Raw genomic sequence first — 144,179 nt, 5'->3', positions numbered from 1 at the left:
ACCGAATGGAAGTGATGTCCTATCAATTGTAGATCTTTCATAGATCTACGGTTAGTGCAATCTTGCATTATGAAGCTGCACGTTAGATAAGAAAAGAGGGAATGCACCTTTGCAACACGTGTCACAATGGGGCCAAATTATGGAAAAATGCTAAGTTAGGCCATGTGGTCTACCACTTGTGCTTAGCTGGAAATACTTATGATGTGGGTGTGAAAAGTGTTAGAAATTAATGCAATAGTCAAATGAGTCAGAAGATGTGGATTGAGAGCAGTCATTTCATTAGCCCAAGTGGATGATGCAAGCATAGAATGCAGAGTTGTTTTTGATCATTAATGTTTTCCTAATCAATGAAGGGCACTTTCTTGTAATTTGAACTTAAGTGAAAATTAAACAAAGTAGGAATGCACCATGTAGACAAGTGTCCATGGTGATGTCTAAAATTTTAACTCAGAAGCTTTGCAGGGTCTAATTAGTGTCACCGTTGATCTTTTAAAGATCGATGACTGGTGCAAGCCCGCAATTTGAAAATGCTCGTTATAAAAGAAAAGCAAGAATGCACTAGCATGAAACGTGGACTGAATGATGTCAAGTACTTACTCAGAAGAAGATATGGGATCTCTAGCATGGAATGTTTTCAAAAGGCACAAACTCATATGGAGGTTTCCCATTGGTCAATATAGCTGACGGGATTCTATTCAAAAGTGAATTAATCTGATTGTCAATCTTATCTTGATCAACAAATGGCACTTCCTCACAATTCTAAGGTGCAAGGAATTTAAATAATGTGGACAAGCACTATTGTGACACGTAGCCTCATTTCTAAAAGTCATAAAGCTTGTTGCCTTTTAAAATAGAGCCGTCCGATCTGGTGAAAATCTATGGACAGGATTCAAATTTGGTTGCAATTTGGAGGTAACAGTTATTGAAAGTAAATATGATTCAAATTTCATGCGTGCGATTTCAATATATGAAAAGAACCCATGATCTCACCATTGATGAATCACTAAAGCACATAAAGAACATCATGGCATACAAAATTTTTAGAGCCAGGGCACAAAAATTCTTAGATAGTGATCTAGTGAAATTGAAGAAGAAGTCACACAGTGCAGAAGTGCAAATTCTAGCAGGTAAATATTATCCAACTCTTTTAAAAATTCAAGTATCTGCTATTGTAAATTTTCTAGGGTTTTATTCAAAATGCCTCCCCAAAAAGAGTTCACTAGGCAAACAAACTATTTGAAATTTTTTGTGCATGATGATTTTTTTGAACAATTCTCCTTATTAGTACATGAAATAACTAAGGGGAGGGAACTCATTCCAAAATACTTGAGAGTGGCTATAGCAGAGGGTCTTTATGACAAAGCTAATTGGGTAAGAGATGCCTAGGTTTCCATGGGGGGTCTGGAGTTGTTTAAGAAATGGTTTTCAAAACAAAAACTAGACACTCCTATGAATAATGTATGGGAGTTTGATATTGGTAAATTAACAGTCCCCACAGTCTTCTTTGATAGTGATTTATTGATGGATCTGGCAAAGATATATGATCCAATTATAGGGTGGGTAAAAAACCATACAGGAGTGAATCTGTTTAGGGTTTGTCCTAAATTATTTAGTGAGGTTTTCAACCTCAATCCTAACCATGCCATACATGAAACTATTGACATAGATGACTTTCAAGCAAGGTATGATGCACAAAGAATTTACCTGAGAATAGGGCCATTGCAAGAGCATGCTGCTAAAATTGGCACTTTGCCTATAATTATAGCCAGAACCCCAGAGCCATTGTTGAGAAGACATTTCAACCTAAGAGCTCAAGCACTGTATTTTTCTCTTTGCAAGATTTTTGGGTTAGATGAAGTTGATCAAATTCTAGGCTCCATTTTCCTTATCATGGCTCAAACTCTTCAATTTCGAATGAGTACTATTCTGGATTTTGCTACTTTTCTTGCAAAAGAAACTCACAATGGCCTAGTGGGGATAGCAAGGGGAAAAGTGGACAAACCATTTTGTTGATATTCATTGCTTATGCATGTATGCTCATACAAGGGATTCACCTTTTTCTCCAAGGGTATGGAGCTAGAAACAACCAGGGATGGAGAAAGGAATCCAGTGTAGCTATGGAGTGTAGATATGACTTCAGAAGCTACAGATGCCAGCTATGTGAGATTTGATAGAAACTTTGCTTCAAAGCTTAGGTTGCTCTTGAAAGGTGACAGCCCTAGAATTCCACAAGCACTGTTGGAATTGGTTATACCTAAGGACCATGCATAAAGACTATTGGTTAGTCATAATTGGGGGGATATAATCCCTTATAATGTTTCAACTGTAATAAGAGTATATGGTTTTGTGGGAAAGCTACATGTGTTGCCCTTTCATGTTCCCTTGAAGATAGGGATCACTGAGCTCTTATGGCAGATAGGCACTTTAGATGAGAGGGAATTGTCTAAGAAGGGAACCTTCTTTCTAATTGTTACTGTAGTGCATGATTTTGTCTTTGTCAGGAAAGGGTGGAAGCACCTTAATTTGTTTTTGGATAGATATAACATGGTAGAGTCTCATGCCAGATTCATTGATCCTAAAGGATTTTATGACCTCTTAAAAGAGAGGTGAAAGCTTCTCGTATGGTACATCAAGTTTATTATCCAGAGGATATAATCAGAAATGTTTTCACATTGCAGGAACAAGAATTGAGGAAAGAAAAATGGATAGTATTTGTAGACACCTAAATTTGATTACACTGCTTTGGTAATCTAATTTAGCCATCTCTAAAGGCATCATTAATTAAATTCTTATTTAATTAATCCTTTGCCATCCCTAGTTGATTAATTTAAATTAATCATCTATAGTCCTAATTGATAAATCAAATAATCTATTATTTATCAATTAAATCCTTTTCTCCTATCTAATTCCAAAAATCCCCATTTATTAAATAAATCTATTTGATAAATGAAATCCTCAAATTCAAAAACCCCTAACCTATCTCTAATCCTCCATTTAGCCTAATCCACCCCATCCACCCATACTAACCAAGCTTAGCCACTAACTCACCCACCCTCATTAATGCCATCCACTTGCACATCTCTAACATCTCTAAGCTAATCCTAAACCCAAGCCTAATCCACCCCCTAATGTTGTCACATTCCTTAAACAAGTTTAAGACTTTCCTAATCCAAACCAAAGTCTCCCCTCAAAAAACCCAACCACTAAGTCATGAGTGCTCTTACAAAACATAAAAGACTCTTACAAGCCCACTCATGACTCTTACACCCATCTTCCACACTCTTCCCTCTTCCACACTCATTCCTCTTACATCCCTCTTACATACTCAACCCCACTCATCATGCCTTTAACCAACTCTTTACCCTACCCTCTCACACTCATCCTCCTTGTGACAAGTGTCACCTTCCCATTGGTGCTAAACAAACACAATCCATGTGCTCTTCTTTGAGTGCATCCTAGCCCTCCTTAAGCCTTCATCCATCCTTGCATCTAAGCCCTCCATCCCTCTACCCCTTAGCCTATAAATTGAATCCCATCCCAAGCTATTTCATCAACAATCTTTGAGCTAAAGTTACCATGCCCTTTTGAGAGCCAAAAGCCATACCCATACCCTTATAATGCCAAATTGAGAGCTCACAAAGCTACCAATTTGCCATTACCCATCTTCATTGAAGCAGCTTTTGAGCATCTTGAGCATACATCCATAGAAAAAGGACACATCTACAGAATCAAGAAAGCATGGAGTATTTTCTCTTGTGAGGTTTGCACTTTTTTTTTTTCTTTCTTTGTCTAAGCATATATGTGAATTTAGTTTTTGGTTTGTGAATGTTTACTTTATTTGTTAATGTTCTTTGCATACTAAATCTTGTTCTACATTTTGGCACGCCCGGTGGGACCCCACTATGGGTCATTTAATCATCTATTTTCATCTATATGTCATTTTTTCTAACCATCTAATGTTTTTTGTTGTTTGAGTGTGTTGTGAGGGTGTTTTGCTTGTTTTTGCAGGTTAAAGAACGCACTTAGGAAGAAGAAATACCATCTAAAAAAAAAAAATTAGTGTTTTTCAACTTTTTTGGCGCAGTTTTGGCGTCTGCAACCTGTTCTGTCTGCAAAAATCCGCGTCAACGAAAATCAACGTCTACGAAAATTGTCGTCTGCAAAAATCCGCATCTGCGCAAATCGACGTCTTTGCTTGTCACCTGTGTTCTATGCTGCAAATCTGTTCTGTCGTCTTCGAATACTAGCGTCTCTATATTTCAGCGTCTCCGTATTGTGGCGTCTCCACTTGATAGACTGTCGTCTCTGCCTGCTTTCTGCACTTTGCAGCTAAAAAAAAAAAAAAAAAAAAAAAAGAGTATAAATCAAAATTTGACTTTTAGTGGTTCCGTAGGATTTAGACCATTTTAAGCATTTTTACGCGTAGAAAAAACAACAAAAAAAGTTAAAAAAATTTTTCCCATAGTTAAGCTCTCATTTTTGAAGATTTTGGCTAACTAACTAAATTGCTTTTTTTTTGTCTCATTGCAGGTTGGAGCACATATGGAACCACTAACCATGTTTCTTGCAGGTTTTCATGTTGCTAAAAAATGAACTTGAATGCTTAACCATTTGTCTTTGAATGCATGTTGCTAAAAAATGAACTTGAATGGTTAAACACATTTTTCATTGAATGAATGTTGCTCAAAACACACTCTTGAATGCCATGGATTAAAATCAACTTTCTTTGAAATGCATGCTTAAAACAACAAATCCAATCTTGAATGCCAAGGATCAATTAACCATTGCAATATCAAACACTTCATTTGGAGCTTCTAAAATTGAACAAAACAAATCTCTTTTCCATATGCAATCTAGGTAAAGTTTGATTTTTGGACATTTAAAAAACTTTGTTAAGTTAAAATACAAATTTACAAAAATCAATTTGAGTAGTTCCTTGGACTCGCCTCTTTTCTAATCACCCATCAAATATTAACCATTGGTTGCAATCTCAGCGCCATTTATGGGGATGGGTCTACTTGAAAAAGGTGTTAAATATTCCACAATCTAACTCACTCACTTGGTCTTTGAACGTTTGTTTTAACTTTATAAAAATTCTTAAATGGCCAAAACTCTAGATTAAATCGATCACACTTCAAGTTTGGGCACTAAAATTGAACAACAACTAACATGGAGAGCCTCCGGGCGCGCGCTTGAAATCGAATCTCACACACTTTTATTTTGGGCTTAAAACAAACTCATACTCAATCTTGAATGCCTTAAAGAAAATTAATCAATACTTGACGTGGAGGGCCTCTAGGCGCGCGAGTTTTCTTTTGTTGACCCTAACTCTTCTTATTGTTTGCATTTTTTGATCAATTTACTTTTGTTGGCGCTTCAAGTTGGAATTGAACATTGTCTCTTAAACATGAGTGCTTGCAAAGTCTTGATTAGCACACATAAGAGTCAGTTGGTAAAAGAACAAGCGCATTTTTTAGCCCAAGGTCATCCAAGTCTTCTCTCCCCTTGTCGTCTTTCGAGGCCATCTTGGGTGCATAAGATTAGGATCCAAAACCTTGTTTCTTTTTAGGAGGCCTACTTGGGGATTTCATCACCCCTTGGACGACCTCAACTCTAGCATTCCGGTGGAGTATAAGAATCGGGAGGTGAATTGAAAGACACCTCTCTTGGGATCAAGATTTTGTCATTCGGGCTAAGCCTCAAGGAACTTTATACCCTTGAGAAGTGAAAGAGGAGAAGTGGGTTACCACTCCTCTCGGCTGTGTGACATCCTTTTGGTCTCATCTACAGATTTGGGCCTCACGTACCTTGCATATATCGAGGACTCCCTAGCTAAACCAATTGTCTGCCTTGCAGAAACCATCTAGGATGTTAATGTGTTTGGAGTGACTGATCAAAACATTTGTAGAACATACACACTCCTTGGCGCAAGTATCACATTCTGAGAACCGCAAACTTCTATCTGGGTGTTCCTATCTATTGCTTATTTTTATTTTACTTGTTGAATGAATGTTTGCCAAACTTGGTAAATCTTAGCTTAGGGCACACTTAGCGTAGCCACTGCCTATTTTAGAAGTTGAACAAGTTGAAGCAAAACAACTGAAATTTTTTCCAAAGTCAAGAAAATTCAAGAATTTATGTCGGAACAACCCAAACCCAAACAAAAATTTTACAAGGTCAAACTCAAGCCATCTCTAGCATACCAAGAACTTTTAGCCAAGAGAAAAGAAATAACACCAAGCCCACGAATTGCCAAACTCCACAAAGCAGAGGACAAAGCTACTGACGAAGCACTTCAAGAGGCCTAGTTAGAGCGCACCATCAAATTTAGCCAACATCCAGGAGTTAATCCTGCTTATGCCTTACCAACTAGGCATGATTTCTATGATTAGACACCCTTGTTTCTCCACATCTTCTTGGATAAGCTTCACTTTAGAGTCATCTTTGTAGAAAAGCCAGCCATCTTAGGTTATCCCCTTAAGCATTATTAGCTCATCCATCTCATTTAGAATCATACCATCTAGCCAATAATAAAAAATCTGCACATCTAAGCTTTCAAAATTGTTGTCACCTTGCTAATAGTTTGCCATTCCTAAAATCTTCCAAATCCACCAATCTCACCAAGGTTATCCCTTTGAAAGAGCTTTGTCTAGGGTAATCTAGCTTTGTCACTTGTTATCCCTCATCACCTTGAGCTAAAAGTTGGGATTCGCAAGTGGTCAATCTCGTGTTCTTCCTAAAGGATCATCAGTCTATCCTTAAGTTGACACAATCACCACCAAGCTTGCACATAAGAAAGCAGACCTTTTGTGCTTTGACAAAATATCTTTGAAGTTAGAATCCCCAACCCAATCCTCCTTAGGTTTTGTCATATAGCTTTGCCTCAACCTAGGAAATCATTTGCATAGAAAAGCCTTCCCCCTTTTGCATCCATCAACATTATTGCATCTCATCCCTAGGAGCATTTTTCATGCCACCTGTCACTCGCTTAGCCAAGAAGAAAGAAACAATAGAGCCCTATCATTTGGATCGAACAGCCTCACCCCCCTTGAGCACTCAGCCATCCTTCAGCCCAGAGCAAGCTATGCCATCACCTACTGACATTGAAGCTTTCATAAACCAACCAGGAAATGCAGTATTGGTAAACGCCATTATAGACAAAAACAAAGAGACAATCATGGCTAATTTTTGAAGGGACAATGTAGGAACCTTTGACTTTGGAAGACCCCCTCCATTATCAGATTCATCTCACCCATTGTTTGGGCAGCTGCCACCACCCATAGGCTCTTATGATCCAAATTATCCTCAATATATTCCAAAAGAAGAGCCTCCAGCCAATCCATATGACCCAACAGACCCAAACATACCATCATCCACCCAAGTTGAAATCTCCATGCCGCAAGCCAACCCAGCCACCACCACTCCATCCTTAGTTCATACCTCTCCGCTCCAAACCCCCTTTACCCAAAATAGCTCACTATTCACCCCCTTCACTATAGCTGCTGCTGCTCCCTAACCCAGCCTTCCAAATCCACCCATCTCCCAAATCAGTGCTAGTATCTTTGGCCAACCTCAACAATATACAATAGGGATGTCACCCATGGGGCCAAGTAATCAATCACCCCCAGCTTGTTCACTGCAACCCAAAACACAATCCCATCATTTCTATTAGGTATTGGTAGCTCAATACCATTAGCCACAATCTACAAGCTACTACCCTCACTCCACAAAGCTATCAAATCCCACAAGCTACTACCAATTTTCTACCAAGCTCCCAAATGACCCCAGCTCCCGCCACCACTCTACCAAGCTTCCAAATCTAGCCAACAAGCTATCAAACCTCATCAGTTCCATTCCCAAGCTTTCAATTCCCACCACCTCCACCACCAACTAATCCATTACCTCCAATTACCAACTACTTTTCAATGCCACTTCTAGGAGGTAATCCACCACCCTAGCCAACCACCAATTATTTGCAGATACCATCCCAAAAGGGGGCACAACCCACATATATTGGTCAAACCCCACAAGCCCTCCGATCCTTTCCCCAAGCCTCACAACCATCGTATACCTTACCTCCACAAAGCAATCCATTTATCTCACAGCCAGCTTATGTTCCTCAACCCCAACCTCAAATCCCATATCAACAGCAAGCCTTGCAGCACATGCAGCAATATGCGCCACCTCCCCCTCAACAACCTGTCATCCACCATGCAGCTGCCCAAACAATGTACAATCCCTATCAGAAAATCCCTCACAGCCATCCATATTCAGTGGCCCCATCTAGCACATACCTACCTCAAGGCACTCCTACATTGGGGGCACCCCAACCATCACCTATCAATTAAGAGTGGGAAAAAATGAAGACAACTCTGAAAGCCATCCAAGAAGGGAATGATCCAAAGACATTCAATTTTGAGAATGTGTGTCCTTATCCATTTGACAGAGCCATTACCACGACACCATTTCCCAAACACTTTGAGGTACCTAAATTTGACAAATTCAGAGGAAAAGGAGACCCTGTCACACATATCAAAGAATTTTACATGCATTGCTAGGACATGGCATACAATGATGTCTTCCTCTTGCGCCTTTTTCCCAAAAGCTTGGCTGGACTAGCTCTTGAATGGTTTTATAGAATCCCCTATGGCACAATTAAAAACTTTGCTGAATTATCTGAGGCATTTGTAGCCCAATATGCCCATCTTGTTGAAACAGAGCTATCAATAGTTGATCTTGTCCACACCAAGCAAAAAGGTGGAGAAAGCCTTGCCGAATACCTGCAAAGATGGCAAACCCTTACCACCCGCATATCCTGCACCTTGCCAGAATGCCATGTGGTGAAAATGTTTATTGATAATGCACATCCCAGCTTGGCCCACCACATGACCATGAACTGTTTGCAGACCTATACGGATATCAAAGAGAAAGGAATGATCCTTGAGCAAGGACTCATCAAAGATGGTGTGGTAAAGATTTACAAAGAGGCCAACCAAAATCAATCACATTCCAATGACAAGTCTAGGTATTGGAACAAAAACAAGCATGTTGCAACAGATGGGGTTACTGGCACCAGACATGTGAATATCGTTGGTCCTTCTCAAAACCAGTCTAACCCACCATATCAAACAAACAACCAACAAGCTATCAATTACCAACAACGAAATAACCAAAGCTATCAAAACCACAATACAAGACCCAACTTTCAAGGGTCTAACAATCAAGCTAATGCCATCAATGTAGCTGCAGGGCAAAAGCCCAGATTCCAACCTGCACCTAGAAACTATACACCCCTTGGTGAGCCATTGGATGTTATTTTTGAGAAATTGGCTAAGGAAAACCTCATCAAATTTCCTCCTACCTAGCAAATTGATCCAAGCCAATCCAAAGCTGCATGGTACAAGGACAATGAGTATTGCAAGTTCCATAGGGTAAACGGTCACACCACCCTCAGATGCATGAAACTGAAAGACTATGTGCAAGACCTCATTGATCGGAAGGAAATCACTGTTGGTGCCCAAACCTCTCCCAATGCAGGCTTACAGATTTATCAAAATGCTTTTCCTCCACACAACAACCAAAATCCTAGAAAAGCACCTATCCAAAACAACACCAACAACCACCAGCCAAACCAACAGCATGGGAAGAACAATGACCACACTTCATCCTATATAGACTATGGTAGCCTTATAGGTTGTATATCTGAGAAAGAGCCTTCTGTCAATGTTATCAATATCCGAGGACCAGACAATGAGTGTGTGGTCACCACTCGAAGAGCATGATTTAACATCGCAGGCCCACCAGTTTCATCAACACCATCAGCTCCATCAAAAAGCTGGTATAATATCTTGGAACACCTTGGGAACATGCCAGCCCAAATATCCATTTTAGACCTTCTCCGCACTAGTCCTGTGTACAAAGACATCCTTGACAGTGCTCTCATAGAATCCCGTGTCCCTTCTGATATCAATGCTACTGATTTTCATAATCTTGTTGGACACCTTTCATCCTCATGTGCCCTATCTTTCAAACCCACCGACATACCCGCGGTTGAGCCAGATCACACCCTTCCGCTTTGTATAGACATCATGGTATCCAATTTTGCCGTGAAAAGAGTAATGATAGATAATGGATCAGCCTTGAACATTTGCACCCTAAAATTCATAAAACAAGCTAGGTATACTGAGGCAGATATGATCAGTGAGGTTATCACCATCAAAGCTTATGACAACTTGGAAAGGACCACAGAAGGGACTATTTTGCTACCAATCAAGGTTGGGCCAGTCATTCAAGAGACAGTTTTCCATGTTGTTGATCTAAACCTACCATTTAACATCCTCCTTGGTCGCCCATGGATTCATGCTATGAAGGCCGTTCCATCCACCTACCATTAGTGCATCAAATTTCTGCATCAGGGCACTGAGGTAACCATCCATGCCAATCTAGAACCCTTTGCTTACTGCAATGCGGTTGAAGCTTCATATACAAACCATTTTCCTGGAATAGACATCGGCACAGCCATCACCAGCTCATCCCACACTTGTAATGACACAGAAACCATCCTTGCCTCCACCCTATCTACTGTAAAGATCAACAACAAAGGTTGTGGAGAATATAGTCTATCAGATGCATTTGCTATCGGAGCAATCCCACTTGATCCACGGCCAACATATCACAAAGCTAAGGAGATTCCACCTCCTCGATACAAACAGTTTGGCCCAACCACCTTTGTGTCCTCAAAAACCCCTCTTCATGAGGAGCTCACTCCAGATATCAACAATTGGCTACATAAGGATGCCCCTCCAAGAAATCAAGCACACCTTGATCACTTCAGCCAGAAGTATCCCCAACAACATAAGCTCATCACTAAAAAATGGAACTATCAAGGAGGTGGACTAGGACCAGAAGAAAGGGGCATGCAATGTCCCATCGAAGCACATAATTGGGAAATAAAGTCAGGTCTTGGCTTTGGCATACCCACAACTGGGGGCACCAACGAGAACGGTCATGCTTTTTCGAACATCCATCGCGACCTTGTCGAAATCAAAGACATTCCTGAGGAAGTTGAAAAGAGAGCCTACAACGATATCCCAGACCAAATCTTCCTACGAGACTTTGTTCTCCGAGAACTATCCATCCATCTCATTGACCTACCACTTGCTCATCCACAACTCATAGATTGGGACCAACCAAGTGTCATACATATTGATGAGTTTACATCAGAGGAAGCACTTCTAAGATTCATGGGAGCTAAAACTCCTCATAAGAAGACAAAGCCAGATTCTACCTACATCTACAAGCTAGATCCCAAGGGGTATTTTGGAGAAAATCCCCAACCTAGTTTCGATACACCCAAAATTAGAACTAAAGTAAATCTGGGACTAGCTAAGGTAGCGAAGAGAACCCCTCAGCAAGAAAATCTAGAGCCACAAGCAGAACATGAGGATTTAGTATTGCCTCCTCAAGATAATCGACCAGAGGTGTCTTCTATTCTAATAGAGGATACTAGAGAAGTCAACATTGGTTCTTCAGAGATCCCTAGAATTGTTCACATTGCTGCATCCCTATCACAAGACCAAGCTGACCTCCTCTTTGAGGTTTTACAAGAGAACATTGGTCATATCAGGACATGCCAAGACTTGATCCAAAGCTTGTAGTTCATCATCTTGCAGTAAATCTAAAGATCAAGCCCGTCAGAAAAAAGCTTAGAAAAATGCACCCCAAGGTGGCATTACTAGTCAAAGCTGAACTAGAAAGAATGTTAACTGCTAAGGTTATCTGACCTATCGACTACTCAGAATGGGTCTCCAACATGGTCCCTGTCACTAAGCCTTCTAGCGACATTAGAATCTGCACTAATTTTAGAGATCTTAACAAAGCTTTTCCAAAGGATGATTTTCCCTTGCCCAACATAGATATGATTGTAGATCTTACAGCTGGACATGAAATTCTGTCCCTTATGGATGGATTTTTTGGGTATAATCAGATCAAGATTGTAGAAGAGGACCAGCATAAGATGGCATTCACTACCCCTTGGGGAACCTTTTGCTACACAATGATGCCTTTTGGCCTAAAGAATGCTGGGGCTACCTATCAAAGAGCTATGACAGCCATTTTCCATGATCTTATCCATAGCATTTTGGAAGATTATGTGGACGATATCCTAGTCAAATCTCACACCTTCATGGATCATCTTGCTGACCTAGAAAAGGTCTTTGATAGGTTGGCCCAATATCATCTCATGCTAAATCCCAAGAAGTGTGTCTTTGGGGTCACATCTGGCAAGCTTCTAGGCTTCATAGTTTCTAAACGAGGTATAGAGATCGACCCCAAAAAGGTCAAGGCTATCTTAGACATGCCTCCTCCCCAGACACTGCGACAGCTTTGCTCTCTTTAGGGAAAACTTCAATCTATTTGGCGCTTCATCTCCCAACTTGCAGATAAGTGTACACCATTTTCACACTTGCTAAAGAAGAATGAGAACTTCAAGTGGGAACCTTTATGTCAGCGCAGCTTCGATCAGCTCAAGCAGTATCTCACCAATCCCCCTATCTTGGTTGCACTAGTTCTTGGTCATCCCTTGATCTTGTATATATCAGCAACACCTACTGCTCTAGGGGCACTTCTAGCACAACATGATGATTATAGCAGAGAGAGAGCCATCTACTATATCAGTAGAACCCTAGTTGGTTATGAACTCAATTACACTCCTATGGAAAAAGCTTGTTTCACATTTTTTTTCTCAACTCAAAAGCTTCGCCACTACATGCTAAGTCATACCATCCAACTAGTCTCTAAGATTGATCCTCTCAAGTATATGCTCTCTAGAACAGCACTCACAGGTCGGCTAGCAAAATGGATTATGCTACTAAGTGAGTTTGACATCTAATATGTGGACAGAAAGGCAATCAAAGGGCAAGCTATAGCAGATCACCTAGCTGATGCACCTCTAGTAGATGCATATCCTTTGCTCACAGAATTCCCAGACGAGCATATCTGCCTAATTGAAGAACAGCCCCCATGGAAGCTTTATTTTGATGGGTCATACACCTCTCATGGATTAGGGGTAGGAATATTATTAGTTACACCTCAAGGAGATTACATTCCAAAAGCCTTCAAGCTACAATTCCCTAGCACCAACAATATAGCAGAATATGAAGCTCTTGTAGCAGGATTAAAGATAGCTGCAAAATGGAATATCACTGAGTTACAAGTCTTTGGTGATTCCCAGCTCATCATCAAACAAGTCTTAAATGAATATCAAACCAAAGATGAAAAGCTATTACCCTACAAAGAGCTAGTTGATCAGCTGACCCAACATTTTACAAAGCTTCAGTTTACACAAGTGCCTCGAATGCAGAACAAGGCAGCAGATGCCATGGCCACTATCAGCTCGCTCTTGGAAATTCCCCAAGAAGCTACGCAGTATGAGTTTTTAGTTGAGCAGCTCCTCACACCTGCCTATGCGAATGAGGATTCAAACCGTGTTTATATCTTGGTTGGTCCCCAATCCCCTTGGTACCATGAAATTCATGCTTACCTTAACGATGGTGTCATATCCCCTCACCTCACACGTACCTAACGCCAGAACCTCATCCGAAAATCATCCCGCTATGTTATCATAGCCAATACCCTATATCGTCGGGGTTATCACGATACTCTCTCTCGATGTTTAGATGAAAATGAAGCCGCGATGGCATTAAAAGAAGTACATTCTGGACTTTGCGGTGCCCACATGAGTGGTATTGTCCTAGCACGACAAATCCATAGAGCAGGCTACTATTGGCCTACCATTGAAGAAGACTCTTGTGACTTTGTCAGAAAGTGTCTCCCATGTCAGCAACATGCAAATCTTGTGCACGCTCCAGCACAGGATCTACAACCTATTGCACCACATGGCCTTTTTCTTGTTGGGGCCTTGATCTAGTTGGAACTATCACACCTCTCTCATCTAATAGACATAAATGGATAATAATAGCTACAGACTATTTCACTAAGTGGGTGGAAGCAGTCCCCCTAGTCTCAGCTACAAGAGTTCAAGTCTCCAAGTTCATCTTGTACCACATTGTTTGCTGCTTCGGCATCCCATCCACCATCTTCACTGACCACGGAGGTAACTTTGAAAATCTCAACATGGAAGAATTATGCACTTCCCTCCGCATCCATCATCGCTTTTCTAGCCCATATTTCCCACAAGGTAACGGCCAGGCAGAGGCAACTAATAAAACCCTCCTCAAAATCCTAAATAAAGTTGTCAATGATTCCGGCCGTGATTGGCACCTTCAAATAAATCCGGCTCTATGGGCCTATCGAACTTCCTTCCATACATCCATAGGCACAACTACATACTCCTTAGTCTATGGTGCTGAAGCGGTATTACCTATAGAAGTTGAACTTCCCTCACTACGCATATCTTTGCGAGGGAAAATCTCAGATGAAGAATACAGAGTAGCTCGACTCACCCAGCTAGATCTCTTAGACGAGAAGAGACAACAAGCCTATGACCATCTCACAGTCTATCAAACTCGTCTGAAAAGGAATTTCAACAAGAAGGTGCTCCCACAAAACTTTCAGCCAGGTGACATGGTCCTAAAAGAAAATATGAAAGTCCAAGCAGATCGAGAAAAGAAAGGCAAGTTTGAACCTACATGGCTTGGTCCCTATGTGGTTACTGCCTCCTTTGGCTCTGGAGCCTATCAATTATCTACACCAGAAGGAGAACTCTTGAATGATCCCACTAACATCATTCATCTCAAGAAGTTCTATGCTTGAAGATCCTTGGTATACCCAGCTTTTGAAAAATACAAAAAAAAATAGTAAAGAGAAATAAGCGTCCAATGGTGAAAACTTGGCAATTCAAGTGCCTTGGATAGGTACCTTGGTGAAAACCTGGTAATTCAGGTGCCTTGTGTGCTAAAGGCTAATCCATTATCTATCACTATCCTATCCCTCATCCATCCACCCACCATCCCATAAAACACCTGCTTGTTCCCTTGGTGTTCCAATCAAATATCCAAAATCTGATGGAGCTTGTCAATACCTCCTGGTTCTCTTTTGGATTTTTGCTTTCTTTTGGTTTGGGATCTTCCCTTTTGGGTCTTGACATATCTTTTCCAAGCAATCTCCTTGTTCCCTCCTCAAGGTTTCTACGGTCTTCCATATCATGGTATACTACGAATGGGGCAATTAGAGCGTAAGGTCTTGATCAGGTCTTTTGCTTGTTTTCTTTTTCTGCTTGTGGGTTACCTAGTGTCATTTCCACGCTGCTTCCTCTCAGATTCATGTGTGATACTGGGGCAATCCTTGCATTTTTGTTTCGAGTCAGTTCGTCAGTCCTTTGGATGGTTGGTAAAAAGGCCTTGATGTTCTTGGTAACCCTGGCAATTAACCAACAGTCCTATAGAAAATCTAGTGCTCAACTACATGGTGGTACTTCTCTTTGAAGTATCCCCCCGCTCAAAAAGCTTCAATGGATTCCCTTCATCTCCATTATCCCCCATCCATATCCTACATCTGTCACTCCTACCCCAGCTTATGCATTAGTATCTCTTTGAATCATTCCTCACGCTTAGTCTTAGGGATCCACCAATCAAATCAATCCACCAAGCCTCATCTTTCGAGATCCACAATCCTAGTCCTAGGGATCTCCAAAACCCATCTTCTGCCAATCTGACTCTTTGAAATCCTGTTGCATTTGCTTTATCATTCTATCATCCATCTCCCTACCATGATTCCTTTTATAGCGCTCTGCTCCCCCATCCCCCCCCCCCCCCCAATCCTGGAAAGTCTTAAGCTTGCTTTACTATTGTGCCTCTGATAGCCCTTTATCATTCTCCCGTAGTGAGAGTTTGAGCTAATTCAGCCTCTTCTCTTCGCCACCCTGCGTCTTAGCTCATTTCAATTTCTTGTACTTTTCAAGAAGTCGTCGAGCCTCATTTCTCTCCCCGTCGCCTTCTTGAGGGGGCATCATCTAAGTCTAGTCTCTCCTCTTCTTATCCGAGACTGGGGCAACCTTGCTGCTAAAACATCTTCCTCGTGTCGTCTTCATTCGAACTTCTTTGAAATAGTGTTGTCTCAACACTATGTCAAAGAGGGGCAAAATGTAGACACCTAAATTTGATTACACTGCTTTGGTAATCTAATTTAGCCATCTCTAAAGGCATCATTAATTAAATTCTTATTTAATTAATCCTTTGCCATCCCTAGTTGATTAATTTAAATTAATCATCTATAGTCCTAATTGATAAATCAAATAATCTATTATTTATCAATTAAATCCTTTTCTCCTATCTAATTCCAAAAATCTCCATTTATTAAATAAATCTATTTGATAAATGAAATCCTCAAATTCAAAAACCCCTAACCTATCTCTAATCCTCCATTTAGCCTAATCCACCCCATCCACCCATACTAACCAAGCTTAGCCACTAACTCACCCACCCTCATTAATGCCATCCACTTGAACATCTCTAACATCCCTAAGCTAATCCTAAACCCAAGCCTAATCCATCCCCTAATGTTGTCACATTCCTTAAACAAGTTTAAGACTTTCCTAATCCAAACCAAAGTCTCCCCTCAAAAAACCCAACCACTAAGTCATGAGTGCTCTTACAAAACATAAAAGACTCTTACAAGCCCACTCATGACTCTTACACCCATCTTCCACACTCTTCCCTCTTCCACACTCATTCCTCTTACATCCCTCTTACATACTCAACCCCACTCATCATGCCTTTAACCAACCCTTTACCCTACCCTCTCACACTCATCCTCCTTGTGACAAGTGTCACCTTCCCATTGGTGCTACTCAAGCACAATCCATGTGCTCTCCTTTGAGTGCATCCTAGCCCTCCTTAAGACTTCATCCATCCTTGCATCTAAGCCCTCCATCCCTCTACCCCTTAGCCTATAAATTGAATCCCATCCCAAGCTATTTCATCAACAATCTTTGAGCTAAAGTTACCATGCCCTTTTGAGAGCCAAAAGCCATACCCATACCCTTATAATGCCAAATTGAGAGCTCACAAAGCTACCAATTTGCCATTACCCATCTCCATTGAAGTAGCTTTTGAGCATCTTGAGCATACATCCACAGCAAAAGGACACATCTACAGAATCAAGAAAGCATGGAGTATTTTCTCTTGTGAGGTTTGCACTTATTGTTTGCTTTCTTTGTCTAAGCATATGTGTGAATTTAGTTTTTGGTTTGTGAATGTTTACTTTATTTGTTAATGTTCTTTGCATACTAAATCTTGTTCTATAATATTTAGCAAGACCCTAGAATTTATTAATGCTTTTGACTACTAATATGACCCATTGAAAGATAAAAAATATTGGGGAGCCAAAATACAAGCATTAATGAATAATTTTGCTGTGATCATCCAGACCATGAATGAAAAGAAAGCCATATATGTTGAGACACATCCAGACAAGGCTGCAGAGGTACAAAGAACAATAAACAACAAAAATGTGGTGGCTCCTAGCTAGTATACATTGTAGTGAAGGGAAGGTTATGTCATGATTCAAAATGTGCAATAGGCACCCCTTCATCAGAAGCCAAGGTCAAGAAGTCTATCTGCACACAACTCTCCAAAAAGGCAAAAATTAGAGTAGTGGTCTTCTTCTTCTCAAAAAGAATAATACTCCCCAAGCTAGTCCCCAATCCAGATAGATGATTAAGCATCTCTAAGGGAGCAACTTAGAAAAATGGGTGGAGAAGGGGATGTGATTATTACTTCTACAGATTTGGATGTTGGAGAGCCACAAGAACCTCCTACACCTTCCTTGGACCTAACCATTGCTGATTACCAAGGTAAGGAAATTGATCCAATAGTTGCCCAAGCCTCTGAAAGGTTTATTAATGATGAAAATTTTGTAAAGTCTAGGGCTTTTGCTCAGTTTTTTTGGAGATTAAACATGAGCAATTTTGAGAAAACCTATGAGAAGATAAAAGAAGAACAGCTAGACAAACCTAATTGAGATATTAAGGAAGAGGTAAAATTTAAAATTTTGAATGATTTTGCCCAGTTCATTCTTGATGCTGGGAGGAAAATAGTTAGACAGTCAGGAGTCCTCCTTCTGCTGGAATGGGATATAGTAAATGCCATTATTTTTTATTCAGTGAGAAAGTAGAAGGATGTTCAATTGAGGACTGCTGAAGAAATACTATAGGCTCATAGAGGAGTCAAATTTAGTGATGAACACCAAGCCCTTGTTATATGGTCCATGGAAAAAAGGGAGAATACTAAGATGCATGAGATTCCCACTGTAGAGCATACTAGTGCATTGATAGTGTTCAGGACTAGTGAGGTAGGTAGTAAACAAATAATTGGAATGGCATCAGAGATGCTAAAATTTGGTAGCATAGTGTCTGGCCAAGAGGAAGATAAATTTTCCTGACTCAATGCTAGGTTTGAAGAAGTTTTAAAAGAATATGAGGAAAGGGGTATGTAGATACAATCACTAGAAAACAAAGTACCTCAAATGGAGAAGGTCCTTGGAAAAAGAAAAGTAGGAGAATCTAGCAGACCCAAGATTCTATACCCTCCTAGGCCACCTATTGAACCCTCCAAGTCCACTCTAATTATTGAGATACCTAATACTAGAGAAAGGCCTCAGTTCTATACTATAGAGGATTTTGAAGAAGAGAAGAATAAGTTGTATGCAATGCATGTAGAGATTAACAATCAGCATGAAGAAAAATTGAGGCAAGGTATCATGTATTTAATAGACAGGATAGAATGGCCCACATTTTTTGACCAATTATCAAGGATTCCAGCAATTAGGGATGAATTGAAGCAAAGTGAAGCTATATTCAGATCAATTGTACAAAAGTGGACAGAGAGAAGTTCAGATATCACTGCTATGTGTATATCTATTATTCATCTAACATATCATCAGATAGAAGGAATTTTTTATTTACTAAATAAGTTGCAAGGTTTTGATGAAAAGAAAGATTCTTTCTATAGAAGATTAACTAATTGTTTTTCCAAGTATTTTGCAGAAAAATTTGATTTATTCCCTTGTGCTCTAAAATCAGTTGATAAAATAAAGAAAAAGGAAGAATGGAAGGGGGAGCTAGATGATGCCTTCTGTGAGAGAATAAATAAGGTTATAAATGAGTCGGGCCATCTATTGTGGGTAATGACAAATGAGGAGTTGGTAAAAGTACAATTATTTTATCATGTCATCAGAAAAGATTTTGTTGATTTAAAGGTAAATGCAAATTCTTTAGTAACTATACAAAGAGAAATTCTAAGTTTTGATTGGCTAGAGGACACTATTTACAATAAATGGAAGGAAGAATTTATGTCTATAAAATAGACAGAAGGAGATGATGAGGTGGAAGATGATGACAAAGAAGAGGATACAAAAGTGGAAGCCACCTTTATTACTGATGATAAAGACAAAGAGAACCCTCAGGTAGTGGGAGATGACTCATCACTGCCACATTTGATGGCCACCTATCCAAAGGAATCGGAACAATAAAGGAATATTATCAAAGTATTCTTTCCTTTCCAAAGGAAATAACAGAAGTGGACCCACAAAGGAGAGTTTGATGTATCAATTTTTCTGTTATTCATAGTTTTGTCCTTTTTTTATAGATGTATGTATAAATCTTTTAGAAGGACACCTATCAGGCACATTTGTCCTTTTCTTGTTGCAACTCATGCCTATATAAGTGAGTTTTCAAGGTAATGTGAGGGTCTAAATTTTGTACAATTTTAAGTCTTTGAGAGAATACAGTCAGTCCAATAGTGTGTAGTTGTTTTGAGTTTATTTTCTAGTTGTGCTTTCTAAAGATATATTGAAATGACAGAACCAACAAGTTGTTCTGGGCTGTCCTTTGAATTCTATTGGTCATTGTATTAGTCATCTAAAAGGATAATACAAAGGGGCATTTACACTATATTTGTGTCATCAATTTCTATCTCCTTCTTATGGGTTTGTTTACTTTGAAGTCATTTTAAGTAAGGTTTAATTTGGCTGAATGCAATCTGGATGGGTTGTATGCTGATATCACTATTGCTTTTAATTCAAGGAATTATGGAAATGCTTTAATGAATCAGTAGGGTTTATGAGTTTATAGAAAGGATACTTCATAAGAATGAAAATGGGTGATTATAATTGATTAATTCATTTACAAGTTAATTGAATTAGATCTCCCACCAATAGTCAATTTTTTACCCAATGGATAAGACACTGGTCATATAAATTAGAAGTGAACAAGGATAAATTCTGCTGCTACATATCAAACCAATTATAAAATCAAAATCAATTTTCATTCAATTGTGTTTAAAGTTATAAATGCTGGTCAATGCTTGTTTATATCTATTCTTTGAGTCTTAGGTAGCTGCTATTTCTAGGGATATTTGTAAATTCAAGGAGAAAGATGACCAGATTTGCTAATAAGGGATGCATATAAGTTTGAGAACATTAAAAGAAGTGAAGTAAATTGCTCATGTGTTAGTGGGTAATAGATGAGAATAAAAATGAAACTAGAAGAATCTTTACACAATAGTTTGCATCAGAATCATCCCTAGGTATACCCACCTTGGTTCTGCAAAGCCTAAAGAGTAGGAAACCACCCATGGTTTTGTTGAAGTTGGGTCCAAATGGTTTACTCATTGTAGCTGATAGTAGGAATTAACTGATCCTTAGGTTATATGAATGTCATCATTCTGGTATTGAACATTTTGTTATTCAGTAGTTTTCAAACCCCAAGAAAGTGGCAACTCTACTAGGGAATTACACTTAGTATTGTCATAAAAGGTGAATTATTAGAGATATGTGTCCCCTTGGGTAGAGTTATAGATTTTTATGCTGAAGTTTCCTATGAATTTGGAATTTGTATACATTTTGCTCGAGAATGTCACTAAAGGATTTGTTATTTGTTCAATTCTTTTCCCATTCTAATAGAGTGGGTGGCGACTCAAAAGGTTTTAACCAGTGTCAAGATTAAGAAAATTGTTGTCCCAAATTATGGAGAATAAAAGAAATACATGGGCAAATGTGAGGAAAAACCTAGCCATCAAATTACAAACTAATCTCCCTCCTAGAGGAAGATAGAATTGGGTTGTAAAGGGAAACCAGATGAGAAAGGAAGCTATTCATAGGAGCAAGTAGTAGATAAAGATAATGCTCACCATTCTGTTGTTGAAATAGTGTCTTTCTCCAAAGGTCCAAGATCTCATCCAGTTTTGTCTAATGACAATTTCTATAATACCCCTGAAATGATATGCCAGGAGAAGATTGTGCAACCAAATGTATTTAGTCTAGAGGGTAGGACTAATAAGAATATTTTCCAGCATAGTAAAAATCCTTTCATGTCAGATTATTCCCTTGAAAAGGTTAGACCTAGACACTTAGAACCTGAAAGTTTTAATGATGAGAAAACATCTGGGTCTGAGTTCACTATCCCTGGTTGTGATGAGAATAAAATTTTGAAAGCACATCTTGCTGAATAAGAAGCTATAAATAGGATATTTCAAAAGGAAAAGGAAGAAGTGATTACCAAGAACTATGAAGAAAAATAGGAATTACTAAGGCAAATTTTTTCTCTAAAGAAGAAAAATGAGATAGCAGCTAGTGCATGGCAACCTGAGATTGTGGGACAAGTTGAACAACTTAGGAGACAAGAGCAAAATTTGCTGGAAACTCAGAAAATGAATCTAGAAGGACCTGTGATATAGAAAGTCAAGAACTATACTACTCTAGAAGTTGATAACAGTAGAGTAAAGAATGTGGAACCTGTTATAGGGGCTAAGGAAAAAGGAAAAAAAAAGGAGATTGGTGTTAAGATTAATGAGCCAGTAAAGACAATTCAGATCCATGATTCTATTTCACTCTCTGATATTGAATTGGAAAAGGGAAGGAAAGAAAGAGATGCTTTAGCCAAGAGATTGGAGATTGCAGAAAATGAGGCTAATATAGCTGAAATGAACAATAAGGTCAAATTCTTGGAAAATACTAAGAATCAGTCTGCAGCTCTGCCTAAAGATAATGATGGATCTAATGATGCAAATCAGAATACTACTAAGGTACCCTTTTCTTTCGTGTCTTCAGCTTCGCAAAAAATTGATCTCAACAAATCTTTTGGTGATGCTAGCACTATTAACACTATGAATAAGAATAAAAAAGATAGTGCTAATCAGCTTAAGATTGATGTACAAAGGAGACTTGTCCACTTAGAAGGTTATAGGAAAATATGTTTTGATGGGATCCCTAGTTCTCCTATTCCTATACTAAAAGAAATGAGGAAAAGATTGCCTAAATTTGATAGAAATAATGCTATTTATTGTGAGGACCATTTGAGGAGTTTTCTTGATATGATGAGTGATTATGAGGTTGAGACTGAAGATGTCATTATGAAGTTGTTTGTTTAGACACTAACTGAAGATGCTAGAGAATGATTCAAGAGGCTCCCTAAATTATCTATTGTTGATTGGAAAGATATTGAATATTTTTTCAAAGAGAAATATGGTGACAAGAAAAAATAGACTTATATTTTGAGTGAATTCAATAATATTAAGAGGTTACCTAATGAATTCGTCCTTGAATTTAACACCAGATTCCAGAAAAGGATGTACAAGCTAATGCAAGCCATGAAAATTGATGACAAAGTATGCCTAATTACTAATCTAAATGCTTTTGATGGTAAAATGGCATACCAGCTTAGGGATAAGGAGCCTAGGACTTTAAGAGATGCTTTCAAAATTGCTATTAATATAGAAAATAACTTAAGGATTTCAGGGAGGTTAGAAAAAAAAAGAGATGATCCTAGGTTATTTGGGAATAAGGGAAATAAAAGGGAAGAACAAAAAGTTACTAGAGGGAAAAAGAAAGAGTCTAGTGAAATGAGTCAAATTCTAAATGCTATAAAAGGTTTGAATCTTCCTCAGGTAAAGAATGATAGGAACCCCACTGAAAATAGGGTCCCTTAGCAATCAAATTTTAGTAGAAAAAATAGATTTCAAAATTTCCCTTATAGTACTACTTGGAAGGATGGTCAGCCTAATGTTCCTCCCCCCCAAGAACACCAATAACAAAGTGACCCTTGATCCTTTATCCAAAAACTCTATAAATTTGGTAGATGATCCTGAATTCACTGCTGAACCTACATCGTGCTCTGCTTGTCAACTACCTCATGCCCCTAAATATTGTGTAGTAGCTTTGTCATTTTCTGGAAATCAGAATATAGTGGAAAAATGTCAGGAACAGGAGGAAACTACATCATGTGAGCATAAATAAAAACATGTTTTGAATATGCAAGGGTGATATCTGATTGACTCATAAGTAGAATAAGAGCTTGGTCAAAACCTTTCTTTTGAGTTGCCCTAGTCAAAGTGCACCATGATATAAAAGATCATGGCAACCATGAGGAGGAAACAACTAAATCACTTGGAAAAGACCATCTTGAATAAAAAATACAAAAAACCCAATATTAGAAGAAAGAACAAATTCGTGAGAAAGTAACCTTTTGCCAAAAAGATCAGCGTAACTAGATACTGATAGGCCAATGTTATGTATGAGGAAGGATGTATCTTGTAGGAACCTAGTGGCAATATTTCTAGAATAATGACATAATTGGCATCTATAACTTCTTTTGGACAACTAGCTAGTGACGCAGGGTTTTGTTATAGGTCTTTGAAAATGTACAAGAAGAACTATACAATGTGGGAATTTCTTAGGAACTATGGTAAAATACATTAGCAGGTTGTGTATATGATAGGTAAAAAGTTCAAGATGAGGAGGTAGCATTGATGCAATATGGTTATGATTACACAGGTATGATACACATCATATTGGTAGTGTTACAATTGTATGATACATAGGATACTATTATTTTTACAAGGTTATGATACATATAATAATGCTATTGTTACAGGGATATGCTACGTATAATACTGCTATGGTTACAAGGATATGATACATATAATACTACTATGGTTACGAGGATATGATACATGGACATGGTACAAAGGGTAAGATACACTTGATATGATACATGTGTAGAATACAAGAGTTGGATAGATGTTCTAACCATGGTAAAATACATGATCTAGGTAGGTTTTCCAAGACAAGGGATGCTAAAAAGAAATGTCGTAAGTTGTTGGAGTGCAGGGATGAAACTCTTGGAACACATTGGAAAATGAGAAGATGGGGGATGAATTGTGAAGGGGTGATGGGGGAGTTGTAGGTCAATGATAGAAAATAAATAGGCTAAGTACACTTGGTGCCTATTTGCTAGGTTTTCACTAGGGTACCTATCCAAGATGTTTGAATTGCCAAGTTTTCACAATTGGACGTTTATTTTTCTTTACTATTTTTCTATTTTTTGTTCTTTTCTCTTTCATGTTCCATTTAAGGTAGTAGGATACATTGAGGTTTTTAGGCATAGAACTTCTTGAGGTGAATGATGTTGGTGGGATCAATCAAGACTTCACCTTCAAGTGTGGATAGCTAATAGGCCCCTAAGCCAAAAGATGCTATGACCACATAAGGACCAAGCCATGTGGGTTCAAACTTACCTTTCTTTTCTTGGTAAGCTTGGACCTTCATGTTTTCCTTGAAGACCATGTCTCCCTCTTGAAATTGGTGTAGATGGACCTTCCTGTTGAAGTTTCACTTGAGGTGATTTTGGTAAACCATTAGATGGTCATAGGCCTATTCCCTTTTTTCATCAAGTAAATCTAGCTGGGTAAGTCTAGCCACTCTGTAATCCTCATCTGATATTTGGCCTCACAAAGAAATGCATATGGATGGGAGTTCAACCTTAATAGGTAATACTACTTTAGCACCATAAACTAGGGAATATGGCATTGTTCCTATGGATGTATGAAATGTGGTGCAGTAGGCCCATAGGGTAGGGTTGATTTGCAAATGCCAATCATGGCCGAAGTCATTGACAACCTTATTTAGGATTTTGAGTAGGGTTTTATTGGTTGCCTCCTTCTGACCATTACCTTGTGGGAAGTATGGGCTAGAAAAATGGTGATGGATATGAAGGTAAGTGCACAATTCTTCCATATTGAGGTTTTCAAAATTACCACCATGGTAAATAAAAATGGTAGCTAGGATGCCGAAGCAAAAAATGATATGATAGAGGATAAAATTGGACACCTAAACTCCCATGTTAGTGACAAGGGACTACTTCTACCCACTTAGTGAAATAATCAATGGTGGTGATTATCCACTTGTGTCCTTTGAAGGAGAGAGGCATTATAACACCAAGAAGGTCAAACCCCCAACATGCAAATGACTATAGCAGTGCAATAGGTTGAAGATCTTGAGCTGGGGCCTGAATTAGATTAGCATGTTGTTGAAGGATAGACACCTTTTTATAAAGTTGCATGCATCATGCTCTAGAGTAGGCCAATAATATCTAGCCCACAAGATTTTCTTAGCTAGAACTATTTCGCTCATGTGAGCACCACAAAGTCTAGTGCATACCTCTTTGAGAGGCATTGCAATCTCATTTTGGTCCAAACATTGAGAGAGAGTATCATGATAGCTACACTGATATAGGGTCTGAGCTCTGATATTGTAATGGGATGCTCTACAAATAAGGTTTTAGTGTTGGGTTCATGTGAGATGGGGAGATATGATACCATTTAGTAGGTATGTTTAAATTTCATGGTACCATGGGGATTGGGGACCAACCAAGATGCATACCTGTGTTGATTCATCATTCTCATATGTAGGCTTGTGTAGTTGCTTAACTAAGAATTTATAGTGTGTAGCCTTTTGAGGGATCTCTAGAAGTGAACCAATAGTGGCCATGGCATTTGTAGCCTTTTTTTGCAATCTAGGTATTTGTGTGAAATGAATATGAATAAAATGTTCTTTCAACTGATCTATCAACTCCTTGTAAGGCTGACGCTTGTCATCTTTGGTTTGATATTCATCTAGAACCTAATTAATAATAAGTTGTGAATCCCCAAAGACTTGTAGCTCTATGATGTTTCATTCAACTACTATTTTGAGCCTTGCAATAAGGGCCTCATATTTTGCAATGTTGTTGGTTATTTAGAACTATAGTTTAAAAGATTTAGGAATGTAATCACCTTGAGGGATGACCAAGAGTATGCTAGCTCCAGAGCCATGGGATGTGTAAGATCCATCAAACTATAACTTCTAGGATGATTGTTCTTCTATTAAGTAGATGTGTTCATCCAAGAATTCCATAATGAGAGGGTCCTCTGTAACCAAAAGCACATCATCCAAGTGATCCATTATAGCTTGACTTTTGATAGTCTTTCTGTTGATATATTGGATGTCAAATTTATTGAGAATCATGATGCATTTAGCCAGAAGCCCTATGAGTATTGTGCATGATAACATATATTTTAATGGATCAATTTTGGATATTAGTTGCACAATGTGGCTCAACATATAATGACACAACTTCTAAGTGTCAAATACCATAGTTAAGCAAGCCCTTTCCATTGGCGTGTAATTGAGCTCATACCCCACTAGAGTATGAGTAATGTAGTAAATAGCCTTCTCCTTTCCTTCATCATCAAGTTATGCTAGAAGAGCACCTAGTGCTATCATGGTAGCTATGATGTATAATATGAGTGGGTGTTTTGTAACCAGAGGAACCAAGATAGGTGGATTGGCCAAGTATTTCTTTGTCAGTTCAAAATTGCATTGGAAAATAGGGTCCCACCTAAAATTTTGATCCTTTTTGAGTAAATGCATAAATGGTTGACACTTATCAACAAGCTGGGAGATGAACCTCCTAACTAGTTGTAGTTTCCCTTGAAGAGAGTGAAGCTATCTAAGTGTCTTAAGAGAAGCCATATCCATAACAGCTTTAACCTTTTTAGGGTCAATCTCAATACCATGTCGTGACACAATGAATCTTGGGAGCTTTCCCAAGGTAATGCCAAAGACACATTTCTTGGGGTTGACCATGAGATGATATTTAGCCAATTGATCAAACACTTCCTTGAGATGAGATAAGTGATCAAGGGCATTAAGATATTTGACTAGAATATCATCCACATAATCCTCAAGAGTCTTATGGATTAGGTCATGGAAGATGATAGTCATGGCACATTGATATTTTTCCTCGATGTACTTTAATTCAAACGACATCATGTTATAAAAAAAATCCCCCCAGGGGTGGTAAATACTATCTTGTGTTGATCTACATCTACTATCTAAATTTGATTATATCTAGAGAAACCATCTATGAGTGATAAGAGCTCATGGCCTGTAGTGAGATCAAAAATCATGTCTATGTTTGGCAATGGGAAGTTATCCTTCAGGCAGGCTTTGTTGAGATCCTTGAAGTCTATGCAAATCCTAGTATCACTAGAAGTCTTTGTGACAGGTACCATGTTAAAGATCCACTTTGAATAGTCATTCAGGAAAATGATCTTTGCCTCTACCAATTTTTCTAACTGTACTTTAATCAATAAAGAAACTTTGGGGTGTCCATGACCAAATGGTGTGCTACTAACCTGGGGTCCAACCCTGGTATGTCTTGATAAGACCATGCAAAGTGACCAACATTTTCATGAAGGACTTCAATGAGAAGCTCCATCTATTTGGGTGGTAGAGATGTCATGATGTATGTGATCTTTGGTAACTTGGTTAGACTGATATTGACTAGTCTAGTTTCTTTTGTCAAGACTGATGAAATGGTGGGCTTGTGATCTTGTAGGGGAAGCATGAAATCTCCATACTTAGGTGCCTCCAAAAGGTTTTCATTTTTGGATGCATCCTTTATTTTCTTTTCATTTTTTGAACCATTCAATAGCACTCCAGAGGATAACTTTACTTTTCTTTTGTGCTTTTTTGTTTCACTTTTCAATCCAACATTATGACCATAGATTTCCTCCTCCCCAAAGTAACCTATTGGATCCAAATTTTAGACATATGATGATGGTGGTGATGGCCATTTATGTGGTGTTTCTATTCCCATGAATCTAAGTAGGGTGTGCTCTATAGAGAATTCGTCAACATGGGCAACACTTGGTTGGTCCCAATCAATGAGTTTAGGGTGAGCGAGTTGTAAGTCTATGAGATTTAGGGATAATTGGTAGAGTACAAAGGCTCCCAGGATAATTTAATTAAGGAAGATATTGTCATATGCTTTCTTTTCTACTTCCTTAGGAATTTCTTTGACATCAATGGGATTGTTTTGGACATTTATGAAGGCATGGCCTACTTTTGTGGTGCCCCTAGTTATGGGAAGTTCGTAGCCTAAACATTTCTTTTTATTTCCTTTGTATGATTCAATAGACTATTTAAAGCCTGACTTGAGATGACCTAGACCATCTCCTTAATAATCCCATTTCTTAGTAGCAAGGTGATGTGAACATGGATATTTTTGTTTGAGGTGATCTAAAAGTTCTTCACTTTTCAGAGGTGCCTCTCTATATAGCCATGTACTAATGTCTGAAGAGGTTTCCTCTTCATCAAGGATACCTTTGGTAGTAAATATGTTAGGGCCTAATTTTTTAAGTTGAGGGGTTGTATCTATCCTTGGCCCCTGATGTGGTAGGTGCCCTTGAGTATGTGGATCAAATGATAAAGTGCCAACAAAAAAACATCTATGAGATTGTTTCTCGGCAACCTTGGTAGTTGATCTTAACCATGGAAAGGGTGGAGGCTAAGATGGTATCCAAATCATGGAAAGTGCCAAAGGAACTAGCCATGGTGTGGCCAATTTTGATTCCAAGACAATGGTTGGTGTATGAAGCTTCAACCATATTGCAGTAACCAAATGGTTTGGGATTTGCATGGATGGTTACCTTAGTGCCATTATGCACAAAATTGATGCATTGATGATATATGGATGGAATAACCTTCATGGCATGAATCCATGGGAAACTAAGGAGGATGTTGTATGGAAGGTTAAGATCAACTATGTGATAGACTGCTTCTTGAGTGGTTGGGTCAACTCTGAGAGGTAACAAGATGGTTCCTTTAGTGGTGTGCTCTAAGTTGTCATATGATTTGATGATAATGACTTCATTGAGGATATCTATCTCAATGTATGTCACTTGTTTGATGAACTTTAAAGTACATATATTTAGAGTTGATCTATTATCTATCATTACCCAGTTGACTGCAAAGTTAGAAACCATGATAGCTATGCAAAGTGGAAGTATATGATCAGGTTTGACTACTGGGATGTCAGAGGTTTTGAAGGATAGAGTACATGATGTGAAAAGATGGCCAACCAAGTTATGGAACTCGATGGCATTGATGTCAATGGGGATGTGTGACTTATGGAGAGTATTGTCAAGGATCTCTTGATAAAGTGGGCTTGTTCATAAGAGATCTAGAATGGAAATATGAGCTAGTGTGTTTTCAAGGTTTTCCAAGATGTTATATTGTGGGCCTAATGGGGGTCGTCTAGATGAGGGTGGTCTTGATGGTGTAGATATAGATGACCTAGTTATGTTGATTCGAGCTTGTCGAGTAGTGACTACACATTGGGCATCTAGGCCTTTGATGTTTATAACATTGATAAAAGGCTCAACTTGTGATATGCATCCGATGAGGTTTCCATACTCCAAGTATGCTAAGGTATAGTTCTAAGATTTATCTTTGTTATCTCCTTGTTTGTGTTGAACATTGTTGGGTTTCTTATTGATAGGAGTGTTTGGAGATGCTTTGCCTATGTTTGCGTTATGAGGAGGGAAAGCATTTTGGTATATCAGTAATCCTGCATTTGGTGAGACTTTTGCCCCCACTATGATCTCTTTTTGATCAATAAGGTCTTGGGCATAGTCCTTGAGTTACACACACTTGAGGGGGGTATGCCCTTTAACCCGATGGAATTTGCAAAACTCATTATCCTTATACTAGGATGCCCTAGATTGATTAGGTTCCAAGGGTTGTGTTTGTGGGTGTTGAATAAGATTATCCTTGGCTAGTTTATTAAAAAATTGTATCAAGGGGTTCCCCTAATGGGGTGTACACATGAGGTTCTCTCTGAACACATGGTTTGGGTCCAACCAAAAGTGTGATAGCATTAGTCTAATTTTGGTGGTTGGGTATTTGTATTGTTTTGGATAGGTGGTTGTTGATAGATTGGGGGTTTTTGCTGATAAGGTTGTTGTTGAAAAAAATGGTGGGAATGTTGGCTATTGCCTTGACAACATGAACATGTTGAGTGTTAATGACATCATCAGTAACTATACTCTTATTTTTATTCTAATACCATGGTTTGTCATTTCTTGGACCATGGTACGGGGTGTTTTCCTTGTAAATTTTGTTAACACTATCTTTGATGAGCCCTTGTTTGAGTCCCATCCCTTTTTCCTTAATGTATTTATATGTTTGTAAATAGTCCATAACCATATGATGGACAAGACTAGGATGTGCATTGTTAATGAACATCTAGACAAGGTGACATTCAGGGATGGTGCATGAGATCTGAGTTGTGAGAGTTTGCCAACATTGTAAATATTCTGCAAGGCTTTCTCCTCCCTTTTGCTTGGTATGAACTAGGTCTACTATAGATAACTTAGTTTTGACTAGATGAGCATATTGAGCCACAAAGGCTTTAGAAAGATCAACAAAAGTCTTAATGGTACCTTGGGGTATACAACAAAACCATTCCAGAGTAGGGCCTCCTAAGCTTTTCGAAAAAAGTCGCATGAGGAACACATCATTATATGCCACTTCTTGGCAATGTTGTAATGAACCAAACTTATACCTTTTCTCTTTTTCATTAAAATATTTGGATGTTGATTCTCCAATTCAAATATTGCTTTTTCCTTTCTTCATAATGATCTTCCATGCCTATCAAACATTTGGAGACCATGTATAAATAGGTCATCAAGACCTCTGAAAAGTCACACCCTTTAGGGAAATTTGATTATATTATTATTCATTAGGGCATGTTTAGTTTGTTAGAAAAATATTTAATATTGATTGGGGGTTATTTAGAAATATACTGTAATATTAGTAAAAATGCTTGTCAATTATATATATTGATATATAGATTGATAAAAATGATACATAATCAACATTTTGTATTGATAACATGTATTATTTTAATCTAATATTAGAATAGGTATATTTATTAAAAAATAATAATAGATATATTAATTAGTATTACACTTAATTATTTCATTTGTATATACATTCATTATCTTTTTATCAATTATTTTGGGCTCATGATAAGTCCATATAATATTAATTATATTAATAAGATAATATATTTATCACATATATTTAATATTATTTATCTTATTCATTATAAATAATATTTGTATTTTAAAAATAATAATAATAATAATAATAATAATAATAATATTTGAATAATCTAATATTAGTAATTAATCTTTATTTCCTATTAAAACCCATTCTAAAACTGGGGACATCACAGTACTCCCCTCTTGAATTTGCTTGTCCTCAAGCAATTAATTTGATCCTCATTAATTCATAGTCTGGATTCATTCTCTTTCCAACATATGTGTTAGGCAATTGCAAAGTACAAATCTTAGTATATAATAGCACACATATGAATGAAGACATAAAATAGACACATTAATGCATGAAGATGCGATGCAAACATGTGGTAGACAAACGAAAGCATGAAGACACAAAGTAGACATATTAATGCATGAAGACACGATGTAGACACATAGTATACATGTTATAATCTTGCTTACCATTTGAAATAAGAAAAAGTAAGAAAATATTTTACTACTTTGATCGTGAATGTCGTGCTCCTTTGCCCTGTCTTGAAATAAGAAGTTAGATTGAAGATGCATATTTTCTATAGCTAGTACTATAATATGGTGTATAATTCCATAGTGGATGGTAGATTTACTGTAGCTTTGAGTTTGGACATGCTCAGCTTGGGGCTCCCTCAGACCATAGTCCATAATGAAAAATCAGTTAAGTCTTTGTTTCTTGCAGACTAGGGTTTTATTTTGTGAAATCCTAAAAATTGTTAGATTACCCCAGTTATGCCTTGTTCTGTAAGTTGTATTTTCCCTTTAAAATTCTTAGGGTTTGGCTTTCAAATTATCCATAAAAAGGCCCTAAGTTCATAAAAAACCCTTATACCTTGGTTTTATGTTGCCCTATTTTTCAAAAAAAGTGGGGGGGGGGGGGGGGGGTGGGGGGGTTTCTTCAAGTATCTTGGTGGGATGTTTTATCCTAATGTTTTGTTCGCATCAGAATATTTTTTAATCCTTGTGATAAACCTTTCATGTGCCTTTAATTGCGATATTCTTTTTGAAAGGATGCCAAGTTGAAGATCTTTTTCAAACACCGTTGATCTATCAGAGATCAAGGGCCATTTCATCCCCGCATTATGAAGATGTAGGAATTTAAGCAATGCGGGGAAGCGCATTTGCGACGCGTGGTAAAGTGGGGTCAGGTATTTCTGATTAAGTGTGCTATAGTGTAAAAGATGGATGATGTGTACTACCAGATGTGCACTGAAGGATTTCAGCTGCTAAATGGAAGTGAGATCTTATCAACCATAGATCTTTCAAAGATCTACGGTTAGCGCATCCCCTCATTATGAAGATGTAGGAATTTAAGTAAAGCGGGGAAGCGCATTTGTGATGCGTGTCATAGTGGGGCCAGACTATGAAGAATGCATAAGTCACGCCATAGGATCTAACAATTGTGCTTAGCTGGAACAACTCATCCATGTGGGTTAGAAAGGTGTCAAAAATAAATGCAACAGTCAAAACATGCAGGTTAACAATAGTCATATCATTGGCCCAAGTGGATAATGTGAGCATGAAATAAAGGGTTGTTTCTGATTGTCAATCTTGTCTTGGTCAATGAAAAATGCATCCCCACATTTTGCATTTGAGTGAAGTTTAAACAAAGTGGGGATGCACCCTGTAGACACATGTTTGTGGTGACATCAAAGTTTTGATTAGATACCCAACAGGGTGGAGTCAGCATCATCGTTGATCTTTCAAAGATCTACAGTTAGCGCATCCCCACATTATAAAGTTGTAGGTTTTTAAGTAATGCAGGGAAGCACATTTGCAACACGTGGACTAGATGATGTCAATTACTTGCTTGCTTAGAAGAAGATACGAGATCTGCTGGTGTGGAATGTTGTCAGACAGTATGAGCTCATATGGAAATTTCTTATTGGTCAGCTCAGCTAGCTGGTTGTTAATAAAAAGTGGATTAGTTTGATCTTTGATCTTGTTTTGATCAATGGACGGTGCATCCCTGCATTATGAAGTTGTAGGTTTTTAAGTAATGCGGGGAAACGCATTAGTGACACGTAGCATTTTTCTAAAAATCGTAAAGCTTGTTATTTTTAAATCAGAACCATCCGATCTGATAAAATCTACGGATGGGATTCAAACTTGAATGCAAATTGTAGGCAACGGTTACTGAGAGTAAATGTGATTTAGACCTTGTGCGTGCGGTTTTAATTTATGAAAAGAGCCCACAATTTCACCATTAATAAAGCATTGAAGTGCAGAAAGAATATTAGGGCATTCAAAATTTCAGAGCTAGGGCACGAAAATTCTTGGCTTTTACTCCAGTAAAATTGCAGAAGACATCATATAGTGCAGAAGTGCAAATTTTGGAAAGTCAGTGCTCTGTGACTTTCTAAGTAAATTCAAAGCATCTTCTGTTGTGAATTTTCTAGGGTTCATTCAAAATGCCTCCCCGAAAAGAGTTTACTAGTCAAAAGGATTATTTAAAATGTTCTCTGCATGATGATTTTCTTGAACAATTCCCCTTATCAGTGCATGAATTAACTAAGGGAAGGGAACTCATTCCAAAAACTCCTAGAATAGTTGTAGCAGAAGGCTTTTATGACAAAGCTAATTGGATAAGGGATGCCCAGGTTTCCATGGGAGGTCTAGAGTTGTTTAAGAAATGGTTTTCAGAGCGAAAATTGGACACTCCTATGAGCAATGTTTGTAAATTTGATATTGGAAAATTAATAGTCCCAACTGTTTTATTTGATAGTGATTTATTGATGGATCTGGAAAAGAAGTATGATCCTATCACAGGATGGGTAAAAAATCATTCTAGAGTCAATCTTTTTAGGGTTTCCCCTAAGCTGTTCAGTGAGGTTTTCAACCTTAACCCTAACCACTGTGCGCATGAAATCATTGATATGGATGATTTGCAAGCTAGATATGATGCACAACGAATGTACTTGAGAATAGGGCCACTACAAGAGCATGCTGCCAAGGTCGGTAATTTGCCTGTGATTACAACCAGTACCCCAGAGCCATTGTTGAGAAGACATTTCAACTTGAGAGCCCAAGCACTGTATTTTTCTCTTTGCAAGATCTTTGGGATAGATGAAGGTGATCAAATTCTAGGTTCTATTGTCCTTGTAATTGCTCAAACCCTTCAATTTGGAATGAGTACCATTCTGGATTTTGCCACTTTTCTAAGAAAAGAGATTCACAATGGTTTGTTTGGAATAACAAAGGGAAAAGTAAACAAACCATTCTGTTGGTATTCATTGATGATGCATGTATGCTTATACAAAGGATATACTTTCTTCTCCAAGGGTATGGAGTTGGAAACAAAAAAGGATGGAGAGAGGAATCCAGTATAGTTGTGGAGTGTGGATATGACTTTAGAAGCCACATATGCTAGCTATGTAAGATTTGACAGGTATTTTGCATCAAAGCTTAGACTGCTTTTAAGAGGAGATAGCCCTAGAATCCCACAAGCATTATTAGAATTGGTCAGACCCAAGGACTGTTAGGAAAAAACCATGGACAGAAATAAAAACTACATGCAAATATAACCAATAACAGAAAATAATAGAACACACAGAAATAAACACAAGGCACCAAGATTTAACGTGGTTCACCCAATCCCTGGGCTACGTCCACCAAATAGCAAGTCTGATCTTATTACAATCCAGTGATTACAACCTGATTACAATCCGTAATCCCTTACAGCTCAATACCGCTGCAAGAACCAATTTCGTATCACCACACATATGAGAAATACCCAACCCTAAGCCCTTTTTATACAAGTATTAAACCGCTTTAGGGTTATAACATGTCGGCCATATGTCGGCCATAATATGTCGGCTACCATGTCGGCTACTTCCAAAAAAAAAAAATTTCGGGCCGATGCCCCGAACCCCACTATTTATGAAGTATGTATAGTACTTTCCTGATCAGTCACCACAATCTAACAATCTCCCACTTGGGGATTGATCAGGCTCCACACTAAACAACAATCTCCCACTTGGAGACTGATCTTGTAGCAATACAACTACCGCATGGGGCTCCCACTGGATCAAACCACCCTGGACTCTGCTATTCTTTTATTCACATTTAGTCTAAAAGACCAACTGAAGCTGAAGAGGAGTTCAAATTCTCCCTTGTGACAACCTTTGTTAACATATCTGCTAGATTTTCATTGGTATGTATCTTCTCCAACTTTAACTGTCCATCCTCCAAAACTGACCGAATGAAATGGTACCGCAACTGTATGTGTTTGGTCTTAGAATGCAGAGCTGAATTCTTAGCAAGATGAATGACACTCTGACTATCTGTGAACAAATAATTATCCTTCTGAGGATGTCCCAATTCTTCCAAGAAGAACTGAAGCCATATCATCTCTTTGGCTGCCTCTATAGCAGCAACATACTCTGCCTCTGTAGTGGAGAGAGCATTAATCTTCTGTAGTCTAGAAACCCAGCTCACGGCTGCCCCACCAATAGTAAAGACATAACCTGTAGTACTCCGCCTGGTATCAATATCCCTAGCCAAATCTGAGTCAAAATAGCCCTGTAAATCAGTAGTAGAGCCCCCAAAGTGTAAACACTTATTGGATGTTCCTCTCAAATATCTGAGAATCCACTTGACAGCATTCCAATGCTCAAAACCTGGATGACTCATATACCTGCTAACGACTCCCACTGCATGTGCAATATCTGGCCTAGTGCATACCATAGCATACATCAAACTTCCTACAGCTGAAGCATAGGGTACCTTGGACATCTTATCCTCCTCTTCCTGTGTCCTTGGACACATCTCCTTAGTCAATTTCAAATGACCAGGTAAAGGTGTGCTGACAGCTTTAGCATTCTCCATAGAGAAACGTTGCAGCACCTTCTCAACATAATCAGCTTGAGATAGCGTCAATGTTCTATTCTTCCTATCTCTGCAAATATTCATACCAAGGATTTGTTTTGCTGCCCCCAAATCCTTCATAGCAAATGCATGTGCTAATTGGCATTTCAGCCCCTTAATATGATCCATGTTAGACCCAGCTACAAGCATATCATCAACATATAAACATAAAATAATGTAGCTATCATCATCCAACCTCTTAAAATAAACACAGTAATCTGAATGACACCTATTATATCCATGCTCATGCATAAAATTCTCAAATTTCAGATACCATTGCCGAGGTGCTTGCTTCAAGCCATATAAACTTTTCTTCAATTTGCACACTAAGTTCTCCTTACCTTTGACCTCAAAACCCTGTGGCTGAGCCATATATATTTCTTCATCCAAATCACCATGAAGAAAGGCTGTTTTAACATCCATCTGCTCTAAATGATAATCTTCAATAGCCACAAGACTTAAAACAGTACGAATAGAAGTCATTTTAACAACAGGAGAAAATATCTCATCAAAATCAATTCCCTTTTTCTGTGCAAATCCTTTTACAACTAACCTGGCCTTAAATATTTTCTTACCTCCTTCCTCTTCTTTCAACCTGTAAACCCATTTATTCTGTAAAGCCTTTTTACCTGCAGGCAACTTGCACAAATCCCATGTCTTATTTTTCAGCAAAGAGTCCATTTCATCTTTCATTGCAGACTCCCATTGAATCTTAGTATCCACCTGCACAGCTTCATCATAACTTTCAGGTTCACCAACATCAGTAAGTAAAATAGAATACGAAGAGGGAGAAAACCTTTGTGGAGGTCTAATTGGCCTTGTTGACCGTCTAACATTCACTGGTGTGTGTGGTATTTGTTGTTGCAGTTGTTGCACATCATGAGGAATGGCTGGAACATTAGCTTTTGGAGTATCATCCAACACTACATAATCATCTTCTTTCTTCTTATGCTGCTGCAACAGATCTTTGTACAACACTTTTTCATTGAATATGACATCTCGGCTTCTTATAATTTTATGATTTTCGAAATCCCAAAGCCTATAGCCAAATTCATTAATGCCATATCCAACAAAGACACATTTCTTTGATTTAGCTTCTAGCTTGGTTCTATTTTCAGAGTCTATATGAGCAAAAGCTTCACAACCGAAGGTCTTGAGAAAAGAATAACTCACCTTCTTACCAGTCCATGCTTCCTCTGGAATACCACAACCTAAAGGAGTAGAGGGACCTCTATTAATCAAATATACTGCAGTATTGACAGCCTCCACCCATATGTGTAAGGGCAACCCAGCATGCAACCTCATGCTCCTTGCACACTCCATTATAGTCCTGTTCATGCGTTCAGCCACTCCATTTTCCTGTGGAGTCCTTGGAACAGTTTTTTGTCTACGAATACCATTAGTGGAGCAATAATCTTCAAATTCATGACTGCAATACTCACCACCATTATCAGATCTAAGACATTTTAATTTCTTACCAGTCTCATTTTCAACCAAGCATTTCCATTTCTTAAAAGTTCGAAATACATCAGATTTCTGTCTAAGGAAATAAACCCATACTTTTCTAGTTGCATCATCAATAAATGTAACATAATAATGAGAGCCACTAAGGGAAGATACCTGAACCGGTCCCCATACATCTGTATGCACAAGCTCTAATTTCTCCTTTTTGTTTTCCTTCCCTGTCTTTACAAAACTCACTCTCTTTTGTTTTCCATACACACAACTTTCACAGAAATCCATATTCACACATTTTAGACCTGGTAAAGCTTTCCTTGAATGAAGTACTTTCATACCTTTCTCACTCATGTGCCCAAGTCTATTGTGCCACAACGTTGTATCAGAATCTACAATAGCTATTTGTTCTCCCTGCTCAACTGTAGTAATTGTTCCTGAATATTCATTTTTCTCTGAAACAATCAAAGTAGAAGGAACAATATGACCTATACAAAGATATAAGGTGCCTACTTTCACACCTCTTGCTACTACAAGGGAACCTTTTGAAACCTTCCAATTTTTATCATTAAAAGTAACTACACAACCCTCATCACCAAGTTGCCCTGCTGAAATTAAATTTCTACTTAGTTTTGGAACATGTCTTACCTCATGTAGTAGCCAATGATTCCCATTTTGCAACTTAATCTTAATTTTTCCCTTTCCAACAATCTGACAGGGTTCATTATCGCCCAAATAAACAAGCCCAAAATCCCCTTGGACATAATCAATGAAATAACCTCTATGAGGTGTAGCATGAAAAGAAGCACCAGAATCTAAAACCCATGAATCATCAACATTCTCTAAAGACAGAATTGGGTCCAAATACTTTGCATATATAATTATTAATAAGAATTGGCTAGTCTTTAGATTGTGTATGTACTATCATTCTGGTATCAAGCATTTTTTCGCTTAATATTTTTAGTGCATTTTAAAACACCAACAAAATGGCGACTCTACTAGGGACTTGTCCAACACATATGTGAGAAAGTACTGCAGTTTCTTTGGTCCTGCTGTGTACATGTGTGTCATGTTATCTAAGTTTTTCTCATGGTTATAAGGGAATCTTTTACTGAAAAACCTTGAGAATTTAAAGAAGATAAAGCCCAAGTACCATTGCTATACACTGACGTATACAGCCTATCCAAGTGTCTTATCTCACAAGCAAGAGTTGCAGTCTTATGACATCAGTGATTGGTCTGTCTGTGCCATATATTTTTGTTTCTACTTGTGTATTGTTTTCCTTGAGTCAGAAAAAGTTTCATTACATATTTTCCCAAAATAGGGTGGCAACTCAGTCAAGGTTTTGAAGCTAGTGCTTGTTGTAACAAAAGGTGAATATGGCTGACAAGAGAAAAAACACAAGAGCTTACATAAGAGCCAATCTTGATGTATCAATGTATATTGATCTACCCCAAGGTGGTAGGAAGAACCAAAATAAGAAGAAGATAGATCCAAATCCCACTTGGAAACCCAGAGATAATGCATCCATCAATTCCCATTATCAACTAGTAGTAGGAAGAAAGTCTTCTTTGCTTAGTTCTGAATCTGAAACTACAAGACTCTTAGGAGGCATTTTCAATACCCCATTACCAGATGAGAGAGTCTTTTAGGATAAAGATGTATCCACTATAGGAATTTCTTCATCAAGGCCAGATCTTGTAGCAGATATGGACTATTAGCTAGGATTTAGGAGTTCATTTGATAATCCTTTTAATCCCAGAGCAGCCCCATACGTGGAACCGAACCTTATAGATCTAGATGACCCTGCTGATTCAGAGGTAACTTCTACAGATCCTAAAGAAGTGCACTCTAAAATAGGATTTTTGAAGAAATTGATTACTTAGGAAGAAGCTAAGTGCATTCGTCTTGAAAAGGAAAAGGAGCAAGCTACCTTGGATGCCATAATAGAAAGGGATGCTTTGCTAAGAAGGATGGTTTCTTTGAATGAGCAGAATAAAAAGTTAGAAGAAAATACCACAACTCTCCATAAGGATGTTTTTGGAGATGTTGATAATCTAAGAGCTACAGTTCAGGAACAAGAGAAAAACCTAAATCAAAGGCAAGAACCAGTTATTGCTCAAGTTCAAGCCTACAAACCTGTTCAAGTGGATCCTATAGAGCCCACTGCAAAAGCTCCAGATAAAGGGAAAGGCAAGGCTATAGGAATCCAAATAAATGAGCCTCAATGAGAAGAACCTCCTTATAGCAATATCGTGAGAATGCTCGAAATAACAGAATACAAAGTGATAGCAGAACTCAGAATAAATCTACTGATCGCAGGCCACTTCGAGGGGGTAACCTCCTTTGAGCAAGCTCAATACAATAAATTCGTCCGTGCCCATCAAGGGCCTCAACCTATTCTTATATACTGGGTACGATCTAGAAAAGTAATACTACCTATGCATGTGGGATAATAAAATAAACTCACGGGACGACTTACAAAGCATATGCGTCCAACAACTCTACTCTAACAAAATAAACAGAAGGAACACACAGGTTCCTAACATCCCCTCTCCCTTAGAAAAAAGCTTTGTCCTCAAAGCTTAAGGTGTGGAAATTGTTGTTGAATCTGAAGAAGGGGTTCCCAGGTAGCATCCTCTGGTTGCATGCCATGCCACTGAATCAAGACCTCAGAGATGGAGCGAGAGCGAAGCTGGCGAGTGCGCTGGTCAATGATTGCCACCGGCTCCAGGATAATGGATCCTTCCGTATCCAGTTCAGGGAGAGTAGTTTGTGCTCTGACAGCGGTACCCAGAACTTTCTTTAGACAAGAAACATGAAAGACTGGATGAATGCGGGAAGAAGGAGGAAGTTCCAGTTTATAAGCAACTGAACCAATCTTCTGCAGAACCTGATAAGGCCCATAAAATTTTGGGGCCAGCTTATGACGCCCTTTCAGCTTTAGGGAGGATTGTTTGTATGGCTGTAGACGAAGAAAAACCATATCCCCAACTTGAAATGAGCGCTCAGAATGGTGTTGATCTGCTTGTTGTTTCATCCGATTACGGGCCATGTGAAGATTATCCTGTAAGGTACGAAGAATCTGATCCCTGCTGCGGAGAACTATGTCAACTGCCTGGACTGGTGAGCTGTTGGGAGTGTAGGGAAGGAGCACTGGAGGTGCCTGACCATAGACTGCTTCATATGGAGTCATTTTAGAGGCAGTGTGGTAAGAGGTATTGTACCACCATTCAGCTAAAGGGAGCCACTTGGCCCACTGATGTTGCTGTTCGGAAGTGAAGCAACGAAGATAAGTTTCCAAGCATTTATTGACAATTTCCGTTTGACCATCAGTTTGCTTGCCACCGGATTTAGGAAGCCCTTCAATGAAATCCATAGAAATATCAGTCCAAATCCATGTAGGGATGGGCAATGGTTCGAGCAAGCCAGGAAGGAGGGTCGTTTCACCCTTGTGGCGGTGGCAAGTATCACATTCAGCCACCATCTGTTGAATCGTCTGTTTCATTCCTTTCCAAAAGAAGTTTCTCCTTGCTCGCTCATAAGTTTTGAGGAAGCCTGAGTGCCCTGCTGAAGGAGAAGCATGGAGTTCATAAAAAATAGCCTGATGTAGAGCTGGGTTCTGAGGAAGCACTAGCCGACCCTTGTATCGAAGAGAAGCACCATCCCAAGAGTAATGTGGTATAGCAGAAGGATTATTGGCTAGCTGGTGAATGATTTGAGATAAAGAAGAGTCACTGTCATAGCCCTGCGGAACAGACGCTAACCAATTGGGAATGGGCATAGAAATAGCGGAAAGGGAAGCTTGATTATCAAATGTGCGAGAAAGAGCATCTGCCACAATATTCTCCTTACCCTTCTTGTAGGTGATCTCATAATCATACCCCATGAGTTTGCTGACCCATTTCTGTTGTGTAGGAGAGGATACCCGTTGTTCCAGGAAGTATTTCAGACTTTGGTGATCGGTTCTGATGCAAAAATGACTCCCTAGGAGGTATGGCCGCCACTTCTGTACAGCATGCAAAATAGCCATCATTTCTTTTTCATAAGTAGAGAGGGCTAGATTCTTACCAGAGAGGGCTTTGCTAGTGAACGCAATAGGATGGTCATCTTGTAGGAGAACAGCACCCAATCCATTACCGCAAGCATCACTCTCAATAGTGAAGGGTTTGGAAAAATCTGGCATCGCGAGAACAGGTGTACTGCACATAGCCTGTTTCAGTTGTTCAAATGCAGTCTCAGCAACAGGGGTCTAGGAGAAGGCATCCTTTTTTAACAGAGCTGTCAATGGTGCTGCAATTTTCCCATAATCTTTGACAAACTTGCGGTAGTAGCCAGTCAACCCCAAAAAACCCCGAAGGCTCGTGAGAGTTTTAGGATGCGGCCAAGTTTTCATGGCATCTATTTTTGTAGGATCCACCCGCACTCCATGGTGTGCAACAATATGCCCGAGATACTCCACTTCCTCCTGGCCAAACACACATTTAGATAGTTTTGCACAGAGTTGATGATCAGAGAGAAGTTGCAAGACAAGCTCCAGATGATGGAGATGCTCAGCCCAAGTTTTGCTATATATGAGGATATCATCAAAGAAGACTAGAATGAATTTCCGGAGGTATGGTCGAAATATGTTATTCATCACTGCCTGAAATGTTGAAGGAGCATTCGTGAGGCCAAAGGGCATGACTAAAAATTCATAGTGACCATCATGTGTGCGGAAGGCAGTTTTAGGTATATCCTCCTCATTAACCCGAATTTGATGATACCCAGAACGAAGATCTAACTTGGAGAAAAAATGAGCCCCATGAAGTTCATCAAGAAGTTCATCAACAACTGGAATGGGAAACTTGTCCTTTATAGTGAGATGATTAAGTGCTCGGAAATCAATGCAGAGTCGCCATGACCCATCTTTTTTGCGAACAAGCAAAACTGGAGAAGAAAAGGAACTGGTACTAGGGCGAATAATACCTTGCTTCAGTAAGTCACGGACAAGTATCTCGATTTCGGTCTTCTGATGAAATGGGTAGCGGTAGGGCCTGATGTTGGGCAGAACACTGCTAGGAAGGAGCTGAATACGGTGGTCCTCTGGACGAGAAGGAGGTAATCCCACAGGTTCAGCAAATATACCAGAATACTTGTCCAAAATGTGTTGGAGATCGGCAGGAGTGCTAGAGACTGCTGATGGCTGCATCTGAATGGAATGGAGCTGAGCGATGACACCATGTGAATTCTTCTTAAGAAGTTTTTCCATACGGTGTGAACTGATGATGCTGAGAGACCCTGGTTGTAAGCCTTTCAAAGTGTGTTGGTGCCCCTCGGCTGAAAACTGCATCCAAAGTTCAGCAAAATCCCAGAGAATGGGGCCAAGAGTGCGTAACCATTGGGCACCCAAAACCACATCACAGCCACCTAAGGGTAAGGCAAACATGTCAGAGCGCATGTTATAATCTCCAATAGAGAGACGCACATTGCGACATTTCCCTTTACAAGGTAAAGTGCCCCCATTGGCAATCATGACTTCAAAGCTAGAGCAGGGATGGATAAAGCAATCAGCCTGTTTGGCTATTCGTGGATCAATGAAGTTATGAGTGCTACCAGAATCAATGAGTATAGTAAGAGGGATCTTCTTGAAGAAACCCTGGACCCACATGGTTTGTGGAGTAGTGACTCCTGCCAAAGCATGGACAGATATCTCTGGTGGAGCTTCTGGGGAAGGAGGTTCAGGCTGGTGAGGCTCAACCTCAGCATCCACTGTTTCCTGAGCATCTACATATTCTTCCAGTTCCGGTGGAGAATCCACATCCAAGAGATAGAGCTTTTGCTGAACACATCTATGGCCCCGAGACCATTTCTCATCACAATTATAACAAAGCCCTTTGTCTCGCCTAACTCGCATCTCTGTTTCAGACAAGTGCTTGATCGGAGTAGTTCTGGGAGCTGGTATGACTGGAGGGTTGTGAGAACCTGTATTTCTGAATGGAACAAAATTAGATCTGGAGCGTTGTAGAGCACTAATCTTGTCTTCTGCTAACTTAGCCAACCCAAGGGCTTCCATCATTGTAGTAGGTCGAAACATTTTGACTTCTGAGCGAAGTGCATCCTTCAGACCACTGACAAAACAACTACGGAAGAATTCATCAGACAAGCCCTCTGTGTGATTAGCTAATTTTTCAAACTCTGTCTGGTATTCTCTTACAGTGCCTGTTTGACGCAGTTTAGTGAGTGCTCCGGTGAAATCATCAAAGGAACTAGGGCCAAAGCGCTCCAAAATGAGGGTGCACAATTCGCTCCACGTTGGGCCTACATTAGCCTTGATGTACCAACGGAACCATTGAAGAGCTTCATGTTCCAAATGAAAAGATGCAAGGGAGACTTTGTGGTTATCCAAAGTATTATGCAAGCTGAAATACTGCTCTGCCCTATAGATCCATCCAGTCGGATCAGAACCATCGAAGCGTGGAAAATCAAGCTTTGGTCCACGGAAATTGCCAGAAGAGGACCCAGTATCTCCTGAATGGTTTCGGCTCATGGCTGACTGCTGAAAGTTAAGACCCAGAATTTTGTCATCCAGATCTTGAAGTCTGGTTTTGAGGGATGCAATTTCCTCTTCCATGATTTTTGCTCCTGTACGCGTAACAACCATAAAACAAGGTTTTTTTTTTTTTTTTTTTTTTTTTTTTTTTTTTTTTTTTTGAAATGGGTAGAAGATGAGAAACAAAAACTTTTTTAGTTACGGAAAACTTGGATTTGGGTAAAACTCATATAGGAAATGGGTGTTCGACGGGTGGTGGGAGACTATCTAGGGACAAGGGAAAAAGAAAAATGAGGGTTTCAAGGGTAGGGAGGTGAAATGAGGCGAACAGTCCAAGAGGGATAAGGGAGCAAAATGAGGAATTGAATCTTGTGGCTCAGTTTGGTGGCGATTGGATGAGAGGTGAAAAAGATAGGGCAAACCCTAAAATTAGATAAATGAGGGATTTAGGGCTTTGATATGTAAAATTTGGGGTTGGGTCGCCAAGGAAGGAAGTATGCGAAATGATATTGCAGACGTTCTGCGGAAGTATGAGCAGAAACAGAAATTCACTCACAGACAGAACAACTGAAATGAATTATTGCAATAACAAGAGATATTAGAAGTGAGAGGAACCTGAAGGCCACGACAGAAAAAAAAAAATGATGTAATTTCCACCCAGCGAGCCCAAGAGAGTGCTCTGATACCAGATGAGAAGAACCTCCTTATAGCAATATCGTGAGAATGCTCGAAATAACAGAATACAAAGTGATAGCAGAACTCAGAATAAATCTACTGATCGCAGGCCACTTCGAGGGGGTAACCTCCTTTGAGCAAGCTCAATACAATAAATTTGTCCGTGCCCATCAAGGGCCTCAACCTATTCTTATATACTGGGTACGATCTAGAAAAGTAATACTACCTATGCATGTGGGATAATAAAATAAACTCACGGGACGACTTACAAAGCATATGCGTCCAACAACTCTACTCTAACAAAATAAACAGAAGGAACACACAGGTTCCTAACACTCAAACTATACCAAGAAAACCCATACAACCCTCCATTTCAAAATTAGATTTAGATCTGGAGAGGGCTCGAAAAGAGAGGGAAGATCTTGCAAAAGAACTTGAGAAGGTTGATAATGAAGCTCAAGTTGCAGAAACTAGGAGAAAAATCCAATTCATAAAATCTAATTCTGCATTGGCTTCATGGCCCAATTTGTCTATCCCACCTGCAATTCCTACACCAGCTAGTGGTCCAATAATCTCAACTCAGGGAGTACCCCAATCTGCTCCTACCTCATCTTCCACTATTGGCACCCAAGTCCCATTTGTCCCACCTCAACAATCCCAAGCTACTCCTCTGAGTCAAGCTAATATAGCTAGCACCTCAAATGTTCCTGGTTTCTAGAAGAAACCTATATATCTAGAAAAGTATAGACAAATATCATTTGCTAGTATTCCGGGTGCTCCACATCCCATATCATTTGATTTAAGAGATAAAGTGGTTAAGTTCTCTGGGAATAATGTTGTTACTAGTGAAGAACATTTGAGAATTTTCATTGATATGTTGAATGATTATGAAGTTTAACATGAAGATATGGTAATGAAATTTTTTGTGCATTCACTAATAGAGGATGCAAGGGATTGGTTTAGGAGGTTGCCTGATGACAGTATTACCTCATGGAGTGATTTGGAGAAATTGTTTAAGGAGCAATATGGAGACAACACTAATACATGATTCATGTTGAATGAGTTCAACAACATCAAGAAGAATCTAAATGAGTCTACATTTGATTTCCATGTAAGATTCCAGAAAGGTATGTATAGATTATTTCAAGTTATGAGGTTAAATGAAGATGTCTGTCTCACAACATATTTCAGTGCTTTTGATAGCAAAATGGCTTATCAATTGAGAGATAAGGATCCTAAGACTTTAAGGGATGCCTATAAAATTGCAATAAATATAAAGAATAATAGGAAGGCATCTGGTAAACTAGGTAGGAGGGATGATCCAAATATTTTTAATCCTAAGAACAATAATAAAAGGGAGGGTGACAAAACTCCTATAGGAAAGAAGCCCGAAGAACCTACTATAGGCCAGGTTTCGGAATTGCTCAAGAAGAAGAATCCCACTAATTTCAATAAGCCAAATGTTGCTGAAAGACCCCCTGTGAATAATAAAAATTTCAATAGGCAGCTTAGAATGCAAAATTACCCTTACAACACTTAGTGGAAAGATGGTAAGCCAGTTCCCAACCAGACCCACAATGTGAAGGATAAGGGTACTCTAGATCCCCTGGAAAGGAACACTGTAAATATGAATGATGATGTACCATGGTGCATTATATGTCAATCACCTCATTCTGCTGATTATTATGTTGTTGCTCAGTCATTTGCCCAAGGTCAAGGAGTGCAACCTAAATAAGAAACTGAAGAGAAAAGCCATGATGATATAAGTTGCAATATGGTAAGCATGTGTGATGATTTGATAGATTCTGATTCAGAAGAGCCTGAAAATGATATTACTAGCCAGAGAATTGCTTATCATTTACATCATCAGCAAGTGCTTTCAGATGATGAAGGGTATGATACAAGTAATGTATGCAGTACATTTTCTAAGGTAGGTCTCACAAGCTTAAGAATGCCCTCGAAAGAGGAGATTGACAAAATTACAACAAAAATGATTTCACAAGTCCATAGTAATTAAAATTTGAGAAATAAAATAGTAAATAATGATGCAGGAAAGCCATCCAGTGTATTCATCAAAGATATCACTCATAAGATGAATGATCAAAATAAGAAAGTAAATGTAGATGTGCCTAAGATCAAGGAAAATAAGGGTAAGAAATGGGAACCAAAGAAGAAGGTTTTTATTTCAGATAAGTGAAGCAACAAAATCAGTTGTGCAACCAAAGAAATTAGAACCTAATACTATCAAGAAAATAGTGGTGCCTACTACTCAAAAGATTCCAACTCCAGGTATTCTTGTAAGACCCACTATTGTTGAACCTATTGATATGATATCCATGTTATCTCAAATTACTGTAAAAGTTCCCTTGTCTAAACTTTTTATAATTGAAGAGCATAAGAATAAGCCTTTGTCATGGTTGGGTGGAATAGGAAACAATAATATTATTGTAGAGAAAACTATGTCCCAACAAACCCCATTAATAATAGAGGATAGTGGTATCATATCCCAGATTCCTCAAATGTTTTTAGATGATTCCTCAATGGCATTTATAGAAGATATTGATCCTTTTTTCCTCAGTCTAATCATAAAAGGGAAGACCTTAAAAAATTGCATGATAGACTCAGGAGCTTCCAACACTATAATGCCTTTCAAAGTAAGGGAAGCCTTAGGTTTGAAGGTGGATACTAAGCAGGGCAGATGCAGAGGAATGGATGCTAGGGAAGTCCCAGTCATAGGTACCATAAATGCCTTACCATTCAAATTGGCTACATATCCTAAAGTAGAATTAACCATGTTTGTCCTTGTGGTAGATATTCCTCCACACTACGAAATGTTACTCTCCAAAAAATGGAGTCCTGCCATGGGGGGAAGCCTGCAATGTGATCTCACTTATGCCACTTTTCATATAGGGGAAAAAGCTATCAGGGTAAATAGGGAGCCAAGGGTTAACCATATTTTAGGAGAAGAAATTGACAAAGATACCACTTGTTTCCTAGATACTGGGATTAATGCTTTCAGGGCTGAATTAATTATTCAGGAAGTTGAAAATTTACCTACTATCATTGAACATGAAGTTGAATGTTGCATGAACTCACCAAAATTATGGACAATGTTCTTTGATGGGGCTAGTTCTAAAGAGGGTGCAGGGGTAGGTGTATTTTTTTGTTCCCTGAAAATAACACTTTTAAGTATTCATTCACTTTGAAGTTTTCCTACACTAATAATATTGCAGAATATGAAGCATTGCTGCTAGGACTCAAAGTTGCCATACATCATAGAATTAAGAAATTATGTGTCATAGGGGATTCTGAACTAATTATCTCTCAGATCAAAGGAACTTACTCATCCAAGAATAGGAGATTAAAATAATATAGAAATGCAGTTTGGGATCAAATAGAATTCTTTTATGCATTTGGGATCTCATGGAGAGATAGGACTCAAAATAAGATGGCTGATCTGTTAGCAAATGTAGCAATCAAGCCAAAAGAGATATCATTTGTAAGAATCTCTCAGATTGAGGTGCAAAATAGACTTTCCATACCTGATAACATTGGAGATTGGCAGGTCTTTGAAGATGACAAAGATATTAAAAATTTTTTGTTAAATGAAGACAAGTACTGCGGTCAGGAAATGGATTGCAGTGGACTGATTGAAACCTTAAATGGGAAGTAAACCATTTTTGGTCAAGAGATTATGCAATTGAAAACAAATAAGATGCCGAAGGGGTTAGTGGTCTTGGAAAATATTTTTGATAACCAAGATAGAGTAAAATCAAGAGTTAACGAAACCAAACCATAGGAGTTAGAAGAAATAAACTTGAGTACTGATGAAGTTCCTAAAAAGATTTATATTGGCCAAAATCTGCCTGTTAAAATTAGGAAAACATTGATTGACCTACTTAGAAAATACAGACATATTTTTGCTTGGTCATATGATGACCTTAAGGCTTATAGGGAGGATCTGTTCCAACATGTTATACCATTGAAGGAAAATGTAAAACCTTTTAGGCAAAAACAGAGACCAATCAATCCTACCCCTGCCCCAAAAATGCAAGAAGAACTGACAAAACTAAGAGATTCTGGCATAATCAAACCAATCAAGCATTCCACCTGGGTTTCAAACTTGGTTCCTATCAAGAAGAAGAATGGAGATATTAGGCTATGTGTGGATTTTAGAAAATTAAACATTGCATCTCTGAAAGACAATTATGGCTTACCTAATATGGAAGTCATGTTGTAGCAAGTGACTGGCTTTGAATTAATGTCAATGATGGATGGTTTCTCTGGATATAATCAAGTTCTAGTAAAGGAAAGTGAAGAGTTCAAGACAACCTTCACAACCCCATGGGGAACATATGTATATGTGAGGATGCCTTTTGGCCTGATTAATGCAGGAGCTACCTTCCAAAGAGCCATGGATGTAGCATTTCATGATTATATTGATAAATTTATGGTTGTGTACCAGGATGATCTTACAGCATATTCTAATAAGGCTAAAGATCACTGCAAACATTTAGAAAAAATCTTTATCAAAGCTTTGGAATATGGAGTTTCTTTAAACCCAAAGAAATGTGCATTTGAGGTCACAAAAGGCAAACTACTAGGACATATAGTGTCTAAGGATGGGGTGAAAATAGACCTTGAGAGAGTAGCAGCTATTCACAAAGTCCCCAAGCCAAAAAATGTAAAAAGAATTCAATCTTTCTTTGGCCAAGTTAATTTCCTTAGGAGATTTGTTACAAATTTTGTTGAGATCAGTAGACCTATCTCAAAGATGCTCAAGAAGGGAGCCACTATAGATTGGAATGGTGAGCCTTCACAAGCATTTCAGGATATTAAAATTGCAATAAAAAATGCTCCAATACTGAGAACTCCAGATTATGCAAAACCCATGCATATTTTTTCTTTTGCATCCTTCCATACTATAGCTGCAGTCTTACTGCAAAAGAATCAAGAAGGATATGAGCAGCCTATTGACTTTTTCAGTAAGTCACTGCAGCTTGCTGAACTAAAGTATGAAATAAATGAAAAGCAAGCATATGCTTTAGTAAAGGCTGTAAAAGCTTTCAGATGTTACTTGGTAGGTGCTACTGTTATCGCTTTTGTACCTAGTGCTGCAATCGAGGATATATTTTCTCAATAGGAAGTATCAGGCAGGAGATGTAGATGGATCAATAGAATCCAGGAATTTAACTTTTACATACAAATAAAAAAGTTATTAAGGGGTCAAGGTTTGGCCAAACTCATGGCTGAAACTAATCTAGAGGCTAATCAGATAAATCTGGTAAACAATGATCTCAGAGCTGGCTTATGTGACATGGACTAGTGTGATTGGTACAACAATATCATATATTACTTGCAACATATGGAAGCTCCTCCCCATCTGCCTAAAAATGAAAAGAGGAATACTAAATTACAAGCCATCAGGTACATAATTGTCCAAAACAACCTATGGTGGAGAAATTTTGAGGGAGTTTTGTTGAAATGTGTTGATAAAGAAATGCATGCTGGAGTGTGTGGGGGACACTATATGGCCAAAACTACTGCACATAAGATAATGAGGGCTAGATTTTGGTGGCCTTCCCTTTTCAAGGATGCCCAAGTTATGGTTAGAAAATGTGATCCTTGTCAGAGGTTTGCTGGAAAGCTAAAGTTCTCAGGAAATACCCCATTGAAGCCAGTGGAGATTTAAGCACCTTTTCAACAATGGGGTCTGGATTTCAGAGGAGAGATTTTCCCCAAGTCTAGCACTGGCTATTCTTGGATTCTGGTTGCTATTGACTACTTTACAAAATGGGTAGAGGCTATCCCCACAAGAAATACAACAAGCAAAGTTGTCAATAATTTCCTACTAAATAATATTATTTCTAGATTTGGTTGTCCATAGAAAATTGTAACAGATAATGCTATGTGCTTCAGGTCTGAGGAATTCATTAAATTTGGTGATAAATATGGAATAAAAAGGTCATCATCTACTCCATATCATCCACAAGGGAATGGAAAAGCTAAGTCCACAAATAAGAGCCTATTGAAGGCCATTAAGAGAACCTTGGATGATAATAAAAAGGCATGGGATTCTAAGTTACAGTTGGCAATATGGGCTAACAGAGTAACTGTAAAGAAAGCAATTGGTGTAGCTCTATTTGATTTAGTATATGGAATTCAAGCCAGAATGCCTTAGAAAAACTTGATGGGACTTTACAATTACATACAGTTGTATGATGAAGATACTACAGATGAAATGCAAGAAAGAATGGATGAATTGGTAGGACTGATAGAAACTAGAAGAGAAGCATCTCTAAAGAACCAAAAGTTGCAATTGCAAGTCAAGACACTCTATGATAAAAGAACTGTAAGCAGAAAGTTTGAAGATGGAGATTTAGTCTTAATGTGGAATGCTAGAATTGAGGATAAAGGAAAACATGACAAATTTGATCCTATTTGGTTAGGCCCATATCTAATTAAAAATACTTGGGGGGAAGATTCTTATATACTCAAAGATGTACTCAACAATATTCTTGAATTGCCAGTTCATGGACAGTTCTTGAAGAGGTATTTTTCTTGAAAAAATACTTATTTTCTCCATGAATAGTAGTTTTAGGGCTTCCTAGTGTTTTGTACATTTTGTATATTCTGTAAGTCCTTGTAAATATCCCTATGCAGTCTTGTTCCTTGTTTCTATGTGTTGCTTAGTGCTCTCTAAAGAAGTTGTCATTTTACCAAATATGTGGTATGCTCTCCCGGAGATTCTGAATTCTTGCATAGACTTAGGTAGTCTATTATCCCCAGACAGAGCCACTGTTGGTGTGATTTTTCACAATATAGAAAAAATTTGTTATTTGGATGAAAAATTAGTTAAGTCTTTATTTCTTGCAGACTAGGGTTTTATTTTGTGAAATCCTGAAAATTGTTAGATTACCCTAGTTATGCCCTATTCTGTAAGTTGTATTTTCCCTTTAAAATTCTTAGGATTTGGCTTTCAAATTATCCATAAAAAGGCCCTAAGTGCGTAAAAAACCCTTATACCTTGGTTTTATGTTGCCCTATTTTCCAAAAAAAGGGGGGGGGAGGGGTTTCTTCAATTATCTTGATGAGATGTTTTACCCTACTGTTTTGTTCACATCAGAATATTTTTTAATCCTTGTGATAAACCTTTCATGTGCCTTTAATTGCGATATTCTTTTTGAAAGGACGCCAAGTTGAAGAGATTTTTCAAACACCTTGATCTATCATAGATCAAGGGCCATTGCATCCTCACATTATGAAGATGTAGGAATTTAAGAAATGTGAGGAAGTGCATTTGTGATGCATGGCAAAGTGGGGTCAGCTATTTCTGATTAAGTATGCTACACTGTAAAAGATGGATGATGTGTACTGCCAGATGTGCACTGAATGATTTCAGCTACTGAATGGAAGTGAGATCTTATCAACCATAGATCTTTCAAAGATCTACGGTTAGTGCATCCCTGCATTATGAAGATGTAGGAATTTAAGTAAAGCAGGGAAGCACATTTGTGATGCGTGTCACAGTGGGGCTAGACTATGAAGAATGCAGAAGTCATGCCATAGGATCTGACAATTGTGCTTAGCTGGAACAACTCATCCATGTGGGTCAGAAAGGTGTCAGAAATAAATGCAATAGTCAAAACACGCGGGTTAACAATAGTCATATCATTGGCCCAAGTGGATAATGCGAGCATGACATAAAGGGCTATTTCTGATCGTCAATCTTGTCTTGATCAACAAACAACATGTCCCCACATTTTGCATTTGAGTGAAGTTTAAACAAAGCGGGGATGCACCCTGCAGACACGTATCCGTGGTGACATCAAAGTTTTTCTTAGATACCCGACAGGGTGGAGTCAGCATCACCATTGATCTTTCAAAGATCTATGATTAGCGCATCCCCGCATTATAAAGTTGTAGGTTTTTAAGTAATGCGGGGAAGCGCATTTGCGACACATGGACTAGATGATGTCAATTACTTGCTTGCTCAGAAGAAGATACAGGAGCATGCTACCACTACAGGAGCATGCTACCAAGGTCAGTAATTTTCCTGTGATTACAGCCAGTACCCTAGAGCCATTGTTGAGAAGACATTTCAACTTGAGAGCCCAAGCACTATATTTTTCTCTTTGCAAGATCTTTGGGATAGATGAAGGTGATCAAATTCCAAGTTTTGTTGTCCTTGTAATTGCTCAAACCCTTCAATTTGGAATGAGTACCATTTTGGATTTTGCCACTTTTCTAACAAAAGAGATTCACAATGGTTTGGTTGGAATAGCAAAGGGAAAAGTAAACAAACCATTATGTTGGTATTCATTGATGATGCATGTATGCTTAGACAAAGGATATACTTTCTTCTCCAAGGGTATGGAGTTGGAAACAACAAAGGTTGCATCTCTTGCATTGTACGTAGGTACCTAACATGACCTAGTTTTTAGGACCCATTCTATATTTTCATCTTAGTTTTGTGAGTTTATGGCATTCCCCTAAGTTGCACTTAAGGTGGGGGGGTGTTAGAGTAAATAATTAATTATTAATTAATTATTCTATTTACTTAAGTTTACTTAGGTTAATGCATTTATTTAATATTTAGTATTTAGTTGTTGTAGAGATGAGTTGTTGACAACATGAGATTTTTTTCCCTTCTAGCATGTTCCACCTTTTTGTTGATGCTTAGTTGTCAACCTTATCTTCTACCTCTTTCCATCTTGTTCTACAAGCTTCCATGAGGCCTTTATATTTAGGCTCTCTCATTGTATCTCACAACTCATTTTTATTGTAAATACATTTTCTTGTTTTGCAATATGTTCTCTCACATGTCTCTCATGTTCATTTAGGGATTTTCCAAGCTCCACCTCTTCCTTCTTGGTTTCCCTTTGACAAGTTATTTGCATGCAAGTGATCTTGGCAAGCTATGGAGTTGGATTTCATCAACTCCTACAACTATACCTCTAAGTTTGGACATGCTCAGCTTGGGGCTCCCTCAGACCTTAGTTCATATTGAGATTCATTTTTCCCCAATGTGACTGATTTACTCCCCCCCTGTACATGCTCCTGATCCATCATGTGACTAATAATGTGTATGAGAAATATGTTAGAAAGTAATGCTAATCTATTAAGAGAACAAAACATTAACTAACAAAATTACTATAACATATAAGATAGTCCAAAAGAGAAACCCTCAAATGAGAATGTGAGCCATGGAATGGCTCTCTCAATGAGATTATTCTCTTGATGTATGGATGAGTCTATTATGTGGATGTGGGATGTATGCTCAAGATGCTCAAACTATGCTTCAATGGAGATGGATGCGTAATGGCAAATTGGTAGCTTTGTGAGCTCTCAGTTTGGCATTATAAGGGTATGGTTTAAAAGCTTTGTTTCTCAAACTAGCATTATAACTTTAGCTCAAAGGTTGTGATTGAAATGGCTTCAGAGGGGATTCAATTTATAGGCTAAGGGCTTGAGGGATGGAGGTCTAAGATTCAAGGAGAGATGAAAGCTTAAGGAGGGCTAGGATGCACTAAAAGGGGAGCACATGTATTGTGCTTGTTTAGCACCAACCAGCGAGTGACACATGTCACAGGGTGAGTGGATGGAGCAAAGGGCAAGGATGAGTCAACAAAGGAGGCTCAAGGGAGAATATCTTCATAAAGACCCTTCATAAATGACCTATAAGAGCAATGAATGGGCTTGTAAGAGTCTTTATGGACTTGGGAGAGCATTGAAGGCTTAGTGGTTGGGATATTTTGGAGGGAGTTGAGATTGTTGACTTTGCTTGGCTTAGGAAAGTCTTAAGCTTACTTAGGGAATGTGACAAGGTTAGGGGGGGGGGGGGGGGGGGGGGGGGGGGGGGGGGGGCGGATTAGGCTTGGGTTTAGGATTAGGTTAAGCTTGTTAGAGATTTGCAAGTGGATGGCATTCATGACGGTGGGTGAGTTAGTGATTAAGCTTAATTAGTATGGGTGGATGGGGTGGATTAGGCTAAAAAGGGGGGTTTAGGAATAGGTTAGGGGTTATTATATTTGAGGGTTTTATTTATCAAATAGATTTATTTAATAAATGGAGATTTTGGAATTAGATAGAAGAATATGATTTAATTGATAAATGATAGGTTATTTGATTTATCAATTAGGACTATAGATGATTAATTAAATTAATCAGCTAGGGGATGGCAAAGGATTAAGATTGCATGCCTTATAAATTACCACCTCACGGTCACTATATGCCTATCATTCCTTAAGCCCCTTTTTTTCCACATTCTTTTATAATATTTCTCCCTATCTATTTGTTTAACTATAGTTGCATTTCTTATGTCTCCATGCATTTTAATGGATAACATCTTGTGCCCATCTTTAAACATAAAGTGGGTGCTATTACATTAGTATACATATATTTATTTATGTGTTAGTCCACTAACTTGGGCATACATCACATATTGAGACTGTTGTGTATGTTGAGACTATCGTGTTCAATCTCTAGTGTCACATTTTGATTGATCTCATAGTTGTACCCACCTTGGTGAACCAAAAAAATAATTTTTTCTCCTAATACAATTTAGTGGGACAAGCCATTCTTTTAAAGATATACATGTATTTATCCCGTTATTCTGTATGCAAAACAAATTTTGGAGAAGGCTTATAAAATATTAAAAACTAAAGCTCCTCTACAAAGATATGAGGTGAATTTATTTGATACAAAGGAGATGAGCCCACATAAAAGGTTCTTGGAGTGCCTTCTCCATTTGCCTTAAAGTTTGGTATATCATATAACAAATCTAATTAAAGAGTTATGAGCCCTTGTCAGGTTAAAAAATCAATTGTGTCTACTAGAGGATGCATATAGTGATGGATGGATTCTGGGGTGAGAGGCATTGGCAATGAAAACACCATGAGGCATAGAAATCCACTAGAATATAATCAAAGGTGAAAATGGTAGACTCAAAATTGGAATCATCCAGCTCAATTACTCTTCCTTTCTCTCCAAACTACTCTTCAGTACCCACAATGTAGTGGAAGCTTGTCATCAACATCCATGCCACCAGAAGCATTACTCCTCAGTGTGTAAACAAGGTGAGAATACCCCTCTTCATCATAGTTGATTGGAACTTCCAAAATGATGTGTGGTAAGTTTTAAGAAAATTGACAAACAATCGCCCAATCAAAACTTCTAACTAGTTTAGAAACTGGTACTCTTAGAGAGCATACTATGCTATATATATATATATATATATATATATATATATATATTGAAGGGATTTTACTCTTAATCATTTACTCTTCATTGGAGAAGCAAGTGCATCACTTGGTATGTCCTTTCCTCCTTCCCATTTGTGGAAACGAGGGTTGTAGCCTGCTATTTTACAATAATAAGACATTTTAGAGCTCGTTGCTACTTTTGTTGTCTAGTCTCAAGGATTCTCGTATATTTGTTTATATCTTTATAAATTGGATGACTTTGAAAGTTTTCTGAGATGACCTCAATGAAATCATCACTATCCTATATGCCCTTAAAATTGTGCAAAGGCAGGCATGCCAACCTACACCGTCGTTAATCTGTGTGTCAAATTTTTCTTTTCTTCTAAAATTTGAAGGAAATCTATTACATTTTAAGCATCAAAACTTAATGCCAAATTTCAGCCAATTTCTAAGGCAGACAAATGAAAAGTGCTGGTAAGCTACATGTCAAATATTTTGTTCAAAATTTTGGAAGGAAATCTTTATTTGATAGTGGCTACTATATGTCAAATTCCAGTAGATCTCAGTGGAATAATTATATGCTTTGAATCCAAAGCTTTACAGAACAATTACCATAATCGTTGAATCTAATTCTTAAGTTAGTTAGATTAGGATTCTTTTGAGAATAATTCAAATGATTTTTGAACAATTTTATTCTGTATTTTTCTAACTCTACAGGATGGCAAGATCATGCTCTGATACCATTTGTAATGAAAAAAACTTCTACCTTTGCACTTTTTCATTAAAATCTTTGGATGTTGATTCTCCAATTCAAATATCGCTTTTTCCTTTCTTCATAATGATCTTCCATGCCTATGAGACATTTGGAGACCATGTATAAATAGGTCATCAAGACCTTTGAAAAGCCACACCCTTTAGACAAATTTGATTATATTATTATTGATTAGGGCATGTTTAATTGGTTAGAAAAATATTTAGTATTGATTAGGGGTTATTTAGAAATATATTGTAATATTAGTAAAAATGTTTGTCAATTATATATATATTGATATATATATTGATAAAATGATATATAATCAACATTTTGTATTGATAACATGTATTATTTTGATCTAATATTATAATAGATATATTTATTAAACAATAATAATAAATATATTAATTAGTATTACACTTAATTATTTCATTTGTATATACATTCATTATCTTTTTATCGATTATTTTGGGCTCATGATAAGTCCATTCATATAATATTAATTATATTAATAAGATAATTATGTATTTTATTATTTTATTAATTATATATTATTTTTAATGATTATATATCATATTATTATATTAACTATATAAATTATTTTTAATATTAATAAGATTATTATAATATTATATTATTAATTTTAAATAATATTATGTAATCTTATATTACGATGAATTATAACTATATCATTAATAAACATACTATAAGATTATTATATTAAATAATGATATATTATTATACATATTTTAGATATATCTAATATATATATATCACATATATTTAATATTATTTATGTTATTTAATATAAATAATATTTGTATTTTAAAATAGATAATAATAATAATTATATTATTTGAATAATCTAATATTGGTAATTAATCCTTATTTCCTATTAAAACCATTTTGAAACTGCGGACATCACAAGTGCATATAGAATTCCTTGATGTGTGTGACTGGGTCACTTTTCCCTCTAAATTTATCAAACTTTGGGATCTCAAAATGTTTAGGAAAAGGTGTCATCATAATGGTTTTGTCAAATGGGTATGGACAATCATTTTTGAATTTGAAAGTTTTTGAGTTTGTCCCATCCTCGAGGGCCTTAAGATCATTTTTCATCTCTTCTCACATAGAGTTTACAGATAGGGTAATGGGTGCCCCCAATCTTGGGGTCCCCGATGTGATGTATGTAGTGGATGTTGAAGGTTGGTATGGAAAACCTTGACTGCTATATGGTGATGGCTGAAAAATGGGTTGTGCTACTGTTAGGATGGATGCTATTGGTTGTTGGAATGTGGTTTGGGCATACTGTTGCATCTATTGGGTAGGCTGTTGACAAGGAACATAGGTGTGAGGTTATTTCCCTACTAGATATTTCTATAAGGGTGTTGGGCATACTATTGGTGTGATGACTATAGCTGAAAAGATGGTAGCATAGGTAACACCTTGGCCATGCTTTGGGAATGTATACCTTTCCCAATATATGTTGGTTGTGTTCCTACTTGAGAAAACAACTGAGTATTAATAGGTGCAAGGTAATTGATGTGAGGAAGAGTGCTCCCAACCAGGTATTGTGAAGGAGGGGTGAGTTTTCTATTGCCTCAAGGTGGCATAAAAAAGTAGTTGGTAATGGGTGGTAATGAATAGACTTGAAGAGGAAGAGATGAATGTGACCAAAGTACTTTGGCTAGTGATAAATGGATTGATAGTGATGTTGGGTGAGATGGAAGATGAAGTATTTGACCCTAGTGGAGGCATTCCTATAGTGTACTGGGATGTAGGTTGGATGTTTATGGTACTAGTGAATGGATTGGATGTGTTTTTTGATGGAAGGGAAAATGCAATGTTGCTAAGTAAAAAAGGAGTATATTGTGAAATAGGGATGGTGGTGGAAGTAGATGTAGATGGCATACTTGTGGTTGGTTGGGATGTGGTATGAACTAAGGGTTGAGTGAGGATGGGTAGAGTGTTTTGTGGAATAGAAGCACTGACCTAGGCTGAAGGGATATTCAGGTCTGCTAGTTTTGTTCATTTTGGTTGGTACCCACTATTTGAAAATAAAGAAAGGATCATGAGGGATAGGTGGCCCTGTAAATGGTGGTTACCATCCAAATAGAGGATGTGCAAGATCTATAATGTTGGTAAGTGGTGGTATTCCAAAATCAAAAGCACCAATGTTATCCCTTAAGAAGTTTTCCATGATGGTTTCCCTATTTTGGTCTATGATGGCATTAACAATGGTTGCATGTCCAGGTTCATTCATGAAAACCTCAATATCTAGTAAAGAACCTGATTCTTCAAAAAAATTTAGTCGTGGGTCTAGTGGTGTCATGGAAACTATGGGGTATGGCTATGCCTGAGCCATGCTACTACTAAGACTAGGATCCATGTCCTTCTCCTTCCATTTATTCTTATTGAAACATGTGGTGGTCTAGTGGTGTCATGGAAACTATGGGGTATGGCTATGCCTAAGCCATGCTACTACTAAGACTAGGATCCATGTCCTTCTCCTTCCATTTATTCTTATTGAAACATGTGGTGGGTGACATGAAATGATGACTCCCCTAGGATGGAATGTAAAAAGGAGGATGATAAGTGTATGCGAGAAGATGTTTTGTCTAGGTATGACTAGGGTGGGAAGATTTACTAAGATGTAAAGGAGAGTGTGTAGAAATGTTCCTAATGATATTTGGGGGACCTAAATGATACGGTGCTAAGTAAAAAGAGAGTATGTTTCCCTTATGTGTGAACTCAAAAAATGTGATGGTGATATCAAACCCTTAAGGTAGCCTTGTGACCTTATGGGAGGTAAATGGGGATCAAGTGTGTAGCCCAACCTTTTTCTCAAGGTGATGTAGGACACAAGTGACAATTTATCCTAAATAGAGCTTAGCCTAAGGATAATTGTGATAGTAAGTTGGAAGGAGAGTTATTTTAAGGAAATAAATCTTAATGAGGTGATGCTAGATGCTTCTAAGTGATGAGTAAATAATGGAGGATACTTGGGTTTATGATGCTTATTTTGGATGATTCCTAAAAACCTAAGGTTGGTGACAGAAATGGAGGAGATGATTCTACCAAATGCTTAAATAGGATGAGGAGCTAGGTGAAAGAGTAAGCTTATGAGAGGGAATAAGTTCATAAGTGTGTGTGGAAAAAGGAGGACCTAATCAGAGTAAGTAACACTAGAGTTATCGATAAGGCTATGGTTGACACCACGTCAGAGAGGGGTAAAAGCACAAACTTGTGTCACCCTTTTATAAAGGATAGGGATATCATAACTTAAACTATTCAACTTTAATGATAGAAAAGGGACATTTTTGTTTAGAATTTGAAGATGATGTTAGAATTCTTTAGAATAACTAAGAGGGGGGGGGGGGGGGGGGGTGAATCAATTATTCAAGATCCAATAATGTCGGATACAAATTTTTCTACTAATCCTTTATGGCACATAACTGAAAACATTAAACTATCATAAAATAAAACATGCATCACACCATAACACTAAGGATTTTGATGACCCAAAAACCCTCCAGGAATAAGAAGGTAAAACTAGGGTGGGGATGATACCCACATAATAACTGCGCAATTGATTTCAACCACTTCTGATATTCTGCCCTGTTAAAGGCATGCCCTATTAAAGACTACAACACACTGTTAAGTGTGACCCTGTTAAAAGAATTTCTACACCCTATTAGGAGTGTGCCTTGTTAGAGGACTTAAGAACATTCAACTTGGAATATCACCCTGTTAAAGGATTTACATAAAGCTGTTAGGCTCATCCAAGTCCATGAGATTTACAGTCACCTTCTCAAAAGGATCTTTCCTCCCTCTCTAAGGATCTCTTTATCCTTCTCTTGAGGATCTCTTTATCCTTCTCCTAGGGATCTCTTTATCCTTTTCCTGAGGCTTATTGACCTAGGTGTTAAGCTAACCTAGCAATGTAGGATTTCAATATCTAATACAATGGTAAAAAAGTATTAGAAGGTTTTTGACCTGATACAGATTGCAACTTCAACCTTATAGATTTCAGATCGCTCTTCAGTCCTTTTCTTTGCTTAGCTTTTCTCCCTTGTAGTGTTGATAGCTTGTTCACCCTTCAAGATCTATCTCCTTGAGTTCTTCCACTAATTATGCCAATGCTCTCTATGGTCACTTGATCAACTCAAAGTCTTGATGCTTTGTTCTTACTCCTCTTAGCTTCTTCACATGATCACACTTATGACCAATTCCCTCTCATGCATGTGCACTTGATCTCTGACTTGTAGCTCCTTATATAGAAGTTTTGTTCTTCAATTCCCACTCAAATCTAAATTTGATCTTGAGAAAATGGTATTGTTTTCCCTCCAAATTTCTTCATCTAGAAACTTCATGATAAATCCGTTAGCATTCACCTTGAATTAGTTTGCATGGTTTGTATAGAATTTTGTGACATCTACTCATCATTCTTATCATCCAACTAATTCACAAGATTCAATGTAACAAACTTATTGTTGCTGATCTAGCGAATCTTTGACTTAAAAAATAATGCAGCAACTTGGCATCATTAGTTTACTGATGCTCGACTTCTTCTCTGTTACTTGGCTTCTACTATTATTTTACTAGTGCTCGGCACCTATAGCATTTCTATGTTGCTCAGCATTTAAAGACTTGACACTTAAATATCACTTGGCTCCTATATCATGCTTGGCACCTAAAGTCACTCGGCACTTGATCTTCACTCGGCACCTGAAGATCACTCGACACCTAAAGGATTGCTCGACACACACTAAAGTTTAACTTGCTTGGCTTCAACTAAGAATCTGCTCAGCTCTAACTAGCTTGCTTGACTCTCTCCAATGAACTTAGTTAGGCTTTACAAATGACTTAGTTAAACCTTACATCTTTGATGTGTCTCAGTGTATCCATCCTCTATGTCTTAGAGTATGTCATCAATACACTATTTCATCAATGGCTTAGCTGATCCTTATACTTCATTACAACATCATAACTTCAACATTTCTCTAGGTACTCTAGTTACATCTTATTGATTTCCACCTCCTTGTCAATCAACCAAATGATAGTATTTGGATCACTTAAGCAATTGTCATTCTTGCAAGTAGCAAGTTTGACATCAATGACAAAACAATGATTGAAAACATTCTTTACTAGTTCCATTATTCTTCATTCATGATCTTTTCAATCATTTCCAACAATCTCCCTCTTTGGAATTGATGACAAACCAAACTGATCAATTGATCAACTTAGTTACCACCAAAACTACACACATTTTCTGCTTGGTATATAACTCCTTCTTTTGCTGATACAAACTGAATCCTTCATAGCTACTTCTCCCTCTAGAATGTTGCATCCTTACTTTGCATTCTTGATCCTTCATAACTGCTTGCTGATCTTCATAGCTACTTGCTAATTCTTATCTCTTTTGAGTCTCCTTTTGTCATCTCTCCTTTCATATACAACTCCTTCTTGGTCTTTCTTTGATCAGTTTCTCATATCTCCCTCTTTGACATAAATGCCAAAGATGTAGCATCTTCAACATGCTAAATATAAGCTTTGCATCTTCATGTTTTCTCCCTCTATCACCATGCTTGTGACTAATGTGGAGTTTTTGTTCATGTTGTCATCCTTTGCATCATTCTTCTGTTATTTCAATGATCTACTCCTATTGATGTAGGGCAGCTTCTTTTTTGCTTTAGATTTCTTGAGTTAGGGGCATTACCCCCAACTTGGCTCTAAGATATTCATAAGGATCCTTAGGCAATGGTTTGGTGAAGATATCTACAATTTGTTCCTTTGTGTGAATGTACTCCATCTTCACTTGTTTGTCTTCCACCAATTCTCTGACATAGTGATACTTGATTGCAATATTCTTGGTTTTTGCATGCATTACTAGATTCTTGGATATGTTTATAGCACTTGTATTATCACAATACAGTATCAGAGGTTTGGTTACCTCTTCTTTTATTCCTTTCAATAGATGTTTAAGCCACACAATGTTTGTGCAATTGACTGCTACTACCACATATTCTACTTTTGCAATGGATTGAGATGTGCATGTTTGTTTCTTGCTAGTCCAAGTAACTAGCCTTTTACCTAAGAATAATGCTCCTCCACTTGTGCTTTTCTTGTCATCAATTTTGCCTCCCAATTTGCGTCTATGTATGCATTGATCTCAAACTTCTCATTCTTTTTGTAATACAGGCCAAAATCATCAGTTCCTTTGAGACACCTCATTATCCTTTTTACTGCCATGAGATGATTTTCTCTAGGATTAGTAGAGAATCTAGCGACTATTCCAAATGCTAATGCTATGTCTGGTCTACTATGGACAATATATTGTAATTTTTCAATCATAGATTTGAACATTGTTTGATTGACTACAGCCGATTCATCATTTTCAGATAGCTTATGTCATGTTGCCATTGGTGTGCTGACAAGTTTGGAGTCTTCCAATCCAAACATTTTAAGTATCTCTTTGATGTACTTTGATTGTGTCACAAATATGCCATGGTTTAGTTGATATACTTGTAATCCTACAAAGAACTTGATTTATCCAAACATAGACATCTCAAACTCATGTTTTATTTTGTCAACAAAACTTTTGCAAAGTACTTCCTTTCCTCCAAAAACTATGTCATCCACAAATATTTCAGATACAAGAATATCCTTACCTTCTTTTGATTTGATGTACATGTTGCTGTTGTCATCAGTTCTTTCAAATCTTATTTGCACTAGATACTTGTGAAGTCTCTCATACCATGCTCTAGGAATCCATATAGAGCCTTGTGTAATTTGCAAAGCTTATTTTTGTTCTTTTCATCAACAAAACCTTCTGGTTTCCCTATGTAGACTTCCTCTTCAAGTATACCATTCAGAAATGCAGACTTTACATCCATCTGATGTACTTTAAATCCTTTGAAGGCTGCATATGCCAGTAAGGTCCTTACTGCTTCCATTCTTGCAACTGGAGCAAAAGTTTCTCCATAGTCTAGTCCTTCTTCTTGTGCATACCCTTTACAAACTAGTCTTGCCTTGTTCCTTGTGATTTCACCATTCTAGTCTAACTTGTTTCTGAACTCCCACTTGGTTCCAATCACATTCTTATCAGCTGCTCTTGAGACTAAGCTCCATGTCTTTTTCTTTTGTATTTGTTCTATTTCTTCTTTCATAGCATTGTATCAGTCACCATCTATTATGGCTTCACTTACTATTTTTGGTTCCATTTTGTTGAGTAGACATGTCTCACTTCTGATTCTATTCCTTGTCATTGGTCCTACCTCTTTATTTCCAATAATTTGATCTATAGGGTGATGTCTTTTCACATACTTTGCGAATACTGGTTCTTTCCTTGTTTGCATGTTGTCTCTTTCAGAATCTGAATCTTCATGTATATTTTCATCAGGTATTTGTTCATTTCTTTCATATTGGCTATTCTTAGAGTCTGAATGAACATTATCTACATTCAATAGCTCAATTTTTGAATGTGTCTTCTGTAAGGAAACTCAGGTGTGGAAAAAACTTCCTACACTAATCTCATAAGGAAAGTATGATGCAAATCCTATTAAAATCTTCTACACTTATAGATTCAATATCATGTAAACAACAATATTGAAGCCAACCATGCATACAAAAAATAAATAGAGAAAGAAACACATAACACAATGATTTGCCGATGGGGAAAAACCTTTCGGTAAAACAACCCCACCCCTTCAGAACTTGCACAATGTATTATCTTCAAAACAAGATTATAATTGTAGACACTAAAAATTGTCCCGAATGACTTTATTAATTTAATTAATAATAGTCACATTCTTCTACTTATTTAATTAAAATTATTTTAATTAAATAGGTTCTTTTTTTCCTAAGTATTTAAATTTAATTTAAATACTGCCTAGCCTTAATGTGTTAAATTTAATTTAACACATGATTCTCCATTTATTCATTTTTTAAATAAATTTTATTTATTTAAATCCTCCATATCCTAATTAATTTCTTCTAGACCTAAATTAAATTAAATTTCATTTAATTTAATTTTTATCTTAATCTATAAGCCTAAGAGTATGTGTACTCTTATGAGTTGTCATCATAAGGGTTTGCATTTCTTTTTAAGCACATGGTGTCTACAACTTGAGAACTTTCTACACACATGTGCCACCTCATCATTTTATCCTTCCAACTAAGGATATGAGATAAGGTGCTTAATTGATAATCCTTATCCTTATCTTTTAGACACCCTCTAGATGTTTCCTGAGAGTCTTTAAATAGAAGCCTTGTCTCAAGCATTGCATATAGAGGATTATTGGATTGCATTGACACGCTGTCACTTTGAGTCTAGAATCACCACATTGAGAGCTTGCATTATAGCTACATTTCCACATGGAGTTCATAGGTTGCATATTAGTGACTTGATAGTGGGTAAGATTTACATTTTGTATTGCATCTTAGTTTTTGTTGTGCATCCATATTTAGTTTACATTCTAGTTTAGGTTTTCATTCTAGTTGTTAGCTTGCATTCATAGATAGTTTTTGTCATTTCATGTTCATTGCATCATAGAATACCTTTGAGTGTGACTTCCTCCATAGTCATATCTTGAAAGTATTCTTCTTTTCATATAGTCTAGGATCATATTGCACATTCATTTTACACTCACATTCACATTTTCACTTCCACACAAGGGATTTACTTATTGTTGTGTTTGTGAGAGCATACCAAACACACCCTCCATCAAAGATACATCAACAATGGCTACACATAGCTACCCTTGTTGAGTCGTAGAGGTGGTTGGAATTTTGGTTTGTTGGTTGCTTTTGTGAATTTCTTTTAAATTAGCTTGATTCCTTAAGCTTTCAGCAATTTGTACATTTTTCTAGCACACATTTTGGCACGCCCGGTGGGACCCATGTCCCTGGTCTCGCTTTAGAAGTCCGCTAATACACTTTTTTGTAGTTCAAATTAGCGTTTTGTTGTCTCTGATAGTCACAGTGTTGTCTGCGTTGCACGTCTACGCATATCAGCGTCTTCGTAGATCAGCATCTCCGAGAAGAAGCGTCTATGTCACCACCAAAAAAATTAGGTTCTTTTTTTTTAGCGTCTCCGTCTAATTTATTCTGTCATCTAAGTTAGGGTTTTGTCTTCTATGCTGATTTCTTTGTCGTTTGCGCACTGTGATCTGTCATCTGCGATCTGAAATTGCCATCTCTGCTTTGTATTCTAGTGTCTGCGCTCTGCATTTTCACGTCTGCGATCTGCATTTTGGCATCTACGATCTGCATTTTGGCATCTGCGCTCTATATTTTCACATCTGCGATCTACATCTTGGCATCTAAGATCTGCATTTTGGCGTCTACGCTTTGCGCTTTGTCGTCTTCATGTTTTAGCATCTCCGATTATTAGCGTTTGTGATTATTGAGGTTTAAACTAATAGTTAACGGTTTTCTTGAGCATTTTGTGAGTTTGCAGGTCGAGGATTTATGTTAGAGGATGAATTAGAGTGTAAAAGGCCTGGTCACATTTGAAATTGGAGCATTTTAAACGGGTACATTTAGTATAGAGCACATTTGGATTTGGGCCATAAAATGAAATCACATCTAAAGCCTTAAGGAAAATTAACTTCAACATTTTCATTTTCAGCATTTTCTTTTAGTATTTTATTTTCTGCTATTTAAAGTTGGAAAGAACCTTGTATGCTCTAAACATGCGTGTCTTCAATTAGAAGTAGCAAACTTAAATTTTTGTGGATAACGAACAAGTGTCTTTTAAACCCCAAGTCCACTTATGTATTCTCTCCCCTCGCGCCTTTGGGTGACCTTGGGTGCACAAGAAATAAGTGGATTTGTTTTTCATTTTATTAGGAGGCCTGCTTGGGGATTTCATCACCCCTTGGGATGACCTCAACTCTAGCGTTCTGGCAGAGTATAAAGATCGGGAGGTGAATCGAAAGACACCTCTCTTGGAAGTGTAAATATTGTCACTCTTGGCTAAGCCCCAAAGAACTTTATACCTTTGGGAAGTGAAGGAGGAGATTGGGTTACCGTCTCCCCCCAGCTGTATAGCAATGTTTCCTTTCATCCACAAAATTGGGCCTCACGTACCTAGTGTATATCAAGGGTGCCCTTTAGCTAAGCCTTGTACAGCCTAGTATCAGCCTTATTAGGATTGTTGTTGTGTTTGGTGTGTTTGTTCAAAAAATCAAAAAATCAAAAAATAAAAATAAAAAAACAAAACAAAAACTTCAAACAAGCCAAAAAATGAGTGAAATTGTGAGGGAACCTTTGCAGTACGATAGGTTAGATGAGGTCTCTTTGATTCACAATCATCTTTTGGAAGTTTTTTTTTTGTATTAGAGTCACATTTTGAATTTTGGTTGAGTTTATTTTTGATGTCAAAAGGTTTGAGTCTTGTTTTGTTCTTGCCATGACCCAAAAAGTCAACCAAACCAAGCATAAGAAAGTGAAACTGTCCAAACCCCCTGTCTACAAAGAAAGGAAGAGACTAACCCATGGTGACAAACAATTCAGCTACACGATCAAGGACATTCAAAAAGAAGAAGCTAGGCAAGACCGCGACGATAGGATCACCTATAACATAAAATTTTAGAACTGGTATGATTTCCCAGGTGTAAACCCAAGGTTCTTATTTCTCGTAAATGAAAATTGAATCAACCGTATAAGTGGCCATCATACATTCATCTTTCTTATTCATTTCCATTTCTTCCATCTTCAAACTTTCTTCTAAGAGAGCTAAAAACCTAAAAACATCTTTCTATCATGACATTAGACCTTACATCCATAAGCAAACACCTTATCCTAATCACATTCTCTTATTTGGGACCACAAGTCAGTCTCCAAATAGAAAGCAATCCATTTGGTGTCTTATCTTGCCTACAAGATCATATTTGACTATCTTTGGTAAGAAAAGGATACTATTATCTTTCAATATCATTTTGTTTGCTAAACTAAGGTCTCTTGTTCAAATTTGGGTAGTTGACCCACTGATCATCTAAGGTTAAGAGCTCTCATTTTCATTTTCTATTTCTCTCATAAGCCTTCATTCATCATTTGGCCATTCTTGTATGGTAAACACATGATCAGGAAGGTTTACATTCAACCCCAAAACACATTTGTGGGAATCAACAAAGCAATCAGAAATGGAGAATCTTCCTCCCTCAGCTGCAACTTCATTAGGGGATGTGCTTCCCTCTAATTTGAATCTTGGTATGCCTAATATCCAAGAGCCACAAAAACCTTTTCATAATAGCAATCTGAGTGATAATGATGAGGAAGTATACCAAGATGAAGACCCTATTGATTTCGGTGACATTTCTAGTGAGGTTAAGACTTTCCTTGCAGACCCTTACAATGTAGAAATGATGGAGAAATCCATTAAGGCAAATAAGACCGACATATTCTTAAATCTGATCAAGGATGGTGTTAACGTTCCTACAAGTTTTGATGAGAACATCCTATTTACTCAAGTCAAGAAAGGTGGTGCTCCCTTAGCACCTAGTTCAAGTGCAATACCAACATCAAGCAAAGGAAAAGGACCTACGGTGACAACTAGCGCAATGCCCACATCTAGCACTTTACCACAACCAACGCTTCAAGCCAACCCTGAAATCTTTCAACAATTCATCAATGCTCTATCAAATCTTGCCACATATGCTAACGCTCCACAAAACATCTCAACAACTTCAAATGTAGGAGGCCTTAGTATTAGTCAAGCACCAACTCAATCAATGGTCATTTCTACATAGCCTACACCTTCACCTTAGTTGCATGTGCCTACGACCATGGTAACAACATCAGTGCCAAATGTAATGAGTGCATATCGACAGGGTGGTTCAAATGGAGCAACTCCACCACCCCAGCAGTCGCAAGCTCAAACGAACTCTGAAGTAACACATCTCACTCAAATGATTCATGAACTACGAAATGAGGTGCATAGCACAAACAATAAAGGGGTAAAACACTTGTCTCTTGATGAGATTTGTCCCTTTGATAAATCAATTCCTGTTACTCCATTCTCGGTTGGTTTTGAGATTTTGAAGTTTGACAAATATATGGGAAAAACATGCCCTGTCGCACATGTAAGGGAGTTCTATATTTTGTGTCAAGAGGTGGCATACAGTGATGATTACCTTAAGAGACTCTTCCCACGAAGTCTCGGAGGCCATGCATTCGAGTGGTTCATAAATCTACCTAAGGATTCTTATACTACCTTCGATGAATTGGCAAATAAGTTCATAGCACAATACTCTTACAACACGGACAATCAGGTTTCATTAAGTGACTTGTGTAATACTAAGCAATCAAATGGAGAAACTTTTGCCAATTTCTTGCAAAGATGGAGACATCTTGCTAGTCGTATGCCATACAAAATTGAGGACTCTCATCTTGTAGATATGTTCATCAAAAATTTGATACCTGAAATGTCCTTTCACTTGAAAATGGCGAGTCCTGAGGACTTTCCTACTCTAATAAAAAAGGGTAAAAACATTGAAAGTGGACTTTTAGAAAAAGGCACTATCAAACATTATAGTTCTTCATCTTCCCATAATGAATTGAACAACGATAACAAGCCTAGATCATGGTCTAAGAATAGGGGTGTTACACACGATGGTGTTACGGATGTCAAAAGCCTTCGAGGAGGTAGCAACAATAATTACTGCAACCGTAACAACAATAACTCAAATCAAGACAACCAGGGTAATCAGCAAACTCGATTCTTTTCGTGTAACAATTACAATCGCAATTATGATCGAAATAGGACATTCACCAACTTTTGTGAACCATTGGAAGCCATCTTTCAAAAGGTGGTAGATCATAACTTGATGGTGTTTCCTAATACACGTCCTTTTGATGAAAATCAATCAAAACCTAGGTGGTATTAAGAAAATGAATATTGCAAATACCATCGTGTCAAAAGACATGATACCAATAAGTGTTTCAAACTCAAGGTGTTTATCCAAAACCTTGTTGATAATGGAGAAATTGAAGTGGAAGGAGGTCCTTCCTCTAAGAATGCTAAGTTGAAAATATTTCAAAAGCCATTTCCCGATCACAACGATGGTAACAATAATACGAATCAAGCACCCACATCAAACGTTGTACCTTATGATTACTCTACTAACCACATATCAAGGTTTGACTCCTTGTGTGGTAAAATAGATACCAACGATATATGTGGTTTTGACTCTTTGTGTGGTCACATCGAAAGGGTAGACACTCATGTGAATACCCTTGTCTTACAAGCAGTTGATTGTGATGCAACCACTCGATGTGGAAGACTCACTTTGCAAGCAGCTACTCCTAATAATAGTAATTCACCAGCTCCACACGTGCCTGTTGCGTCGTCCACTCCACAAAGGCCCGCTTCATGCTATGATGTATTATCCCAACTAGGTAAGACTCCTGCACAAATATCCATCCTTGAGCTTCTTACCACCTCGCCTGTACATAAGGAAATCTTGGAAAATGCCCTTTTAGAGTCCCATGTCCCTGATAATATCAATGCTGCCCAATTCACTGCCATAATTGGAAACCTTGCCACTCAACAACATTTGGTCTTTATAGATAAAGATTTCCAAGCTCCCAATCCTAACCATAATATGTCGCTCCATATTGAAGTCCTTATACAATGACATAAAATAAAAAGAGTCCTCATAGACAATGGATCCGGTCTAAATCTTTGTACATTAAAGATAATTCGATTCCTGGGACTTCCAGAGAATCTCCTTGATTCTAGCAAAAGAATTACTATAAAAGCATATGATGAAAGAGAAAGGGAATCAAAAGGAGTTATTATGTTGCCTCTCAAAGTTGGACCAGCCATTATCAATACTGAATTTCATGTCCTCGATTTAGATTTTCCATATAACATCTTGCTTGGTAGACCATGGATACACACTCTCAAAGCACTACCTTCCACATACCACCAATGTTTGAAATTCTCGCACCAAGGATGAGAAGTTACAGTTCCAGGGGATCCCATACCTTTTGAATTTTGTAGAAGATTGGAAGGTACTCCAGCAAATCTTTGTCCCATAAGTGAGTTTTCTACAGTCATACCTAAGCCTCTTGTCAGTAAAGAAACTGCTTCCCATATAGTACCAGAAGTAGCCCATGAGAGTTCAAATTCCCGTAAAGGAAAAGAGAAAGTTGAAGATGTTAAAGTTAGCACTACAGGAAAAAAGACTACCTTTACTGACTTGGGAATGGGAGAGTATAAGTTTGAAAATGCCTTGTGTATTGGACAGTTACCACTCTCCCCTCGTTCCCTTGGAAAGCCTTCACAATTGCCATACTCTACTAATAAGGAAACCATGCAAGTTAAAAAAATGAAATTTGAACATTGGGGTTCCCTTAGTGATGAACACATGGAAGATAATATTTTGGATTGGTTATATTATGATGGCAAAGACGAACCTATGGAGTTTCCTAAGGATAAATATGTCAAAGCACTTCCCATTGTTGAAAGCATGGAATATCATGGTACTGGTCTTGGCCCAAATGAAAATGGAATTAGACAACCCCTAGAAGCTAATAGCTATCCTAAAAGACATGGCTTGGGTTCCCTCAAACCTAAGGTTACCTTTGCTGACAACTATTTGGCCGAACCTGAATCTGAGACTAAAGAGGAGGAATTCTTCAAAGTGCCTTTCCAATACGTCGAAGATGACCTAAATAATTGTGTCCATACCATTACCATAAATGACCTTTCATCCGTTGATCTACCTCTCACTAACCCTGACATGATAGACTGGGACCTTCAAGATACGCTACCAAGTTTGGACATTTGTAAGTCTGATGAGGCAGTGATGGCACTCTTTGGCCTTAAGAATCTTCGAGATTACGAGCATGAGATCCAATATGATGAAAAAGCCTACTTTGGTAGCCAAATAAACTATCTTAGTCGCAAAAATAAAAAAGAAAACAAAAATAAAAAAATCAAAGAAACATCCTCTAGTGAAAACCCTTCTAGGGCGCTTTTGGATGATGAAAAAGATAAAATAAAGGATGCATCTTCTGGTGAAAACCTCGTAGAGGTGCCAGAAGGGGGAGAGTTGAATTTTCCATTCAGATCCTTGCCACCAGAAAAGTCATCCATTTTGAATGAAGACACTATTGCAATAAACTTGGGAATAGAAGATAATCCATAGATTACCTACATTGCTGCCACCTTGAGTCCTGAAGAACAAAAAGCTATGACAATATTCTTGAAAAAAGGAAAGATCAACTTTGCTTGGACCTATAAGGATATGCCTAGATTGGATACAGATTTAGTGGTACATCATTTGACATTTGATCCCAAAATCAAGCCAGTAAAACAAAAGTTGCGTAAAATGCATCCTAAGGTAGCACTTCTAGTCAAGGCAGAATTACAAAAGATGCTAGAAGAAAAGTTTATTCGACCCATTGACTATCCTGAGTGGATCTCTAATATTGTTCCTATGGGAAAAGCGTCTGGGGGCATTTGTGTTTGTTCTGATTTTCGAGACATGAATCTCGCATGTCCTAAGGATGATTTTCCACTACCCAATATAGACATCATAGTGGATTTGACAGCTGGACATGAGATGTTGTCTTTGATGGATGGATTTTACGATTATAACCAAATCAAGATTGTAGAAGACGATCAACATAAGATGAAATTTATCACACCTTGGGGAACCTTTTGTTATCAAGTCATGCCCTTTGGTTTGAAAAATGCTGGTGCCACATATCAACGCGCGATGACTACCATATTCCATGATCTTCTACACATCATAATGGAGGACTATGTTGACGACATCTTAGGAAAATCCAAGACTAGAGAAGCCCACATTGATGTCCTTACTACTATTTTTGAAAGATTGGAAAAGTACAGAGTGCACCTTAATCCAAAAAAGTATGTATTTGGGATCAAATCTGGTAAATTATTAGGTTACATTGTATCCAGAAGAGGAATTGAAGTAGACCCTGCAAAAGTAAAGGCCATCATGGATATGCCTCCTCCTTCCACATTAAGAGAGCTTCGTAGTTTTCAAGGAAGATTACAATCAATCAGAAGATTTGTGTCACAGCTAGCTGATAAAGTTCATCCCCTTCAGCATTTGCTTCGTAAAGGAAATCAGTTTCAATGGGATTGCTTGTGCCAAAAAGCCTTTGAACAAATCAAGGCATATTTGACTAATCCTCCAATCTTAGTCCCTCTAGTAGCAGGACGACCATTGATCTTGTACATTTCAGCTACTTCAGTTGCCTTAGGAGCACTCCTGGCACAATTAGATGATAATGGAAATGAACAAGCCATATATTACCTCGGTCGAACACTAGTTGGTTGTGAGTTGAATTACACTGCTATTGAAAAAGCATGTTTGGCCGTGGTCTTTTGTACACAGAAACTACACCATTATATGCTTAATCATACTACATTTCTCATTGCCAAAATTGATCCACTCAAATACCTATTGTCAAGAGCCGCTCTCACTGGTCAAGCAACAAAGTGGGTCTTAATCCTAAGTGAATTTGACATTGTGTATAAGGATCGTAAAGCTATTAAGGGACAAGTAATCGCAGATCAGTTAGCTAAAGCACCTCTTCCAGGCAGTCACCCTATTGTGGCAGACTTTCCAGATGATACCATTATGACTATAGCCCCTAGTATATCATGGAAACTATTTTTTGATGGATCCTTCACACGAAATGGATCGGGGGCAGGAGTTTTGTTTGTAACACCACAAGGGGATTTAATTCCTAAGTCCTACAAAATTTCATTCCCTTGCACAAATAACATAGCTGAGTATGAAGCATTAGTGGTAGGAATGCGTCAAGCCATTAAATGGAATATTAAGAATCTTCTTGTCTTTGGAGACTCACAATTGGTTATCAAACAAGTGACTGATGAATATCACACCAAAGATGAGAAATTGTTGCCCTACCGCCGAATAGTTGAGAATCTTAAGCAACACTTTACAGAAATTGTCTTTCAGCAAGTTCCAAGGGCCAACAATAAAGTATCAGATGCCATGGCCACTATTGCTTCTATGATTATCATGCCAGAATATAGTCCAAAATGCGAGTTCCTCATTGAGAATCTTGTTACTCCTGCTTATGAGCAAAATGATTCTGAAGTGGTGTGCGAGATCGTTGGTCCTGAGTCTCCATGGTATGCCGACATTTTTGCCTATCTACGTCATAAAATTATTCCCATAACCCTCACTCCAAACCAAAGTAAGACCTTTATTTGCCGAACCACTCGCTATACCATTATAGGTGATACCCTTTTTCGGAAACACTTTGATGGAACCCTCCTTCGATGTCTCAATTTAGATGAAGCCAAAATGGCGTTAGAAGAGGTTCACCAAGGGATTTGTGATGCCCACTCTAGTGGCTTTACGTTAGCGAAAAAGCTTCTTAGGACAGGTTATTATTGGCCCACTATGGAAGAAGATGCTTATCATTTTGTGAAAAGATGTATCCCTTTTCAATAGCATGGCGATTTGATACATGCTCCCGCCCAAGACTTACAACCTACCATCACACCATGGCCCTTTTCCCACTGGGGATTTGATCTTGTTGGTCAAGTGTATCCTAATTCTTCTAATGGCCACAAGTATATTATTTCCACAACTGAGTATTTCACAAAATGGGTTGAAGCCATTCCCTTAACCTACATCACCAGCAAACAAATTTCTAAATTTATCCTAAACTATATTATTTGCCGCTTTGGTATACCTCAAGATATTATCACTGATAATGGAACCCCATTTAAAAATCAAGAGGTAGCCACATTATGCCAGAAATTTGGAATAACCCATCATTTCTCCACCAGATACTACCCTCAAGGCAATGGCCAAGCTGAAGCCACAAATAAAACCCTCCTGAAAATCCTAAAGAAAACTGTTGATGCAGTTGGCCGTAATTGGCATCTCCAGATTGCTCCTGCACTTTGGGCCTATTGAACCTCCATTCGCACCCCCACAGGAGCCACTCCATTCTCCCTCATCTATGGTTCTGAAGCTATTTTACCCATTGAAATTGAGTTACCCTCCCTTAGAGTCTCTCTACAAAACCTCATATCCGATGAAGAATACCGAGTTGCTCGCTTGCAAGAGTTGGTACTCCTTGATGAGAGACGCCTCCACACCCTTAACCACCTCCGCGTGTATCAACATCGCCTCCAACTACAATATAATAAGAGGGTTCAGCCGAGAGAATTTGAAGTGGGTGATCTAGTGCTACAACATAATATGAGGAATCTCTAGAACCATGAAAAGAAAGGAAAATTTGAGGCAAATTGGCTAGGTCCATTCATTGTTACAGCCAAATATGGTTCTGGGGCATATCAGATTGCTACACCTGAGGGGGATCCGCTCCTTGAACCTATAAATATTCAGCATCTCAAGTGTTTTTATGCTTGAGCATTTGTAGATCTTGTACAGTCTTTAAAATTCCTGAAAAAACCAAAAAGAAAAAAAGAAAAAAAAGAAGAAAATGCCAATCCATTGTCTATCCAAAACATTCCTTTCATGTCCTACCATTATTCCTTTTCCGTTTGTGCAGAGTAGTACTTAGTCTTTCACTTGTTGCTCAATCCAATAAAAGACCTCTTGTCTGCGAGGCCACATTTTCATTTCCATTCTTGCATGTTTCCTGTCAAATGGTTGTTTAATTGTGTTCTATTGCACATTCTTACGATAGTGACCACACTTGGATACACATAAAATCAAATTTTGGAGGCTTGATGATTCGCGAAGTTCGTTCATTTCACAACCCCTGCCAAAATCACATAATCATATTATCACAAAATACTTGATTCAACATTTCCCCGTAGGTTGAGTCCTTCCTCTAGGCAATATGGAGACTTTCACTTTTCCAGACTTAAGGCTCTTGGTAGGAACTGTGAGATAAATGACTACTTGGTCATGAGGTCTCTTTTGTTTGGTTTGTCATATTCTCTTTATGTCTTTTATGGTTTTACTGTCTGTCTCTCTCAGATATTAATGCCTGTTGCAATGGGGGCAATTACGCAAAGGAGCTTTTAACATTTATGCTTCTATAGCATATAATGCATACACTCTTTTGCAAAATAAAATAATGGTGTGCTCTCAACATAAACACAATAGAATCCCTTGATTTCACTTCATTAGGGTCCATGTAATATAGGGTTTCATTCGAGTCGTGCTTGAGACAAGGTTCTATTTATGTCCTCATAGATGCTCCTGGATCTTTATGGGCGATAATTTTGACAGATATTCATTAGGTTGCATCTTTAGGTGAAGTCATCATTTTTCATCCTTTTAAGTTACATTAATTGTTCAATATAGATTGCATTAGTCTACTCATCAAATTACATTTCTTAGTACTCATTAGATAGTCTAGTTCATTTTAGCATTAGCATTACATTTAGGGGCACATACATATCATAATGCATAAGTCTCATAATCGCTAGCCAATCTGCATCACACAGGTTAAGCATCATATAGTATATAGAAAAGTTACATCACATCCTGCATCATAAATGTTAGTCTCATAAGCATCACATAAAATCCATACATATGCATCATAAATACTCATACACATATAGAATCATCGACTCATGTCATGTATATATATCACAAAAGAATCAATGTCTGTACAGTCCAAATACATATAGAATCATATAGTACAAATGCATCATCTGTACATATGTGTCATAATATCGGATCTCTATACAAAATCTAGGAGCCATGCTATGAGGGTCCTACTCCTCCTATGTCACCCCCTCGAGGTGGTCAGCTTTTCCCTACTGACTGCTCTGATCTGGCTCTGCCACCCGTGGTCCAGGAACTAGCCCCTCTCTCAAAATTAGGCTGCCGCTAGTCGGCAGGTATGACATCATGATACAGTGACCTGTAATAGGCTGCCTCTCATACTGTCCGTGCCTCAGATCACCTAGCTGAGATGGCCTCCTGCATCACTGTCATGCTGGCCCCTAGCGTAACCATCTGCCTCGCTATGTCTCGCTGCCTGCGATACTCATTGACCTGAGCCTAATATGTTGCTCACTCATCATGCAAGGTAGCCACCTCTCCCTGTAACCTCGCTAGCTCCTCAGCATCAACACTCACTACCATACCCGCAAAATCCCCTACATCCATGCGCGCTTGTAAAGCTGCTAGTGCCTCCTGTGTGCTATTTGCTCTAACTCTCTGCAGCTGTACCTCTGCTTGTAGCCTAGAAACCTCTGCCTGTAGGCTATCCCGCTCAGCCCTGACTATGTCTGGCTCCTCTCTCAGTACCTGTCTCTGTGGAGGCACTTGTGGTGGTACTTGTGCTTGTGCCTATGCTTGTACCTGAGGTCCCCTCTGTGGTGGCACCTGTGCTGCTACGACACCCCTCCTAGCAACTACCCTGCGACCATGTGGTCCATGTTGTGCTCCCTGAGCTGGCACTGCTACCATAGCAGCCTGTCCCCCATCTCCTACACCATCTCCCTCTCCCTGTGCCTGCTCTTCTAGTGGAACTACTCCAGGCACTGTCAGTCAGACTGGATGGTGTGCTGCCCACCATTGTGCATATGTCGGTGTCATACCAACATCTCCCCTATCCTGACCATGAACCCATGGCACTCTATCCATCGATAACCATGATGCTTGAGAAAATCGTAGTGTCATCCCCTGACCCCACAGCTGACCATACTCGCGAGTCACTATAGGATACAGGAATCTATCTAGAACCACATCCTGGATGCGCCCAAACTATCGTCGCACCCGAGAAGGCATATATCGCATGATCACGTGAGCAGATCGACCAATAATCTAGCAATCGGTTTGTGTAAATGGGAGATACATCTAATCCTCTGTATCATCCTCACCTCCTGCTGCCTGTACTCTCCCCTAGTGCTCTACTCTGTCATAAGGAGTCTAGTCAAACATGATAATCTCATCTAGGCACCTGCGCCAGAATCCCACTGACTCTGTCAATGTATACTGGATAGGAGGCCAATATCTGCATGCGTATGGCTCTCCAAGCTACCTGGTCTCTCTCCGTGTGATGGTTCAAGTAACTCCAATGTGCTCCCATGACCAGACCATCAGTAGTGTCAGTCCTGGTCCCATCATAGGCTATATCCGGTATGCACACATATGTAGATCATGATACAACTCTGCTAGGATGGTCTGTCCCCAACAATAGACCTTGCCATCCTTTTGTAATAGGGTGCTCAACACCCATGCCCAACCAATAAGCCACCCATGTCCTACATGATCTGGTAGCATCCACCATATCAAAGAGGCTAGAAATACCGCCAGTCTCGGTAGTCTCTGCTCCAAGGCTCCCCGCCAGGATAGCCAAGATCGCTGTACTGGTAGTCTCTATCGTCGCCTACCGAAGCACTCTCTCAAGAAGGGATCAGCTCCCTCACATACATACTCTGGATATGTGCCTCTGATAGGCACTCTAAGGATCCGCCATACATCTAGGAGAGTGATGGTAACCTCCCCTATCGGTAGATGGAAGCTCCTTGTGGGCGTATGCCATCGCTCTATGAGAGCCGATAGTTGTGCTGTGTGAGCCCTCAAGTCTGGCCACTCGTGGACATGCTCTAGTCTACACAACCGCACATGTCCCCAATCTGCATCTGTGAGTCTCTCTTGTATCACCATGGTCGGTGGATAGTGCTCCCGTGACCTAAAAAGCACCGTGCCCTCTGCAGCATGGACATGCAGTAAGTCAGTCTTTTCATTTCCAGAATGGGGCATTTCATGCTCACCATTTCTCATTTCTGTAGCATTCGATGAAGACGCTAATCGGCGAAGATGCTGATCAGCGCAGACACCAATTCGCGGAGACACTGGTTTGCACTTACACAAAACGTGTATTTCATCTCTGCTCTGCTCTCCAAGATGACATGGCAAGATCTGTCATCTTTGACACCGCTATCCCTCGCGCAGATGACAGAGTATGGTCTATCATCTTTGTTGGTTTTCTCGCAGCCTTAGCATCTGCGCAGATGATAGGATGTTCCTTGTCGTCTTCGCAGGCGTCAGTATCCCTTCTTTGTCATCTGCGCAGACGACAAGGTGGAGACTGTTGTCTCCGTTTGGGATTTTTTTTGCCACATTTAGGGCATCATAAATGCCTCTAACCTAGTCTAGCTATCAAATTACCAAGAGTATCAAATGACTCACCGGTGCCCCCATCGCGGCTGGTCTCTGGTGCTCCCGAATGTACTCACCAAGCTGCAATCTCTTGATCAGGTCCATAGCTACTCTAGATGCTCTTCTTGTGGTGTGACAATGACCTTCCCATGGGTCCCTTGGATGCTTATGTAGGTCCCGTGGACCCCGTTTGCGCCCTTCTCCGCTCTGAGCCGTGTCTGTCTCATGATTCCTCCATATTTTCATCCTTTTTTTCTTATTTCCTTTTTTCCCTTCTTTTCGTTCCAATACCTTTTCACAAAAATTGCCCAAATTTGTATTTCTTGCGCAATTTTCGTGAGGGGGCATCAGGATTCTCCTTCCTTCTCTGGGGCAACCTGCATTTTATTTTCTTTGATATGATGTCGTGTCGACACCACATCAAAGAGGGGCAAAATGTATACACTAAAAATTGTCCTGAATGACTTTATTAATTTAATTAATAATAGTCACATTCTTCTACTTATTTAATTAAAATTATTTTAATTAAATAGGTTCATTTTTTGCCTAAGTATTTAAATTTAATTTAAATACTTCCTAGCCTTAATGTGTTAAATTTAATTTAACACATGATTCTCCATTTATTCATTTTTTAAATAAATTTTATTTATTTAAATCCTCCATATCCTAATTAATTTCTTCTAGACCTAAATTAAATTAAATTTCATTTAATTTAATTTTTATCCTAATCTATAAGCCTAAGAGTATGTGTACTCTTATGAGTTGTCATCATAAGGGTTTGCATTTTTTTTTAAGCACATGGTGTCTACAACTTGAGAACTTTCTACACACATGTGCCACCTCATCATTTTATCCTTCCAACTAAGGATATGAGATAAGGTGCTTAATTGATAATCCTTATCTTTATCTTTTAGACACCCTCTAGATGTTTCCTGAGAGTCTTTAAATAGAGGCCTTGTCTCAAGCATTGCATATAGAGGATTATTGGATTGCATTGACACGCTGTCGCTTTGAGTCTAGAATCACGACATTGAGAGCTTGCATTATAGCTACATTTCCACATGGAGTTCATAGGCTGCATATTAGTGACTTGATAGTGGGTAAGATTTACATTTTGTATTGCATCTTAGTTTTTGTTGTGCATCCATATTTAGTTTACATTCTAGTTTAGGTTTTCATTCTAGTTGTTAGCTTGCATTCATAGATAGTTTTCCTCATTTCATGTTCATTACATCATAGAATACTTTTGAGTGTGACTTCCTCCATAGTCATATATTGAAAGTATTCTTCTTTTCATATAGTCTAGGATCATATTGCACATTCATTTTACACTCACATTCACATTTTCACTTCCACACAAGGGATTTACTTATTGTTGTGTTTGTGAGAGCATACCAAACACACCCTCCATCAAAGATACATCAACAATGGCTACACATAGCTGCCCTTGTTGAGTAGTAGAGGTGGTTGAAATTTTGGTTTGTTGGTTGCTTTTGTAATTTTTTTTTAAATTAGCTTGATTCCTTAGGCTTCTAGCAATTTGTACATTTTTCCAATACACAATAATACACTTGCAATGCAAGTTCAACATCAACAACATAAGACTCTAGTAGCTACTCATAGTACCAACAATACACCTTTTTCGCATCACATCTCTTCACAACCCTAAAAATGATTATAACATGTGCTTCACTTTAGGGCTACTCCCAAAGGTAAACTGTATTAGGGTTTTTACCATTCTCTGAGAAAATAGAAACCCCAAAAAAATTTACAGTATTGGGGTAGAGTGTACAGTACTCAAATATCTTAGTTGCCACATGTCTTCACCTATCATTGAATCTTCCTAACATAGCTCTTGCGTGTCATAGGAATTCGTCATAACCGTTTTAGTCATGATCTCCTTACACACAATTCAAGATGTCGACACATCAACATTATTTGCAAGAAATACATTTTATAAAAAAAATAATAAGAATAAGAATTATACAAGATTGAGACACCTTATTCCTAACATTCTCCCACTTGTCAAACACCTTGTAAGAGCAACAAGAACATAACAGGAACTAACCACTATAGGCCAAAAGGCCCATAGACTCTGAACACCATCTGAACTTCTCAGTGCCCACTAGTTTCGTTAATGCATCTGCAACATTCTTCACAATATCTACCTTTTCCAAATTTACCTTTCCATCTTGCACCATATCTCTCACAAAGTGATACTGCACATCAATGTGCTTCGTTCTAGCATGGAAAGTTGGATTCTTTGCAAGGCAAATAGCACTATGACTATCACACCAAATAGTAATCTATTCTGCATCAACACCAACATTAGAACACAATCTCTTAAGCCAAATGGCTTCCTTACAAGCATGAGTAGCAGCCATGTACTCAGCTTCTGTAGTGGACAAAGCAACCACAGGTTGTCGCTTGCTCATCCAACTAATGGCACCACCAAACATAGTGAACACACAACCACTGGTGGATCTCCTGCGATCAATATCACCTGCCCAATTTGAATCCACAAACCCATGAATACAAACTAAATGCGAAGATCTAGAAGAGTTACCATGATAACATATGGAGTAATCTGATGTACTTCTCAAATATCTGAATACTCGCTTAACTACATCCCAATGTATTTGTCGAGGATTAGCCATAAATCGACTCAGGACTCCCATTGTTTGGGCAATGTCTAGTCTAGTACAGACCATAGCATACATAAGACTGCCAACTACACTAGCATAAGGTACTCTACTCATGTCCTCCACCTCACTAGGAGATTTTGGACAATCATCTACAGATAACTTTGTTCCCACAGGAATAGGAACACATAGTGGTCTACAATCTACCATGCTGAACCTGTCCAACACAGACTTCACATACTTACTTTGACTCAACCAAAGTTTTTTGTTAGACCTGTCTCTACTGATTTCCATACCCAAGATGTACCTAGCTACCCCAAGATCTTTCATCTCAAACTGTGCTAACAACTAAGATTTAAAATTAGAAATCATACCCTTACCCTTCCCAAACAGCAACATATCATCAACATATAATGCAACAATAAGAAGGCGATCATTTTCCATTCTGAAATAAACAAAATGATTTGATTTCATTCTTACAAATCCAATTGACAACACAAAGGCATCAAACTTAAGGTACCACATCCTAGGAGATTGCTTCAAACCATATAGAGATTTCTTTAATCTGCAAACAAAGGATTCGTTACCTTTAACAATGTAGTGCTCAAGTTGTGACATATAAATCTCTTCTTCCAAATCACCATGAAGGAAAGCTATCTTCACATCCATCTATTCTATCTCTAAATTATATGATGTAGAAAGAGATAATAGAAATCTAATAAATGTCAACTTTGCAATAGGAGAGAATATTTCACCATAATCTATTTCCTCTACCTATGAATACCCCTTTGCAACCAATCTAGCTTTGTACCTTTCAACACTGCCATCTGCACAAAATTTCTTCTTGAACACCCATTTATAGCCAACAGATTTTCTTCCTTTAGGCAAAGGCACAAGGTCCCATATTTTTTTTTTTTTTCTAATGAATCCATCTCATCATCCATAGCCTCAATCCAGGAACCTGCATCTTCCATGCCCAAAGCCTCTTTCACAGATCTAGGCTCATCAGTGTTAGTAATCAAAGAAAAAGCATAACTAGAATCTAACATAGAATAACTAAACCTTTCTGGTTGCTTTCTTTCTCTCGTGGATTTCCTCAAGGGCTGAGGTTGAGGTTGTTCTTCCTCTTCTTCTGAACTGTCAGAGCTCCTAGAGCTCTCCTCATCATTAGACCCAACATGGTCTCTCTGTTCAGTCTTCTCAGGGGTAGGAGGCAATTGAACAACATCTTTTTTCTTTTCCTTTTCATCTGGTTGTAGCATAATAGGAGAAGATGTTAGCTCTCTAAAAATAAAATTTCTGCTATACAACACCTTACTAGTCACAGGATCCCAAAGCTTGTATCCTTTCACACTAGCACTGTACCTGATGAAAATACATTTAACAGCTTTATTTTCCAACTTAAATATTTTCTCCATTGGAACATGTGCATAAGCTTCACAACCAAAAACATGAAGATGTCTAATTGAAGGCTTCTTACCAGACCACACCTCTATGGGTTTCTTACCAACAAGGGCTGATGTAGGAGATCTATTAACCAGATAGCAAGTAGTGCCCATAGCTTTGGCCCAAAACCTTTGTTCTAAACCAGCTCCACTAAGCATACTCCTAGCCTTCTCCATCAGTGTCCTATTCATTCTCTCTGCAACTCCATTTTGCTGTAGGGTATACAGAGTTGTCTTATGCCTCTCGATACCTTGTTTTTTATAGAACTGTTCAAACTTTGCTGAGCAAAACTCACCACCATTTTCAGTTCTCACACACTTAATCTTCTTACTAGTATGAATCTCTACAAGGGCTTTAAATTCCTTGAATCAACTAAAGACTTGTGTCTTACTTTTAAGGAAATAAATCAATGTCCTTCTACTATAATCATCTATGAAAGATACAAAAAATACAGACTTGGAGATTGAAGGAACTTTTACAAGACCAAATACATCAGAATGAATAAGATCCAAGACATCAGAATATTTGTGAGAACTAAAGTAAAATTGAACACAATTTTGTTTACCATATACACAGTGTTCACAGAAGTCAAACTCAAGATTGCAATCATTTAACCCCTCAACGAGATTTTTATTTTTCAGGGTTCTGAGACCCTTTTCACCAATGTGACCAAATCTCAAATGCCATAACATTGTCTTTTCTGCAGGAAGCTTACCTTCCAAAGTGTTTGCATTTCCATCAGAACCAATAACCACAGTATTCTTCATTGCTCATTCAGAAGGTAAGGATGAAGAACAATTACATAGAGGAATACATGCATCTAGCTGAAATAAGGTACCTCTCCTAGTACCCCTTGCAAGCACTATTGATCCTCTCATCATCTTGCATCCTTCTTTTGAAAAACAACTTGCACACCTACATCATTTAGCATACTTACATATAATAGGTTTCGTGCCAAACTTGGAATGTGCATAACTCCATTGATTCCCTTTATTCGTCCATCAAGAAATTTGATAGTGACCCTTCCACGTCCAACTATCTTTAGGTGAGAATCATCACCCAAGTACACCTTTCCACCATTGAACTCTTCATATTTTGAGAACCAGTTTCGATGAGAGGTCATGTGAAAAGATGCACCCAAGTCAACCAACCACAAATCATCAGATGCATGGGCTACCAAAGCTATGATGAATGCATCCCCATCTTCTTGAGATTTTTCAAAACTAGAATCTGAGGCTTTCTTCTTCTTCTTAGGCTCTTTACAGTCTTTACAGAAGTGCCCAGCCTTATCACAGTTCCAACATTTTGCCTTGGACTTATTGGAAGTCTTTGACTTCCCACGGGATTTGGATCTACCCTTATTGTCAGACTTATTGTCATTTTTCTTTCCTCTTTTTGTGGATCTCCCATGAACAGCAAGGGCTTCTTTTTCTGAAATGGAAGCCTTTCTCCGTATCTCCTCTAATAGCAGCAAAGATACCACATTATCCATTTTGAAAGTGACTAATGTGCTTTTGAGAGCCATCACAAGATGGTCCCATGAATCTGGTAAAAAACACAAAAGTGTGTAGCAATGATCCTCCTCCTCTAACTTGACACCAGCTGATGTCAACTGTGTAGCCAGTAGATTAAATGCATTTAAATGATCCGTTAAGGATCCACCTTCCTCCATTCGTAGAGAATACAACTTCTTCCTCAGGAACAACTTGTTCACCAAAGATTTGGCCTGATACATGGCCCCAAGTCTCTCCCACAAACTATATGTGATTTTCTCATCTAGAACATTTAGAAGGACTGCATCAGTTAAACAGAGTCTTATGAGACCCTTAGCTTTATGATCTTTGATATCCCAATCTACTAGAGCTATAGTTGCTAGTCTTGTAGCGCTTGTAGTTGCTTCCCATAGGTCACGATCTTCCAACATGTCTTCCATCTTGAGTTTCCACAACTCAAAATTAGTGCCATTAAATTTCTGCACCTCCATTCTTCCATATGATGAACTTGCCATCTCAATCTGTAAATAAGATTCAAGATGCTCTGCACAAGACTCCCACTCAACTTGAGATTAGCTCAAAAAACCCTACCCAACAACTACGATCAAAAGTTGATCAAGCTCTTATACCACTTGTAAGGAAACTCAGGTGTAGAAACAGCTTCCTACACTAATCTCATAAGGAAAGTATGATGCAAATCCTATTAAAATCTTCTACACTTACAGATTCAATATCATGTAAACAACAATATTGCAGCCAACCATGCATATAGAAAATAAACAGAGAAAGAAACACATAACACAATGATTTGCTGGTGGGGAAAAACCTTTCGGTAAAACAACCCCACCCCTTCAGAACTTGCACAATGTATTATCTTCAAAACAAGGTTACAATACACTTGCAATGCAAGTTCAACATCAACAATAGAAGACTCTAGTAGCTACTCGCAGTACCAACAATACACCTTTTTCGCATCACATCTCTTCACAACCCTAAAAACACTTATAACATGCACTTTACTTTAGGGCTACTCCCAAAGGTAAACCATATTAGGGTTTTTATCATTCTCTGAGAAAATAGGAACCTCAAAAAAAATTTTGAGGCGATGCCCGAAACCCCACTATTGGGGTAGAGTGTATAGTACTCAAATATCTTAGTTGCCACATGTATTCACCTGTCATTGAATCTTCCTAACATAGCTCTTACGTGTCATAGGAATCTGTCATAACCGTTTTAGTCATGATCTCCTTACACACAATTCAAGATGTCAATGCATCAACATTATTTGCAAGAAATACATTTTACAAAACAAATAATAAGAATAAGAATTATACAAGGTTGAGACACCTTATTCCTAACATCTTCTATTTAGCATTCACTATCTGTGACTTGGCAGATACTGGATTTTGTTGCTGATTATCATTCTAAGTTGCAACTTCATCATTATTAGGCATACCTTCATAAAAGTATACAAGGCTCTTGTATTCTTTTTCTTTCTTGGTGTCCTCAATACTTTGAACTTCTGCAAGCTCATCAAATTTCACATTTGTGCTTTCTACTACTTTGTTAGTGTTAACATTGAAGCACTTATAAGCTTTCCTTCTAGTAGAATAACCAAGAAATGTGCCTTCCTCACTCTTTGCATCAAAATTTCTATTTCTAGACTCTTTATATATGTAGCATTTGCATCCAAATATTTTGAAATGTTTTACATTAGGATAATGCCCATACCATAATTCAAAAGGTTTTGCATTTGTACCTTTCTTGACTTAAACTCTATTGAGTGTGTAGACTGCAGTACTTATAGCTTCTCTCCAGTACTTAAGTGCAACATTTTTCTCCATCATTAAGGTCCTGGCATAGTCAATAACTGATCTATTCCTTCTCTCTACTCTACCATTCTATGGTGGAGTCCTAGGTGCTGATGTTTTCTTTTTTATTCCTTTTTCATTGCAGAACTCTTCAAATTCTCTTGATGTGAATTCACCTCCTCTATCAGATTTGAGACATTTTAGGCTTTTTCTAGTTTCTTTCTCTACTTTGGCCAAGTACCATTTGAACATTTGGAATGCATCTAATTTTTTTTTCAGGAACATGACTGTCATCATCCTTGAATAGTCATCTATAAATAGCATTATGTATTTGTCACCTTTGTAGCTTTGCACTTCAATAGGACCACTCAAGTTAGTATGAACTAGCTCTAATATTTCATTAGAAGTATAAACCTTGCTTTTGAAAGTCAACTTGGTCATCTTCCCTAGTTGACATTGTTTGCACATGGTATTATCGGGTTTCTTCAACTTTGGTAGACCTCTGACTTTCTTCATCTTGCTAATACTTACCAGACTATCAAAATTTACATGACATAGCCTCTTGTGCCATAACCATACATCATCAGTTTGAACAATGAGACAAGAAACATCTTCCATGTCTAGATAAAATAAATTACTCCTAGTCTGATCACCTTTTCCTATTGGACTTCCTTGAGAATCATAGATCTTAGCAATTATGTTCCCAAATTCAACCTTGTATCTTATGTTGCCTAACTGTGAGACACTTAACAAGTTATAATTTAGGCCTTCAACATAGTATGCGTTATCACATGTTATCCTTTTAGTAAGCTTGATAGTACCTTTCCCTTTGATGTGACATGGTGCATTATTACCAAATCTAACACTATTCCCTTCATATTGAGTAAAGTTAATGAACTTACTTTTATCTCTAGTCATGTGATCAGAGCATCCACTATCTATGATCCATCTATCATTCTTGTTCATGCAAGTTACCAGGGCAATTGCTTCATCTTCATCTGATTCATCTTTCATAGCCACATAGACTAATTCATCATTATTCTCGTCAGAGTCTTCTTCAACAATGTAGCATCTTTTGCCTTTACCTCTACAATCCTTGTTGTCCTCTTTCTTGTTCTTGAAGTTGCCTCCATCCTTGTAATATTTCTATTGTGTGCATCTAGCTGCAATGTGACCAACTTCATTACAATTAAAACAAATGATTGGTAGCTTACCTTTGAATTTGCCTCTTCCTCTTTGAAATCTTCTTGCTAGTAATGCCTCCAATTGGTCTACATCATCTTCATCAGTGCTGCTATCACTAGATACATACTTTCCTTTTCCATTATTTTTCTTTGTTTGCACCTCATCATTGTCTTTTATTGTCATCTTGGCTTTGAATTTAGATTCAAAGTTTTCTAACTTGTAGTTGTCAAATTTGGATAGCTCAGAGGTAGTGAGTCTTCCAATTATTCCTTCAAATGACAATGTTTCCTAGTACACACCTTAGCTCTTGGATGGCTGATACTCTTATAGCATAGATAGGAAGCAAAGTTCTTAGGTATTTGTTGCATACTATTTATTCTACTAATTGTCCTCCTAGGCTTCTTATGGCACTTACTACTTCTTTCATCCTTGCACAGTATTGAGCAACATTCTCTCCTTCTTCCATTTTCATGTCATCAAATTTTCCTCTTATGCTCTCTCTTTTGGCTCTCTTGACATTATCATCTGCTCCGACTTGATAAAATTTGACAATGAGAATTCTAGTCTAGCTAGGTCATTAAAATTGATATCGAGCTCGACATAGGCTTCAAAAGCTTGAAGAATATTGATCAGCCAATCCTTGCTAGGGTCTTCATGCACTTCCCTCCATCTAAGCAAGAAATTAATGCTGGCCTCCATTTTTGGCCATGCATTGAATAATATGCCATGTAGACCTCAAGGAGCAGAATATACAATTTTTCATCCATGATAAACACATTATTTTTCTTATATACTAACCAGGTGATATCAAAGATGTAACAACATAACCTAGCAATTTCTCCTTTCTCAACACTAGCCCTAGCTAGGCATCCTATGAAGGTACCTATAACAAAGTTGTTGGTTCACTAGGTGAAATCATAATTGAACGCCCTCTCCCTAATAGCCTAGGTGATAGCAAACCTAGTAATGTCATCTACATGATTAAGAATTCTATTCCACCTTTCCTACTTCATTGGCCTTTTAAAGGAATTTTCCTTACTTCTAGAGCATGAAAGAGGACACTAGCAGACTTCATGCTTAACCTATCTTCTACAAGGATTACTAAGTAAAAAACTATGAAAAGTTTTAGGTAACCATGCTATAAAGAATAAATGGCATTCACGTGTATAAATCCAACACACATGTATGAAATAAATCATTGAAAGATGCTACTAAACTTGAACCTAATTTGAATGATGGTTTCCTAGATGCTTCATGAGTGTAATTCTCGCTTATCGCTATACATGAATTTTAATAATTAGTACTTGAAGTGGTGCAAGTATGATCCTTTAAAGTTATGTTTTATTCTAAACCTAAGTGTAAAAAGTCAATTTTATCCTACTCTATGTATAAAGTCTTCTCCCTCTACTCCTTGATTTGTCAATTTATCTATGTTTATGTTGTCTTCACAAAAAATGTGTTGAATTCTAACCTTCTCAAATTGATCTAGAAGGTTTAATACATTTTCCAATTTAGCATTTAAAATCCAATTTGGTGTCTGTCACTTTTTTACTACATTTAAAATAATTTGGGAATCCCCTTCAATTATTAATATTTTTATTTTCATTTTAATACTTAATTTTAAGCATTCATTTAATGCTTCTAGTTTAACTCTATTATTAGTAGTACTACCTAAAGGTTTAGCTCATATTAGCAACCATTTTCCATTTTTTGATCTTATTATGCATCCCAATCCTACTTTCTCAGGATTCCCTCTAGATGCTCCATCAAAATTTAATTTCTTCTACCCAAACAAAGGTGCTTCCCACATAATGATAGATGGTATTATATTCCATAGTTTGTCATAAATGCTCATCCTATTTTTGATTGGTCATCCCCTTAGAAGAACTTGAATATCCTGTGGGAGAGGAGTAGTCCACAACAACTAATTTTTAACCCAATACTAGCAATCTTGAGCAAATGGACACTCAAATAGTATATGATTCAAGTTTTCAGAATTGTATTTGCATAAAATACATCTAGAAGGTCCTTTGAATCCCACTTTAGTAAATATGTTAGCTATTAGAATCCTATTTTGAAATGTCACTCAAAGGAAGATGCCTTCCTTAGGTAAACAAGTAGTATCCCAACATTGATCTAGGGGGATCTAGATATTATCCCATCTTTGCAAATTAATTATAAGATTGTAGCCTAGCTTGACTTTGTATGTTCCATCTTGAGATGCTCCCCATATAAGTTTATCTTTGTGATTATTATGGATCACCATTCTTTCTTTGAAGATATTCTCAAGGATGGTTTTATCACTAAGTGGTATGTTGACATCATCTAAAGATTTCCAAGCCAAAATCTTCGAGTCATCAATATTTACCAAAGTTTTGGCATCTGAAACTTTGGGTCCCCATAGGTTCGTTAATTCGATAATGTTGTTTCTAGATATTCCTAAGTTAATGATTAGAGTTAGACCATCCCAAGAATCTTCCCAAAATAATGCCTCTTCTCCTTTGCCTAAATCGCAGGTTAGATATTTGTTGACCAAAGGCCTACATTTCATCATAAAATTTTAATTTTTTGAACCACTTGGAGGTTCACTAATTCTAAAAAGTGATGAGGGATCTAGTGGATTAAGATATTTTTTATATAGAATTTTTTCCCATTTCTAAATCTCTTTCCTTGTATAAATGCCATACTAGTTTAGCTCCTAAAGCCTCATTTTGCTAACATAGATTTTTTATGCCCAAACCTCCTTGGTTCTTTGGTTGACTTATCTTATCCCATTTAATCAGTGCTTGTTTCTTTTTCTCATCTTTTCCACTCTAGAAGAAATTTCTAAGCTTCTCTTCCATTTTTTTATTGACAGAGGTAGGAAGAGGGAGACAAGATAAAGGGTAAGTAGGAATAACTAATAAAACAGATTTAATTTTAGTTACTCTACCTACCTTAGTCAACCATTTTCCTTTCCATGATTCAGTCTATTTTTCAATTTTTTCTAGGATGTTATCCCATCCTATTTTGTTCTTGACACCTTTTTCTAGATATATCCCTAGATATTTACATGGAAATTTTCTCTTTTTATATCTCATTTGTTTGCATATGTACTCTTCCATGTCTCTTGGAGTATTTAAAAAGTAAGTTTCTAATTTTTTTGCATTCACCTCCTATCCTGATGCAACTGTATAATCCATTATAAAAAATTTAAAGCTTTGGTTTCTTCTTTGGTACTAATTCCTAGAAGAATGGTGTCATCAACAAACTGCAGATGGGTAGTATTTGGAACATTTTCAGTTACAGTGATGCCCTTTATTAGACCATCACTTTGTGCTTTTTGGATTGCTCTACCAAAGGCTACTTCCATAATTATAAACATAAAAGGTGATAAGGGATCTCCTTGCCAAATACCCCTAAAAATCTTGAAGAATCCTTCAGGAGTGCCATTAATTAGTAATGATATTTTTGGAGTAGATATGTAGTTAAACATTACATTTATCCATTGTTTGGAGAAACCAAACTTTTCTAGGCATTTACACTAAAACCTCTAATATATACTACTTCACTTGCTAATTCATATTCTCATTATTTACTATGCTATTTTCATCTTCAGTTTCTTGACTGTTGTTTTCCTCTATTCTGTCTTCCTTTGATTTGTTTGCTCTATTAGTATGCCTGTTGACTTCCATCCTTGTATTGTTATTTTCCTTTTCTTTATCAAATTATGTATATTATTCTCTGATCTCATGTTCCTAGTGATATTTTTCCCCCAACATAGTATGATCTTCTATATCTTCCTATAATAGCTTAATCTCATGATTCATTTGATACCATTCTTTAATGCTTTTTTTTGTTTCTTGCATCATGACATTTTCTTTGAGATAAGTTTTTCATTCTTTCAAAGTTGCTAATATGATTATTTCCTTGTCTATTACTTTATTTATCTCTTCCACTATTTATGCGCTTTCTTTTTGTCTTAGATTTTTTCTTTTTCTAATTATTTGTGTGCTTGACTTTTATATATTCTATTCTATACTTTCCCTTCAAATTTTTCTCCTTGCTTATGCTTGACTTTATTGATTACCTTGATGTTTCGTCCTTTATTTTCCTTTATTTTAATGTTTCTAAAAGATTCCTCTATATTTGAAAATATTATGCTCCATCTTCAGGTTTGGTTTAATAATGCCAGTAATTTCCCCTTCATATTTTTCAAAATCTAGCTCATAAATGGATTTGTTTGTTATAATCTTTTTTTCTTCCCTATCTTTTGATCTTTATCCGTTTCTATTAAAAATTTAACTTTACTTGTTTTTTCATACTCTAAATCTATCCCTATGAGTTTCCCAATTGATTTGCCTATTTTTCTTAAAGTATATAAATGTTTGATTTCTACTAGAATATTACTGCATTCATCCTAGGTTCTTTTTCCTAATTCCAATTAGGTTCCCATGTTTGAAATTTAACTACACATCCTTTGTAATAGCAATTCGATATAGATACTATTTTATTCCTAATTTTTCTATTTTTATAGTGTAGATAAATTGATGACTTTGAGGGGAAGTTGATACTTACCATTTGTTTGCATAGCTTTTCCAATTCCTTTGATAGTTTTGATACGTGTGATGTGAATATCAGGATTTAACTGTGTGATTTTGAGTCAAACTCGATGACCCATGTTTCATGAGTAGTGATTCAACATGAATCCATCTCTCATGAGAATAAATGGAACACTTAGCACTCATTGGATCTAGGTGATGCTCACAGGGGTGAAGCACCGGGACTTCCCGGGAGGTCACCCATCCCAATACTACTCCAGCCTGAGCGCGCTTAACTACGGAGTTTCCTCCACATTTAAACCCAAAGCTTGCAACCCCATTTGCAAAACCTTCACCAAGTGTTGTGCCTTATGAACCATTCATTAGAAAGCCCCTTAAGCTCATCAATTGATAAGTAGGAGATGATTTCCACAGCTAGTCAAATTGTGATGTGAATATCAGGATTTTGACTAGCTGTGGAAATCATCTCCTACTTATCAGTTTTGATACGTGTTTGTTTGGTCTACTCCAACAAACATAAATTCCAAGTGCTGCACATTCTTTCCATTTTTCTTTTGTGTACCTATCACTAATGTATTCAATATAAATATTCATTATATGTATTAGAAAATATTTTTTAATTTAAAAATACCTTCACTATTTCCCATCTAGAAATTTATTATAAGTCGATAGGCATATTGGGAGCTTTGCTCCCAGAATTTTATTTTTTGTTAGAAAAGTTGTAAGACTCTATTTTTACAATTATGTGATGAAGCACAATTTGTTTTTTCTCTTTTTTTATGATATTAAAAAAAAAGAATAATTAGAAAGTTCCAAAACTTTCTTTCCCAAAATTTTTGTCAAATAGTAATTTATCCTTTCTTCAAATTTGTGAAAAACTTTAATCTCTATGCAGAGATGCTTTATAGTTTGAAATTTGGGATCGTGTATGGTTTTTATTAATTTTAAAATTAACTTTACTATTTTCTTTCTTTCATTTTCACTATTTCAACATAGTTAAAGAGATTGCATGGTTTTTGAAAAACTTCTTTTTCATGTCTCTTGGAAAAGCTTATATTTTAGATTCGTCAACTCTTAGGTAAGTTGAAATTATTTTATTTGTTTTCTCCTCTTTCATGCTCAAGGGTTTCATTAAGAAATTATAGAAATTTTAAATATTACACACACCTTTTCATGCTCTTATCTTCAACAAAATTTTTTTGGAGTTCATGAATATGAAGCCATTATAATGTCATAAGTTTATAAACTAGTTTGAATTGCTTGGTGGGAAAACATAATAATAAATATGTAGTGATAAGTTACAAAATGCATAATATAGAATAAAGAGAAGTTGAGGAAATAAATAGAAATGTGGTGCTATAGCACCTTTAAAAATATCAGAACACACTGAAGCATAATGAGTTATGCAAAGCACAATGGAGCACGATAAAATATGTGAAAATCAAAATATGAAAATCTTTGTTAGTTTGATAAAATTTAAAAGTTGTACATAAAAAGCTCTAGATCTCATTATATAAGATTTAATAGGGGAAGTACTAAAAATAGAAAAATAAAAAACTTATTTTATCAAAAATTTAATAAAAACAAGCTTTTTTTGAAAATGTGCTTTGCTAGAGTTTGTACAACTTTTGTTTGAGCCCTCGTTGGTTTATTGCTTATCATACCACGATTACTGTGGGATTAGTTTTCATTTATAATGGACTCAGTCTTCTCTGGCTCAGTAGTTGATGCTAGAGTTGAAGTTGTTGTTGTTGAAGACAATTGCACAGCCAAACAAATGACTGTGAAAGTTCATCCCCAAGGTGTTTCAAGAGGTAATTCCTCTCTTGACATAGTTTTGAATGTCAAGGAGTTTGATAGTCTATGCACTTGGTTAGAACAAAAAATTGTCATTGGGTATTTTGTGGGCCATACTCCTTCAAAAATCATGCTACATGAATGGTTTTCCAAGGTTTGGAAACCTTAAGGTATTTTCCTTGAAGGCTTTCAAAGCCTTATTAAAGGATTTTTCCTTTTTTTCTTTGGAAACTCAGGCCAAGTTGAACATGTGTTTGTTTGAGGTCCCTAGACTGTTTGGTCCTCGCTTTTGGTTTTCAATGTTGGCCACATGATTTTGTTGTTTCAAATGATAGCAAACTTAAGGTTTTTGTTTGGGTGGAGTTCGTTGGACTGTATATCACATGTTGGTCATTTTTGTCAACCATTGCACAAACCATTGGCAAGGTTGTTTGTCTTGAATTGGACAAGTTTTTCAATGCTCAACCCCAATGATAGGTTTGTGTTGAGGTCAACTTATCTAGGGACATCAGAGACTTCGTTGATATCCAAATTGGTGGTACCACCTTCACTCAAAGGTGCTTTACCTAAACCTTCTAAATACCTATTATCAATGTTAGTCCATTAAGCACAAGATTAGGAATTTTCCTTCGTTGAACTACAACCATCCACCCATTTGAGAAGCCAAGCCAACTATGACAACTAAGAAAGATGAATGGACTATGGTAGTGAAAAAAGGAAAGGATTTGGCTACAGCTAAGGTGATCTCTTTTCCTGTGGATAATGGTAGACCTAGCTTAAGCCTGGTTCAACCAGCCTTTATTTCCTTCACCTCCTATTGTAATCCCTAAAGTGTAGGGGACAACAGGTGTTTATACTCCTGATCCTCATCCTTTGTGGATTTGAGCATTGCAAGCAACATCAATGATTTCTCAAAAAACCCTACATCAGTCTCGCATCCCAAATTGCCATGATGAGTATCTTGATAATGGGGAGAAGATTTAGAGGGTCATCTCTCTTGATGACTCCTCGCTTGATGCTCCTACATTTGTTCACAATAGTTTCTCCCCTCTTGGAAATGAGGATGACATGCAAGCTAGTTTACGATGAATTGCCTATCATGGAATGTGCAAGAATTGACAAACCTCCCTAGAAAATATTTTGTTCATGATACCAAGTGTCGGGTTGGTAATCTTGATGTGCTTTGTCTTCAATAAGTTAAAGTTTTTGGGTTTCTTCTCACCTTAGCTTGTAAGGTTATTTGGCTAGACAATGTTGTATTTTCTTCTTAGCATGAGGCTGACTAAGGTGGAGTTGTTACTCTTCTCTCCCCTTATTTACTTTCTTCTATTATTTTGCATGGTTTTGATCCTCTACACATGGTGTTTTGGATTTTTCTATCTTTTTAGAATTATTCTTTTGGTATTGTTAAAATTTATTCCCCTAATAATTTTGTTGAGCATTCATACCTATGGCACTTGTTGGTAGATCATTTGCCACTTGTGACTTGGGTTTTTTGTGGGGACTTCTACATGGTTGAGCTAGCCACTGACAAGGAAGGACTTTTGCCTTTTCAATGGGTAGTTGGCAAAAGAGAGGCTTGGTTTCACATGCAAAACAAGCTAGGTCTTTTGATTCCAATGCTAGCTTCTTCCTAGATGGGGTTTGGCATACATGGTCCAATTTTTGAGTTAGGTCTAGAAAAAAGTCTTTAAGAGACTTGAAAAGACTATAATTTATGTGCAGTCCTTTTTTTTAATTTTCTCATAAGCATGCCCTACCTATCACACCTTTTCCAGATGTGATGTTGTCAAGTCATTCCCCCATTATCTTTTCTATCACTTGGAAAATAGCTCAACCCCATCGTTATAAAACCCAAATTTATCTCAATACTTCTTTGTTGTCCCATCCACCGACTATTGCCCACATTCTTTGATTCTGGAATCTTGAGCCTTAGCTCCACATCCAAGTTGGGTGGATTCAATGGTGGAATGATGCCATCCCCTATACTATGAGGTTTCTTCACATTTATAGTAGATAGTTGGCTAAGTAATGTAGAAGATCTTATGAAGCCACAACTAAAGTTCTACATATGGCCTCAGAAGCACTCATCATGAATCTATTTAATACAGATCTCCAGGTTCAACTTGCTAATCTTTGACACTAGAAGCAAGTTGCAGATAGTTATGCTTCTTGAGGAGGTTAGATCAGGGCTCATCTCCATTGGTTAGAGGTCAGTGATTAGGCTTCTAAAGAATTTTTAATGTTGTGCAGGCTCATTATTCTATAGTTGGCATCAAATGCATTAGAGAAGACCAACAGGTTCTTACCGAACTGCCAAACATTCTCCAAGCTTTTGTGCACCACTATGAGTAGGTTTTTACAGCCCAAGGGCCTTTTGGTGTGTATACCCAAGCTTTACAAGCTTTCCTGGTTGTCACTTCTAATAGGCTTGCTCTTGAGAAATATGCCTTTTGTGAGAAAAAGTTAACACTTGTGGACCTGAAGGAAGCTATCATTTCCATGGTTGATAACAAGGCCACTGACTATGATGGTTTTCCTTGTGGGGCCTATCTCCATTAGTTAGAGGTCAATGATTAGGCTTCTAAAGAATTTTTAATGTTGTGCAAGCTTGTCATTCTACTCAAATGCATCAAACAAGACAAATAGGTTCTTACTGACTTGCCAGACATTCTCCAAGCTTTTGTGCATCACTATGTGTAGGTTTTCATGGCTCAAGCACCATGTGCTGTGTATATATCCAAGCTTTACAAGCTTGCCTTGTTATCACTCCTAATAGGCTTGCTCTTGAGAAATATGCCTTTTGTGAGAAAAAGTTAACACTTGCAGGCTTGAAGGAAACTATCATTTCCATAGTTGATGACAAGGCCCTTGACTACGATGGTTTTCCTTATGAGCTCTATGAAATCCTATAGGATGATATTGGCCCTAATTTGCTTTAGGTGTATCGTGAAGCTTACAATTCTAATCCCCTAGGAAACATTATCAACAAGGATACAATTAAGTTCATACCTAAAACTGGTGATCCCAAGGAAATCTACAACTGGAGGCCCATCATTTTGTTGAATGTCTCCTACAAGATCATTGCCAAAGCCCTCTTAAAATTTAACATTCACTCCCTGAAATTTTTCGACTTGAACAAACTAGTTTCATCAAGTCTCGATAAATTTTGGATAACATTGTTGCTATTTGGGAGGGTATGGATTGGGCTCGAGAATCCAAGTAGCAAGCTTTATTTCTCAAGATTGATTTTGCCAAAGCTTAAGCCTAAATTGAGTGGCCTTTCATCCTGGTCATGCTTCAATCTCTAGGATTTTGTCCAATCTTTCTGTAGTCTATGCAGGTTCTTTTTGGTGATGCCTCTACTTGCATCACCATTAATGAGAGGCAATCTAAAGCTTTTGGGCTTTTCAGATCTATTTGTCAAGGTTTTCCTCTTGCATGTTCACTCTATATGTTGGCGACTAAAGGTTTTATCTCTCTTCTTGCCAATGCCATCTCTCAGGGTCTGGTGCATGGCATTTCTCTTTTTGAGTCCTCCACGCAACTTGTTAATGGCCATTTTGTAGATGATTCTTTCCTTACTTTGGTGGAAGATGAAGAAAATATTGCCAATGCCTTGCAATGCTTGGATACTTTTTGTCTTACCTCTATGTTTTCCATTCAATGGCATAAAACCCTTTTTTACAGACAATCTTTCTTTCTAGGCCCTCTTTGGTTGCAACAGTATGGGTGGAAATGGGTCCAACATGGAGAAATTTTTAAGTTTTTGGGTATTCCCTTTGCTTTTCAAGCCTCCCTCATGGAGTTGTGGAATTTTTTTATTGCACAGATTGAGAAGAAGCTAGAATATTGGATCACTAAGTCACTATCCCTTGTGAGAAATTTTCAAATATGTTCTAAAGTGTTTGCTGCTACATATGTATACTACTCTTCCTATTGGGCCTCTTCCAAATCTTCATACCTCAAGCTTGAGCGTCTCCTTCAAGACTTTCTCTAGTCCTCTAATGTTGTACATCATGACTTTCATAGAGTGGCCTGAGATTATTATTGCTTTCCCAAAGACTATGGTGGGCTTGGTCTACTTTCCACTCTCAAGTAGGGGATTATCATTTGTACAAAATGGGTCATTTGAGCTATCACTAGAGAGGAGGCTTGGTAAATTTTATTATGGCACTACATTTCTTTAGGCTTTCTGTTTAACTAGCCTTCCTAGAAGGGGATTGGCTTTAAGACCCTTCTTGTGACTCCTGAACCTGTTCAAATTTACGGAACTTTTGTTGTTAAAAGCATTTGGAAATCTTACAAAGCCCTCAAACCATGGTTTCATTGGGCTGGTAATGGGTTCAAAGATGGAATCTCAATGAAACAATAGGTGTAGGTGCATTTCACTCATGGGAGGACTTACAGGTGCAATTCAAGCTTATCTGTGCAAATTGATAGACCATTGATCTTCTCATTTCTACAATGCCTCATAATTTGTTTCACAAGCTTGGTGTTTACTCATCTTTCCCATGGTGGAAAGATTGGAAGTGGTATCCTACCACTCCAATGACTAGTTACAAGCCCAAGCTAGGGTATCGGTGGCTGGTGCCCCAACTTTCAATTGTTGATACTCTCAATCAGTGTTGGCATTTGCATTCTTCTTATAAGAGTTTGAACAATAGATTTACCACTATCTGGCATACCATTATAGACCCAAATATTTCTCACTTTTCCTAGTGCCTCCTCTTCTAGGGCTTTCCTTTCAGCCCTTAGCTTTGGCATTTAGGAGTCTTGAATCCTAGATGCCCTTTTTGTGGTCAGCCTGAGAGCTGCCTGCACATTTTTTGGTTTTGCAGAAGAGCCTAGAACTATTGGCTCTAGATCCATGAGTTTTTCAAGTATTTTCATCCAAAGGATTTCACTTGGCATATGATTGTGCTTAGAGATCTTCCCAGGCTTCCTTTCAGATATGCCTAGATTTGGCATACTTTTAGAATAGAGATTTTGTTTATCTATTTGGAAGGACTGCAATGCTATTTTATTCTCTCACAATTTTCTTGGTATACATGTCTCTATGTACTCTACAACATGTATCTATAATAATTTCATGATGAAGATCCAAGTACAAACTAAAAAAGTCATGTTGGAGGTGGCTCACCTACAGGAGTTATTAGCTCATTGGGGAAATGTACCTTGTATGGTTTCCTACGTACCTTTGGATGCTTTATCTGGTAGATGCACTCCTCCTCATGGTCACCAATGAGGCCAAAGAAGATCTACACACCGCTCACACACTCCCTAGTCTTAGCCTCATCATCATTCTCCTAGTGGTGGTTTTGGCAGTCATCACCACTTGACCTCACTTCCATGGAGGTTGGGCTCGAGCTAGTCTCTGGTGGCTCATCCTACTGCCACTAATGTGGGTTGGCCATCTATGCAACGAGACCCCAAACAAGCTTTCCCTTAGTTTGACTAAGCCATTTCTCTGCCTAGACAAGAGGGAGATAAAGATGTTGATGTTGTGTCTGATGAAGGTTGGGATCCCCCTTAGCCAACCACCAACCCTAAGGACTTTTAGGGTTTTGATGATAAAGACCCACCTCAGCTAGCACTGCTCTTGTTGCTTGAGGGTTTTTTTCTTTTTGCTTATATATGTTTTTATGATGAATAGTTGTTGATCTGGCCTTGTGCCATTTGAACTCATGGGGTGATATTGTATCCCCTAATCCCTTTTATGTGAATATGTATCTTTAAATTATAATTAATGGAAAAGGTCTACTCATCAAAAAAAATTCATGTCTAATGTAAGAAACCTATCTTGACAGTTTTTTTTAGTTTTTTAACTACCAAGAATTGGCTCTAACAATTACTTTTTTTTGTCATAGTTTTAAAAACATGGAAAAGTCAATATTAGTAGGGGAAAGGACAAAGATTTTTGAATTGATCTCATAATAATATATGATTTATCAATAGAATCTTGAAAAATTGATATATAAAAGGATTGTAATGTATAATCAATATGGAGATTTAAAATCAAATAGATTTTTTATTTTAGCACTTTCTCATGTTTTTCATAATGCAAAATTTGTGATTCTTAAAAGTTGTGTGCATGTAAAGCATAGGATCAAAAAATGGATTATTTATTCATCAATCTTCATGTTGCAATTACTTTTCATTTATTATTTTTGATTCTTCGTTTCAAGAGCTAAACTTATCATTACTTGGCTAATGGTCGAGAGTGTACATGAATTTAAACTTAAATTGAGTATGCATGTGTAAGGTTTTCTGCTAAGATATGTTTATTGATTTGGTGGTTTTGAATTCACTTAAAAACTAAGACCGATAGTATGTACTTGTGTATCAAACTTAATTTTCATTTCAACAAGAAGTCAATTCATATGAAGATAAGTATGAATATATAGATAATATACTCAAAGAAATATCAATCTTCCATAGTCTTGCTTGGAATATTGATGATATGAATTGGCTAAGATGTTTGAAATCAAGCATGTAGTAGTTGGCTTGCTGATCTATTGCTCATTGTAAGTGGAGGAACTGTTTGGTTTGCTTAAATTTCAAATTGGCTTCCTTAAGTTGAAAAAAACATTTGCAAGAAATATGTTTGGAAAAATCTGAAATGTTCCTTGGAGTTTGATTATTATTGGTTGCATTTTTTTGATTTTAAAAGACATTTATAAAAGTACAATTGCATTTTTCTAATTGTTATTTGGTTGCATATTACTAATGTGACTAGGAATTCCTTGGTCAACCAAAGTCATTGGTATCGATGAAAAAATCTATTTGGACCAAATCTAAAAATGATCCTTGGTATTGGTTTTCCTAACTAAACCTTTCTTGACTATAAAAATGGATTTTTAATTGTTATGGAAATATGTTGAATTTGCAACATTAAACCAACTAATGGTTTTTGAAAAGATTCTTTTGCATGTCTCTTAGAAAAGCTTATGTTTTAGATTTGTCAATTCTGAGCTAAGTTAAAATTATTTCATTTGTCTCTTCCTATTTAATGCTCAAGGGTTTCATAAGAAATTACAGAAATTTTAAATAGTTCAACAAATTTTCATGCTCTTATGTTCATTTTTTTTTTTGCAGTTCATGAATATGAAGCCATTATAATGTCTTAAGTTTATATACTGGTTTGAATTGCTTGATAGGTTAACATAATAATAAATATGTAGAGAGAAGTTACAAAATGTATATTATAGAATAAAGAGAAGTTGAGGGAACAAATGGAAATGTAGTGCTAGAGCACCTTTGAAAATATCAAAACACAATGAAGCACAATTATTTATGCACTACTCAGTGAAGCATAATAAAATATCTAAATATCTAAATATAAAAAATATTCATTAATTTGATAAAATTAAAAAGTTGTAAATAAGAAGATCTAGATCATATTATACAAGATGCAATAGGGGAAGTATAAAAAATAGAAAAATAAAAACTTATTTAATAAAAAAATCATGTCCAATGTAAGAAACTTATCTAGATAGTGTTTGTAGTTTTGTAGCTACCAAGAAGTGGCTCTAGAAATTAAATTTTTTTTATCAAAGTTTTAAAAACATGGAGAAGTCAATATTGGCAATGGGAAAGATAGAGATCTCTGAATTGATCACATAATGATATATGATTTATCGATAGAAGAAAAATCAATATATAAAAGGATTGTAATGGATATTCAATATGGAGATTTAAAATAAAATAGATTTTTAATGAGTTAATTTACTCAAAAACTAAGACTAATAGTTTGTACTTGCATATCAAACTTCATTTTCGTTTCAACAAGAAATCAATTTATATGAGTATAAGTATGACTATATAGATAACATGCTCAAAGAAAAATCAGTCTTCCATAGTCTTGCATGGAATATTGATGATATGAATCAACTAACATGTTTGAAATCAAGCATGTAGTAGTTGGTTTGCTAATGCATTGCTCATTTCTAGTGGAGGAATTATTTTGTTTGCTTAAATTTGAAATTGTAAATTGGATTCCTTAAGTTGAAAAAAATATATGCAAAAAATTTGTTTTGAAAAATATGAAATGTTCCATGGAGTCCAATTGTTATTGGGTGCATTTTTCAGATTTTAAAAGATGTTTATAATAGTACAAAGATGGTTGCATATTGCTAATGTGAATAGGAATTTGTTGGTCAATCAAAGTCATTGAAATTTGTTTGGAAAAATATGAAATGTTCCTTGGAGTCCAATTGTTATTGGGTGCATTTTTCAGATTTTAAAAGACATTTATAATAGTACAAAGATGGCTGCATATTACTAATGTGAATAGGAATTTCTTGGTCAATCAAAGTCATTGGTGTCAGTGCAAAAATTTGTTTTGACCAAATCTGAAAATGATCCTTTGTATTAGTTTGCCTAACTAAACCTTTCTTGACTATAAAAATGGTTGTTTAATTGTTATTGAAGTATGTTGAATTTGCAACATTTAACCAACTCATGGATTTTGAAAAAGCTTCTCTTGCATATCTCTTAGAAAATGTTATGTTTAAGATTTGTCAATTCTAAGGTAAGTGGAAATTATTTCATTTGTCTCCTCCTCTTTAACACTCAAGCATTTTCCTCCTCCTTTTTTACGCTTGAGGGTTTCATTAAGAAATTATAGAAATTTTAAATTTTGCAACATCTTTTCATGGTCTTATATACAATTTTTTTTAATTTTAATTTTTTTTGCACCCCATGAATATGAAGCCATTATAATGTCATAAGTTTATATAGTAGTTTGAATTGTGTGGTAGGTTAACATAATAACAAATATGTAGTGAGAAGTTACAAAATGCATAATATAGAATAAAGAGAAGTTGAGGAATCAAGAGGAAATGTAGTGCTAGAGTAGCTTTGAAAATATCAAAACACAATGAAGCACAATGAGTTATGCAGAGCATAGTGAAGCACAATGAAATATATGAATATCAAAATATGAAAATCTTTGTTAATTTGTTAAAATTACAAAGTTGTACATAAGAAGATCTAGATCTCATTATACAAGATGCAATAGGGAAGTATTAAAAATAGAAAAATAAAAACCTATTTAATAAAAAATCATGTCCAATGTAAGAAAACTATCTAGACAGTGTTTGTAGTTTTGTAACTACCAAGAATTGGCTTTAGCAATTATAGTTTTTGTGTGATAGTTTTAAAACCATAGAGAAGTCAATATTGGTAGTGGGAAGGAAAAAGATCTCTCAATCGATCTCATAATCATATATGATTTATTGATAGAAGAAAAATCGATATATAAAATGATTCTAATGGATATTCAATATGGAGAATTAATTAATTATTTATTTTTTATAGCATTTTCCCATCTTCTTAATAATGCAAAATTTGTGGTTCTTTAAAGTTGTGTGAATTTAAAGCATAAGATCCAAAACTAGATTATTTAGTGGTCAATGTGCAAGTTGCAGTTACTTTTCATTTATTATTTTTGATTCTTTGTTTCAAGAGCTAAACTTATTGTTACTTGTCTAATGTTCAAGAGTGTACAAGTTTAAACTAGAATTGAGTGTGCACATGTCTGGTTTCTACCAAGCTCTTTTTATTGATTTGGCAATTTTGAATTTACTCATAAACTAAGACTAATAGTTTGTTCTTGCATATGAAACTTCATTTGCATTTCAAAAACAAGCCAATTCGTATGAAGATAAGTATGAATATATAGATAATATGCTCAAAGAAACATTGGGCTCCGATAATCTTGCTTAGAATATTGATGATATGAATCAGCTAACATGTTTGCTTAAATTTGAAATTGAATTCCTTAAGTTAAAAAAAAAAATGCAATAAATTCATTTGGAAAAATCTGAAATGTTCCTTGGAGTTTGATTGTTATTGGCTACATTTTTCTAGTTTTAGAAGAGGTTTATAACAATATAAAGTTAATATGAGTAGGAATTTCTTGGTCAACCAAAGTTCTTGGTGTTAGTGCAAAAATCTATTTTGACCAAATCTAAAAATGATCCTTGGTATTGGTTTTCCTAACTAAACCTTTCTTGACTATAAAAATAGATTTTTAATTGTTATGGAAGTATTTTGAATTTGCAACATTAAACCAAATCATGGTTTTTGAAAAGATTCTTTTGCAGGTCTTTTAAAATAGCTTATGTTTCACATTCATCAATTCTGAGGCAAGTTGACATTATTTCACTTGTGTCTTCCTCTTTAATTCTCATGAGTTTCATTAAGAAATTATAGAAATTTTAAATATTGCAAGATCTTTTCATGCTCTTATCTTCATTTTTCCTTTTCTTGCATTTCATGAATATGAACTCATTATCATGTCATAAGCTTATAAATTGGTTTGAATTACCTATTAGGTTAACATAATAATAAATATATAGTGAGAAGTTACAAAATAAATAATATAGAACAAACAAAAGTTGAGGAAATAAATAGAAAAGTATCATAACACAATGAAGCACATTGAAATATCTGAATATCAAAATATAAAAATCTTCATTAATTTGATAAAATTATAAAGTTGTATATAAAAATTTCTATATCTCGTTATACAATATACAATAGGGGAATTATTAAAAATAGAAAAATAAAAACTTATTTGATCAAAAATTCATGTCCAATTTAAGAAACCTATCTAGATAGTTTTTGTAGTTTTCTAACTACCAAGAATTGGTTCTAGCAATTATAGTTTTTGAATAGTTTTAAAAACATGGAGAAGTCAATATTGGTAGTAGAAAGGATAGAGATCTTTGAATCAATCTCATATTCATATATGATTGATTGATAGAAGAAAAATTAGTATATAAAAGGATTTTAATCAATATTTAATATGGATATTTTTTTATGAATAGACCTTTTCCATTAACTAAATTTTAAAAATACATATCCATAAATAAGGGGCTAGAGGATACAAGATCACTCTATGAGTTCACATGACACAAAGTTGGATAAAATGACTATTCATTAAAAAAACATTATGAGTAAAACATAGGGCCCTTAAGCTGAAAGAGAAATGTTAGCCAATGGAGGATCCTTATCATCCAAACCTTAGAAGTCCTTGGGGTTAGTAGTTGGCTCAAGGGGAGCCCAACCACCAAAAAATGCGATAACAACATCTTCAGGTTCTTTTTCTCCTTGCAGCCTGGGTGGAGAGATAGAAAGGTCTAGCTGAGGGAAAGCCCGCTTGGGGTCTCTGTGCACAGAAGGATACCCCACCTTAGGGGCAGCATGGGGAGCCATAGGGGACCCACTCGAACCCAGTCTCCATGGAGGCGATGCTGAGTAGTGATGACCACCAAAACCACCACTGGGAGAGTAATTTGGGAGTATGAAAATAGTGTGCAGAATTTATTTAACCTCTCTGGCAACCATGAGGAGTACAATCCTCAAAAAAGACATCTGACAACACCCAAGCAACCGTATAGGGGTCATTTCCCAAATGTGCTAAAAGCTCTTGTAGGTGGGAGACCTCCAACATGACCTTATCTTTCTACAGTTGTATCTGCAACATCACATTATTACAAATACTTGCTTTAGAGTACATAGCAACATGTATATCAAGAGAGCTGTGAGAAAATAAAACATTTTTGTCCTTCCAAATAGTAAATAAAATATCTATTTTGAAAGCATGCCATATCTGGGATTACTTGAAGGGAAGCTTGGGAAAATCTCCTAGCACAACCACATGCCATGTAAAATTCTCTAGGTGGAAAGGTTTAAAAAAATCATGGATCTAGAGCCAATAATTCTGTGCTAGTCTGCAGAACCAAAGAATAAGCAAGAAGCTTTCTAGCCAATCACAAAAATGACATCTATGGTCTAGGAATCCCAGATATCAGAGTTGAGGACCCAAAGGCATCCCCTAAAAAAGGAGGCACTAGGTAAAGTGAGAAATCTTTGGCTTCATGATGGTGTTCCAAACTATAGCAAAATTAAGATTCCAAATCTTGTACGAAGACTGCAAATGCCAACACTAATTAAGAGTATCAACCATCAGAAGATGGAAAACTAGCCATTGATATCATAACTTGGGCTTGTAAATGGTCATAGGAGTGGTAAGGTACCACTGCCAATCTCTCCACCAAGGGCAAGATGAGTGAATACGAAGATTGTGTAATAGATGGGGAGGCAGCATAGAAAGTAAAAGATCAACTATATCTCAATCTGGATGGATAAGCTTGAACCACACCTACAGGTCCTTCCATGAGTGAAGGCTCATAGTAACCTTGAAAACAAATCTTTGGGTGTCTTGATACCCCTTCAAAATAAGCACAATGTGCTAGCTTATTGAATATTATCTTGTGGGAATCCTTGAACAACAAACAAGGGTAACTACCACAATTTTTGTTGGTTCATAGAGAGCCCATCTTTGAAACCATTGCTAGCCCAATGAAGCCATGACTTGATGGCTTCCCAAGCTTTCTAAAAAAAATAAGCAATAAAAGTGACCTAAATTTGCATAAGTTTAGTGGTCACAAGAAGTGTTTGAAAGTTAATGCCCTTCCAAGCAGGCCTATTAATCAGGAAACCTAAAGAAATAAAGTGCCACAATAATATTTTCCATGCCTCATAACTAGTGGAAGCTAGAATGAACCACTTAACATAGAGGGAAATCCCAAATTTGTGAGTAGAAAGCAGTCCAAGACCACAAGAGTCTTTGGGAAAAGAAATAAAATCCCAAGTAACTCTCTGAAAGCCATGATGTACAACATCAAAGGCCCAAAGGAAATCCCTTAAGAGGTGTTCAAGGTTAAGGTATGAAGCTTTGGAAGGAGCCCAACATCAGGAGTAGTAGACATGCATGGAAAGAAGTACTTTAGAGAAAATCTAAAAATTTTCCACAAGGAAGAGAAGCTTAATGATCCAATACTCCAACTTCTTTTCAATCCTAGCCAAAACAACATTCCACAACTCCTTAGGGGAGGCTTGGAAAGAAAAAAGAATTCACCAAAACTTGAAAAGTTCACCATGTTGATCCCATTTCCATTTCTAATGTTGTAGCTATTGAGAGTTTGGTAAGAAGGATTGTTTATATCAAAGGGTCTTGTGCCATTGAATAGTAGACCTAGAAGCAAGGAAAAAGGTATCCAAGAAATGTAAGACATTAGCAATATTGTCTTCATCATGCATAAGGGTAAGAAAGGAGTCATAAGCCAAATGGTTAGTCATAAGCTATGTATTGGAATCAAGGAGAGCAATGCCATGCACAAGACTGTAAGAAATAACATTGGCAATAAGATAAATGAAACCTTCAGCCGCCAAAATATAAAGGGATGGGGCTAAAGGGAAGCCTTGATAGATAGATCTATAGATCCCAAAGACTTAATATTGGTGACTATTTATGGTAATGCATGTAGAGGCATCTCTAAAAAGCATTTGAACCGATTATAGAAAAACTAGGCCAAATCCCAACACTTAGAGCATGGCCAAAATGAAAGGCCACTCAATTCAGTCATAAGCTTTAGCAAAATCAATCTCAAGAAATAAGGTCTACTGTTTTCATTACCTATCCCACTCCATACCTTACCAAATAGCAATAATATTGTCCAAAATGTAGCAAGATTTGATGAAACTAGTTTGTTCAGGACGAACAATCTAAGGGATCATATACTAAATATTAAGGAAAAGAGCCTTGGCAATAATCTTGTAGGAGACATTCAACAAGGTGATAGGTCTCCAATTGTAGATTTCCTTAGGATCACGAGCTTTCGATATGAATTTGATGTTGCCCTTATTAATAATGTTGCCTAGGGAATGAGAATTGTAAGCTTCTTAATCCACCTGGTGTAGATCAGGGCCAATATCATCCAAAGGATTTTGTAAAATTCACATGGGAAGCCATCACAACTAGGGGTTTTATCATCCACTATGGAGATGACAGCTTCCTTAAGGTCAACAAGCATGAGTTTTTTCTCATAGAAGGCATATTGATTAGGAGAAAGCCTATTGGGAGTAGCACCAAGACATTCTTGTAATGCTTCATCACGTGGTATAGAGGGTGCTTGAAAGGTGAAGACCTTTTCATAATGACACACAAAATCTTGAAGGATGCTAGGTAGGTAAGAAAGAACCTATTGGTCTTCCCTTATGCACTTGATGCCCACTGCAGTGTTACGAGCCCACATAACATTAAAAAAATCTTTGGAATCTTGATCACCAATCTCCTTCCAATGGAGACAAGCCTTGATCTGAGCTCCCCTAGTAGCATATCTTTTTGCAACTTGTTTTTGGTGTCAAAGATTGGCAAGCCAAACTTGCAAATCCATATGAAATAGATTTAGGGAAAGGGATTTTGAGCCTGTACACAAATCTTTAGGAGAGGCTTCATAAGATATTTTGTGGTATATGGCCAATTATCTATCATAAATGTGAAGAAATATTACAGTACATAGAATGACTTCATTCAACCATTGAATCCATCCAACCTAGGTGTGGGGTTGAGGCTCAATATTTTAGATTCAAAGAATGTGGGCAACAATAAGTGGATGGGACAGTAAGGAGGTATTGAAGTAAAACTAGGTTTTGCAAGGACGAAGTTGATTAGCTATGTGCCATGTGATAAAAAAGATGATGGGGTAAAGATCTGATAAGGTCACATTTGGTACATGGGTGAAAGTTAAAGAATTGTCATGTGAAAAGGAAAAAAGGAATGAGCTGAAAGCATAGCCCTATCAAGTCACTTTAATACTCTTTTAGATCTAGTTTTAAAGTTGGACCAGGTATGCCAGAACCCATTAGACCAACAAAAATTAGCATTGGGATAAAAAAGGCCTAGTTTATTATGCAGTAGAACTAGGCCTCTCTCTTACTAGCTGCCCATTGAAAAGAGAGAAGCTCCTCCTTGTCAGAAGCAAGCTTCACCATATTGAAATCCCAACAAAAAACCCATGTTGTAGGTGCCAAGTGATCTTCCAGCAAATGCCATAGGTGTGCACGTTCATTAGCATCATTGGGGGCATAAATGTTAACAATACCAAATGAATGATTATGAAAGGATAAAAAAATCCAAACAACCCTCTATATGGGGTCAGAGCCATGAGAAATAACATAAGAAATCAAACAAGGAGAAATAAGAGTAACAATGCTACCTCGTTCAACCTCATGCCATGAAGAAAATAAGACACTTTTCAGCCAAATAATTTGGCATGAAGAGGTAAGAAGAAACTCAAAAACTTTAATTTCTTGAAGAAAAAGAAGATCTAGATGACCAAGCCAACATCTGGTATCATGAATATAATATTTTCTAGGGAGTTCGGTTAGCCCCTGCATATTCCAAGAGAGACAGTTCATGATAAACCAGCTTGCATGTCATCCTCATCCCCAAATGTGCAAAAATGTGGGAACATAAAACAAAGGGTCTCCAAGAGAGACAACTTGTTGTATCTTCTCCCCATTATCATGAATCTCATCATGACCTTCAGGGATTTGAGAATAATGAAGGGTTTGTGAAAAAATCATTGATGCCACTTACAATGCTTGAACCCATAGATTTTTTATTTTATCATTTTCTCATGTTCTTCATAATGAAAAATTAGTGGTTCTTTAAAGTTGTGTGGATGTAAAGTATAGGATCCAAAAATGGATTATTTAGTGGTCAATTTGTAGGTTGCAGTTACTTTTCATTTATTATTTATTTCAAGAGCTAGGTTGCAATTAGTTTTCATTTATTATTTGTTATTCTTCATTTCAAGAGCTGAACTTATCTTTACTTGGCTACTAGTCAAGAGTGTATGAGTTTAAACTAGAATTGAGTATACACATCTTAGGTTTCTACCAAGCTCTATTCATTGATTTGGTGGATTTTAATTTACTCAAAAACTAAGACTGATAGTATGTACTTGCATATCAAACTTCATTTTCATTTCAACAAGAAGTCAATTCATATGAAGATAAGTATGAATATATAGATAATATGCTCAAAGAAACATCAGTCTTCCATAGTCTTTTCTTAGAATAATTCTTATATGAATTTTCTAACATGTTTGAAATCAAGCACGTAGTAGTTGGCTTGCTGATGTATTGCTTATTATAAGTGAAGGAACTATTGTGTTTTCTTAAATTTAAAATTGGCATCTTTAAGTTGAAAAAAACATTTGCAAGAAATCCATTTGGAAAAACCTAAAATGTTCCTTTGAGTCTGATTTTTATTAGCTGCATTTTTCTGATTTTAAAAGACGCCTATAATGGTACAAAGTTGGCTGCATATTACTAATGTGAGTAGGAATTTCTTGGTCAAACAAAGTCATTGGTGTCAGTACAAAAATTAGTTTTCACTAAATCTGAAAATGATCCTTGGTATTGGTTTGCCTAACTAAACCTTTCTAGACTATAAAAATTGATTTTTAATTGTTATGGAAGTATGCTGAATTTGCAACATTAAACCAACTCATGGTTTTTGAAAAGCTTCTTTTGCATGTCTCGTAGAAAAACTTATGTTTCAGATTCATCAATTTTGAGATAAGTTGAAATTATTTTATTTGTCTCCTCCTCTTTAATGCTCAAGGGTTTCATTAAGAAATTATAGAAATTTAAAATATTGCAACATGTTTTAATGCTTTTATCTTCATTTTTTTTTTTTTTTGCAATTCATGTATATTAAGCCATTATAATTTCATAAGTTTATATACTAATTTGAATTGCTTGGGAGGTTAACATAATAATAAATATGTACTGACAAGTTACAAAATGCATAATATGGAATAAAGAGAAGTTGAGGAAATAACTGGAAATGTGGTGTTAGAGCACCTTTGAAAATATAAGAAGACAATGAAGCAAAATGAGTTGTGCAGAGCATAGTGAAGTGCAATGAAAAATCTAAATATTAAAATATGAAAATCTTCAATAATTTGATAAAATTATAAAGTTGTACATAAAAATTTATAGATCTCATTATACAAGATGCAATAGTGGAAGTATTAGAAATAGAAAAATAAAAACTTAATTAATCAAAAGTTCATGTCCAATGTAAGAAACCTATCTATAAAATTTTGTAGTTTTGTACCTACCAAGAATTGGCTCTAGCAATTATAGTTTTTGTGTCATAGTTTTAAAATCATAGAGAAGTCAATATTGGTAGTGGGAAGGACATAGATCTTTGCATTGATCTCATAATCATATATGATTTATCGATAGAAGAAAAATTGGTATATAAATGGATTATAATGGATATTCAATATGGGGATTTGAAATAAAATAGATTTTTTATTTTAGCATTTTCTCATGTGCTTCATAATGCAAAAATTGTGGTTCTTTAAAATTGTGTGGATGTAAGGCATAGGATCCAAGATTGGATTACTTAGTGGTCAATCTACATATTGGAGTTACTTTTCATTTATTATTATTGATTCTTCATTTCAAGAGACAAACTTATCCATTACTTTGCTAATGCTTGAGATTTTATAGGTTTAAACTAGAATTGAGTATGCACATGTCAAGTTTATGCCAAGCACTTTTTAGTGATTTGGTGGTTTTGAATTCTCTCAAAAACTAAGACTGATAGTTTGTACTTTCATATCAAACTTCATTCGCATTAAAACAAGAAGTCAATTCATATGAAGATAAGTATGAATATATAGATAACATGCTAAAAAAATTAGTCTTCCATACTCTTGCTCAGAATATTGATAATATGAATCAGTTAATATGTTTAAAATTAAGCATGTATTAGTTGGATTGCTCATGTATTTCTCTTTGTAAGTGGAGGAACTATTTTGTTTTCTTAAATTTGAAATTGACTTCCTTAAGTTGAGAAAAACATATGCAATAAATCTATTTGGAAAAATCTAAAATGTTCCTTGGAATTCGATTGTTATTGGCTGCATTTTTCAGATTTTAAAAGATTTTTATAGTAGTACAAAGTTGGCTGCATATTACTAATGTGACTAGGAATTCTTGGTCAACCAAAGTCATTGCTGTCAGTGCAAGAAATTATTTTGACTAAATATTCAAATGATCAATGTTATTTTTTTCCTAACTGAACATTTTGTGACTATAAAAAATGATTTTTAATTATTATGGAAGTATGTTGAATTTGCAACATTAAACCAACACATAGTTTTTGAAAAGCTTCTTTTGCATGTCTCTTTGAAAAGATTATGTTTTAGATTCATCAATTCTGAGGTAAGTTTAAATTATTTCATTTGTCTCATCCTCTTTAACGTTCAAGGATTGCATTAAGAAATTATAGAATTTTTAAATATTACAAGATCTTTTCATGCTCTTATCTTCATTTTGTTCTTTTTGTAGTTCATGGATATGAAGCCATTATAATGTCATAAGTTTATATGTTGGTTTGAATTACTTGGTAAGTTAACACAATAATAAATATGTAGTGAGAAGTTACAAAACATATAATATACAGTAAAGAGAATTTGAGGAAACAAATGGAAATGTGGTGCTAGAGAACCTTTAAAAATATCAAAACATAATGAAGCACAATGAAATATCTGAATATCAAAATATGAAAATCTTCATTAATTTGATAAAATTAAAAAGTTGTACATAAAAATTTCTAGATCTCATTATACAAAATGCAATAGGGGAAGTATTGAAAAATAGAAAAATAATAACTTATTTAATCAAAACTTCATGTTCAATGTAAGAAACCTATCTAAATAGTTTTTGTAGTTTTGTAACTACCAAGAACTGGCTCTAGCAATTACAATTCTTGTCTCATAGTTTTAAAAATGTGCAGAAATCAATATTGGCAATGGGAAGGATATAGATATCTAAATTGATCTCATTATCATATATGATTTATCGATAAAAGAAAAATCGATATATAAAAGGTTTGTAATGGATATTCAATATGGAGATTTGAAATAAAATAGTTTTAATATTTTAACATTTTTTCATGTGCTTCTAATGTAGGAGCATCCTAGGTGTAAGAGCAATTTCGCATCACCCAAAAATATTTTTATTTTCAGTCTTTTCAATTTTAATCAAGACTAGTAGACAAAGGGGTTACTATATCTAGGAACTTGCTATTTTTAGTAAGTTTTTCATATGAGCTTAGAATGTTCTAAATTTCTACGTGAAGGTTCATTTTAGAATTATAAGCCTACAATAAAAATCTCATTGCTCCAACTTAAGTATCAGAGAAGATATTGCAAATTTTTAGTGGAAAATTTTGTAGAAAAATATTTGAACTCAGTTTTGAAGGCCTTAGAGGTTGTGTATTGTTAGAGTAAATAATTAATTAATTGTTAATTATTTATTCTATTGCTTAAGCTTACGTAGGTAAATGCATTCATTAATTAGTTGTAGTCTAGGAGTTAGTTATAAGTTGTTGACAATATAGGAGTTTGTTCCCTCCTAAGTCATACTTATCCTCTCACATTGTTCGAGGACTTTCCACCTTATGTGGATGTATGATTAGTTGTCACACTTATCTCTTAGTGTCTTCTAGCTTGTTCTAGGAGATTCCTGGAGCTCTTTATATTCGGGCTCCCTCATTGTATTTTCACAACATCTCATTTCATTGTAAATACATATTTTCTTGTTTTTGCATATTTTCTCTCTCATGTCCATTTAGGGTTTTTCCCTTGCTCCACGCTCTTCTCTCCTTGGCTTCCCTTTGACAAGTTTTTGCATGCAGGTGATCTTGGGCATCTTCGGAGTTGGATTTCATCAACTCCAACATGGTATTAGAGCCTCCCTGCTGCTGGTTTGTTGAAATTTTTTTTGAAGCCGTGATTTGGAGTCATAAAGCCTAGTTTGTTTATGCATTTTTTCTTCAAATCAGGGGATCAGCAAATTTTTGGAGCACTTTCAGCCCAAACAGATGTTGTCATTGGATCTGGAAGGCCGTTTGTAGTTAGGATTCATATAAAATTTGTTGAATTTAGAGATAGGGCTCCAGGAGGCAATTTTTTTTTGGTTTTAGCCCGTACGGACAATTTTGGGCCAAAAAAATTGAAATTTTTTTTTGCAGCGCGCATCGCCGAGCGGCCATCACCACGCCACCTAGTGGCCGCCTACACCTCACCTGTTGTTTTACTTTTGGCACCTACGCTCGACCATTGACAAGTTGCGCCACTTAAACACTTCGAGCTATTCTTAGATAGCACTATACTTCAGCACCGCCTGAGCAGCACCCAGCCCTTGTTGTGCCCAGCAACGCCACCTATTTCACCACCTTTGCTAGTGGCCTCTCCTTTGCCGTCATGTTTACCTCCTACTCACCACCTGTACACGTGGATCCAATCTGAAACTGCTATGTGGATGGTTCATGGAGCCCAGTCAGCCTATTTTGCGACCGACACATGGATTATTTTGCCTAGTCAGTGCATCCAGCGCATGACATGTGGCAAGGTTGCCACATGGCACTTTGCCACGTGGCTCCTACCATGTCAGGCATACCTGCCATGTGGCATCCATGTGGCTTCTTTTCTTGCTATGATGACCTCCAAACTATCAATTTTAATGCAGCAGATTGCTGACATCAACATGACATCAGTGCTTGCATCATCAGACCTTGCATGCACCTCTCCTGGTTCTGTTTTGGAGATACTATTTTTTTTGGCCATAACTTGAGCATATAGAGGTATTTTTCCAATCTGAAAGAAGTGCCAAAAAGCTGGTTCCAAGACGGAGACATTGGTGCAAGTATTTTTAGGTTTTGATGTATTTTTATTGCCCTTTTTTAGTCAAAGTCAAAAGTTATGTTTTTGACTCCGACATTCATATCTTTTGCATCCCATGCCCATTTTTTGAAAACTTTATATTTTTGGAAAGCTGGTTCTATCATCTTTTTAGAAATGTGGTCATTTTTCTTATTTTTTGGCCCATGCTCTTTTTATCATATTTTTGACATTTTTGCAATATGGTGGATATCTTGAGTGTTTTAGGCCTAAGGATCATTTTCCTAGCATGGTTTCCTTTGTTTTAGGCTATACTTTATTTTGTTACAACTTGTTTTTTGTTTTGTTCATTGTAGCTATCATTTTGATGCACTTTTATGTATTGCACTGAGATAAAGTGTCACTCTTGTATTCTGGGAGTCATGAACATTATTTTTGAGTCAGTTGTATATGCACTATTTTCATAAAGCACAATGGGGGGGGGGATAATTTTTTCCTATTTTAGGCATTCTACCTTTGTCAAGTGAGTTTCCCTTCCATGACATTAGCCCATGCAGAGTCCATTTGACCATGTCTTTATTGGTTTCTATACCTCTCTTCCTCTCTCGTCATTCTTGGTTTGTCTGCAAGAGACTTTGACCCACCTTCTCAATTGCCTATCATCACACCCTGTCTGCATTAAGGGGGGGTTATGTTTTTGTTCTAATGCATCTTAGTTTGATGATTCAATAGTTTGAACTATGTATTCAGTGGTTGATCCTATGTACAAGGCGATTGCAGTGGCTGGCTACCTATGCATTTTGGTGAGATGGATCATCTACCATATAGACATGCTCAGTTCGTGCCTTATTCTTCCATGGAGGTTCTTCAGATCAACAATTTGGTAGAATTTTGTAGCTTCTACATGCTTCAGTGATGCTCTTCATGATCACTCCTTGTTCCTATTTTTAGGGGTCATTCTCCTAGTTGGAGGCTTCTTCAGTTCTTCACTAGGTTCTTACCTCTTTTTGGGGGAGGGTTTTTCCCACGTGATTTTCTCTCTTTCCCCATTTTCAGAGGTTTCCTTTAGTTGAATTGTACTTGGGTACCTAACATGGCCTCGTTGTTGGGACCCATTCTGCATTCATCTTAGTTTTGTGAGCTTAAGGCATTTCCCTAAGTTGCACTTAAGGGGGTTTGTTAGAGTAAATAATTAATTAATTATTTATTATTTATTCTATTGCTTAAGCTTACTTAGGTAAATGCATTCATTAATTAGTTTTAGTCTAGGAGTTAGTTATAAGTTGTTGACAATACGGGAGTTTGTTCTCTCCTAAGTCATACTTATCCTCTCACATTTTCTGAGGACTTTCCACCTTATGTTGATGTATGCTTAGTTGTCACACTTATCTCCTAGTGTCTTCTAGCTTGTTCTAGGAGATTCCTGGAGCTCTTTATATTTGGGCTCGCTCATTGTATTTTCACAACATCTCATTCCATTGTAAATATATATTTTCTTGTGTTTGCATATTTTCTCTCGCATGTCCATTTAGGGTTTTTCCCTTGCTCCACACTCTTCTCTCCTTGGCTTCCCTTTGATAGGTTTTTGCATGCAGGTGATCTTGGGCATCTTCAGAGTTGGATTTCATCAACTCCAACATGTATGAGGTCTAAAAACTCGACGGAAGTGTGCTTGCATAGTTTTTAATTCGTAGACCAAGAGCTGGCATTTCTAAAAAGTGGTTATAATAGCCAATCGGAGCAATGATTTGAGATTTATGGCCTTCCAAAGTTGGGCTACCCAAAATTTCTAAAATAAATGTCAAAGATGTACTTGGCCAACTCTATATGTATTGTTACGATCTTTTGGCTCTTGGTATTAAGTTTGAATCTCTAGAACCTTCCCAAGTGGCATAATTGTTTATTTAAGAAAGGCTCAAACATTGTCTAGGACAACTCTAGGTGATAGCTTGTAGCATTGCCTTGCAAATTACTATAATGAAGGCACCCATGTGGCTTAGCATATTGTACTTGTGAATTTTGTAATTCTACATTTGTGAAGATAATAAGAATTCCATATTTTTCTCACATTTTTTGTTGTTTCTTTTTTCTTGTTATGTGTTTATGGTATTAAGGGGAGCACCCTTCATCAAGTGGTCTTAGAGCTAGAGTTCTTGAGTATGTGGATAGATCACCAAATATGAGGAAGTTTGCACTAAGACCCTTTTTGAGCTAAGCATGTAGATAAATCACCAATTGTGAGACATTTTGCACTAGGGTTTTAGCAAAAATACAAAAAATGCATCCACGAAGAGAGCATGGTGGAAGAGTTGTAGGTGTTACACCTAAGGGTTTTAGAGCCCTCCATAGACAAATGCAAGCATTGGAAGAACAAATGAATAGAGGAATAAATCTTACCATAAGAGATGAAAGAAAGGATGAGGATGATGAAGAAGAAAATGCCAAAGTCAAGGCAATTTTAAACCCAAAGGAAGAGAGACTTTTTAAGGCCATGTCCAAGATTGGAAAAAGGCCTAAGTTTGAGGTTCATACACTTTTGGAAAATCTTAACCCAAAGGAGTTGATCAATTGGATCAATGAATTGGAGGAGGAATTTGAGTATGAAGATGTTGAGGATCCTGATAGATTCAAGTTTGGGAAGGCAAAATTGAAGGGACATGCGAAGATCTAGTGGGAAGAGATTTAGTTGGAGTGAAATAGAAGGGGAAAGAAAAAAATCACTAGATGAGATCGAATGATAGTTAAACTGAAGTGATAGTGAATTCCCATGGATTATCATCTTCATCTTTTGAATAAAATGCAAGGTTTGAAGCAAGTAGGAAAATATGTTCAAGAGTATATCGAAGAGTTCTACTGAATTCTCATTAGAACTGACCATGCAATAGTTGATAAGGACAAAGTGGCTCATTATCTTAATAGGTTAAGGCCAAGTATTCAAGATGAGCTAAGTTTGGTTTGAATGAATAGTATTGAGGAGGCATACCAATTTTTCCTAAGAGTTGAGCAGAAACTAAGCAAGAAGTTTGACAACAAGAATTGTGGAAGAGGTCACAGTGGAAGATCTAGTGGATGATCTTATGGAGGTCATAATGATGATCAAAAGAAAAAGGAGGAGGTGGAAAGTAGAAATTAGAACCAGAGGGTAAGTAATTCCAATTGTTTTTATAAATAGAAAAATAGAGATTAGACAGGAAGAGGCAGAAGTAGGGGACAAAGATCTGGAACAAGAGGCTTCCATGGGAAATTTTTTCACTACAAAGAAGAAGGGCATAAAGTATTTGAATGTTCCCAACACCAAGGAAGGATAGATCAAAGAAGATAAGGCTAAGCCACAGTTACACATCTTGATGAAAATGCTAGATCAACACTCTCTAAAGATGTTGAAAGAGGTGAAGTCCTAGTTAATAGAAGAGTCCTAATGAGTGGTGAGAATGAACCTGATCAAAAAAGGAGTTTGTTTTGCACAAGGTGTAGATGTGAAGATAAGTGTTGTGATGTGATCATTGATGGTGGAAGCATTGACAATCTAGTGTCAGAAATGATATTCACAAAATTGAAGTTGAGGAGATAGAAACACCTATGTCCATACTATATTGCTTGGGTGGAAGATGACCACAAGGTCATGGTCAATGAGAAATGTTCACTGAAGTTCAAGATTGGAAGATATCAGGATGAGATACTATATGATATCATACCATGATAGTTTGACAGGCATGTTGTACACGATGAGCAAGCAAATACCTACACTCTGACCAAGGATAGAGTGAAGCATAAGTTGAATTCATTGAAGGAGAAAGAAGAAAAGGTATGTAGTACTACCAGAATATGTTTTGTTGATGGAAAAGAGTTTCTGAAAGGTATGAAGTGTAAGAATATGTGTTTTGTTATAATTCCAAAAGATAGTAAAGAAGAAGTAGAGGAGGTGCTTACAAAAGTTACAAATATATTGGGAGAGTTTTCTAATATTCTATCAGATAATTTGCTTGGTGAATTGCCCCCAATGAGGAAGATCAGTCACCAGATGGATTCAGTTCTAGAAGCCAATTTGCCAAATAAGGCAACACACAAAATGACACCAACAGAAAGTGAAGAATTGAATAGTCAAGTTCGTGGGTTGATTCAAGAGAGTTTGAGTCCATGTGTTGTACTAATCACATTAGCACCAAAGAAGAATAGAGAATGGAGGGTGTGCATAGATTCTTGTGCTATTAACAAGATCACAATCAAGTACAAATTTTCTTTTCCTAGGATGAGTGATATTATGAATTGTTTGAGTGGGGCTAAGTATTTCACAAAGATAGATTTGTAGAGTGGGTACCATTAGATTCACATCAGAGAAGAAGATAAATGGAAGATTGCTTTCAAGACTAGGGAAGAACTGTACAAGTGATTAGTCAAATGCACCAAGCACTTTCACAAGGCTCATGATTGAGGTACTAAAGGAGTTTTTGGATAAGTTTGTCATTGTTTACCTAGATGATATTTTGATCTTTAGTAAAACATTGGAGGAGAATTTGATCCATATTCACAAAGTGTTTGATAAGTTGAGGGAAGAGAAGTTGCTGATAAATTTGAAGAAGTACAGTTTTGTGAAGAAGGAATTGGTGTACCTAGGGTTTGTAGTCTCAACAGAAGGTTCATAAGAGGTTTTAGCAGTATTTGTGGACCCCTAACTGAAACAATGAGAGGGGATAAGAAATAATTTAAGTGGATTGTATGAGTAGATAAGATTTTTAACATATTGAAACAAAAAGTCAATAAGCAGCCTATTTTAGCACTTCCTAATTTTAACAAGGTGTTTCAAGTAGACTGTGATGCTAGTGGTTGTGCAAGAGGACCTATTTTGAGCCAGGAAGGTAGATTTGTTGCATATTTTAGTGAGAAGTTGAATGATGAAAAAAGAAAATATTTTATTTATGATCAAGAATTTTATGCTATAGTTAAAGCATTGAAGAAATGGAGACACTATCTTCTTCCTAAGGAGTTTGTTTTGTATACTGATCATCAAGCTTTGTAATATGTGAATAGTCAAGAAAAATTAAACCAAAGGAATTTGATGTGGGTTGAGTTTTTGCAAAGTTATACATTTCTTTCTAAACACAAGAGTGAGAAGTCTAATAGAGTTGCAGATACTCTTAGTAGAAGACAACTTTTTTTGACATAAATACAAATAGAGATGGTTGGGTTCAAGGAACTCAATACTTTGTATCTAGATGATCCCAATTTTGGTGAAGCGTGAAAGGCTTGTATAGAACCTATTACACATGATAAAACAAAGCAATTGGATTTCATGATCTATGATAGTATGTTGTTCAAAGGAAGTTATTTGTGCATTCCCAAAAGTTCAATGAAAGAGAATCTCATCAAGGAGAAGCATAGTGGAGGATTAGCTAGACATTTTGGTAGAGATAAGATTATTTCTTTGGTTGCTAAGAATTATTATTAGCCACAATTGCAGCAAGATGTGAAGAAGTTTGTATAGAGTTGTAGAGTATGTCAAATGGTGAAAGGAGTGAAGCAAAATACAGGGTTGTATCAGACATTACCTATACTAGAGAAGCCATGGGAGGATGTCAACATAGATTTTGTTCTTGGATTACCCAAGACTCAACGAGGGCATAATTTTTTTTTTTTTTTAATGATTGATAGGTTTTCAAAGATGACACATTATATTTCTTGCAAGAAGACTGGTGATGATGTTCATGTGGTAGAGTTGTTTTTCAGAGAAGCGGTGAGACTACATGGTCTACCAAAGAGTATAGTTTCAGATCAAGATACCAAATTTATTAGGTATTTTTACCATACATCATGGAAGAAGTTGAAGATAGATCTAAAGTTTAGTTCATCGCATCATCCACAAACTGATCGAAAAATAGAAGTGGCAAATATGAGTTTGGGAAATTTGCTGAGATGTTTAGTTGGAGATAAACCAAAAGGATGGGATATTTTACGACACATAGAATCTGCATATAATAATTCTATCAACAAGAGTACTGATAAATCACCATTCTAGATTGTATATGGGAGTATTCTTAAAAATGCTTTTGAATTGAGACAGTTCGATAAAGGAGAGATAAGTAGTGTTGAAGTAGAAGAATTTGTTGAACATTTAAAAAACATCCATGAGGAGGTGAGGAAGCACATCATAAAGATGAATAAAAATTACAGGGCTAAGGTAGATGTGGAAAGAAGGTATAAGGAATTTTAGTTTGGAGATGAAGTCATGGTTCATTTGAGAAAATGCATTTTTTAGTGGGTACATATAATAAGCTGATGATGAAGAAGTTTGGATTGTGCAAGATAGTGAAAAGGCATGATTCTAGAAATTCTTATGAAGAGGAGTTTTCTGTTGAATTGAACATTTCATATTTGATAGAGTATTATGAAGGAGGTGATGGAGATGAAGTTGGAGAAGCACAGTGGAGTATTCCAGTAGCTAGTTCAGCTAGAAAGGAGATTTAGGAGATACTGGACAGTTGTGTTGGAAAAAGTACAAGGAACAATACTTATGAGGAACACTTGGTCAAATGGAAAGGGAGGCTAGTAGATAGCAAGGGAGAAGGTTAACTGTCTTGGTTTTTCTCTGAACACCTAAGACGTGACGAGGTCACTTGTCAAATTACCTCAGGTGTTTAATGCATGAGCACCCTAGGTGTAAGAGAAATCTTGCATCACCAAAAAATATTTTATTTTCAGCCTTTTCTATTTTAATAAGGACTAGTAGATAGGGGGGTTACTATTTCTAGGAACTTGCTATTTTTAGTAAGTTTTTCATACAAGCTTAGAATGTTTTGATTCTCTGCATGAAGGTTTATTTTAGAATATAAGCCTACCATAAAAATCTCATTGCTCCAACTTAAGTATCAGAGAAATTATTGCCAATTTTTTATCGAAATTTTTAGAGAAAAATATTTGAACTCAATTTTGAAGGCCTTAGAGGCCCCGAATGAGGTCCAAAAACTCAATAGAAAGGTGCTTGCATAATTTTAAGCCTATAGATCAAGAGATGGCATTTTCAAAAAGTGGTTATAATAGCCAATTAGAGCAATAGTTTGAGAGTTATGGTCTTCCAAAGTTGGGCTACCCAAAAATTTTAAAATAAAAGGCAAAGATGTATTTGACTAACTCTATATGGATTGTTAGTATCTGTTAGTCCTAGGTATTCATTTTGAATGTCTAGAACCTTCCTGGGTGGCATAAAATTGCCTATTTAAGAAAGGCCCAAACATTGTCTAGGATAGCTTTGGGTGATAGTTCATAACATTGTCTTGCAAATTACTATAATGAAGGTGCCCATGTGGGTTAGCATATTGTAATTGTGAATTATGTAATTCCACATTTGTGGTGATAATAAGAAGTCCATATTTTTCTCGCATTTGTTGTTTTTTATTTATCTCTATTATGTGTTTATAATATTAAGGTGAGCACCCTTCATCAACTTCATAATGCAAAATTTTTGGTTCTTTAAAGTTGTGTGGATTTAAAGCATAGGATCAAAAACTAGATTATTTAGTGGTCAATTTGCATGTTTTAGTTACTTTTCATTTATTATTCTTGATACTTCATTTCGAGAGCTAAACCTATCATTATTTGGCTAATGGTCAAGAGTGTATGAGTTTAAACTAGAATTGAGTATGCACATGTCAGGTTTCTACCAAGCTCTATTTATAGATTTGGTGATTTGGAATTCACTTAGAAACTAAGAATGATAGTTTGTACTTGCATATCAAACTTCATTTGCATTTCAACAAGAAGTCAAATCATATGAAGATAAGTATGAATATTTAGATAATATTCTCAAAGAAACACCAGTCTTTCATACTCTTTGTTAGAATATTGATGATATGAATTGACTAACATGTTTGAAATGAAAAACGTAGTAGTTGGCTTGCTGATGTATTATTCATTGTAAGTAGAGAAACTATTTTGTTTGCTTAAATTTGAAATTGGCTTCCTTAAGCTGAAAAAAAACATATGTGACAAACCTATTTGGAAAACTCTGAAATGTTCCTTGAAGTTTGATTATTATTGGTTTCATTTTTCTGATTTTGAAAGATGTTTATAACAATACAAAGTTGGTTGCATATTACTAATGTGACTAGGAATTTCTTGGTCAACCAAAGTCATTGGTGTTGGTGTAAAAATTTGTTCTAACCAAATTTGAAAATGATCATTAGTATTGGTTTGCCTAACTAAACCTTTCTTGACTATAAAAATTGATTTTTATTAGTTATAGAATTATGTTGAATTTGCAACATTAAACAAACTCATGGTAAATGTTTGCAACCACTTAGACATAGGCTTGAAGTTAAGTTAAATTAGAAAGAGAGTCAAGTTGTCTGTGGACATAGAAATGGGAAGCATGGTTAAACTAATTTCAGAGATGACACAACTTAGTTACAAATTGTTTAACCAAATGCATGGTAAGAGAGTTAAATAAACAAGGGAGTTTAGAAAACTTGGTTTGAGTATGCTAAGTGGAAGACCTAGAATTTACGACCATCACTACTTGTCATATGACTTTTTTATGACAATTTAACCATTGTAATGCCTTTCATTTTACAATTTATGAATAATATTGCTTGTTAAATATTTTAGTATACAAATACTTTATATAAATTTAAATATTTTATTAGTATCTATGTTAAATGTTTTAAAGAGATTATAGAAAATAAAAAAATACAATCATATTTAATATGTAATTAAATAACCCAATTGTGATTATTATTAAATTAAATGAATATGAAGGATGGCACTGGTACAAATTTTGGCATCTTGTGAGCCTAGGGCGCACATGCCCTAAGCTTTTCTATCTCTAACATTTTCCTACGTCTGAAGTTGCTAGTTTTTGCTACCAACAGTGGTGGGTATTGCGATAAGGAGTGGAGGGTGGAGTTCATGTGGCTAGGTTGGGGATTTTTGGTTGGACGTGTGGGGTCAAGGCTGGCTGGGGCTAGAATAAGAGTGTGTGATCTCCAATCTACAGTGGTGTTTGCTATAGGGAAGAGTGTTGGTGTTTGTGGGTAAGTGGAGATGGAGTTTTCTCGATCTAGACATGGGGCAATCAGAGCTCCTTATGTCTCAGACTATATCTACTGATATGGAGATGGTTGATTCCTCCATACTAATGTGGGTGGGGGCTAAGGGCTAGACTAATAACCTTCCATCTGGGGTGAATGCTTCATTGTCTAAGATTTATGTCCATATTAAGAAGATGAATTGGTGTTTGGAGAGATTTGATGATTGACCAGTATTGGTTATTCAACCATAGTAGATTTCAAAGGATGTATAGTACTGGGGCAAAAATGTGCTCATTTGTAAGTTTTTGGGTCTCTGAATATCTCTTCCTATGTTGGAATCATGGGTGCATTGGATTTGGAATCCTGAAGGAGATATGGAAATTCTTCTAGTGGCCAACAACTAATATGACAGACAGGAACAAGGTATTTGAAGGTGGTCCATATTTCTTTAATCAAGTTGGGCTTTTTATCAAACCTAGGCACATCGGGTTCAACTTTGCTGAGGAGATCTCATCTTGGGTCCTAGTGTGGGTTTGTGTTCCATGATTGCCTCTAGAATTTTGGAGAGAGGATATTCTTCATTCAATCTCTCTTTTGCTTGGGAAATCGGTTGGGTCGGCCACACAAACCTAAGATCGACAAGTAATTTCATATGCATGAATTTTTGTAGAGGTTGATCTTTATAATCCACTACCTGATTCTATGGAAATTTTCTTGGGCCCTACTTCATGGATTTAATAGCTAGACTATGAGACTTTACCTTTTAGATGCAAGATATGGCGTGAGTACGGACACTTATAATGAAAGTGCTCCTAGAATAAATTTTCTCAATCATTGAATTCCACTATGCCAACCCCTATGGATGATAAGGGTAAGGTTCTATAGATAAGGAGGGTTTTATCCCAGTTAAGCCATGTAATAAGGGAAAGGGGCAGAAGAGAACTTGGATGGATAAACAAAATGATGGCACTTTTAATAGGTTTAATGTTCTGGATAATTTGATACAAGAGGAAGGCATTCTAGTTTAGCTGCCCTTGGGTGATGGTTCTTTTCAGGGGCCCCAGGTGGAGGAGGTTAGAAATCTTGCCCAGTTACTTGAAGAGGTACAAGGTCAACCAGTTCTTTTGGATAGACTAGATCAGGAGAAAATTTGCGATGTTCCTAGTGCGTCACATCCTAGAGATGCCCCAAATGTCATAGCATCTACTCTCCTGAGCCAAAAAAGGATGCCTAAAACCATAAAAGGTTCAAAAGTTGCACCCTCTTTAGGGTTATAGCAAAAGCCCTTTTAAAAAGGGACCACAGAGAAATCTGCTAAGAGGGGAATGAAGGCTGATTAGGAGAAGGTCAAGATGATGGGAGAAACTTTAGTTGAGGTAGGGTTTGTGAAGTCCATTGAATCTAACTTCTCACAATATTTCAAATGATTATTCTCTCTTGGAATTTGAGGGGGTTGAACAACATCCCTAGACAAAAGGTTGTTCATAGATTGATTGATTCTCATTCTCCAGATATTATTTTCATTCAGGAAACTAAGCTTACAATTGATGAATTGGATAGTTGTGGGCCAAAGTTCTAGCCCCATGGTAGCTAGTACGGAGTGGGTGCTCAAGGTAGCTTGGGTGGACTGACTTGTCTCTAGAATCCTAGGAAGCTGACCCCTCTGTGGTGGATTTCGAGCAGGTCCTCTATCTCTTTGATGGCTTCTCACTTTGAGACAAGATAAAGGTGCATGTTCTCCAATATTTATGCTCCTAATGATTTGATCGGTAAATCCCTTATGTGCTCTCATATCACATGTGTTCGCTCCTTGGATCCTTTCCTTCCTTGGATTGTGGTTGGAGACTTTAATGCTATTACTAGTTTAGAGGAAAATAGAGGCGAGATTACTCGTTTGGGCCCTTCTTCTAGTATGCTTAGAGGTAATATTGGTTATTTGAATCTCATTTATGTCAAACCTAGCTTTGGTACTTTGACCTAGAATAACAGAAGGAGTGGAACGAGGGCCATTTCAAAAAGGCTAGATAGGTTCCTTGTTTCTTGTTTTCGGATGGATATTAGATGGTCTACCAGATCAAAAATTCTAGATTAGAGAGACTCTGACCACTGGCCTATTAACCTCTCAGTCATTCCTTTTAAGGTTTCTAAGAATATTTCTTTCAAGTTTCTGTTGATGTGGTTGAGGGATCCCTCTTTGTTAGATCTTATGATAACTTGGTGGTATGAGGGTAGGCCTCCTCATGGCACTTCCATGTTCACCTTTGAGAAGAGGCTTCAACATGTGAAATTCAAGCTTAAAAAGTGGAATAAAAAGTGTTTTGGGAACCTTCAAGATCATTTGAGGGTGGCCCAGGCTAGGCTAGATAGTGTCACTTGCCAAATTAGGGACCAAGGAATGACTTTGGATTTAATTTTTGAAGAGTCCTCAGCTCTAATGGGGTGAACCCACAATAGTGGGTTACACTTTTTCGGAGGAAGAAATTCCTCCAAAATCGTGAAAGACAATTGTTTTGCCTAAAAACTTTCGATAGAAAGTACCCATATAGTTTCTATCGAAACTAATTTGCACCCTAGTTTCGATCAAAACTAAGTAAATGGAAGAAAAGGGTCCTTAATAGTTTCGATAGAAACTAAATAGTTTCAATAAAAACTATTTAGGAAAAAAAATCGACCTAAATAGTTTCAATAGAAATTATTTAGTTTCTATCGAAACTAAATATTAACAGTTTCTATCGAAACTATGTAAAAACTTTCGATACAAAGTTAGTTTCTATCGAAACTAGAAAACTAGATGTCTTTTGCAAATTCTATAATAGTTTCAGTTGTTTTCATGGCTTCCAGGCTCAATTACTAGGTCCAGATGGAGCATTGAAATCATGTCATTTTTCATGATAGAAGTACTCTGAACAAGCTTTCTAATGACTATGAATTTGATACATTTTGAATTTGTTAGGTATACGTTTCTGTATGTGAATTGAACAGAGGTTCGTTCTAAAAAATAAATCTCTATATTGAACGCTCATGGAAAAATAGTAACTAAGAGAAAAAAAAAATGAAAAATAACTACGGTCTTTGTATTCAAGTCCTCTATCAATCAAAAAAATAAATTTTGAAATTAGGTAAATATATAATAAGTTACATGTATCAAAAGCCATGTATGTCCAGATTCATGTTAGGTCAACTTTAACCGCTAAAAAAATATGAAATACTAAGGATAAAAACATCATATCACCTCTATGTTTTTGGTATGGATGTTAACAAACTAAATTTGAAAGAATCAAATTGATATCTATTGTAGAAAAAAAGTTATGTGTGTCAAAAACAATGTCACTTTTTAAAAACTAGGTTTTTGATAACATACCAGTTTTCATGGGAGAAAAAATAATTCAATCAAATCAAGTCAAATTTTTTTTTTAAAAATATATTTAGATTCTACACAAAACATCCTAAAAGACTCTAGTTTAGTTCATCTTCAAATTCCTAACTGTTAAATGGTAATTTGCATCCGAAAGTGAAAGTTTTCTTGAAAATTCATAGTTCATTGTCAGTTTAGGAAAAAAAGTGCAACCCACTATTGTGGGTTCACCCAATGGAGTTAAAAGAATGGGAGCTTTGGGAGGAAATATTTTGGAAGCAAAAGTCTCGAGTGGATTAGCTATAGGAGGGAGATAGAAACACTGCTTTCTTCCATAACACAATTAAAGCTTGTAGGGTTGGTAATTCTATCACTTCTCTTGTTTTTGCTTTTGGAGATCAACTCTTTTCCAAAGATGTGTTTTCTCTAGAGGCCATTAGATACTTTTCTCAACTCTTCTCTAAGGAGGAACCTTATTCATTGGTAGAGACAAGGATTATTTAGATTACATTCCCCAACTTGTGTCTAGTAATGTGAATAGGAATCTATTAAGGCCTATTGTACTTGAAGAATTGGAGAAGGTGGTTTTTGGTATGAAGAAAGGTAAAGCCTCGGGCCTAGATGGTTTTCCCATTGAATTTTTCCAATAATTTTGGGAGATTATTAAATTTGATCTTCTTGAATTAGTCTAGGAATCATATCAGAACAAATAAATGCTCAAGTCTGTGAATGCTACCTTCTTGGGTCTCATTCCAAAGATTGATGAGGCTAATAGTTTGGATCAGTTTAGACCTATTACTTTATGCAATGTCACTTACAAAATTATCACCAAATTGATTGCTAAAAGGCTCAAGCCTTATTTGGCTACGTTGATATCCAAGGAACACGGAGGCTTTGTTGGTGGTAGATAGATTCTAGATGGGGTGGTTATTGCTTTAGAGGCTATCCACTCTATGGCCACATCTAAGGAAAAGGCTATGTTTATTAAACTAGATTTAGCAAAAGTATATGACTGGGTTAGCTTGGAGTTCTTGGTTCATACTCTTCTAGCTTTTGGATTTGATATGGAATGGGTTGATTGGATCCTCAATTGTGTGACTTCCCCATCCTTTTCAATTCTTATTAATGGAGAACCCACTGAGCTATTCTCTACTTCTTGGGGACTTTGACAGAGGGATCCTCTCTCTCTATATCTCTTTATCATTATGGCCAAGGGCTTAGGTAGATTTATAAAATTCCAAGCTAAGAAATGGCTTGTCCAAGGGTGGAAGTGGCACACTAATATTCTAGCATACACACACCTCTAATTTGTGGATGATACTAGACTGATGGGCTTGGCTACTATAAATGAGGCAAGAAACTTTAGAATGATTTTGGACACTTATTTAAAAGCTTCTGGACAACAAATTAATGAAGTTAAGTCATCTATTTATTTATTTAACACTCCATAGTCAATCCAGCTCAGGATTGCTAGGATTCTCAAGTTTCAAATTGGTTCTCTTCCTTTGATATATCTTGGAGTACCCTTAGCTTTGGGGACTTAGCTGAAGGAATATTGGCAAGGTCTTTTGGAAAAATTTTGTAGTAGGGTGAGTCACTAGACTTATAGGTGGCTTTCTCATGTTGGGAGAGTTATCATTCTCAAGACTGTGATTTAGGCTCTTCCCATTTATAGGCATCTTATGCAAGCTCCTCCTATTGGGGTTATGAAAGAATTTGATGCTTTGTCATGACAATTCCTTTGGTCAGGCAATCTTCTCTCTTCTAAATGGAGCTTAGTCAACTAGGACACTATTTTCCTACCTAAGTTTGTTGCAGGTCCAAACCTTAAATGTATGGCTCTTGGCATCAAGGCTCTAGTTGCTAAGCTATACTGGAGGGGGTGTAAGAATCAAGATCAGAATTGGACTAAGATTCTTGCCCACAAGTACTTTCCAAGAGTGGAGTATCAGGATATTCCTAGACTGGCTCTAGATGGAAAGGGCTCCTTTACTTGGGACACTCTTAAAAGGGGAGCTCCTCTTATTAAGGAAGGCCTTTTTTGGATATGTAATGAGGAATCAAGTGCATTATTTGGCCATCCTCCCATTCTCTCTAGCTACCCCCACTTCTAGCCTTTGCGTCAGATTTTTACAGCTACAGGATGGACTAAGGTAGTTCACTTCAAGACTATTAAATAGTATGGCTCAATGGATGTAGCTTGTTAGAAGGATCCTCACGAATGGCCTTTGGGGGGCTCCTCAAATATTTGGGCTGAGCTAGCTAATCTCCTCTCTGATAGGCTATGCAGTTCTTCTAAGGACAAAGACATCCTTGCTTGGGGACCATGTCCTAAAGGAAAGTTTAGTGTGGCCCAAGGCTAGATAATCAATGTCATGGAATTAATGAAGTTCCTTGGTGGAAGAAGGTTTGGAATAAATTCTCTTGGCTGAAATGTAACTTTTTTTTGTGGCCGGTTGCTCATAATAAGTGTCTTACTTGGGATAACCTCCAAAGAAGAGGGTTTTAGGGACCTTCTCTATGTCACCTCTAAATGTTGAATGGAGAGAATGTTGCTCACTTATTCTTCTTATGTCCTCTCTCTAGAGAAATCTGGCATAAGTGGTGGGAGGCATGGTGTCACAGATGCATTCATGCTAAATCTCTTATTGAGTTTTGGGATAGCCTTGGCAGACCCCCAATGATAACTACATTCCTCCATGTGGCTTGGGCTATTGGACCTACTTTTATTCTTTAGAATCTTTTGCTGGAACATAATTGTAGGGTTTTTTGTTACTCTAGTTTGGGAGTTACTAAGCTATGGTAGATGATTTTGAGAAAACTTGAGGAAACTATCTATGCTAAGTGTGATATGACTAAACCTGTGGACGTTGGTGGACATAGTATAGTCAAAAATTTAGGATTGGTGGACAAAGGATTGGGATGCACAAGTGGTAAGAGATCTCATCCACACAAGAGAAAGTTTTGTAGGGTGGGGAGATGGAGACCTCCACCGATGGATATCCTTAAAATTAACATAGATGGTTCTTCCCATGGGAAACCTGGGCAAGCTGGTCCGGGGGAGATTGGGAGAGGTACATATGGAAATGCTATTTTCATGTTCTCTATTAACAAAGGAATTCATTCCAATAACATGATGGAGGCCTTGGCCATTAAGATGGCTATTGAGTGGGGGTACTCTCTTGGCTAGAGGAGAATGGTGTGTGAGTTAGAATCTCAGATTATGGTGGATGTGATAAATAACTAGAGTGTGGACGATTCTAACTAGAAAATAGCCTCTATTGTTAGAGAGATTCTTCATCTAAGTACCTTTTTGGATTGGATCTCTTTTTTCCATATTCCTAGGGAATGGAATGGAGTGGCTGATGTCTTGGAAAAATGGACGTCAAAGAAAGGAGATGGTTGGAATATTTCAAGAAGGGCTCATCTTCCTACTAATTATATTGGGACTTTTGAGCAATTAGTGGAAAAGGATAGAATTTAATTGTTATTGGGTTTATGTCTTGTTCTTCTGGGCCTGAGGCCCTCTGTAATTTTGCTTTGATTGAATAAATTTTTACCCCTTTTTTTAAAAATGTATTAAAGAAATTAAATTAAATTAGTATTACTTTTAAAGTTTTAAAATTACTCAATTCTTTTTAAAATTTCATATATTTTATTTCAAAATAGATTTCAAATTAAATAATAAAATATTATGTGATATACATATACATATATATATATATATATATATATATATATATATATATATATTTTTTTTTTTTTTTTTTTTTTTTGCATTACATACAAAATCTATTAAAATAAACAATTTTAAATGCACTTGTGGTATTTGAAAAGATTCTTTTTAAAATTTCATATATTTTATTTCAAAATAGATTTCAAATTAAATAATAAAATATTATGTGATATACATACATATATATATATATATATATTTGCATTACATACAAAATCTATTAAAATAAACAATTTTAAATGCACTTGTGGTATTTGAAAAGATTCTAAATTAATAAAAATATACATGTTAGAAACTTGTTAGAAATAAATATAAATTTTTAATTTATAGAAACAAATATCAAATTAATCAAGCAAGTTTCTAATTTCATGATTTCATATGTTTTTTATTTATTTTTTCTATTAGATATAAGAGAATTAGAAAACACAAAGCCACCAAAGTACCACCATGCAAATCAACAAGGAGGCCAAGCCTCACTAAGGAAGAACTACATCAGACGTACAACATAACAAAAAGAGGAGAAGAAGGACTATTTAACTAAGAACATCATACTACTTGACCACCGAAGTAGTCCAACCTAAGGGACCCTCCATCCAAACGATGCTTTTACTTTCTTGAATCTTCATTAGCTTCAATAAATCTTCTTTTCTAGCATTCACTTTCTTACTGATTTCTCTATTTAGCCTAATGCAAGCTTGCTCAAAAGCCTGCAAATCAACCAGGGTTCTACGCCATTGGTATCCATGCTTTAGCTCATAGTAGAAAAAATCAGCATGTCCATCATGAAGGAACCTTCTCATCTTGTCTTGCTCCATCAACATAGTAGCCTACACCTACAAAGAAATTTTAAAATGAGTGAGTTTTCAAAAAAACTCAGTAAGATCCCTCAGCTTAACTTGGTACCTATCCTCGTTCCTACAGTTCCAAATCTACCAGAGAATGTTAGATGACAAAATCTCCCAAAATAAATTGGTATCTTTAGGAAGACCATTAATATGACCAGCAATAATATCAAGAATATTAACATCAATAGGATAAACAATGCCAAACATTCTCCATATTTCTTTAGCAAAAATATAATCTAAAAGAATATGTCTACCAATTTCAGGAACTCTGCATAAATTACAAATATTAGAATTAGATAAATCTCTCTTAATAGGCAACTTGTCCAACATGACTAACCATCTGAAGCATCTAATTTTAGGCTCAACAAAATTCTTCCACAAGATATCAAAGTATTTTTTCCAAACATTAGCATCATAAGAAGAGTACCAAACAACATTGACATGATCAATAATATCAATATTACAATCAAGGATTCTATATATACTCTTGGCCTTAAGCAGATTCGTGACAACTCCACCAAGCGAGTTACATTTAAGGTCCCTTTGAGAATCAACATGGCATATAGTGGGAAGACCATTAATAGCTTCCACAATCATGTTATAAGTTATTTTATGGGAATTAGGGATATCATATTTATTTTTAAGCACATCCCAAGGAGTGATTTGATTATGCTCAAAGAGGTCTATGAACTATTTAATATCTTTCTTAGACCACAGTCTGGCAGAAAACCCTTGGGTAAGGGCCAAAGGTTTACCATTTAGGTTAATATTCCACCAAATGGATCTTTCACCATAGAGTTGATTATTACAATGAAAATCCTTGTTAGTGATGAATTTCCTAACATGGTCCCAAGCCTTCCCAAGCCTTCCAAATAGATCTAAAGATTGCGGAACCTTGGACCATGATAGGAAAATTTCCAATAATGGGGTTGCAAAGGGGAGATTAGTCCAAGATTTGGCTTTCTTAGGCACACCCCTCTCAATGTTGTTTCTAACCAACACTTTCCAAGGACAGTCACCCTCCATGGATTGAAAAATCCATTTGGCAGATAGGGCAATACCCTAAATTCTTAAATCCTTTAGTCCAAGTCCCCCAAGGGCCTTGTCAGTGTGGCACCAAGTCCACTTAACATAATGAATTTTATTATTAGCCTTGCCATTAGACCAAAGAAATTTTCTGACGGACTTCTAAATTTCAGCAATCTGATAATTGTTTAAAAACTAGGTAGAGGAATAGTAAATGGTGTAAGAAGACAACATCTTCTAGCAAACTTGAATTCTTCCTACCAGAGATAATGCCCTATTATGCCATTTGTTAAGTTTCTTATCAATCGTCTCTTTAACCTATGACCACATTTCTTTGAGGGCAGGTTCCACTGAGAAAGGGATACCAAGATATCTAGTGATCTTATTGGTGCCTCCCCATTGAAAATTGTATTGAGAAAACAATTATGGGGGCAGCACATCCCACCCCAAACAAACTAATTTGTCTTGAGATATTTTAGCCCCAAATATAGAACCAAAAAAATTGAGCTTTTATTGCAAAGCATTAAAATTACTTTCTGAAAGCTCAAAGAACAACATAGTATCATCCGCAAACTGGAAATTGAGGAGCTCTTCATCATTAGGCAAATAGATACCTCTGACATCAAGAGATAAAGAATTATCTCTAAGAATATAGAAAAAAGCCTTTGAAGCAATCACAAAAAGAGAAGGTTCTAAAGGGCACCCTTGTCTAATGGATCTCCCTAGAGAAAAAGGAATGGAGAGAACACCGTTAACTTCAACTTGGGTAGAAGCATCACTAAAAAGCACCTACACAATATTACAAAAGGAGGGAGGGAAATTGAAGGCCTCTAACATCATAAGAATAAATCCCCATTCAACCCTGTCATAAGCCTTCTCAAAATCCAAAAGAAGCATGGCTGAGTTTCGGTGTGAGCATTTAGACCACTCCATGGCTTCCCAACTAGTTATGAGATTCTTGAGAATATATTTGCCCTTGATGAAACCAGTTTGGGTAGAGTTAACAAATTTAGGAAGAATATTGACTAACCTAAGACCCATAATTTTAGCCAAAATATTATAAGACACATTAAGAAGGGTAATCAACCTCCAATTCCTAATGAGGGTCTTATCTCCATCCTTGGGGAGGAGCTTAATGCTCTCTCTATTAACATCTTGACCCAATGAGCCAATAGACAAAGCTTCAGAGTATAAGTCATGGAGATCCTTACATATCCAATTGATATTGGATTTGTAGAACTCAATAGGAAAACCATCAAGACCCGAGGCATTATCATTATTAAAAGCCTTGATAGCTCCTTCAATCTCCTCAATAAAGATATCTTTAGCAAGCACAACAATATCATCTTAGTCCAACTTTTTAGAAATAAGCATTTTGCATTTATTTCTTAAAGACTTAGTCTTAGAGGAGTTCTTTGAAGTAAAATGAGTCTTGTAGTAATCAGCAAAAGCCTGAATAATAATTTCAGGGTCTAAAATGTCTTGATTATCAATCGAGAGTCTATCAATGGACTATTTAATATGTTTATGTTTAAGAAGATTGAAGAAAAATTTTGAGCCCCTGTCCCCATGTTGGAGCCAATGGGCTCTAGATCTGATCTTGGCTCCATGAATCCTAACTTGCTAATGCTTCCTAAGAGCATCTTTGGAAGCCATAACCCGAGAGAGAAGATCCATATTGGAGGAATCTCTTTGGATGTTGTTCTCCACTATTTAAAAAAATTTGTTGATCAATATAAATATAATGTTATAGATAATATTAAAATACATAAAATAGAAATATACATATTATAAAGTAATATATATTTATTTGAAATATATATCATACATAGAAATATTATATTGCCTAAAATAATATTTGATAGTCTTATTTGGGGTTTTCTAAAAATTTAGCAAGATAATTTGTACCGTTCAACAAATTTTTACCTTGTCATATATGACTCAAAAGTGCAAAATCGACTTATAAGTAGTTGTAGTTTTGGAACAAGAAAATGTTAAGTTTAATAGTGAGATTGAAAGCGAAAAAGTTAAAATATACTTCTTATATTTTTAGTATATATATATATATATATATATATATATATATATATATATATATATATATAAGAGTGTAGATTTTAGTTTTCTAGTTTTAAAATTATGTTGATTCATTTTGAAAAAGTATAATTTTAAATTTTGAAATGATTTATAAGTAATTAGAAATAATACAATAGTTTTTTTGCTTATTAATTTCTATTTTTAAATTTTTTTTAATAATTATTAAGATAGAAATAAAATGCATGCTAAAAAGATCTATTATTTACACATCTTAAATAAATATAAATATGGAAAGATTTCATTTTAATCTAAATTTCAGTTTTAAATTTATAGTTTAATTTTATAAGTTGAAATTATTTAGGGAATCAAAATTTAGAAATGTTTGTTATATATGTAGATTAATTTCTACCTTTTAATTTTCATAACTATGAGAATAGTTTATCTATTTAAGTTAATTTAATTAATAGTAATACCAATATTATACATAAGATAAGTATCTATTCATCTATACTATAATAATTTATTCTCGTGTCACGAGCTATCCATTATGTAAATCCTAACTATACCCATAATCATAATTCTAACCCTAATCATTACTAAAAATATAAATCGATTTATCTTAGTAAATTAACCATTAACCTAACTTTAAGCTTTATTAAACTATAATTAGAAATTAAACCCTAACCCTAAAAATAGTTAAACTTTCAACATGTTCCAAAATATTCTCCCATATAAGATGAAAAAATAGGATCACTTAATAAATTAAACCTTAAATTGAACCCTAATAGGAGTTTGGGAAACTTGCTGAGATGTTTGGCTAGAGACAAACCAAAAGGATGGGATATGATTTTACCATAGGTGGAATTTGCAATAATTTTGTCAACTGGAGTACTGGTAAATCACCATTCTATATTGTATATGGGAGTAGTCCCAGAAATGCTTCTAAATTGTGGCAGTTGGATAAAGGAGAGATAAGTAGTGTTGAAGCAAAAGAATTTGTTGAACATTTGAAGAACATCCATAAGGAGGTGAGGAAGCACATCATAAAGATGAATACACAATACAAGGATAAAGTAGATGTGAAAAGAAGGTATAAGGAATTTTAGATTGGAGATGAAGTCATGGTTCATTTGAGAAAGGAGCATTTTCCAGTGGGTACATATAATAAGTTGAAGATGAAGAAGGTTAGACCGTGCAAGATAGTGAATAGGCATGATTCTAGAAATGCTTATGAACTAGAGTTGCCTACTGAATTGAATATTTCATGAGTATTTACTATTTCATATTTGATAGAGTATTATGAAGGAGGTGATGGAGATGAAGATGCAGAAGCACAATGGATTATTCTAGAAGCTAGTTCAACTACAAAGAAGATTGAGGAGACACTGGATAGTCATGTTGGCAAAAGTACAAGGAACAAAAATTTTGAGGAATACTTGGTCAAATGGAAAGGGAGGCTAGTAGAGGATTCATCATGGATAGAAATGGAGGAGGTTAATCATCTTATTTTTCCTATGAACTCCTAAGACGCGATGGGGTCACTTCTCAAATTACCCTAGCTGTTTGATGTAGGAGCATCTTGGTTGTAAGAGAAATCTTGCATCACCCAAACATATTTTTATTTTTAGCCCTTTCTATTTAAATAAGGATTAGTAGACAAGGGGGTTACTATTTTTGGGGACTTTCTATTTTGAGTAAGTTTTTCATATGCTCTTAGAATATTCTGATTTTCTACATCACGGTTCATTTCAGAATTATAAGCCTACCATAAAAACCTCATTACTCTAGCTTAAGTATCAAATAATTTATTACAAATTTTTGGTGGAAAATTTTGGAGAAAAATATTTGAATTCAGTTTTGAAGGCCTTAGAGGCCCCAGATGAGGTCTAAAAACTTGATGGAAGGGTGCTTGCATAGTTTCAAGCCTATATATCAATAGCTGACAATTCCAAAAAGTGGTTATGTTAGAAAGGCTAGAGTTTTTGTTGCACCAAAAGATCAACCTTTTAATGCCCGTTGCAACCACTAGACTTATAGAACCATAGGAGGTGGCTAAGCCATGTCATGAACCTTGTGAGGGATGCTGGCCCACTACAAACAATCCCCCTCCCAACCTCACTCACCATGGCCTGTGAGATTCAAACCTTTGACCAAGCTTTGATACCAATTGTTAGAAAGGTCATAGTTGTCATTGTACAAAAAAAGCAACCTTTTAATGGCTAATGCAACCACTAGACTTATAGAACCATAGGAGGTGGTTAATCCACGTCGCAAACCCTATTAGGGACACTGGCCCACTTCCAACGGGTTTTAATAGCCAATCAGAGCAATGATTCAAGTGTTATGGCCTTCCAAAGTTGGGCTATGAAAAATTTCTAAAATAAATGTCAAAGATGTATTTGGCCGACTCTATATGTATTGTTAGGGTCTGTTAGCCCAAGTTATTAAGTTTGAATGTCTAGAACCTTCCCAAGCGGCATAAAATTGCCAATTTAAGAAAGGCTTGAACATTGTTTAGGATAATTCTGGGTGATAGTTCATAGCATTGTCTTGCATATTATTGTAATGAAGGTGCCCATGTGGGTTAGCATATTGTATTTGTGAATTCTATAATTCCACATTTGCGGTGATAATAAAAAGTCAATAATTTTCTTGCATTTTTTCTTATGTTTCTTTGTTTTTGTTATGTGTTTATGGTATTAAGGGGAGTACCCTTTATCAACTTCATAATGAAAAATTTGTGGTGCTTTAAAGTTGTGTGGATGTAAAGCATAGGATCAAAAATTGGATTATCTAGTGGTCAATTTGCATGTTGCAGTTACTTTTCATTTATTATTCTTGATACTTTGTTTCAAGAGCTAAACCTATCATTACTTGGCTAATGGTCGAGAGTGTATGAGTTTAAACTGGAATTGAGTATGCATATGAAAGGTTTATGCCAAGCTCTATTTAATTATTTGGTGGTTTTGAATTCACTTAGAAACTAAGACTGATAGTTTGTACTTGCATATCAAACTTCATTTACATTTCAACAAGAAGTCAATTCATATGAAGATAAGTATGAATATATAGATAATATTCTCAAAGAAACACTAGTCTTCCATGCTCTTGCTTGGAATAATGATGATATGAATCGAGTAACATTTATGAAATAAAGCACATAGTAGTTGGTTTGTTGATGTATTACTCATTGTAAGTGGAGGAACTATTTTGTTTGCTTAAATTTGAAATTGGCTTCCTTAATTTGAAAACAAAACATATGCAACAAACCCATTTGAAAAAATCTAAAATTTTCCTTGGATTCTAATTGTTATTGGTTGCACTTTTATGATTTTGAAAGATGTCTATAACAATACAAAATTGGTTACATATAACTAATGTGACTATGAATTTCTTGGTCAACCAAAGTCATTGGTGTTGGTGCAAAAATTTGTTTTGACCAAATCTGAAAATGATCATTGGTATTGGTTTTTCTAACTAAACCTTTCTTGACTATAAATATTGGTTTTAAATTGTTATAGAATTATGTTGAATTTGCAACATTAAATAAACTCATAGTAAATGTTTGCAACTGCTTATACATAGGCTTGAAGTTAAGTTAAATTAGAAAGAGAGTCAAGTTGTCTTTGGACATAGAAATGGGAAGCATGGTTAATCTGATTTCAAAGATGACACAACTTAGTTACAAATTGTGTAACCAAATGCATGGCAAGAGAGTTAAATAACCAATGGGGTTTAGAAAACTTGGTTTGAGTATGCTAAGTGGGAGACCTAAAATTTACGGCCACCACTACCTGTGATATGATTTTTTTTATGATAGTTTGACCATTGTAATGCCTTTCATTTTACATTTTATGAATAATATTGCTTGCTAAATATTTTAGTATACAAATACTTTATATAAATTTAAATATTTTATTAGTATTTATATTAAATGTTTTAAAGAAATTAAAATTAAATTAGTATTACTTTTAAAATTTTTAAATTACTCAATTCTTTATTAAATTTCATATATTTTATCTCAAAATAGATTTCAAATTACATAATTAAATATTATGCAATAAATACCAAAAATTAGAAAAATATATAAGCTAGCAATATATACCAAAATCTATAAAAATCTTATTTTTAAAAGCACTTGTGATATTTGAAAATATTCTAAATTAATAAAGATTCTAAATTAATAACAATATACATATTAGAAACTTGTTAGAAATAAATATAAATTAGTAATTTATATACACAAATATCAAATTATCTTCTAAATTGCAAATAGCGAAGAACAACATTCAAAGAGATTCCTCCAATATGGATCTTCTCTCCTAGGTTATGGCTACCAAAGATGCTATTAGGAAGCATCAACAGGTTAGGATTCGTGGAGCCAGGATCAGATCTAGAGCCCATTGGCTCCAACATGGGGATAAAGGCTCGAAATTTTTCTTCAATCTTGTTAAACATAAACATATTAAAGATTCCATTGATAGACTTTTGATTGATAATCAAGACATTTTAGACCCTAAGATTATTATTTAGGCTTTTTCTGACTATTACAAGACTCTTTTTACTTCAGAGGACTTCTTTGAGGCTGAGTCTATAAGAAATAAATGCATAGTTCTTATTCCTAAAAAGTTGGACTCGGATGATATTACTGTGCTTGCTAAAGATATCTCTATTGAGGAGATTGAGGGAGCTATCAAAGCTCTCAATAATGATAAGGCCCTAGGCCCTGATGGTTTACCTGTTGAGTTCTATAAATCTAATATCAGTTGGATATGTAAGGATCTCCATGACTTATACTCTAAAGCTTTATCTGTTGGCTCCTTAGGACAAGATGTTAATAGAGGGATCATTAAGCTCCTTCCTAAGGATGGAGATAAGACTCTCATTAGGAATTGGAGGCCAATAACCCTTCTTAATGTGCCATATAAGATTTTTGCTAAAATTATGGCTCTTAGGTTAGTCAATATTCTTCCTAAATTTGTTAACTCTACCCAAACTAGTTTCATCAAGGGTAGATATATTATCGAGAATCTCATAACTAGTTGGGAAGCCATGGAGTGGTCTAAATGCTCACTCCAAAACTCAACCATGCTTCTTCTGGATTTTGAGAAGGCTTATGACAAGGTTGAATGAAGGTTTATTCTTATGATGTTAGAGGCCTTTAGTTTCCCTCTCTCCTTTTGTAATACTCTACAAGTGCTTCTTAGCGATGCATCTACTCAGGTTGAAGTTAATGGTGTTCTCTCTACTTCTTTTTCTCTTGGAAGATCCATTAGAGAAGGGTTCCCTCTAGCACCATCTCTTTTTGTGATTTCTTCATAGGCACTTTACTATATTCTCAAAGATAATTCCTTATCTCTTAATGTCAGAGATATCTATTTGCCTAATGATGAAGAGCTCATCAATTGCTAGTTTGTGGATGATACCACGTTATTCTTTGAGCTTTTAGAAAGTAATTTTAAGGCTTTGCAAGATAAAATCAATTTTTTTTGTTCTATATCTAAGGCTAAAATATCTCAAGCCAAATCAGCTTATTTGGGGTGGGATGTGTAGCCCTCAGATTGGTTTGCTCAATACAATTGTTAATGGGGAGGCCCCAATAAGATCACTAGATATCTTGGTATACCTTTCTTGGTGGAACTTGCTCTCAAAGATATGTGGTCATGGGTTAAAGAGAAGATTGATAAGAATCTTAACAAATGAAATAATAGGGCATTAGCTCTGGCAGGCATAATTTAGGTTTGTCAGAAGATGTTTTCCTCTTACACCATTTATTATTCTTTTGCCTAGTTTTTTAAGAACTATCACATTGTTGAAATTCAGAAGTCCATCAAACAATTTCTTTGGTCTGATGGAAAGGGTAATAATAAAATTCATTCTGTTAAGTGGGCTTGGTGCCACACTAATAAGGCCCTTGGGGGACTTGGGCTGAAGGATTTAAGAATTTAGGGTATAGCTCAATCTGCCAAATGGATTTTTCAATCCATGGACGGTGACTGTCCTTTTAAAGTGTTGTTTAGAAACAACATTGAGAGGGGTGTACCTAAGAAAGCCAAATCTTGGACTAATCTCCCCTTTTGTGACCTCATTATTGGTAATTTTCCTGTCATGGTCCAAGGTTCCATGGTTTTCAGATCTATTTGGAAGGCTTGGGACCATGTTAGGAAATTCATCACTAACAAGAATTTTCATTGTAATAATCAACTCCATCGTGAAGGATCCATTTGGTGGAATCTTCACCTAAATGGTAAACCTTTGGCCCTTACCCAAGGGTGTTCTACCAGATTGTGGGCTAAGAAAGGTATTAAATAGTTCATAGACCTCTTTGAGCAGAATCAAATCACTCCTTGGGATGAGCTTAAAAATAAATATGATATCCATGATTCCCATAAAAGAACTTATAACATGATTGTGCAAGCTGTTAATGGTCTTCCCACTATATGCCATGTTGATTCTCACAGGTACCTTAAATGTAATTGGCCTAGTGGAGTTGTCACAAATCTACTTAAAGCCAAGAATATATACAGAATCCTTGATTGTAATACTAATATTATTGATCATGTCAATGTTGTTTGGTACTCTTCTTATGATGCTGATGTTTGGAAAAAATACTTTGATATCTTGTGGAAGAATTCTGTTGAGACTAAAATTAGATGCTTCAGATGGTTAGTCATGTTGGACAAGCTACCTATTAAGAGAGATTTATCTAATTTTGATATTTGTAATTTATGCAAAGTTCCTGAAATTGGTAGACATATTCTTTTAGATTGTACTTTTGATAAATAAATATGGAGAATGTTTGGCATTGTTTATCCTATTGATGTTAATATTCTTGATATTGTCACTATTCATATTAATGGTCTTCCTAAAGATACCAATTTATTTTGGAATATATTGTCTTCTAACATTCTTTGGTAGATCTAGAAGTGCAGGAACAAGGAAAGGTACCAAGGTAAGTAGAGAGATCTTACTGATTTTTTTTGAAAACTTACTTATTTTAAAATTTCTTTGCAGGTGCAGGCTACTATGTTGATCGAGCGGGACAAGATGAGAAGGTTCCTTCATGATGGGCATGCTATTTTTTTCTACTATGAGTTGAAGCATGGATACCAATGGCGTAGAACCCTGGATCATCTACAAGCTTTTGAGCAAGCTTGCAATAGGCTGAATACATAAATCAGAAAGAAAGTGAATGCTAGAAAAGAAGAATTATTCAGGCTGATGCAGATTCAAGAACATAAAAGTATCGTTTGGAGGAAGGGTCCCTTAGGTTGGACTACTTGGTTGATCAATTACTATGATGTTCTTAGTTAGATAGTCCTTCTTCTCCTATTTTTGTTATCTTGTATAGCTGACACTATTCTTCCTTGGTGAGGCTTGGCCTCCTTGTTGATATTCGTCATGGTACTTTGGTTTCTTTTTATTTTCTAAAAATCTTATATCTAATAGAATTTTTTTTTTAATAAAGCAAGTTTCTAATTTCATGATTTCATATGCTTTTTATTTATTTTAAAAATATTGTTGATCAATATAAATATAATGTTATAGATAATATTAAAATACATAAAATAGAAACATACATAATATAAAGTAATATATATTTATCAAAAATATATATCATACATAGAAATATTATATTGCTTATCATTTTCTAAAAATTTGGCAAGATAATTTGTAGGTTCAATAAATATTTATCTTGTCATGAGACTGAATTATATATTTAGTATCAACTTATAAGTAGTTGTAGTTTTGGAACAATAAAATGTTAACTTTGATAGTCAGATGAAAAGGGAATTTTTTTTTTTATAAATATCTAATTTAGAGACTATGAAACCAAACTATATTAAAAATCTATTCTTTTTGTTAGTGGAAGAATTTTATTGAATTTTGAAAGTGTGAGTAAGAAGTCTATTTATTACAATTTAATAAATTGAGTTTGGTCTCTAATTTAGAGATAACCATAACAACATTCCAAAATGGTATATATGATTCACTAAATTTTTTTTGCAAATTTTGTGGGAAAAATTGGTTTTTGATTTCTTTATGCCGTCTAATTGATAGTATGTGAATGTCAATAAATAAGTATAAAAAACTAAACTATATTAGTTATAATATTTTTGCTTGTTTCAATCTTATGCATACATCATGTTTTTAAAAAAAATAGCAATCAATTTATATGAAAAATTTGATTTTAGATTTATGATTAAACAATTTATTGTTTCATATTCAAATTAGAAAAAAATGTTTTAAATTAGAATTTGAAATGCGAAAGATAATAGAAACCAAGGTTTCTAGATTGCATTTATATGCATTAAAAAAGTTAAAATATACTGCTTATTATTTTTGAAAATTTTAAATTTTTTTTTAATATTTGAGTCTAGATTTTAGTTTTTAAGTTTTAAAATTATGTTGATTCATTTTGAAAAAGTATAATTTTAAAATTTGAAATGATTTATAAGTGATGAGAAATAATAAAATATATATTTTGGTCATTAATTTCTATTTTTTTAAATTTAATAATTATTAACATAGAAATAAACTACATGCAAAAAGATTTATTATGTACATAACTTAAATAAATATAAATATAGAAAGATTTCATTTTAATCTAAATTATAGTTTAATTTTATAAGTTGAAATTATTTAGGGAATCAAAATTTAGAAATGTTTGTTATATATGCAGATTAATTTTTGCTTTTTAATTTTCATAATTATGAGAATAGTTTATCTATTTAATTTATTTTAATTAATAGTAATACCAATATAATACATAAGATAAGTATCTATTTATCTATACTATAATAATTTATTCTCATGCCATGAGCTATCCATTATGTAAATCCTAATTATACCTATAATCATAATTCCAATCCTAATCATTACTCAAAATAAAAATTGATTTATCTTAGTAAATTAACCATTAACCTAACTTTAAGCTTTATTAAACTATAATTAGAAATTAAACCCTAACCCTAAAAATAGTTGAAGTTTCAACATGTCCCAAAATCTTCTCCCATATAAGATGAAAAAATAGGATCACTTAATAAATTAAACCTTAAACTAAACCCTATGTTGCCCCACTTTTTGGTTTCTAACTAGTTGGCAAAATTGAGTACTGTGTAGTAGGAAAAGTGATTGAAGTCCTGGGTTGGGTTTGAGTCTAGGTTTAAGTCCCTAAGGTTAGGTGATCTCTATCGGATTTTTCCATTTCACCTTCTTTTTCCATCTTGTCAGGTGGGTGTTTGTTTTACCTTGTGACTAGTCACGTAAGTTAGTACCTAGTCTAATAAAGATTGAATTTTCTCATTTGATGATTAATCATGCTCCATATTCACTCATGGAGTACCACTCCTTGATAAGAAGGCATTGGTAGAAATTTGAAAATCATCTTCTCCTCGGCAGGTTTCAGATCCATGAGGATATTTTCCTACAAAATGATTTGAGGTGAAAAAAAGATGTTTAATGACTCTCAAACAAGTCCTCACACCTTAACCAAGCATTCCCAACTTCCAAAAACACTGTTGTAATACCAATCAAGAGGACCCTCACAAGAAGCAAAAAGAAGAGGGGATTGATTTAATACAACTACAAGGTAATATCATTCCCCTATACTTTGTGTCATTGGAAAGGTTATTTAATAGGCATGTTACTTACATCAAAGAAAAGAGGATAGAAAAAGGACCTACTACTGGTGAATGCAAGGGGGTAAATATTGGAGACATGTAAAATCCAAAAATGATCAATATTAGGAAATGTTGGACATTTGAGGAAAAGGAAGCCTCTAGAAAAATTTTTTAGGGAATATCAAGATGCATTTGCCTATAGCTATGAGGATTTGAAAAGCTACAAAGGTAGGGAAAAAA

Source organism: Cupressus sempervirens, chromosome 3 (assembly GCF_028749045.1).
Source record: "Cupressus sempervirens isolate cs-2001-9-10 chromosome 3, ASM2874904v1, whole genome shotgun sequence".
Classification (NCBI taxonomy): Eukaryota; Viridiplantae; Streptophyta; class Pinopsida; order Cupressales; family Cupressaceae; genus Cupressus; species Cupressus sempervirens.
This window is presented reverse-complemented; position numbering follows the sequence as displayed.